At 42.8% G+C, this 144,179-nt stretch overlaps 3 protein-coding genes and 1 non-coding gene across 8 annotated transcripts in view; all 4 read left to right on the forward strand.

The window, feature by feature from the left end:
• Window positions 1-7,479: 7,479 nt before the first annotated feature.
• On the forward strand, window positions 7,480-33,655 carry LOC124038334 (28S ribosomal protein S5, mitochondrial-like). Its single transcript, XM_046354091.1, has 11 exons — window positions 7,480-7,588; window positions 11,914-12,051; window positions 14,796-14,921; window positions 15,643-15,876; window positions 22,247-22,281; window positions 29,260-29,350; window positions 29,730-29,776; window positions 30,739-30,796; window positions 32,105-32,167; window positions 32,766-32,902; window positions 33,045-33,655. The coding sequence occupies exons 1-11, from the start codon at window positions 7,510-7,512 to the stop codon at window positions 33,267-33,269; spliced, it is 1,233 nt and encodes a 410-aa protein (XP_046210047.1). The 5' UTR covers window positions 7,480-7,509; the 3' UTR covers window positions 33,270-33,655.
• A 10,662-nt stretch (window positions 33,656-44,317) lies between these two features.
• On the forward strand, window positions 44,318-86,743 carry LOC124038335 (tau-tubulin kinase 1-like). 4 transcript variants are annotated; one of them, XM_046354092.1, is made up of 15 exons: window positions 44,318-44,474; window positions 47,270-47,428; window positions 47,787-47,934; window positions 48,666-48,739; window positions 48,992-49,135; window positions 49,756-49,860; window positions 51,662-51,727; window positions 51,902-51,994; window positions 52,310-52,435; window positions 52,957-53,114; window positions 58,735-58,939; window positions 59,333-59,514; window positions 68,546-69,095; window positions 80,857-82,865; window positions 83,102-86,743. In XM_046354092.1, the coding sequence occupies exons 2-15, from the start codon at window positions 47,321-47,323 to the stop codon at window positions 83,553-83,555; spliced, it is 4,422 nt and encodes a 1,473-aa protein (XP_046210048.1). In that variant the 5' UTR covers window positions 44,318-44,474; window positions 47,270-47,320; the 3' UTR covers window positions 83,556-86,743. The 4 variants fall into 4 exon arrangements, with proteins under 4 accessions (XP_046210048.1, XP_046210050.1, XP_046210049.1 ...); XM_046354094.1 differs by having other exon boundaries at window positions 48,995-49,135; XM_046354093.1 differs by lacking the exon at window positions 44,318-44,474 and adding an exon at window positions 45,101-45,325.
• A 50,421-nt stretch (window positions 86,744-137,164) lies between these two features.
• LOC124038336 (zinc finger CCHC domain-containing protein 24-like) overlaps window positions 137,165-144,179 on the forward strand; it is a 62,184-nt gene continuing 55,169 nt past the window's right edge. For both annotated transcript variants that reach the window (XM_046354097.1, XM_046354098.1), the window contains exon 1: window positions 137,165-137,686. In XM_046354097.1, coding sequence (XP_046210053.1) covers window positions 137,450-137,686 — 237 coding nt within the window. In that variant the 5' untranslated portion in view covers window positions 137,165-137,449. The remainder of the gene's footprint in view (window positions 137,687-144,179) is intronic.
• On the forward strand, window positions 139,179-139,231 carry LOC124038814. The gene has a single exon (XR_006839416.1). It is a non-coding gene; the product is annotated as a U7 small nuclear RNA (small nuclear RNA).

Below are 144,179 nucleotides of genomic sequence, written 5' to 3' on the forward strand. Positions count from 1 at the left end.
TGTCTTCACTATTATTCTACAATGTAGAAAATAGTCAAAATAAAGAAAGACCCTGGAATGAGTAGGTATGTCCAAACCTTTGACTGGTACTGTACATAAATTCCCATTTCCATTCCATGTAATAAGAGAGACAAGAGCTATAACAGGATATTCTGACTAAGAAGACGTTTTTATTTTCACATTTCACTTCTTGCCTACTGCAGGTGTTAGAAGTCTCATTAAATGCTGAAACTGTTTGTAATTAGAACACACAGTGGCAATAAGCATAGCAGGAGCCATGCTCTTTGAGTTGAACCTGTGAACAAGGGCATATAAGCCAGGGGGGACCGGGAGGACATGTCCCCCTACCCCAATGTTAGAAGCAGGTAAAATGGTCACCCCCCCCTCCCACACACACACACACACAATAAATAAATAAATAAATAAAAACGACTTTTAGATATTAAGTGAGGAATATTTTTATGGAGGTAAATGAGAACGTCGAATTTGGTCAACAAAAAATGTTATTGCTCATTTGCTACGTGAGGCTTATATAATTTAATAGAAGTTTCATAATGGTTAGATTGTTACAAATGCACTGATATAAGTGGACAAACTTGGCATTTGATAAAATTACTTCACATCGGAATTTGCCTGTTGCCATAGAGATACAGTAGATGGAGGACTCATCATGGATATAACCTGTATTAGCATGGAGATTGCCACTGAGGGCTTCCACCATTTGAAAGTGGTCAACTGTGTGGTGACTCCTAACAGTTGGGAACAATCAGCCAATGAAGAAGAATAACATTTACTACATTAAATGGAGATAGCCTCAATAGTGCTGCCCATACGGTCACAGAAGCAATAATGGGAGAAAAAGCACTATGCACATCCACCATCATTACTCACCGCACCAGGTAAAGTAATTGATGGCAACAACAAAGTAAGTTTAAGTAAAAAGTGTATGAATGTAAATAACCTTTTATATGTTAGTACGAAAGTCAGCAACCATTAGCTTTCTCCTGGCTATGAGCTAGTTTGTCAGGGATTCCCCTGGTACTGCTGCTCATTCCGTGCACCAGGGGGTCTAAGTCACAGGCCTCTAGGCTTCACTGAACTGTTTCATTACACACACCTGGTTCCCATTTCCCCTGATTAGTAATTGTATATATGTGCCCTCTGTTCACCATTGTCTTGTGGGTTACTGTTCCCATGTTCGTCGGTCTTGTGTGTACCTGTGCTTTGTGGTTTCTGCTTTCGTGTCATTGTGTACTCGTTATTACGAGTCTCATCACGTGTATTTATTAGAGGTTTAACCTCGACCTTTGTTTGGGTTACTTCCCTGTGTTTTTGTATACATGTTTGTTTTGGGATTTGTCCCTGTGTCTTTCTTGGCATGTTGTATTTTTGGGTGGAGTATTAAAAAACCCTATTACGTATTCCTGTGCCTGTCTCCTATCATTTATACAACGTGACATAGCTTTACATTTACATTTGAGTCATTTTTAGCTGTGTCAGGTTTAATCTAACTAGCTAGCGCTGGGTAGTTCTGGCTGTGTGAAAAACTGATGGTGAATGTTATGAAGCCAAGAACTTGCTAGCAACAGAATGACTTGCATAATCACTGTCTCAGTCTTCATTATAGGGTCAGCAAGTTAGCAATGGATGTGCTACCAGACAAGAAGAGAAAAGACAGATGACAAGAGTTTTTTTTCAAAGGAGAGCAAAGGACTGTCAGTAAGGTTCTTGACAGCTGGCAAATTTGAGTACTTTCAGCTTACAGTGTCTTCGGAAAGTATTCAGACCCCTTTAGTTTTTCCACATTTTGTTACAGCCTTATTCTAAAATGGATTAAATAAATAAAAATACTCAACAATCTACACACAATACCCAATAATGACAAAGTGAAAACGGTTTTGCAAATGTATGTCAGGATTTGGCCAGGGTTGTTCCGGTTTTTGGTCACTAGATGCCCCCATTGTGCCTTTTGACCTGTTGTTTTCCCTTGATCCCCATTATTATTTGCACCTGTGCCTCGTTTCCCCTGATTGTATTTAAACCCTTTGTTTTCCTCAGTTCTTTGCTCTGTGTTTGTATGTTAGCACCCAGCCCTAGTACTCTGTGAACTCTTGTTGATCCCGGTGGACTCTCTTGTGGAATTCTGTTTTTTGTTCTTGTTTGTTTTTGAGTATCTTTTGAGGCTTTTTGTGCTATACCTTCCACCTTGTGGATTTACCTTTTTTGTCTTGGAGGATTACCTTTGTTCTTGTGGAATTCCTTTTGAGGTTGTGGAGTTACATGTTTTCCTGAAGAACTTCACTTTTTACTTCATTAAATACACCGTCTCAAGTACTGCTGTGTCTGTCTCATCTTCTGGGTTCTGCCGACTATTCGTGGCTCAGTTGGTTAAGTGACTGTTTCTCACTCCGGAGACCCGGGTTCGTAACCGGGTCCTGACAATGTATTAAAAGTATTCAGACCCTTTGCTAGGAAACTCGAAATTTACATTTACATTTAAGTCATTTAGCAGACGCTCTTATCCAGAGCGACTTACAAATTGGTGCATTCACGAAATTGAACTCATGTGCATCCTGTATCCACTGTTTATCCTTGAGATGTTTCTACAAATTGATTGGAGTCCACCTGTGGTAAATGCAATTGATTGGACATGATTTGGAAAGGCACACACCTGTCTATATAAGGTCCATGAGGTCGAAGGAATTGTCCATAGAGCTCCGAGACAGGATTGTGTCAAGGCACAAATCTGGGGAAGGGTACCAAAACATTTCTGCATCATTGAATATCCCAGAGAACAGAGCCTCCATCATTCTTATATGGAAGAAGTTAGGAACAACCAATAATCTTCCTAGAACTGACCGCCCAAGCCAAACTGAGATATCGGGGGCGAAGGGCCTTGGTCCAGGAGGTGGCTAAGAACACAATGGTCACTCTGACAGAGCTCTAGAGTTCCTCTGTGGATATGGGATAACCTTCCAGAAGGACAACCATCTCTGCCGCACTATACCAATCAGGCCTTTATGGTAGTAGAGCCAGACGGAAGCCACTCCTCAATAAAATGCACTTGGAGTTTGCCAAAAGGTACTTAAAGACTCTCAGACGATGAGAAACAAGATCCTCTGGTCTGATGAAACCAAGATTGAACTCTTTAGCCTGAATGCCAAGCATCACGTCTGGAGGTCTGCACCATTCCTACGTTGAAGCATGGTGGTGGCAGCATCATGCTGTGGGGACGTTTTTCAGCTGCAGGGACTGGGAGACTAGTCAGGATCGAGGCAAAGATGAATGGAGCAAAGTACAGACAGATCCTTGATGAAAACCTGCTATGTAGCACTCAGGACCTCAAACTGGGGTGAAGGTTCACCTTTCAACAGGACAACGACCCTAAGCACACAGCCAAGACAACGCAGGAGTGGCTTCGGGACAAGTCTCTGAATGTCCTTGAATGGCCCAGCCAGAGCTGGACTTGAAACTGATCAAACATCTCTGGAGAGGCCTGAAAATCGCTGGGCAGCGATGCTCCCCATCCAACCTGACCGAGCTTGAGAGGATCTGCAGAGAAGAATGGGAGAAACTCCACAAATACAGGTGTGCCAAGCTTGTATCCTCATACCCAAGCTGTAATCACTGCCAAACGTGCTTCAACAAAGTACTGAGTAAAGGGTCTGAATAGTTATGTAAATATGCTATAGCAGGTTTTTTTATATATATAAATTCGCAGCTATTTCATCAATTTTAGAATAAGGCTGTAACGTAACAAAATGTTGAAAAAGTCAATGGTTCTTAATACTTTCCGAAGGCACTGGAGATGTCTTTAACTTCATCAGAGTGATTATGGGTCATGAAGGCGTGTTCCATGTGTTAAGACTTTGTTTGGTGCTATCATGATCATGGCAGGAACAGAGACTAGGGTTTAATGGCGAGAACCAGGTCACAGAGACTTCGCGCCCAAACTCACTCCCGTTTCCCAGGATAAATAACTGTGAGAAAGTGGTAAATTATGATACATTATTTATATGTATAGCGTGACATGAAATGAAACTGTTAAATTATATGCAAGGTCTAAATCTGGCTTCTCTATGGCCTTTTCTGCTCTGCTATATACATCAACACTCAGTGTGTGTCTATGGGTGCGTACTCTGTTGTAATAACATATCTTATTTATCTTATCTTATATCTTGTTGTTTATGCATATGGTTTCTGCTGAAACTGTACACACTACTTTGAAATGCAGTTAATAGGCCTAAAACTGTCTCCCCATTTTTACTTACTGGCAGGGGCGGTTCTAGGAATATTCTGATGGGGTGCCAATGGGGGACCAAAAACCGGTCATGGGTGGCCATGGGAAATCAGCAAATAGTATCACAAATACCATTGAAAATTGGATTAAACTACAATCAACTGTTAATTTGTATGTGCCCTAATTGATTAAAATAAATACATTTGATCCATGTTAAAGTTAGATACATGTTGAGTGTTGTCTCCCCCTCCAAATGTAATAGATGGAGCTATACATCTATACAATAGATGGAGCTATACATATAATCGTTACTGTGCTTCAGATATAAAGCTAAAAGTATTAGTACTTCAGTCTCCATTGAAGTAGTGTCATTCATCTCAGTAGATAAGGAACATACATAACATTTTACAACAAATATACAGAAATTAGCTATTAGCTAGCTCAGCACCGTGATTTAAACCTAATTTAGTTTCCTTTCAAGTCAAACAGCAGTTATCTATCCATCTTCTTGTCTGCACTGCTTTCGTAAACTCAAGTGTGAGAGAAGTTGCGCTGTTCGACAACTGCAGCTGTGCACTTCAAAGTCCTAAAGCCAGCCAGCCAGCCAATCAATCTGCCTTCCCACCGGCTCCGAGCCATCCGCACGGTCCTAAAGTCAGCCAAATACTTCAAAACTGCCTTAACAAACGTACCCTTCTAAAACTGCCCCTGGCTACGGGTAGGGTAGGGTTACATACTGTGTAGCAGAGTTTCACTTTATTCTGCAAGTGCCGAATAAAATGTAGCCTATATATTCAACAAGTGGATTAATCCGACATGCAGGCCTACACCACCAAGTGCAGACAGGGCGCTTCAGCTACTGCAGAAAAACATCCTAGAAAGATGCAGTTTTACCTCAATTTGACGGAAGCACTGGATGAAATTGTAGCAGAAATGGCTGTGAGTGATGGGTTCCCCTACCATGCCATTGCAAACAGCATTGTGCTACACACAATATCTACCTTATCTGTCAGACTGTCCACCGTGTGCTGCAGTCCAATTTCATTTTGAGCTCTGCAGTCCAATTTCATTTTGAGCTCTGCAGTCCAATTTCATTTTGAGCTCTTGCAGTCCAATTTCATTTTGAGCTCTGCAGTCCAATTTCATTTTGAGCTCTGCAGTCCAATTTCATCTTGAGCTCATTCCTTAACTCTTCCTTCATATAACCTACCCCTGTAGCTTGTCATCACTGACCCCACTGACTTGTGAAAGTGACACACAATCTTCCTTACTTTCTTCACTGTGCTGTGCAGATCTCCTCTTAGCTTAGGTGCAGTTTTATTCATGCTCCTCAACTTCTTCAGCATCAGAAGGTTCACATTTATTTTATATTATATTGTGGTTATATTTGGATATGATGTAGGCTAGCCTATGTGTTTTGACGAACATTTGATTTGGTGAAACGCTTGATTTGTATTTCTTTAATTATCATAACATTTCTATGAATAGCCTATGCCCATGTTAACAAAGAACGCCTTGATGTACCCTTAATTTGTTTTATAAAGTGTTCTGTTCATTTGAACCTGTTATTTTTTTGCCTCTGTGATTCAGTCAGTTTAAAATATACATAAATAAAACATTTAAAACAAGATCTTGAGAGATGACCAATAACTTGAATGATAACAAATGCAATAAGAAAATGTTTATTCTCGGGATGGACCATTGGTAAAATAACAGGAAAATATGAAATCCTGACAGAGACGGGCAGAGAGGGGAGAGAAAAAATTAAAATTGTTTTTGACTGTGTATGTTGCTGGTTATTATTAAAGTATAATAACTAGATTTTAAGTTGAAAATATGATGCTAAATTTGAAACCATACAGTATGTAGAGCAGCAGTTTTAACAACCTGACAAGGGAAGTGAGAAAAATACTAGGACATGAATCAGTAGCAGGGAAAGAGTACAAAATTGTTGTTTAATTTAATATATCAACATAAACATTCACACTGGTATTGTGGGATTCTGTGTTTTACATTATAGCCATTACCATATATATGATTAAATATTATCTGATGTTGGCTGTGTGAAGTATCTGCATTTGTGCACTTGAGCATCATCATGAGATTAAACAACTGCTTGCTACTTGCCTGTTTGTGTGTGTGACAAGAACAGAGTAACATGGTGTGACCTGCATGTTGAAAAACTGTAGATAACAGCCCAGCAGATGCTTTGTCCATGTGTTTGTATGTGACAATATTGAGCACATGGTGTGACTTGCTGTATTTTACAAAGTTGTGGTTAATCAGGTATGGGGAGGGGTGGTCATCACGAGGTTTAAGTGAGATGGAAAAATACTGAACAACACAATAGCAGGAACTGAGCAACTGTTATAACTAGGGAGTGATACCAGAACAGTGAGAATCTATACATCGACAGAGGGTGGACTCCAAGAAGTGCCAAGAGGAGGGAACCAGCCTGAGCGCCTGCAATAGGCTGAGCAAGTCTAAACCACGCTCAGCCTCTACTGTGATAGGCCAACAGACAAGTTGGAACAATGTCTATCACAGTATAAGAACAGCTGTTTACATACATCCTGTCAGTTCCCTGTTCTGCCCTGCATGGTATTACATTGAGCCAGTATATACGAAAATTGCATTTGCCATTTATTGCTTTGCTAATAAAAGTACATAGAGTACAATCAGTGACTCAGTGTTATAACTTGTTCTGATACCAGATTTGAATTGACGCAACCCTAACAGTATTCAGTACAGTATTTCATGGCCATGGTACTAAGACTGATTAGACTGTACCAGATTTTAAGTTCCCCTCTGCAAGGCCCCCCTTAGCCTTGTAAATTTTCCCAATTGTAAATTAAGATTTGTCTGTATTCTTTCCCTTTAAAGAATAAAAATCTATAGAAATTAGCATTTAAAACCTGATAAAAATGTGCAAATGTGTCACAAATAGCCAGAAGAAATCGAGCTCATTTATTTGTACAGCTATTTCACACTGAATAATAGGGTTAGAGTATATGCCATCCCACCCAATAATTATTAACCAGTCAGCCCTATACCAATATCAGATGTTGGACAGATGTAGCCTATGCCGTAAAATCAAAACACTGTACTTCATTAGCTATAACTTTCATTACATTTCATATTAGCTTTCATCTAAATGCATTTTAAACATATTTCCCTGTAGTTTATCAATAATGTAACGTTATCTCGTTTCCCAATTAAACAAACTCAATCATATTCATTCTATACAGGCACATCTCAGCCTGCCTGTTATGCTATTCAGGACCTTTCTCAACATCAAGATGGCGGCGTCCATACGGGTGTGTTGTGCCCTCCGAATTACGCTGGGAGGTGAATATATTTCCTAAATTACACATTTCTGTCACACAGATGTTTTACACAAAATCGGCCCTAGAATATGTAATCGGATTTTATACTGAACTGTGCAGTCTATTGGAATAATGTATATTTTCATGGACAAATTCTGCACACTATGCTATGGCTAATACTAGCTAGCTATAGCTTGTCATCCTCGGCTTGTCATTTAGCCAGACAGCCAGCTAGCTATGTAAACTAACCATTCCATCACAATGGGATTCTTATCCGTATTTCCTTTGGATCGCTTTCTGATGAATGCCTGGTCCATCGCGTGACGACAATGACTAGTTGCCTAGGCCTCTGGATAAGAGCGTCTGCTAAATGACTTAAATGTAAATGTAAATGGGCCAGGGGTATTCAACCGGGGGTCGACGAAGGTACTGCACGGAGTCCGCAAAAATGTGAATAAATAAAAAAGTGGTGAAAGGTTCAATGTTTTTATGAATATTGCTAGAAACAACATAATAAACGAATTTTGAATTACATACCTATACTAGAAAAAACAGTATCTTCTAATCACCTTTTATTTCTCAAATAATTTTTTTGCAAATTAGAGTTGCTACTGTCTTTGGTATTACACTGGAGTGTCTGACATAGGCTTTGAAAAAGCACCCGCGAATTGGCTACCAGTGTGGCAAGTCCGGCTGGCTACCAGTAAGCTTTCTTGACTTGGACATAAATGTTTGCCTACACATGGCTAACATTTGTTTAACCCGCTAAACAGCTGCTGTTGGCGAAAATGTGTTTTGAGTTACCTTTCTAGCTACTAGGTTATGTAAGAGTTTACAGTTCTTCTAATTTATAATGTGGGGAGGTCAAAATAATGAGAAACTTTTTACAAAATGAATTTTAAAATGTTGGTTGCTTCTCCTTGCTGTTATCATTCCACTGATGAGAAGACAAGACTTTAATAGTTTTTTTGCTAATGTATTATGGGGGTTGACGGTTTGCCTGGGAGGGGGTGCTGAGGAATATTTCTGTCTGTAATAAAGTACTTTAGTAGGGAAAACTCATTTGGATTGGCTGATGGTTGGGCCTATGCCCACCCATTGTCATGAAATTCATAGGATAGTGGCAAATTAATTGATTTGAATTAACTGATTTCCTTCTATGAACTGTAACTCAGTAAAATCTTTGAAATTGTTGCATATTGTGTGTTGTATTTTTGTTCAGTATATATTCACGTCTATTTGTCCTAATCTTTAGCCTCATCTGGGATATACTCACCGGACAGTTTATTAGGTACACCCATCTATTACTACGTCGTACCTCGCGTTGTCTCCAGAAAAGCATGAATTCTTCGGCGTATTCTACAATATGTCGGAAACATTCCACAGTGATATTGGTCCATGCTGACGTGAACAGCCTGTTCCGTCTCATCCCAAAGATGCTGTATTGCTTGAGGTCTGAGGACTGTGCAGGCCACTCAAGTAAACTGAGCTCGCTTATCATGTTCCAGGCAATGTTTTTCCGCTCCTCAATTGTCCAGTGTTGGATATCGCGTATCCACTGAAGCCGCTTCTTCTTGTTTTTAGCTGATAGTAGTGGAACCCGGTCTGGTTATCTGCTGCAATAGCAGCAGGGTCGATGAGTTGTGCGTTCTGAGATGTCGTTCTGCACACCACTGGTGTACTGTGCCATTATGTCTGTTTGTGGCCTGCCTGTTAGCTTGCACGATATTTCCCATTCTCTTTTTTTGTGTGTATTTTGCATCATTCTCGGTAAACCCTACACAAGCCCAGGGAGGCGGATGTTTCTGAGACACTCGAACCTGGCACCGACGTTCATACCATGCTCAAAGTCACTTAAGTCCCATGTTTTGCCTATTCTAACGTTAAATTGAACAGTAACTGAATGCCTGTATGCCTGCTTTATATAGTAAGCCATGGCCACATGACTAATAAACTGTCTGGTGAGTGTATTTCATCACACAGACAAACAGCCATAGTGAAGGAAGTTTACATAGTGCATAAAACATTGCCACCAGAGGAGCTTATTTCTCTGCTCCGGAGAGATCGCAGGTAGTTGTTCAGAAGGCTCTGGAGGTCCATGGAATATTCTCTCTGTAGCAAATGTAGCAAGATGGATAGAGATACTGAATACACTGGAACGAGAGCGAGCTATAAGGGTGCCTTACAATCACACAAATGAATGTCAGTGTTTCCCTTATATGCACTTAGCAGCGGCGTACCGCCATTGGAGGGAGGAATCATTTTCAGGATGCTAAAAGTTTTCAGTGTATACTTACAGTTAGCAAGACATTTGTGGAGTGGTTGAAAAACAAGTTTTAATGACTCCAACCAAAGTCTATATAAACTTCTGACTTCAACTCTAAATGGCTAAAACCAGATAAATTGTCATAAATATAATGTATAAATATTTTTTTAAACAAGATCATCTTTGAGAACTATCACCAAAATAAGAAAAAATAGACAGGGAGAATAAAACATTCCAGAAATATCATGACATCGATGCGGTAAAGAGTTCAATAGAATGCAGACCGTGGGGATGGAAGAAGGATACCGGATCGGTGCAAATTCAACAAATCTAACAAATTGGATATTCGTCAAACCCATCATGAATTGTATTTGATTTGATTCATGTATTGTAACAGGTCCACAATGTGGATAATGAAGTTGGATTTTGATATGTTTTTTTTTGCTGCATAACATCATCATCACCAATCAACTGCATTACAGTAAAACGACTTTGGCTACCAACACCGATTTCTGTATTTTTGCTAGGGACTTCTAAATGTTATTAGAAGCCCCTTTTCAGCTTTAGAAGAAGTGACTGCTAAATTCTAACTCCTGTTCCTATAAGCTGGTAGCATAGCAAAAATACAGAAATCGCTGTTGGTTGCCAAAGTCGTTTTACTGTAATGCAGTTGATTGGTGATGATGGCGTGAATATATATTGGGGTTGACATCCATAGAAGCATTATATTCAGATTTGTGTGAAATACACATACAATGCATTCGGAAACTATTCAGACCCCTTCACTTTTTCCACATTTTGTTATGTAAATAACTAAAAAAATAAATAACTGAAATACCATATTTACATAATTATTCAGACCCTTTGCTATTGAGCTCAGGTGCATCCTGTTTCCATTGATCATCCTTGAGATGTTTTTATAACTTGATTGGAGTCCACCTGTGGTAAATTCAATTGATTGGACATGATTTGGAAAGGCGTACACTTGTCTATATAAGGTCCCACAGTTGACAGTGCATTTCAGAGCAAAAACCAAGCCATGAGGTTGAAGGAATTGCCCATAGAGCTCTAAGACAGGATTGCTGTTGAGGCACAGATCTGGGAAAGAGTACCAAAAAATGTCTGCAGCATTGAAGCTCCCTAAGAACACAGTGGCCTCCATCATTCTTAAATGGAAGCAGTTTGGAACCACCACGACTCTTCCTAGAGCAGGACGCACAGCCAAACTGAACAATCAGGGGAGAAGGGCCTTGGTCAGGGAGGTGACCAGGAATCCGATGGTCACACATCCTGTGGGGATGTTTTTCAGCAGCAGGGACAGGGACACTAGTCGGAATGGAGGTAAAGATGAACAGAGCAAAGTACAGAGTGATCCTTGATGAAAACCTGCTCCAGAGCGCTCAGGACCTCAGACAGGGCAAAGCATCTTCTAACAGGACAACGACTCTAAGCACACAGCCAAGACAATGCAGGAGTGGCATCGGAACAAGTCTGAATGTCCTTGAGTGGCCCAGCCAGAGCCCGGACTTGATCCTGAGAGAACATCTCTGGCGAGAACTGAAAATAGCTGTGCAGTGACACTCCACATCCAGCCTGACAGAGCTTGAGAGGATCTGCAGAGAAGAATGGGAGAAACTCCCCAAATACAGTGTAGCGATATACCCAAGAAGACTCGAGGCTGTAATCACTGCCAATAAAAAAAACTGTTTTTACTTTGTCATTATGGGGTATTGTGTGTAGATTGATGAGGGGGGAAACAATTTAATCCATTCTAGAATAATGTAACAAAATGTGGAAAAAGTAAAGAGTTCTGAATACTTTCCAGAGGGACTGTACATGTGATTCTGGATGACAACATAAAGATGTTTGTTTTCAACATTAGGGATATTTTCCTAAACAAGTTAAATCCGCTTCGTGTTTTGTTTCCCACGATACTAACGAGTATCGCGATACTGATATCGTCCCGGACCTGTCATTAACACCCAGAATAAACAAGACAGGATCATTTGCATTAGCTGATTTATAACTGTTCTAGGTAATTTTACACTAGTAAATGGCATTACCTCTATGCTGTGTTTCAGGGGTAGCACCACTTCGGACAGCAGGGGGCGCCCTGCCTCTCTCTTACCTAGCCAGACCCACTGCCTCTCTATATACTGCTACTCCACCAGCCCCTGCTACCTGGATACAGACCAGACATAGCAGTTTCTTCAACAAACGTAAGTGCTGATGTTCCCTAACACTCAAGAGTCGATAGAGCACCTATATTGAAGCTTTCCAATCAATAAAATCATTGTCATTATCAGCTAAGCTCTTCAAGTGAACAAATCAAGTCATTATTTGCTGTCATCAGCTCTGACGTGGTCAACCCTCGCAAAAATGTTGCTGATATTCACAATGCTAATCATCTCTGACTCGGATCTGGTCTACGAATGTAATATCTTGATACTACCCCAGTATTACCACAGGCAGCACTATAATATAGGCTTAACTACTTGAGCGTTTTAATAGGACTCACATAAAATGGCCTGAGCTCACTAAGTGATACCTATCCACAGTGGTTGAACCTGTCAAATGCAGAGCTTCCACAGGAAGGTGTGTGTCTATCAGCGCAACACAGCAGTGGCAGGCAGCCACGCTATTTCCTGCAGCGTCTCACTGAGATAATTACTCATGCTGCATCTGTCACCACCAGCTCCATCTCAGCCAATGCGTGGAAACCCCAAAACACCCACCATTCCTCCCACTTTATTAACCTGCCACCTTCAGTTGACACTCTCAGCACATATTTCTATTTGCCGTGTACATACTCAAGATAAATTGTTACTTTGATTGCTTTGTATCATCATACTTTGCTTTGGTGTATAATGATGTTTCGGAACACTTTTTTTAAAGATTTAGTTGACAAATGATTTTTTAGCAATGGGTTTTCACAATTGACTGACATCCATTTGAACTGCTTTGGTTCTTTTTTTGATAGGAAAAGGTCCACTTTTCCACAAGATGTGGAATTGCAGAATTATCACTAGATTCTATGTTACCTTTAGTTAGTTACCTTTATCACATAAGTTGAGCTAAAAACCTAGGCTGATGTGATGCTGGGTTTACTAATGTAAAAGATGAGGGAAATGAATTGTCCCAGTGGGACTCAAATGATTGTTTCTCTGCCTGACGCCAGGCGCTCTAATAGCTGGTCGTGGCAGCCTAACACAGGATCATTACTACTGCGAAGGAAAGATGCTGACTGACTGGCTGGTGGCAGAGCAGATGCTGCTGATGCATATATATATATATTTTTTTTAAATTGTAGAATCACATAATGGTGTCAGACATCTTGAGTGGCCAGCTTTACTGACTGGCCACAGAGAAGGAATCAAGGGAGAAGGGAAAACAGGGTCCCTCTGCTTGTACATGGTGTCAATGTAAGAACTGTTGTGAAAAGGTATCACTGAGTGATGAACTTTTCAACAGACCTCTGCTGGAGGTGCTCGGTGCTTTGAAGGTAATATTTTCACAAGTTCATGACATTGTTGGAGATGAGCTGGAATCGTTTTGTTGAATACTCAGAACTCTGTTCAGAACTGTTCAGAGTTCATGTTTGATTATACTTAGTCTCTGAACAAACGTTACTGGATTAGAAATGCAGAATGCCTGTTAGCTGCTTTAGTTTGCGTCCTATTTTAAGTCTTGTAGCAAATAAGTCTCCTTGCCATGGGCAAAGTGAGGGAAAACAAACTTGCATGCTGAGAGGGAAGCCTGGCCTGTTCTTCTGCCTTTCAACTTGTTTGTATACCTCATCCCTGTAGTGGCATGACTGGCATCTGTTGTAGCATGGTTGTGCCATCCAAAAGGAGAGATGGAGGAAAATCATCAAAGTTGGTGTGCATTGGCACCCCAGGAGTGAGACTATTGAAGCGCTCCAAGCTGCCAGCATAGGTTAGTTTTTTTTTGATTGACTGGTAGTATTGTTAAGTGCATTGATCTAGAATGGATTCATTTCCATACTATCTATCTAGGTCTAGGACTCCCTTTTCAGACTTTCCTCACAGCGAGGACATGAGATTTAGCCTCAAGCAAGGTTTGGCTCTTTGACAATCATAGCTTTTATTGGCCTAGTGCCTTGTTGCTTTGCTGTAGTAGAAAGCTCCATTAAATTCTCAAACACACTAGTTACATCTCCCTTCACATGCTTTAATTAACTCCTAATCGATTCTCTGTGCGGCACCGAGCATCTCCTTGTAAATCCTTGAGAAGCGAGCAGCCCGGCTGAAAATAGATTTTATTTGGGAAAAACAAACTAGCATTCTCGCTCTCTGAGTAATAGCAGGTGTTTGTTTGCTGGAATGCATAGTGCGCTCTAGCAGGTTTGATTAGTGTATGACTGTAGATGCAGATTGGAATTTCTGGGCTCTTTTGTTGGTAGTCGATCCCAGTCTTGTTGCAGAGAGATTGTGCTGCTTCTGTAAACTAAAGTCGAAAAAAATTTTGTACTTGCAAATAGTAATATTATGCCGACTGTGTTTAGACACTCAGGACCGTGAGGACAAGGGCGGCCTGTAGCAACGTTAAAACTAGTTTCCTTGTTTACTTTCTCGGTCTGGACAAGTAAAGCTACATCAAAGAGAAGGTTCAATATATTTCAAACTCTTTTTAGCGTTCTAATTTTCTATTCCTAGAGTTTTGTAGGTAGGTAAAATATATATATATATATATATATATATATATATATATATATATATATAGGCTAAGATGATCCCTGGTCGTGACCCCACTCTCTGAGTGTCTCATGGGGAGTGAGATATGCAAAAAACACATTTCCATTTCACACCACACACACGTGTACAGGTGTGTGAAACAGGACAAATATAAGCACCCCCTTTTTAAATATCTTTTTTTTTAAATGCTGCATTGAGGTTGTCAGATTTGGCAATTAAATTCCCCTTTCTGTGTGTTATCATTGCAGTGACAGCAGAGGAGCTTTGGAGGGGAGTTCTGGCAGAGACTGGTGCCGGTGCTCGAAAGGGCCGAGGGAAGAGGACCAAGAGGAAGATGAAGAAGGATCTGAACCGAGGCCAGAATATCGGAGAGGGTATGATGGATATATTGTTTTAGATCTATTTCATTCATAGTTATTTATATATCCCTGTAACCCAAACATTTGACTTTGTTGGGGAAAGAGTAAACCCACTACGATTGGTTGGTATCATGTATCTATTTTTGTCTTTAAGGCCAAACCTGAATTCGAGTTTGAATATTGGTGGCTAAAGTTTGATCTGAATTTCCTTATGCTAATGGGCAGTAGACTATTCATCTGTTACCAGTAGTATTTGAATGAATTACATTAATTTACAATTAACAGATTAGTCCTCTTTCTCTTTTCATCTATCTCAGTGCCGTTTAAAAAGTGGAAATTCATTGAGTGTTTTATTGCTGAGCTGTCTGCGGTCCAGTCAGTCTCCCTCTTTCTTTTCTGGCCCTGTTCAAATCCATCAAACCCTACAGATGTGACAAGATTGTGTAATCAGTACCGCATTGGAAGAGAATAGGCATGACTTCTCTTCCAATGTTCTTGTGTTTTTTGTCTGCACCTCGTCACACTGGTTGAAGTGCTGTCTACTCCCTGTAATCATTGCCCCATTTCTCCCGCCTGTGTGTGTGTCTCTGAAGACTATTCTTTATACAGTCTGTAACGTATAATAAAGTTGAAGTTAGTGCTCCGTTCGAGTTGAGTTAGTGCAGTGGAGCGTTTAGGACAAATGAATGCTCCTTCCCATAACAAACCCCCTACCCTCTCTCTGTCTCTCTCTCAGGACGCGGGGGGTTCCTGTGGCCGGGGTTGAACTCTCCCATCCTGAAGAGCGGGACCATACAGATCATGTCTCGCCGCGGGGAGTCAGAGCAACAGGAACTGCAGGCAGAGCTTCTGCGACAGCGCGACGAATGGGATCGCAGGAGGAAGATGAGGGTGAAGAGGGAGCGAGGGTGGACTGGCAACTCCTGGGGCGGCATCAGTCTGGGGCCCCCTGACCCTGGACCCAACGGAGGTACTGCGCGTGTAAAGCATGCACATTAGGGATGTAACGATTTCCCCAATACACATTGGTCCCCGGTTCAAATGTTTAAAATATGAGCGATCCAAATGTAGCATGCATCGTTAAGAAAATAGATTAAATGTTATGAATTGGTTGTTTTTTGCTCGAAATTACTTTTTTTCTTCCTTCCGAAAATACCTAATCTTCTGTGACGACTGCGTCCCCTCCTTCAGTGTCAAACTAAGCATGTCATTATGTTGACAGTTATTGATTTAGAAGTCATTATGCATGCTGAACAACCCCAGGCAATACCAATAGCCTAGTCAAACTGCACACTGAGCAACGAGAGGTAGGCCTATTCCTGATTTGGCACATACAGTGCCTTTGGAAAGTATTCAGACCCTTTGACTTTTACCACATTTTGTTACGGTACAGCCTTATTCTAAAATGGATTAAATACCAAAAAAATCATACGCAATCTACACACAATACCCAATAATGACAAAGCGAAAACAGGTTTTTTGAATTTTTTGTAAATGTATTAAATACTGAAATTAAATACTGAAATACTTTTATATAACATTTCAGACACTTTTATTATGAGACTCAATTTCGACATTGAGCTCATCTGCATCCTGTTTCCATTGGTCATCCTTGAGATGTTTCCATGACTTGATTGGAGTCCACCTGAGGTAAATTCAATTGATTGGACATGATTTGGAAAGGCACACACCTGTCTATATAATGTCCCACAGTCGATAGTTCATGTCAGATCAAAAATCAAGCCATGAGGTTGAAGGAATTGTCCGTAGAGCTCCGAGACAGGTTTGTGTTGAGGCAAAGATCTTTGGAAGGGTACCAAAAAATGTCTGCGCCATCGAAGGTCCCAGAGAACACAGTGGCCCCCATCATTCTTAAATGGAAGCTGTTTGGAACCACCAAGACTTTTCTTAGAGCTGGCTGCCTGCCCAAACTGTGCAATCGGGGGAGAAGGGCTTTGGTCCAGGAGGTGAACCTTTCAGAAGGACAACCATCTCTGCAGCACTCCACCAATCAGGCCTTTATGGTAGAGTGGCCAGACGAACGCCACTCCGTAAAAGCACATGACAGCCCGCTTGGAGTTTGCCAAAAGCCACCTAAAGATTTCGACCATGAGAAACAAGATTCTCTGGTCTGATGAAACCAAGATTGAACTCTTTGGCCTGAATGCCAAGCGTCACATCTGGAGAAAACCTGGCACCATCCCTACGGTGAAGCGTGGTGGGAGCATCATGCTGTGGGGATGTCTTTTCTGTTTCGGGGACTGGGAGACTAGTCAGGATCGAGGCAAAGATGAACGGAGCACAGAGAGATCCTTGATGAAAACCTGCTCCAGAGAGCTCAGGACTGTTCACCTTCCAACATGACAATGACCGTAAGCACACGGCCAAAACAATGCATGAGTGGCTTTGGGACAAGTCTCTGAATGTCCTTGAGTGGCACCACCAGGCAAAGGGTGGCTACTCTGAAGAATCTCAAATATAAAATATATTTAAATTTGTTTAACCCTTTTTTTTGTTACTACATCATTCCATATGTGCTATTTCATGGTTTTGATATCTTCACAATTATTCTACAATGTAGAAAATAGTCAAAATAAAGAATAACCCTGGAATGAGTAGGTGTCCAAACGTTGACTGGTACTGTATAAGAAAGTGATGTCTGGATTTTACATTTTTTATAAATTTGCAATAAAATATTTTTAAAAATAAACTAGTTTTGCTTTGTCATTGTGGGGTATTGTGTAACGAAAACGATTGAATCAATTTTAGAACAAGGCTGTAACATAAATTGTGTAAAAAGTCAAGGGGTGAGGCCTCTCCCGGGTGTCGCAGTGGTCTAAGGCACTGCATTGCAGTGCTAGCTGTGGCACCAGAGACTCTGGGTTCGAGCCCAGGCTCTATCGCAGCCGGCCGCGACCGGGAGGTCCATGGGGCGTCGCACAATTGGCCTAGCGTCGTCCGGGTTAGGGAGGGTTTGGCCGGTAGGGATGTCCTTGTCTCATCGCGCACTAGCGAATCCTGTGGCGGGCAGGGCGCAGTGCACACTAACCAGGTCGCCAGCTTCCGGGTTGGATGTGCGCTGTGTTAAGAAGCAGTGCGGCTTGGTTGGGTTGTGTATCGGAGGGCGCATGGCTTTCGACCTTCGTCTCTCCCGAGCCCGTACGGGAGTTGTAGCGATGAGACAAGATAGTAGCTACTAACAATTGGATACCACGAAAAGGGGATAAAATTCAACAACAACAAAATAGTCAAGGGGTCTGAATACTTTCTGAAGGCACGTTCAGCATTCAAATCTTTGTAAAATGGCTCACGCAATATTAAGCTCTGGAGCAGGTTTTCATCAAGGATCTCTCCGTCCATCTTTGCCTCGATCCTGACTAGTCTACCAGTCCCTGCCACTGAAAAGACACCCCCACAGTTGAGTGACAACCATGTATTATTATTATTTTTTTGCTGGAGACACAACTCTCATCTGGCTATAGGTAGACTACATGCTGATCGGGCCTTACATTAGATTTTATTTAGATTGTTCAGGTTCACCATTGTTTCAAGCAACACTACCCAAACTGTCAGTGTGTATATATGGTCATTTTTATATATATAAAGGGTAAAGTTGATAATTTCGTAGCGAGGTCCGCGATCACTTTTGTTACCCGCACTGCATGGTCAAAGTGGAAGAAGAGACTCACTCCGAGCCTGTCAACTTCCAAACGGTCTTAACCATTCGATTATGAGACGGGGGGTGAAATCCAAAGTTGTGCTCTGTATAATGGGTGATGGTGATTTCAGATCAAAAGTGTATGTGCGGGGGGGGGGGGGTAAAAGGCAAACATTGCCCCCTAACTGACAGTGGGGTGGTAGATGCTCAGTGCCACGCCCCCCCCCCCCACACACACACACACGTCAGCTCAGAAAGATCCAGCACAAAGGCCCAGCTCATGAGCTCCATCAACAGCAGATTTACATTTCGAATGGAGAATGAATGCGTTTATGCAACAAATGTTGACTCGTTTCCCTAATCAGATCAACTTACACCAAATCGTTTCAAACCAAAACATATCGTTCCTGTATTGTATGGAAGCCCATGTTTCTAGATACGTATCGAATCGTTTTAAAAGGGAAAGATGCACATTCCTAGTGCACATACTTTGAAGGCCTGTTTTTCCATCAAACATCAATCACTATTCTTGTGTAGTAGCATTGCTTTGGATCAGATTGAATATTGTTGCTACGTTATTGAAGCAAAGAGCTCTGTATTCATCATACACACTCTGACTTGCTTCCATATGTCACCTCTGGCCTAGCTGTACTATAGTAATGACCGAGCGTATTCCTCCAGCCACACACATTCACAACACTGGGCCATTTCTCCCAGCATTCTATCGGCTCTGGTAATCAATACCCCTGGTGGTAGTGAAATGGCAGGTTGGGTCACTCTTTTCCTTCTGAAAGCTCCAAATGCCAACAGCCTCCACAACTCGGCGCCTTTCAAACGCTGCACCACACGGTAAAGGCTCAATCCACTGGGGAGAGCACAGCCCGTACCTCTGTCTGGAAAGGGCAAATGTCACCTGGAGCTAGCAGTTTCCTGCTTGACGTCCTGAGAGCCAACCGAGCCTAGCGAAACACAATGAAAGGCCAGACAGACTGACAGGTCTCTTTCCCACTAGAGACCCTTCCCCTCCCACCAACCCTCTCCAACACTAAGGCTAACCAAAACGTGATGATTTAAATTCATTATATATAAACAATATTTCTATGAAATTATCAACAAAAAACTTTGAGATTATTTTGATCAAGTCTTTGTTGTTTAAAATGATGTTTGAGATCAAGGCCTGTTGATAGATTCTAGAGCAAGTGTAAAAGTCATTTTAAAGGAGGAAGGATGAGCGGGGCCGTCTGTAGGTCTGAGGGATAGTCCTGCATGCAGGCCCATTAGCACCTCATGACTGATGGAGAGCAAGATTTAACAGGAGGGACAGTGCGGCTTTGTCCACATTTAGAAAGTAATCCCTCTACCACCCACTCACCCTCTCTCGTTTCTCAGCTCTGTCCATCTGGCTCTTCACCCCTCCGAGGGACATCTTATTTAGGGCTTGGAATACTAAAGTAGTCAATAAGCTTAAACATTCAGAACTGCAGAACTTGAGAATATAAGTAAGTTGCCTGAGTAACATATTGATGGTGTTCCTCTGTCATAGAGTTCTCTTTCAGTTGTGTCTTCACACTGTCTCTGCATCCCCTCAGCTCCCTGTGAGAGAAACACTGGTATCAAATGGGTATTGTTCACCTGCCTCTCCAACCTTTCCTCATCCCCCCCTCCTCCCCCACCCCTACCACTGTTACTACGGTAACACACCACAGACAGAACCATTTCTGTTGAATTGTCGTCCTCACACCGCACGGCCAGGATTTATTTGTTACATACACTACCGTTCAAAATGTTGGGGTCACTTAGAAATGTCCTTGTTTAAAAAAAAAAAAAAAAAACTTTTTTTGTCCATTAAAATAACATTAAATTGATCAGAAATACAGTGTAGACATTGATAATGTAAATTACTATTGTATCTGGAAACGGCTTATTTTTAATGGAATATCTACATAGGCGTACAGAGGCCCATTGTTCCAATGGCACGTTGTGTTAGCTAATCCAAGTTTTTCATTTTAAAATGCTAAATGATCATTTAGAAAACCCTTTTACAATTATGTTAGCACAGCTGAAAACTGTTGTCCTGATTAAAGAAGCAATAAAACTGGCCTTTAGAGTAGTTGAGTATCTGGAGCATGCGCTCTTCTTTGTAGGGAGTAGTACACAGCGTTGTATAAGATCTTCAGTTTCTTGGCTATTTCTCGCATGGAATAGCCATCATTTCTCAGAAGGAGAAAAGACTGACAAGTTTCAGAAGAAAGTTATTTGTTTCTGGCCATTTTGAGCCTGTAATCAAACCCACACATGCTGATGCTCTAGATACTCAACTACTCTAAAGAAGGCCAGTGTTATTGCTTCTTTAATCAGGACAACATTTTTCAGCTGTGCTAACATAATTGTAAAAGGGTTTTCTAATGATCAATTAGCATTTTAAAACGATAAACTTGGATTAGCTAACACAACGTGCCATTGGAACACAGGAGTGATGGTTGCTGATAATGGGCCTCTGTACGCCTATGTAGATACTGCCATTTCCAGCAACAGTAGTCAAATACATGTATTTCTGATAAATTTGATATTTTAATGGACAAAAAATGTGCTTTTCTTTCAAATCAAGGACATTTCTAAGTGATCCCAAACTTTTAACGGGTAGTGTATATTTATTTCCTCCACTCTTCTGGGCTGGGTTGGTTATTACATTTCCTGCCTTCCGATTGCGCTCTCTCTGTCTGCTAGTCACCACAGTGATGGATTACCATGCGATGGCGTGGACGGGTACCTAAATCACAGCTCTGGATAGGAGCTGGGAACGCTTTACCTTCGACCTTCATCCTCCTCTTTCTCATGCTAGGGTTACCCCACCTCCTCACAGATCCCTTCACCAAGCCCCGCTCTTAAATCCAGGAAATGTCCTGTCGCCGCCTGTCTCTGTTAGAATCCCTTGTTAGAGTATTGAGGGAATGACTGACACGTTGCTGTTGGCAAACCTGAGCTAAATCACTGACAGATTTACCTTACTGGATTTATTTACCTCTCATCAAAAGTGGAAAAATGAATCCTCTTATGGTGACCTACTGTAAAACCTTCCATTTAAACTAGTCCCATGTAGTGAACGTCATGTGTTTGTTAACAATTTGTTTTGGATTTCTATGGGTTTACCACAGACATTCTCTACTGTTTCAGCGATGGAGTACACTAATAAGCAAGTCTGATTTACCCATGCCATCAAATAAGTCAATAAACCCTTTCCCCTCTCCCTCTGAGAAGTCTGCCTCATCACCCCTTTATTTGTTTCACTAAAAGCAGACTGCTAATTTGCTTGGATCAGCTCTGAGAGTTGCTTCTCTGGCTCCTATTACACATGTAATCTAAGGCTAATTTGTTTGGATTGAATTTGCCTCATAAACCCAATCAGCACAGGTGAACCTTGTCATGTTTAGTGTCTGATAGAAGGTGATGTTGCAGATTAACAGTATACAATCAGAGGTATTCACATTGGGGAAACAGGGACTTTATCAGTCCAAATAGTTATTCTCATAAAGGTCATATAAAATGTATATTTAAAAAAAGTTACATATATTGTTTATTGGAAACTGTAACCTGAGTTAACATGTCATGCCTCTGGAAGTCACCTTTTACCTCCATGTTACTCTGTTTTTTTACTAACTTATTTTCCCTTCTTTTCTTTTAGAGACTTACGATGACTTTGACTCCCGAGTGATCGAGGTGAGTGCTCTTCAAATACTAACCCAAAATGTTGGAATCGGTTACCATGGTATTAACCCAGCCCAAAAGGGTATGTCGGCGCATCTAGCAAAGTCTGTAGTTTTGAAAAAGCAGGGCAGACACAATGCAGTAGCGTAGTGCTATTTGGTGGCTTTGAAGAAAAGTGGATGGGATCCCTTTGATGGTTGATGTTCCCGGGACTTGGGAGAGCTGGGTTTGATCCGTGGAGGCTGGCTTGGAGTCTGTCTTGAGTGTCCTCTGCTGCTTGCCGTACCTCCTTGCTCGGTGAGGAACAGCACCCAGTTGAGGAGCTGGGTGCCGACGGGCCTCTGAACCTCCCTGATCGAAGAACATGACCCACGGCTGAACTCACCGGGCTAAGACGCAGAGATGAACAGGAGAGGATATGACCATGGAGCGCACGCACACAAACCACAGTCATGCTATAGTCAGTGTATTAGACACGGTGTGGAAAAATGAATCGTATGTTTACACTCACCGATACGTCTCACCTCGACATGCATCACTCCTACTAGGGCACAAACTGAAGGTTGGTTGGGGGGGGCTATATGAAATGTCAACCCACCTTCCACCCTCCAAACATAGAGCATAACATGATTCCACTTGCATGCTCTCTGTCTCCCAAAGGACTGTTCTATGCCATGGTTGCATGAGAGAGACATAGGCATAGCCATGTTGTCAACACAGAGGTCTCACTGCAACTCAACCCACCTAACTGAGGAAATGATGTCATTTTCTATTTTGGTAAATGGAGGAAAGTAGGGTGATATGAATATGGTGGCGATATGGATATTACTAACACGTTATCAGGGGCACCCCTCTGAGAGGATATTGGAATATAGACGTAGTCGATTACAAAACACTTTGATAAACAGATTAACAAGCCAACCGTCACCCAAAACAAACTCCTCGCCATCATCATCAATCCTCATTATGTGGCAGAGAGAGAGAAGAGGGGCTACAGCGATTCAAGGGTTACGTTTAGCTTTCCCATCCAGTCGGAAGAGATCTCATGGTAATGATGGTCTTTCCATTTAGGCTAATTTAATAAAAATTGATGTTGTGGAGGGCCCAAACAAACAGGGACCATCCATAGAGTTTTTCAAAAGAGCTGAAGAATGGGATTTGGTATAAAGGTTCATTAAGTAAAATTGACGGCAGTATGGGTATAAGGTCAGTTGTTATAATGAGGAGTGTCATGTGTATTTATAAGGGATGTATGCAGGCTCTATTTTTAATCTAGCTACCTTTATGTGGTTTACTCATCGCTGTTTCCCAGTGACAGTGTAGAAGTAGTACCATAAACTGTCCAGTCGATGGCAAGGTGTTCAAAGCACTGAAAATACGCATTCTGTGAGCATAATTACTTTGTATGGATCAGAATCATCTTATCTGAATATTTTCTGAAAAAACGGCTCAAAAACAGCCAGATTGATCTGATCCTGAATTGCAAAAAAAGAGGATTCATTTTGAAAACCTGGGCCTAGTGATGTGATACACAGAGCTACTGAAGTCCATCCCAAGGCATTAAGCCGTTGTAATAAAGTCCATTTACACCTGCCGCAATGGACCTGCACCGCATTTCCTTTTTACTATGTAATTCCACAGTGATTCTTAAGGGGTAGGCGAATTGGTTGCCATTTGAATTTTTCATCCCCGAGTTAAGGTGCATAATGCATTTTGGATTGTTTTTGAGGGTCAAGTTGCCGTTTGAAATGTCTGCGGGTATCAGGTTTAAGATGGATAACATGGGTCTGAGAATGCTGCAGTCCTCTCCATTTCAGTCCTCTCCATTTCAGTCCTCTCCATTGTACTCCCTCTCCTTCTCTTTTTCCCAAAGTGAGTGCTAGACCCCCCTACTCTCAGCATGATGCTACAGTCCACATTAGATCATCTCCGTGACCCTTGAGCCACTAATAGATGCGGTAAAAGGGTCAATTGAACTCGACCAAAACAATGGAATTTGCCATGGAAACGCTGGAGGTAAAGAGACGTGGGGCAAAGATAGTCTCCTCATTGCCCCCCAGAAAAAAAATCTATATTTTAGGCTATTGTTTATATGTGTATTTTTCACTATGTTGAGGTAAAAAAATCTGAGTATTATTCTTGTATGGATGTCAACCCCAACACATGTTCATGTCATTGTTGCCAATTAACTGCATTACAGTTGAAAACAACTTTGACTACCATCAATGATTTCTTTATGCTAGCTATGCTACCATCTTATACGAACGGGAGTTAGCATTACCAGTCACTTCTTCTAAACCTGAAAAGTGTTATGTTAAGTAGCAAAACCGAAGCACATTGTGGGCTTGTTATAATAGAGAAATCAATACGGATTTGATGAATATCCACTTTGTTAGATCAGGTTTGTTGAATGTGAGCCAATCTGGTCAACCTCTGCGTTCCATTGTCTCCCTTACCACATCTGTGTTTGTTCTGTTCTAAAGACACTACTGCCTGACCAGGTTTTACACACCTCCCTTTTCCAATCTGTCAATCATGTCCCTGAGCTGTGATTGACCAGTAAGCGGCTGAATGGTGTAGCAAGCCACCTGGCAGATGTTTAGTTGGCTGATGAGGCATTTGGATGAAGTCCAGAGCAGCGATGTCCCTATATCTCTGTTTCTCCGAGATAGAGCAATGCTGTGATTTGTTTTCTTAACATGGTGGTGATATTTATTTTGAATCTGAACATTAGGCTGAGTACTTGACATTCCCTTCAAAGCCTGGCAGGCTGATTAAAGCATTCATTCCTTAACATGTGAGCTGTGGTTGCCTGTACAGTATTTACCATCTTCTTCAACATAAAGGTACCGCTACAGATTTCTCTTGACTTGGAGACAGAGAGGGAAAAGTGTTGGGAAAATAGAGAGTTAAGATGAAAGGAGCGAAATGAGGGGATGTGAAGGAACGCGATGGATGTTTCTCTTGCGTAAGAGATTTTGCTCGAATGGCCTTAGAGGTCCATGTCGGCCTACTGTTCTGTGTTGTTGCTGTATGTCCTGCGTTCATTCTGTTTAGACAGCATTATGACAGCTGTATTCAGAGGTTGGGCATGTGTTGGGCCCAGTGCCCAGCTGTCATATATCATAATGCGGTCAGCATTGACCCAGGCCTGCAGCAATCAACTAATTAAATATGTCCTGCATTCATTGCACTGATAATCCTCCCCAGCCTCTGCATGTGCTCCTCTTTACATAAATAATACAGAGCCACAGACACTCGTGTCCCCCGGAAACTGATGGATCAGTTTATGAGTTCCATCTCCCTATAAATATACATGAATTATATGAAATGCTTCCTGGAAAAGGGGAGGATTTCTTCCCAAGGACAATAGCACCATGTCATTAGTTAGTCAGTGGGTTGGGACAGGAGAGTGCACTTCCATAGGAGATGGCCTGGCTCCAATGGCACGGAGACTCAGGCCTCTCACAAATCATTTCATTAAAAGGGGATGAATACCATTACGGATGTATTGTATAACTACTAGCTACACAACCTTCAAAGTATCCCCAAAAGTCAAAGATTTGTTTTAAAAGATGCACCACTCTTGCAGTAGAATGGAATGTGTGCTTTGTGTTAATCCATTCCATACAGTAGCTCAGTGATTCTCCAGTATGCACATAGTGAAGTGGTGTACTGTGTGTGGTCCATTAGTCCTGTGTAGCCAACATGGCTCACTGTTTATAGTACTACATTGTTAATTATAAACTGGGCGATTCTAGCCCTGAATGCTGATTGGCTGAAAGCTGTGGTATATCAGACTGTATAACACAGGTATGACAAAATGTATTTTTACTGCTCTTATTACATTGGTAACCAGTTTATAATAGCAATAAGGCACCTCGGGTTTGTGATATATGGCCAATATACCACGGCTAAGGGCTTTATCCAGGAACTCTGCATTGCGTCGTACGTAAGAACAGCCCTTAGCCGTGGTATAATGGCCATATACCACACCTCCTCAGGCTTAATCAACAAATAGCAGCAGGGTTGAGTTAAATCTTCCTCCACAGTCCAGGGATGTATTCAATCCACCGATTCTTTTGCAAAATGTTTTTTAAATGGAAGCAAACGAAACGGGTAGGACCTACCTGAATTTGTCCAACAGAAACTCTCCAATAGTTTGCTTCCATTTTGGTTCTTAAACAGTAAACAGTTTCCCTAAAACACCACTGATGAGTCCCGCCATGACACTCAGCACCAGCTCCTCTAAGATATCACTTCCCATCTCTGCCTCGCATTGCACTGGGAAACTTTCATTTTATGACTTCATGCATGTTTAACTATTGCAATTATGTTTTCTGCGATGCAATTTGCCAGGGCACCCGCTAACTCGAGTTAAATAAGTATGAGGGTTCTAGAGACAATGTTGGTTCCTAATTGTATCCGGGTGAATAGAAAACAGTTCTCTGCGACTTCGTAATAAGCAGCAAATGGCAACAAGAATATAATGGCAAAGTGGCTTAACGACACTGCCAATACATTAGCTTGCAACTGGAGCTCTCGTTGTCTGACTCTCTCTCTTGCTATTCCCCCCCCTCTCTCTCTCTTTCTCTCTCCCTCCCTCTCTGTGGGTCTAAACACATTCACATTGGGAGTCATGTTTTTATAGTGGGATACCCAGCTGTTATGGTTTCCTCCTTTTTGTTGGGTTTTTAGCAGGCTTTTAATGCTTTTAATGTATTGCTGTAATGAGAGCTCTTTCTTTCCCATGTGCGCACACATACACGCCTACCTACCTACCTACCTACCTACCTACCTACCTACCTACCTACCTACCTACCTACCTACCTACCTACCTACCTACCTACCTTCAAACAGACAGGATCTGCAGTGGGGTTATGTCTCTCTGGCTGGCCACTCGCAGTTCCCTGTCACATAGGGAACAGCTGGCCCGCAAAGGCTCATAACCCACCTAGACAGGGGGGCACAAAGGGGAACTTCTGAAGTCGGTGTTGTTGAGTTATGAGCAGAGTTCTGTTGGACCGGTACCAGCTCTACATCTGTTCTGTCCTAGTTCTGTCTGTGACTGCTGTGAGCCCTGGGAGGATCTCTTACTATCCAGCTGTACCAGCTCCCATGGGGGGAGGGAAAGAGTGGAGAGATTGAATTGGATGAGGGTACTAGTAGGATGGGTTAGGGTGTGATGGGGTTAGTAACCTAGTAGTAGTGGACGGGGTAGGCTAGGACTGGGTGAATAAGCTGTGTGTATGCAGATAAACGTTTCACGGTTAGTCTACGCCTGTTTTACGATGCACATTCTTTTAACCTTTTTATTTAACTAGGCAAAATGGTTAAGAACATTCTTATTTACAATAACGGACAATCCCGGGTGACGCTGGGCCAATTCTGCGCCGCCCTATGGGACTCCCAATCACGACCCCATGTGATACAGCCTGGATACAATGTGATTTGGTGTGTGTGTGTTGGGGGAGGGGAGTTGGTGCATGATAATTATTCTATACCTCCCTCTCGTTTTCCCTCTCTAGCTTATGTATCTGCCTCTCAATCTCATCTCTCACTGGTCTCTCTTTAATCCTGTCTATTTAACCTCTAAAGAGTCTCTTACCCATCTTGCCACTCATTTTTCCCTCTTCTGGGTTTGACCGGAAAAGGGGGAAAGCTGTCATGGTTTCTTCCATGTCTTATCAAACATCTCCACATCACACTGAAGAGCATTGACACTTATTGTACACACTAAAACTTTCTGGATGTACTGTAGGTAGCCCAGGAGTACACTAGTATCACATCCAGTCTACCACATGGAGGGGCCAGGAGTTTTTCTCCAGGGAAACAAACTCCGGAAAAAAATCCCCTCCGTGTAACCTCACACTCACATGCACACACACATAATCAAACATGTTTATTCTTGTTTACTGCTTATATTATGTACAATTATAATTCATTTGCTTTGTTTTAACTGCTCGAACACACTCTTTTATTTGTTTTACTTGCATCTGTGGTGTGGTTTTCCTATAAACCCTTTTGGGCTTCTCACCTGTGCACCGTCTTTACCGGTTTCATTTTTTGGTCTGTACAGTTTTGTCTCACTTAATTTCTTTGGTGCGAATAAATAAAACCGAAAATGGTGGCAGTGATGGTCTATATCAGAGGATATTGTCTCAGTATGTTTGCCGTGTGTGTTCTTGTGCGTCTGTGTGTGTGTTAAATGTATGTTCTATGTCAATGTGTTTGTGTGTTACTGGTGTGAATGTGTGTAGAGCAGCCGTTGTCTCTCCTCCAGTGCTGTATGTATGGCTAACCCTTAGCTCTGAAATATGCTCCCACTGCCCCCTGCTGCCTCCAATGTCACACTGCAGCTCGTAAATCTGTCCGGAAGGAGGGGAACAGAGTGAAAGGACAGGGAAGGCAGCACTCGTCTGTCTATACCGATCGATGGGAGGCAATTAAATCTTGAGAGGGTGTCTAGGAGGGATGAGATGGGCTGTTTCCCTTAGGAGCAAACCCACAGACCATCTCCAGACACCGGCAGGAACTTTACTCAGTCAAAACATCGGACACAAAGTGGACACTGGCGACTGGGGCCTTGAAGGAAAGGTCAATCCCTCTTAAAAAGCCAAAGGTTTAATAAGGTGCTACCTGCATTATTTTTGATAGCAATTAATCATTTGTTCGTTTGACTATACTCTGGTCTGTTTTTTCCATAGGACTTTTAGGAGGAAAGCAATTACAAAGAGAGGGAATACGTTTATCACCAAATCTAATGAACCTGGGGCCTGCCTCCCTTTAGTTCTGCCCCAGGGCCCATCCTCTGTTTTATAATAGCATGTATATGGAATTCACTGACATTCTGTCTCCCATAAATACATGTTTCACATTGTTCTGGTCTGCAGTAATGGGTGTTTTTTGTTCAGACTGTCCTGTAGGTGTCAGTCTAAGCTATTTTAACCTGGTGGTGGTTGTTTGAGTTTCAAGTTTTATTATTGACAGGTGAAGAGCGTGTTCAACATGACAGCCAAAGAGGGCCGGAAGAGGTCCATCAGCTGCCTGGTAGCTGTTGGCAATGGGAACGGGGCAGCAGGTGAGTCCAAAGCCCTGCTGAAGAGTAGCTCCAGGGAGAAGTGGTGGCTACTCCTGAGCTAGCTACACTCAGGTTGCAAAGCCTCTCTACTTTTTCCTCCGTGTGGCATTCGAAAGCTTTCAGTTCACTGAGACAGATGAGCGAGCCAGAAGTGTCTTTCATGGATTGGAAAGGGACTGGTTTATCTGTAGAAGCTGTCAGCTTAATGAATTATTAAAAATGTAAAAAAGATCAAGTGACAGCAGCATGAAAAGATGAACCATAAAGCAATTAGATATGGATACTATGACAGGCAGTGATGCTGATGTGGATGAAACCAAAAACATAATTCTTAAGATTATATATTTTTGTATACTTATTTCCATCTTTTCTCCTGCAGGTTTTGCCTTGGGTAAGGCGGCAGACCGTCAAACTGCACTGAGAAAGGTAAAATGTTTCCCTGTTACCTGGAAAATACCCATACTGGCACTCTACAGCAGGGCTGCCCAACCCTCTTCTTGGAGATCTACTGTCCTGTAGGTTTTCAGTCCAACCCTCTTCCTGGAGATCTACTGTCCTGTAGGTTTTCAGTCCAACCCTCTTCCTGGAGATCTACTGTCCTGTAGGTTTTCAGTCCAACCCTCTTCCTGGAGATCTACTGTCCTGTAGGTTTTCAGTCCAACCCTCTTCCTGGAGATTTACTGTCCTGTTGGCTTTCAGTCCAACCCTCTTCCTGGAGATCTACTGTCCTGTAGGTTTTCAGTCCAACCCTCTTCCTGGAGATTTACTGTCCTGTAGGTTTTCAGTACAACCCTCTTCCTGGAGATCTACTGTCCTGTAGATTTTCAGTCCAACCCTAATTTAGCATATCTGATTCAGCTAGTTAAGGTCTTGTTGAGCAGCTAATTAGTAGAATCAGGTGTGTTAGATTCAGATTGGACTGAAACCCACAGGATGGTAGATCTCCAGGAAGAGGGTTGGACTGAAAACCCACAGGATGGTAGATCTCCAGGAAGAGGGTTGGACTGAAACCCACATGATTGTAGATCTCCAGGAAGAGGGTTGGACTGAAACCCACAGGATGGTAGATCTCCAGGAAAAGGGTTGGACTGAAAACCCACAGGATGGTAGATCTCCAGGAAGAGGGTAGGACTGAAAACCCACAGGATGGTAGATCTCCAGGAAGAGGGTTGGACTGAAAACCCACAGGATGGTAGATCTCCAGGAAGAGGGTAGGACTGAAACCCACAGGATGGTAGATCTCCAGGAAGAGGGTAGGACTGAAACCCACAGGATGGTAGATCTCCAGGAAGAGGGTTGGGCAGCCCTGTTATACAGTACGTGTTCATTAATGGAAGTGGTTGTGTTGAAATGTGGATACACTGACAATGGTCTTCTTACCATAACAGGCAAAGAACCGAGCAGTGCACTATTTGTACTACATTGAGAGATACAACGACCACACTAGTAAGTCACTATTTTTGTGGGAGGGTCTCTGCGTGCATTGAGTTTGAGGGTGAGATCAGAATGTTTGAGGCTTCCTCTCTCATCCTTCTTACTCCTCAATCTCCTCTTGGCCCATTCAGACACAGGGCTGTTGAATAGGGATCTGTTCTGGCTAACATGGTTTTTTTGCTTACTGTCTGAACAGCGAACCAGGCTTGTTCTATGCAAACACTTGTACTGCAAGTGAGCGAGCTGAAATGATATCTTTGCTATTCCGTCAGCATAGACTAATCAAACTATGTCAACGGTAGTCATGTTGCTAAAGGCTTTCTGCAGAGGAGCTGTTGCTACAAATCGGTAGATCAAAGAGAAGTGTTTTCACTCTAGGGGTTTGGGCATATTTCTCTTGTTGTAAGTTTGTGTCTGTGAGTGACACACACACACACACACACACACACACACACACACACACACACACACACACACACACACACACACACACACACACACACACACACACTGAAAGAGGCTGTTCCTAACAGGCCCAGACCTACTGCAGCAGCTACTGTAAATGTTCTGTTCTGTGGGTGATGGGTTCGTGACCCAGTCTAACACAGGCTGGCTCTTTGACTGCCATCACTAACCCACACAGTTACATTTGCTCAAGGCTCTGACTCACCATCCAAGGTTCATCAGGAGTAGGGTTGCAAATAAAGGGTATATTACTGGTAACTTTGAAAGTTTATCGGTAATCTTCAAGTTTTTTTTATTGTATTTTTGGGGTACTTCAGATTGTCACAGGTGTCTAATTATCTCTGGCCCGCTCTCTGACATTATCACATCAAATGAAATGTATCAAATAATCAAATAAGATGATTGTAAAAAAAAAAGCTGTAAAACATTATCTTAAATATAAACCATCAACTTAGAGGGTTTCAGCATGAAATATCCTTTATTTGTTTTTACAAACTTTTATAATCTATACTATGTTAATATGTATTTGTTGTCAATGTTTTAACATAAAAACAGTCAATATTTGGAAGAGTTGCAGAGTTAATTTAAAAAAAAAAAATTGTTGATTAGATGCTTTTTTTCATTAATTAGGCAGTTATTCAAGTATAATTTACCAATGTTACCATAGATTACTTGTTAATTACCAAATTAGCGATAGTCACTGGTAGTTTTACAACCCTAATCAGGAGAAATCAGAAAATGCCCCCTATTCACTACTTAGTGCACTTTTTTTGGCAAGAGGTAAAGTGCAGGACAGGCTGGGATGAACTGACAGCTGGGTTGACTTTGATGGTTTGTTTCTTCTGTTTTTAACAGTTTACCATGATATCAATTCCACTTTCAAGAGGACTACCCTACTCATGAAGAAACAGCATAAAGGTATAGTAGAGAGGGGGGTGTTCAGGGCTGCCCCTAACAGAATGTGTTCCACCTAAAAGAGCAACAAGTTGATCAGAGTTGAACTGAGTGCACTGAGAAATGATACCATGACAATGCTGCTCTCATACCCTATACACAAACACACACAGTCTCTCTGATACTGTTCACATAGACACAGTCACAAATCTATTCACTCACACAAAGGAACCCACACATCTCTCTCTCATTTACGCCCTGTCATGTAAACCGCCTAAGAGGCAGTTGGGGTCTTGTGTAAAGGATTATGAAACTCCAGTGTAGTTGTGACACTGGCTTTTGGAGTAGTATCCAGTCAGACCTTTGTCCTCACTCACAACACTAGTGTTAGTGTCTGTTCCCCAGTCTTAGACTCAAGCGATGTAGGCACAACCTCTCCTAAATATATCACTTATCAGAGATTAGTTTGGTGTCAGTTAATACTCTTAACCGTGCATGTTTTTCATGTCTATGAGTATATGTGCTTCTGTGAATGTCATTTGTTTGCAATGGAAGAGTCATTGACAACACCGTGATAGGCATGGAGGTTGGCTACTAGTCTGACTAGTCTGTCTCTCTCTAGGTTACGGACTACACTGTCACCGTGCGGTCATCACCATCGGTAAACTGATTGGTATAGAGGACATGTACGCCAAGGTAGAGGGCTCCGTCAACCTGCTTAACATCACCAGGGCTCTGTTCACCGGACTGGCTAATCAGGTGAGCCGTTGTCAACATCGTCAGGGAGACCTGCTGGCTCTGGTCAATCGCAGGAAATCTTCCTGCAAAAACATAGACGAGCTCTAAACACACGCACACAGACACTGCTTTAGACTAACCCTCTCCCCTTCTCTCTGTGTAGGAGACCCACCAGTCCCTGGCTGAAAAGAAGCAGCTCCACGTGGTCGAGTTTCAGCCGGAGCGCGGGCCCCTGCCCCTCATCGTGGCCACCCCTAAGAAGGGTGTGCGACCCGACCCTGAACCTGAGGAGGAGATCCCCAACACGCGGCTCAACTGGGACGACGTCCGTGCCTCTCAGGGCATGAAACGCTCTGTCTGGGCCGGGCTCAAGAGGACCATCTGGTGACCACAACACAACCATAACAGTAGACCCGCCCTATGGACCAGTTGAGATAGGTTGGGGTGATGTTTGGTTGGGTTCAGGTTGTTGGGTTGAGAGTGTTACTAGAAAGGAAGCCTGTCTCTCAGGCATCATACGACTCGTAAGATTGGACCCCAGTGGAAATAACATCATCAAACCGAGACATTTACTGAATGCATATGTATAGCATCATGACTTAGTATTTCACCAAAGGTTGTGAAATACTCCCAAAAGAGTTTCACATCTAAACAGTTTAATTCAACCAGTGGATATTTTAGGCTCTGTAAGTATAGTGCTGTTTCAAAATCACTTGTTCATGTGACATTGCTGAAAATCTGAGCTGTCTAATTAAACATTGAAACTCTCCAAAATGGTTTGTGTTGTGAAGTATTGCTTTTGAAAGAGCTGTCGGGACATTTTATGCTAAGATCACAGTTGTGATTGTTTGTGTATACCATTTCTCCTCAGCGTCTTGTCTGTCGCTCGCTCCGGAGGCTCTTGATGTTTTAGCTTTTCAGGGATTTCGGCCTACACTTCCAGCATGCCACTTCTAACATATTCGCCACATTTTACAAACATGAAAACGAAACTCAGTGGTAACAATGCACCAAGAAAATGGCTTCAAAGAACTAGTGCTTTTAACAGTGAATGACTTGGTAAACACAAAGTATTAAGTTCTGCCATACTTTACCGTACTCTGGCTTTCCATGTTATCTCTCCTTGACTATAATCTGACTCTGTTAATGGCCCCTGTAGTCAATTTACAAATTATAAATAATTCTGTGTGTGTGTGGCAGGGAGTCTCTCTTTGTTTGAAGTATGAAGAAGCATTAATTCACACAAAGTTCTCCAAAGAAGAGATCCTACCAATAGTGCCATCTGTCTAAAGCCGGACAGGCATTTCAATAATGTTCTATTCATGTGATTTTGAATTTGCCTTGAACTTGGTGGTGGATTTTATGGTAGGATTCAAACATAGTAGTAAACTCTTTCAGCTGAACGTGTAGGGTAGCACAGGACTAGGGTTGCAAAGCTACCAGTCATTTACAGAAAAATCTATGGTGACTTTGGTAATTGTTTGGGACTTTACATCTTCGTCATACTTTTTATTCTTCTGCACACTACTCTTTTACACGTTTAATCTCTACGGGATTGGTGGCCTATTTTTGGACTATTAGGCCTAGTCCAGTAAATCTTGCATGCGGACTAGCCTATAGCCTATGTTCTATTCAGTTTGAGAAGGAGAGTGTGAAGATGAGGACCGGAGGTCAACTTTGATAGCTTTAAAAACATGTTTATTGTCCATGATGTATTTATCAGAGTTATTGACCTCACAAAAAGCCAGATTTGAGTCATTTACATTGTGGTCCTGAAACTTGAAGCAGCAGCCTTGGCACAAATAAATTGGAAAAGGGCCGCTCATGGTGCTGAAAGTAGACACATTTGAGTAGGCATAATTCAATTCAAACATCAAATCCGAGACACCCCAATCAGTATATGTTATAGGTTTCGTATGGTATGTATAAATTTTTGGGTGTCCATCACCAATTTCGTATGATATGTTACTAATTAGAATTCATATTGTATGTTACCAATTTGAAAAGCGTACAATATGTTATGAATTTGCAGAAGGTATGATAGTTTACTAATTTGCCAAACGTATTGATATGTTACGAATTTAGCTAACTCACTAACGCTCACCCATCCACCCCGACCAACCATCCTACAAACGTAACATATGGGGTGTTTCAGATTTACGTACAGAATAATATGAAATGCTCTTAGACCAGGTTGCAACAGGATATCAACGTTTCATTTCTTTGACATTCAGAGGCTGAACTACAACCTATAGCCAAGGGGAAGTAACCTAACCTAACCTAGCTATTCACTTTTCCATATGGTTCAATATCATTTCTTATTTTACCTTTATTTAACTAGGCAAGTCGGTTAAGAACAAATTCTTATTTACAATGACGACATACCCCGGCCTAACCCGGACAACGCTGGGCCACTTGTGTGCCGCCATATGGGACTCCCAATCACGGCCGTTGTGATACAGCCTGGAATCAAACCAGGGTCTGTAGTGACGCCTCTAGCACTGAGTTGCAGTGCCTTAGACCGCTGTGCCACTCGGGAGTCCTAAACCCAATACAAAAGACCCATGGGTAGAGTAGACATACCGGCACTGCTAAAACCATGTCATGTTTTACAGCTTTGTCATTCTATATATCATTTTAAATCATCTTATTTAATTATTTCATATTTTAAATGTGATAAGGCCACAGAGGACCAGATATGATTACAGACACCTGTGATAATCTGAAGTACCCAAAAAAGGCCAGTAGATGTCACCTTATAAATTCCTAATAAACTGTGAACGTTACCACAATTCTGGTAGTTTACTGGTAATATACCTTCCATTTGCAACCCTACACATGACAGGTGCATTGTGTCATGTGACCTCTCCACCACCTGGGGGTGTTACTACTATATCTGATATTAAGGCTTCTCATTATTGTTTGTCTTTATTTGTAGATACAGATAGGATTATTTTTTTGGTCATGAGTGATATGTAAAAAAAAAACAACGTAAAAGTCTATTGAATTATCTTATAGCTCAAGTTCCTTGGATTTCATGGAAAATCTGTAGATGTATTGTAAAGAATTATAATAGCTGTGTCATCAGCGGGATTAGGTTGCTTTCTGTAGGTAGTACATGTGACTAAAAGCAGATATGTCACACTTATTGTTAACAGTGGGAACTATATCCATTCTCTGATTGAGTTGCTGTAGTGCTAGCTGAGCAGATACCACAGACTGTGTAAAGGTTCACTAGCAGTGCCGGCAGGTTTACTCGACCCCTGGGTCTTTTGTGTTGGGTGAGGCCCTACAGAGGCCTACTTATACCATTTAAATATTTACATACACCTTTACATGGCCCTGGGACCCCACATACAGTCCAGCATGCCCGCTCTCTCATGGAAATGGCTGGAGTTAGGGTTAACTTTGGGGTTGGATGCAACCATTTTTATATCATTATCAAAAATCATTTCTGGCTAACAATGACCGCTGCCACCCATCCGCCCTTGTTTTTGTGTCCTCTGGCGGCGAAGATGACGAGCCAGAGGAAGGTCATAATGAAGCAGAACACAGACACAAACAGCCCTGTGGGTTCCCTGGCTTTACATGGGTGGATACCACCAGGATCCACACCAGACCCCCGGATATCTGTACACTCACACACACAAACACTCACACAACCACAACAGCCTAAAAAACGAATCAAAACAATCCAGTCCATACATACTACTCATCTGTACTCTCTACAAAGGTCTCCTGAAGCCTTCATTGACTTGGAATGACATCAAGTGCAAGGCTGTGTCCCAATAGTCTTCAGCGTAGCCTAGTGGTTAGAGTGTTGGACTAGTAATCAAAAGGTTGCAAGTTCAAATCCCCGAGCTGACAAGGTACAAATCTGTTGTTCTGCCCCTGAACAGGCAGTTAACCCACTGTTCCTAGGCCGTCATTGAAAATACAAATTTGTTCTTAACTGACTTACCTAGTTAGATAAAGGTAAAATAAAAAATTACTCTTGTCGGGGATCACTGATTTGTTATGGCTGGAGAGGTAAAAGTAATATGGTGTGAATTCAACTCTTTCCCCCTTCAGTCAGTCTTCTTAGTTCCAACTGAAAAACCAGGTAGTAATAATAATAACTGATTGGATGTACAGTCTATATAAACTCTGCTGTACTCATTTCAAAGAAGTGGGAACTTATCTAAAGCAACTTCCACTGCAGAGCATATGCATTTGAACCATTTTGTGATAACAAGAGACTGACAAATGTCTGTAAAGTACAGAAAAGAGACAGCCGTTGTCTTTCATTATCACCAATCTTCAGATAAAATGATGATCTTTCTGTGATGTAGCACGTAGATAAGTGGCATCTACATATTATGCAATGATGAGGCTATCATCTGGCACTAAAATGACCATACATTACATATGTAAAATGAACTGATGACCAAGTTAAAGCTGCAATCCTTAATTGAAACAATAACAAAGTGGCCACCCTGCCTGTGTTTTGGTAAAAAAGCTGAAGGATGGGCTTGGAGAAATGTAACCTCTCTCAAATTCAAAGAGAGAGCTATGTATGCAATGACTGACCATCCATAATATGAAAATTCCAGTGTTAACCCTGTTTTGAGGCTATACAGTGTTTGTTTATAATTACTTTGTTTACAAACAGAGAAATAAGCTCATTAGGCATTTATCATTTATGTTGTTGAAGAATCAATGCCGTTTATTCAATTTGTAGGTTATATCATTAAGTTATATGTCCAAAAATTGATGTAGCAACTAAAGATTGTAGCTTTAACTTTTTCAACAATTGACAGGGAAAATGCGAAAAAGATCATGCCCATTTGAGTGGAATAAAGTTGTATTGTGAAATTAGGGATGGCGAACTGTTTGAGAGACTTTTTAAACTCTCCAAATGGTTAAATGAGTAATAAATAGATGTAATTGTTGCAGTAGTTTGTGAGTGGGCAGTACATAGATACAGTATACAGTGCATCGGGAAAGTATTGAGACCCCTTGCCTTTTTCCGCATTTTGTTACGTTACAGCCTTATTCTAAAATTGATTAAATCATTTTTTTCCCCTCACCAATCTACACAGAATACCCCATAAAACAGCCACATTTAATAAGTGTTCTGCTCTCAGCTGTGACTGGACCACTGGCATTGCTCTTTACTCTAGAAATATTGGAACGAATTCCCTTTACATTAACAGAGGGAGATAAAGTCATTTGATTGTTTCATGCAATATTTGGGTATGCATGCATGATGTAATTCAGAGTGTACTGTGAGAAAGGAGTTTTACTTTAGAATGGCAAAAACTTTGCATAGACTCATACCAAGCACTTAAAGGCAAACGTGTGGATGAACCCTTGCCCAAGAACCCTTGCCCTGTGCCCAAGAACGCCAACGTAACCTGTATAATTCACTATTGCCCCATAGCACTCACATCTGTAGCCATGAAATGCTTTGAAAGTCTGGTCATGGCTCACATCAACACCATCATCCCAGGGTAGCACTCACATCTGTAGCCAAGAAATGCTTTGAAAGGTTGGTCATAGCTCACATCAACACCTTCATCCCAGGGTAGCACTCACATCTGTAGCCAAGAAATGCTTTGAAAGGCTGGTCATCATCCAAACACCATCATCCAAACACACTAAGACAGTTGTGAAGAGGGCACGACAAAGCCTATTACCCCTCAGGAAATTGAAAAGATTTAGCATGGGTCCTCAGATCCTCAAAAGGTTCTACAGCTGCACCATTGAGTGGTTGCATCACTGCTTGGTATGGCAACTGCTTGGCCTCTGACTGCAAGGCTCTACAGAGGGTAGTGCACAAGGCCCAGTACATCACTGAGGCCTAGTTTCCTGCCATCCAGGACCTCTATACCTGGCTGTGTCAGAGGAAGGCCCTAAAAAATGTCAAAGACTCCAGCCACCCTGGTCATAGACTGTTCTCTCTGCTACCACACAGCAAGCGGTACCGGAGCACCAAGTCTAGGTCCAAAAGGCTTCTTAACAGCTTAACAGCTTAACAGCCAGCCATAAGACTCCTGAACATCAAAGGGCTACCTATACCTCTCTTTTACAGTGCTGCTACTCTCTGTTTATAATCTATGTATAGTCACTTTAACTCTACCTACATGTACATATTATCTCAATTACCTCGACTAACCGGTGCCCCCGCACATTGACTTTGTACCGGTACCCCCTGTATATAGCCTCACTATTGTTATTTTACTGCTGCTGTTTAATTAAAATCAAATCAAATGTATTTATATAGCCCTTCGTACATCAGCTGCTATCTCAAAGTGCTGTACAGAAACCCAGCCTAAAACCCCAAACAGCAAGCAATGCAGGTGTAGAAGCACGGTGGCTAGGAAAAAACTCCCTAGAAAGGTCAAAACCTAGGAAGAAACCTAGAGAGGAACCAGGCTATGAGGGGTGGCCAGTCCTCTTCTGGCTGTGCCAGTTGGAGATTATAACAGAACATGGCCAAGATGTTCAAATGTTCATAAATGACCAGCATGGTCAAATAATAATAATCACAGTAGGTGCAGCAAGTCAGCACCTCAGGAGTAAATGTCAGTTGGCTTTTCATAGCCGATCATTAAGAGTATCTCTACCGCTCGTGCTGTCTCTAGAGAGTTGAAAACAGCAGGTCTGGGACAGGTAGCACGTCCGGTGAACAGGTCAGGATTCCATAGCCGCAGGCAGAACAGTTGAAACTGGAGCAGCAGCACGGCCAGGTGGAATGGGGACAGCAAGGAGTCATCATGCCAGGTAGTCCTGAGGTAGTCCTCCAATGACGATCCAAGGGCCGGAGCCTCCAGTGATCATCCATGGCCCAGAGCCTCCAGTGATGATCCATGGTCCGGAGCCTCCAGTGAGGGTTCCCAGTCCAGAGCCTCCTGCGAGGGTTCCCAGTCCAGAGCCTTCAACGAGGGTTCCCAGTCCGGTTCCACCGGCGACGATCCGCGGTCCTGTTCCTCCGGCGACGATCCACGTTCCGGTTCCTCCGGCGACGATCCACGGTCCGGTTCCTCCGGCGACGATCTACGGGCCGGAGCTTCCAGCGATGACCCACGATGATCCCAATCAGAGGCAGCTGTCTATCATTGTCTCTGATTGGGGATCATATTTAGGCAGCCTTTTCCCACCTGTTTGTTGTGGGATCTTGTTTTGTGTATAGTTGCTGTTGAGCACTGCATTTACTTCACGCTTCGTTTGTTCTGTATTGTTTTGGTGAATTTAATTAATTAAACTTGTGGAACTCTATGCACGCTGCGCCTTGGTCCATTTATTCCAACGATCGTGACAGAAGATCCCACCACCCCAGGACCAAGCAGCGTGCCCAGGAGGAGCAGACATGCTGGACGTGGGAGGATATATTGGACAGGAAGGGATCCTGGACGTGGGAGGAAATCCTGGCCGGAAAGGATCGCCTTCCATTGAAGCAGGGGGAAGCAGCGAAGGAGAGACAGCGACGACACCGGAGTTCGCAGCCACGACGTAGGCCCAGTCTGGAGCCTCCAGTGACGGTTCCCTGTCCGGAGCCTCCAGTGATGATCCATGGCCCAGAGCCTCCAGTGATGATCCATGGTCCGGAGCCTCCAGCGAGGGTTCCTAGTCCAGAGCCTCCTGTGAGGGTTCCCAGTCCAGAGCCTCCTGCGAGTGTTCCCAGTCCAGAGCCTTCAACGAGGGTTCCCAGTCCGGAACTTCCGGCGACGATCCGCTGTCCGGTTCCTCCGGCGACGATCCACGTTCCGGTTCCTCCGGCGACGATCCACGATGATCCCAATCAGAGGCAGCTGTCTATCATTGTCTCTGATTGGGGATCATATTTAGGCAGCCTTTTCCCACCTGTTTGTTGTGGGATCTTGTTTTGTGTATAGTTGCTGTTGAGCACTGCATTTACTTCACGCTTCGTTTGTTCTGTATTGTTTTGGTGAGTTTAATTTATTAAACATGTGGAACTCTATGCACGCCTTAGTCCATTTATTCCAACGATCGTGACAATATGTGAGACAAAATGTGATTTTTTTGTGTCAGGAAAATTAATGATGTGAGAAATGGAGATGGAAACTATTGACATAATATTAACATAATATCCATCATATCAAAGTAAACTTGGAGTCACTTGATGATATGTTGTGTGGTTTTCCCACTATGACTTGGGGAAAGCATACTGTTTATTAGGATACAGATTAAATAAGTTATGATGAACTTCATAGGATGGTGAAAGTGAATGGTGATGAGCTTGATGCTCCATTTAAATATCAAGGATCTTATTCTGGGGACATGATGATCGATGCTTGGCTGCTGTTTGACAAATAAAAATAACCTCATACTTTTATCCATAATAATATCATCATATCGGCAGTGGTGGAAAAAGTATGCAATTGTCATACTTGAGTAAAAGTAAAGATGCCTTAACGGAAAATGACTCAAGTAAAAGTGAAAGTTACCCAGTAAAATACTACTTGAGTAAAAGTCTAAAAGTATCTAGTTTTAAATGTACTTAAGTACAGTGGTAGAAAAAAGTACTAAATTGTCATACTTAAGTAAAAGTAAATGATATAGATCAAATTCCTTATATTAAGCAATCCTGACGGCACTATTTTCGTATTATTTTTCATTACGGACAGAAAGGGGCACACTCCAACACTCAGACATAATTTACAAACACAGTAGTTGTGTTTTGTGAGTCCGCCAGATCAGAGGCAGTAGGGATGACAAAGCATTATATTGATAGGTGCCATAATTCTGTCCTGCTTTAGCATTTTAAATGTAATGAGTACTTTGTGTGTCAGGGAAAATGTAAGGAATAAAATGTACATTATTTTCTTTAGGAATGTAGTGGACTAAAAGTAAAGGTTGTCAAAAATATAAATAGTAAAGTAAAGTACAGATACCCCAAAAAACAACTTAAGTAGTACTTAAAAGTATTTTTTACTTAAGTACACCACTGCATATCGGCTATACCAGCACTGTATCTGCAAGCTGTTGGCTAGAGCACACATGCCAATACCAGAGTGGATCCATTCGCTATACCCACCCAACATTTTTAGTGGCTGTAACCCATCAAATCAAATCAAATCAAATGTATTTATATAGCCCTTCGTACATCAACTGATATCTCAAAGTGCTGTACAGAAACCCAGCCTAAAACCCCAAACAGCAAGCAATGCAGGTGTAGAAGCACGGTGGCTAGGAAAAACTCCCTAGAAAGGCCAAAACCTAGGAAGAAACCTAGAGAGAGACCAGGCTATGAGGGGTGGCCAGTCCTCTTCTGGCTGTGCCGGGTGGAGATTATAACAGAACATGGCCAAGATGTTCAAATGTTCATAAATGACCAGCATGGTCGAATAATAATAAGGCAGAACAGTTGAAACTGGAGTAGCAGCACGGCCAGGTGGACTGGGGACAGCAAGGAGTCATCATGTCAGGTAGTCCTGGGGCATGGACCTAGGGCTCAGGTCCTCCGAGAGAGAGAAAGAAAGAGAGGAGAGAATTAGAGAACGCACACTTATATTCACACAGGACACCGAATAGGACAGGAGAAGTACTCCAGATATAACAAACTGACCCTAGCCCCCGGACACATAAACTACTGCAGCATAAATACTGGAGGCTAAGACAGGAGGGGTCAGGAGACACTGTGGCCCCATCCGAGGACACCCCCGGACAGGGCCAAACAGGAAGGATATAACCCCACCCACTTTGCCAAAGCACAGCCCCCACACCACTAGAGGGATATCTTCAACCACCAACTTACCATCCTGAGACAAGGCTGAGTATAGACCACAAAGATCTCCACCATGGCACAACCCAAGGGGGGCGCCAACCCAGACAAGATGACCACATCAGTGAATCAACCCACTCAGGTGACGCACCCCTTCCAGGGACGGCATGAGAGAGCCCCAGTAAGTAAGCCAGTGACTCAGCCCTTGTAATAGGGTTAGAGGCAGAGAATCCCAGTGGTAAGAGGGGAACCGGCCAGGCAGAGACAGCAAGGGCGGTTCGTTGCTCCAGGGCCTTTCTGTTCACCTTCCCACTACTGGGCCAGACTACACTCAATCATATGAACCACTGAAGAGATGAGTCTTCAGTGAAGACTTAAAGGTTGAGACAGAGTTTGCGTCTCTGACATGGGTAGGCAGACCATTCCATAAAAATGGAGCTCTATAGGAGAAAGCCCTGCCTCCAGCTGTTTGCTTAGAAATTCTAGGGACAATTAGGAGGCCTGCGTCTTGTGACCGTAGCGTACGTGTAGGTAAGTACGGCAGGACCAAATCAGAGAGATAGGTAGGAGCAAGCCCATGTAATGCTTTGTAGGTTAGCAGTAAAACCTTGAAATCAGCCCTGGCTTTGACAGGAAGCCAGTGTAGGGATCAATATGGTTACAGATGAAAATATGATGGAAACCCATTTCATTTGTATTTTTTATCTGGTACATGGAAATGTAATCACAAAGAGTATTTTTATGTGCACTACGTCATCACAGCTTTTTATCTGCAACAAGTCCATCTCTGGTGGGAAAATGTGCATATTGTTTTTATGCAGAGTTTTGAATATTCACATGAAAATATGTTGCCAATTGGATGGAAACCTAACTAGTGCTAAAGTAAATTGGTTGCATTTCAAACCCATTCTGCCATGGGGCTGAGCAAAAATGTAAAATGTTGCAGTTTCAAAGGTAATATCTGCCAATTCTACATATTTTTCCCATCTGGCGGTAAGACACTTTGGCAGTTGTAAAGCTAATTTCCTGCAATTCTACACATTTTGCCATGACTTATGCCAGGTTCATGTTTTCTGAATGAGTGTGACTAACAAAATCAATGACTGCCCCGCTGGAGGTCAAGGACCCTGGGCACATGCCCTACTGTATGTGTCTGGTTGTTGATGATTGGGCTACACGGTTTAGATCTGAGTGACTATCAGACTGACATAACAAGTGGAAAACTGCTGATGCACTACCAAATGTCGAAATTGCACCTTGTTTATTCTACCTTTCTGACACTCAACAGTAAATTGAGTACCCCCTCCAAAAGCAGAGGCGCTTCGGTCATGAGGGCCAAACGTCAAGGTTAAATGCACGAATGAGAACTGGAATTTATCTGTGGAGAAACAGTGCCCTCTTGCGTTTAAAATGAATCTACACAAAGGAGGAGGTCATGGTTAGTGACTCAGTGAAACCATTGTGCATTGTGCACTTGTGAATTGTGCACTTGTGCATTGTGCACTAGTGCATTTTGCATTTGCCTAAGATCCTACAGACACACTGTTAGTTTGGTGCTGCTACTGAATCTGCTATTTCTGGCACATTTCACACAATACATAATTTCTCAACAGGCGCTTATTGAGCGCTGTGCGCTCCTCACGTTACCACGCAACAACCATCCATGGTCATGCAAGACTGCGCGCGTTGCGTAATGGGAGAATCTCGGTGATGCTGATTCAGAGGAGTAGAGGCGTATAACGGGGAGGATGGAGAATGGTGCAACGATAACCGACACATATGTCATTAACACGACCTCGCACAAGGACTGATGCACCTCTCAAATGCCTCGCGAACCGAGACCCTACAACGATGTCAGAAAATCAGGTCTGGATACAATGTTTTGCTCTTTGTTGAATTGATGTAGATGATCTTGCGGACATAAATAACATCCAAGGCATTGGCACTTTGTCAATAATGATGCTGAATACAAGGTCGCTCGCTTTGGTATGATAACTTGGGAGAGCAACGCCACTTCGATGCGCTGTTTCTAGAGAATAAAGCAATCTGGAATAGATCACGGTGTCACTCCACAACACAGTTATTGGCAATGATGCCAGATGACGTAAGGAGCTTGAACATAACAATTAGTCTTTTTTACATCTATATAACAAGAATCATGAATAATTTAGAAAGAACCATCATAATGCAGACTTACGTCAGTGATTTGAGTCACTCACACAGGAGGTGTAGTCTTTTACAAGCATCTAGTCGGGTCTTTTTGCATCGGCTTTCCCGACTATAAACGACATTTCCCAAAGTGCAACTCGCGGCTTACCGTGCAGTGGAACGTTCCATGGTGGCTGATTGACTGATATTGATCCAATGGGTGATTCCTGAAATATGTTTTAGGGCGGAGTAAAGGTACACAACCTGTCCATTGGGCCAGGGGCGCAGGGCGATGGTGAATGTTGATACTAAGAAAACGTCAATCCTAGAATTAGAACTCTGTATGGGTTGTGCCTGCCGCTTGGATGGTAACCCTCCCTACCCATTGAGAGAGCGCCGGAACTGCAGTGCGGAGAAAATGTAACAGTAGGAGGAGAATGATAGTAGAGCTTATGGGCCTGGGGACTTCTGTTAGTTGCGATGGAGGAGAGGTTGTGTCTTATGGAATGATATCTAAGGAAAGCCTATTGGAAACAGAACGTTTCCCACCCTGTGATTGTAGCAGTAAGGTGAGAGCGCAAATTACAAGTAATTCATAGGCCCAACATTAGACAGTGCAGTGGCCTACTAAAATGTTACACCCTTTTCCTAATTCCAAATATAAATGTATCTGTAAAATGTAGCCTAGTTACATACTTGAAAATGATCACATGGTTTTCTTAGTAGCCTACTATGATAATGGATTTTGGGTGTTGCAATTGACCAGTCTATTTTTTTGTGATGGGGTTCGTTATAGATTTGGAAGAATATAAAGACATGATTTAAATATTGGCCTACTAAAAGTGTTTTGCCAACACTGGGTGTGTGGTATTGGAGTTGTTCAATCCAAAGTCCCCAATGCAGGTTTAAATAACTTTAATCACCCAACTGTAAATTGACATTATTGAACCTCGAGGTAATTGCATGACAGAGTTAATGAACTTGAACATGGCTTTATTACTTTGCATTGTTGCATTGAGTGTACCTTCAGCACATGAACTGTCTAGGGCAGTGGGAAGCTTCCACACTAGTGTAAGTCCTCAGGATGTTCTCTCCTGCTTCTGCATTTGATTTGGGAATGCTTTTAGCCCAGCCGTTCTAATACAAAAATAAAGGAAACTTCATAACTATAAACTAACTGCCAAAATAAAGGAAACTTCATAACTATAAACTAACTGCCAAAATAAAGGAAACTTGCGTAAATGAGGGATATAAGTTATATTGAAATCAGGTGCTTCGACACAGGTGTGGTTACTGAGTTATTTAAGCAATTAACATTCTATCATGCTGAGGGTCATGTATAAAAATGCCCAGTTGTCCATTATTTTGGCTACCATGGCTAGAAGAGATCTCAGTGACTTTGACAGAGGGGACTCAAAGGAGCATAAGGGGTTTAAAGGGTGTGTGTGTGTGTGTGTTTTTATCTCACCAGATCTCAACCCAATTGAACACTTGTGGGAGATTCTGGAGCAGTGCCTGCTATAGCACTGTCCACCACCATCAACAAAACAATCAATTATGTCATTTCTTGTGGAAAAAGTGTTGCATCTCTCCAATAGAGTTTCAGACACTTGTAGAATCTATGCCAAGGTGCATTGAAGCTGTTCTGGCTCGTGGTGGCCCAACACCCTATTAAGACACTTTATGTTGGTGTTTCCTTGATTTTAGTAGTTACCTGTAGGTATGCTGTCTGGCAGGCAGCGCAAGCCTAAAGCAGTGTTTCCCAACTACAGTCCTCTAGTACCCCAAACAGCACACATTTCTATAGTTGCCCTGGACAAACCCACTTAATTCAACTCATTGAGTGCTTGATGATTATTTGAATCAGGTGTGCCTGTCTGGGGCTACAACAAAAAAGTGTATTTGAGGAGTGGGGAAACACTGGCCTAGAGAATGCCAGCAAGTGTGTTAAATGAGGGGTGCTGCGGCGCTGTCCTTGGCCAGCACGTTGCTGTAATGAGTGGTGCTGTCCAATGTGCTGAAAAGACAGCTTCAGTCACACCTATGCCTATAGATTCCATTTGTAGCAAAATTGCATGCAATCTTTCTACTATTTTAGCGCTAACTGTTATTGTCCCTAGTGCTGAATCTGTGACCAACACATTTGTTTTAAACGCGGGTCGCAGTGCTTTCCGTGGTGCTGAGGATAGTGGTGCTGTCTGTGGTGCTGAATTTTTGTTAAGCACGGAGAGCGGTGCTGTCCATTGGGCCAAATTGTTTACTTATGACCACATAGACATATTTGGGGTTCAGAGACGTTAGTGACATGTCGACAGTTTACCAGGAGACCGAGGCTAAATTTGCTGCTCTTCCTGACATATTGGTTTTGTGGCCTCATTGTATTGTCAAGCTTGTACCTTGTTGTTTTAAAATGAGTTAGTCAGTTTAGAGAATACTTTTTGTATTCATAATGTATGTGTTGTATACTCTATTTGTGTATGTTGTAGCTTACATTACTGTGTTCTTCTTCACAGGTAAATGGCTGAATCAAGTTGGGAGCTGCTGTGTCTCTGTCTGGCCGGCCAATGCAGTGCGTAGGGACGGCCGCCCAGCCCGACGAAAACATGAACGGAGCGGGGGAGCAGGTGGACATCCTGCCCCCAAACTGCTTGGTAAAGGACCGATGGAAAGTGGTGAGTTTGGTTTTATCTTCAGAGACATTTTGCCCATGTAATTGACTAGCTGAGTGACTGGTGGAATAATTAAGCAATTGATTCAAATGAAACACATAATGCAAGAGTTGAGAGTCCCTGATTTAGAATGTTCCTTCACCTGATGAGAACTAGCCTGGTCACAGATCTGTTGGTGCTGTCTTGCTAAATGATATGGTCATTGTTAGGTGTGACAATGACCATAAGAATTGGCAAGACAACACCAACCGATCTGGGACCAGGTTAGTGGATAACTAGCATTTTCTAAATGTTCACTTCAAAGAACAGGCAGCAAACTGTGTTTATTCCACCCTTGTCTCTCCTCTGCCATCATTCCCAGCTGAAGAAAATTGGCGGGGGAGGTTTCGGGGAGATCTACGAGGCGTTGGACCTGCTGACCAGGGAGAATGTGGCTCTCAAGGTAGAGTCAGCCCAGCAGCCTAAACAGGTCCTCAAGATGGAGGTGGCTGTCCTCAAAAAACTGCAAGGTAAGGGCCTATGTGTTTAAGCAGTAACACACAATCACACGTACAGCTGTGTGTTTGTGTGGTTAACTGGTAACGCCACTAATACAATAATGTATTAGAAACTCAAAGGTTGTGGGTTCAATCCCTGTGACCTTTGCCACTTTCTCTTCTCCTGCACTATATATCACCCTTTGTGATGAAATTCCACTTTACTGTTATGAAAAAGAAACTGCAAGGTAAGGGCAGGGCAGGCAGATACCGGGGACAGATTGGGTTCACTAAGCACATGATCAATCAATGACAACATCACCTTGTACATGAATAAGCATGGCAAGGTTAATTAAGTTGTCTGGCTATGGTCTGATGTGACATCTGTCTGTCTAGCCATTTGATTAGTGTGATAGGCAAGGTTGTAGGTGTGGTGACTGTTTGTTCTGTTCTGAGGTTTGATGAGTTAGGTAGTCAATCAGTTGACATGCCTGGGGTTTATACTGCTTTGTGCAAAATTTATAGTGAGTGTTTCACATCGTCGATCTCTTAGGCAGTATTTATTTTGGGGTATTTCTGTGTCTGTCAGCGTTGCTTGTTCTGGTCTGTTGTCCCAAAAACAGATGCAAAAAGAAAGTCATCTTAATCTTAAACATCCAACTGAATCAGTTGTTTAACTGTGATGGTACAAGTAGATTCGTAGATAGCTCATTTTATAATGACTGTATAATCACATTTACACTAACCTCTCCCTTCTGTCACAGGAAAAAATCATGTCTGTAAATTCATTGGATGTGGAAGGAACGAGAAGTTTAACTATGTGGTCATGCAACTTCAGGTAACCATTTATCAGAACAGTCTGATACGATTGCTTTAGGTAGAGAGAATCGTAGCCAAGGCTACAACTAAGTAGAAAAAAATGAATGAAAAATATTTCTCTCCCTCTATCTCCCCGCTCTCCCTCTCTCCGTCCCCCCTCTCCCTCCCCCTGTTTTCTCTCATCTCTCTCTACCCACCCTCCCTCTGACCCCTCCATCTCACTCTCCCCCCCACCTTCCCCCTCTTTCCCTCCCCCTTCTCTCCACCCCAGCAGGGGAGAAACCTAGCGGACCTGAGGAGGAGTCAACCCCGCGGCACTTTCACCATGAGCACCACGCTACGCCTGGGCAAACAGATCCTGGAGTCCATAGAGGCAATCCACTCTGTGGGCTTCCTGCACAGAGACATCAAGCCTGTAGGTGGCCCTCTCTGTAGCACTTTACCTAAAGCTTGCAGGTATAAGGCATTGTGATGTGTGGTTATAATGGATTGTAAGACTATTTAATCTATTCTAGAGTTCATAGAGGTCATTGACTCTGGGGGATTCCTGCACTAAGACATCAAGCCTGTAGGGGGCACTTTACATGTCAGAGATAGAGAGGGTGGGTGAGAGAAAGAGCAAAGATGTGAGATAGAGAGAAATGGGGGTGAGATAGAGAGAGTGGGTGTGAGATAGAGAGAGAAGTGTGTGTGTGTGTGTGTGTGTGTGTGTGTGTGTGTGTGTGTGTGTGTGTGTGTGTGTGTGTGTGTGTGTGTGTGTGTGTGTGTGTGTGTGTGTGTGTGTGTGTGTGTGTGTGTGTGTGTGTGTGTGTGTGTGTGTGTGTGTGTGTGTGTGTGTGTGTGTGTGTGTGTGTGTGTGTGTGTCTGTATGTCTGTGTGTGTGAGAGAGATTGTGAGAGAGATTGTGTGAGAGAGAGGGTGTGAGCTAGGTCATGTCTATACAATGACAGAGAGAAACACTGCTTTGGGCTTCACTTGTTGATATGCCTGTGATGTCCTCGACTCAACTCTGTTTTTCTGTTGTTTTTTCCCCAGTCAAACTTTGCCATGGGTCGACTCCCCTCCACCTATAGAAAGTGCTTTATGTTAGACTTTGGCCTGGCTCGCCAGTACACCAACACTACTGGAGAGGTCCGACCGGTAAGTAGCCGTGGAAGGATTTTCTTCATTTAATTTATTATGTTATGAACATAGCAAGAATATAGGACATGGGGTATAAGGTCTGCTGTTTTGGTGTTGAGTTAGGAGGGGTAGTGGCAATGTTTTTTTTGCACAGGAAATGCTTGGTCCTCAGGGCACAGTGGGTAGGAGAATAGGAAAGCACAGGGCATGTGCCTTTTTGTGATGTGATTAATAGTTGGCCTGATACAGACGGATCTAGAGTTGGCTAGCCTGATACAGACGGATCTAGAGTTGGCTAGCCTGATACAGGCTGATGGAGAGTTGGCTAGCCTGATACAGGCTGATGGAGAGTTGGCTAGCCTGATACAGGCTGATGGAGAGTTGGCTAGGCTGATACAGGCTGATGGAGAGTTGGCTAGGATGATATAAGTTGATGTAAAGTTGTGCTGATATAGTTTGATGGAGTTGGCTAGCCTGATATAGGCTGATGTAGATTTGGCTAGCCTGATATAGGCTGATGTAGAGTTGGCTAGGCTGATATAGGCTGATAGAGAGTTAGCTAGCCTGATATAGGTTGATGTAGTTGGCTAGGCTGATATAGGCTGATATAGGTTGATGTAGTTGGCTTGGCTGATATAGGCTGATGGAAAGTTGGCTAGCCTGATATAGGTTGATGTAGTTGGCTAGGCTGATATATGCTGATGGAGAGTTGGCTAGCCTGATATAGGTTGATGTAGTTGGCTAGCCTGATATAGGCTGATGGAGAGCCTGATAGCCTGATATAGGTTGATGTAGTTGGCTAGGCTGATATAGGTTGATGAAGTTTGAGCTAGGCTGATATAGGCTGATGGACCACAGTGGAGATTCTTTCTGCTTTTCTTTTTGCTGACTCAGCCTCCACTCATCGATTAGAAGGGCGGGTCTTTGTACTGCAGATTTAGAACAGCAACTAGACCACACACACACACACACACACACACACACACACACACACACACACACACACACACACACACACACACACACACACACACACACACACACACACACACACACACACACACACACACACACACACACACACACACACACACACACACACACACACACACACACACACACACACACACACACACACACACACACACACACACTGTTGTAAATTCTAACATGCAGTTTCGAAGGTAATATTCATAGGACTACCTGCCGATTGGAATGGGTGTTATTATCAAGGTCAAACCTGTCATCCTCCACTCTTGAGCCAAAATGGTGATGCAGATTCCAGTTATTATATCACAGATTCCAATGACTATAAGAAAATATAAATATTAGGAAGATATCACAGGAAAATGATACATTTAAATGATGCCTTATGCTTTGTAAATGCATTAGTTCAAGTGCCAGTTTGAAGGACCACGTTATGCCTTATGCTTTGTAAATGCATTAGTTCATAGTTTGTTACTGTAAATTACTGCAGCATTGTTTCATATATTATGTTCACAAAGTGTTGATGTTAATAAAGCGTTTACAGTTGTTTTGCTGCAATGTGATTCTGTCCTTTTTTCACCTGTGTGATTTTATGTTTTGCAGTTTTGCTGTTCCTTTTTGGCCTTTTCTGTTCGAAGCGCATGCTTGTGATCCGTCTCATCAGTAAGGTGCTTGATCCCATTTCAGTTTTTATTATCTCTCCCTGCCTGAGATATTTTCCATATCCTTCCTTGTCTCTTTTGAGTTTTTAATTTAAATACTTTATTTTTCTTTCTAGTTGTCAGTGTGAAATTCTGCTGAAAAGAGAATTGACCTAATTCTATTTTTCCAGCCCAGAACTGTAGCGGGATTTCGGGGCACTGTTCGTTATGCTTCAGTAAATGCTCATAAAAACAAAGTAAGTGTCTTTTTTGGTTCGAAAAATGCAATGCACTATAAATTAATTTAGACCTGAGGGTTTTGTGTATCATCAGTTTGTCGGAAAATCCAAAATAACTGTTGCAGGTTCAGATTCAATTTCTAATAAGTCATAAAAATAATTAATTGATTAATTCATTCTTTAACTTCTCAGGAAATGGGTCGCCATGACGATCTATGGTCGCTATTTTACATGTTGGTAGAATTTGCAGTCGGTCAGCTACCATGGCGAAAAATAAAAGATAAGGTGAGCTACTGTCTACTGCAGTTTCAGTTATTTCCAATATTTCTGTGTCCTGGTGCAGTGGGCCCAAAGGGGTGTACATTGTTATGTTTGGCCGAGCACTACACACCTGGTTAGACTCAACTATTCATCATCAAACCTTTGATTAGTGGAATCATGTGTGTAGTGTTAGGGCAAAAACAAAAAATCCCTTCTTTGGGTCCCCAGGAACAGGATTAAGAAACCCTGCAGTAGAGAATGGTTACTGGTGTCTACTGGTGTCTTGCTGGGTTCAACTGATTTCTAATAGTTTCTACTGTATCTCTTGTGTGCCACCAGGAGCAAGTGGGTCAGATTAAGGAGCGCTACGACCACAGAATGCTGCTCAAACACATGCCTTCTGAGTTCCATGTGTTCCTGGATCATGTTTTAGGCCTTGACTACTTTACCAAACCAGATTACCAGGTACGTACTGTTCACTTGAAAAAGAAAAGGAGAGCCACACACTCTAGGAGCTCAGATGCAATAATTGAATAACCTAATATCCAACTTTTCGACAGACAAGCTGTCTTCATCAGAGTATAATGACAAACACTGCAGATCACTAGTTTATATAGTGTCAAAGGACACACACAGCTGTCTGTAATCATGGCCTGGTGTGGCCTGATATCATTGGTTAATTTTTAGACATGAATAGGTACTGTTCACTCCCTGCACATGGATTCACCTTGTTAATCCCCACTGAACCTTGTTTTCCTTGCGTTCACTTCAATAGCAGAGTGAACAAGACCTGGAAGTGTGGCAATGTGAGACTAACTCCCATACCATACCCGCTCTCTTAAGTGTCAGTAATAAAACTACAGTATGTCGAAACTAAACAAAAGTAAATAACTTTTAGTACTTAAAGTAAAGCCTATTATTTTATAGCATTGTAGGTTCCACTTTTATACCTTACTTTTTACATTTCTCTGTGATCCTCTTTGCAGTTGCTGATGTCTGTCTTTGAGAACAGTATGAAGGAACGCATCATCACAGAGAACGAGTCTTTTGATTGGGAAAAGGGAGGGACGGATGGAGTGCCTCTGTCCACCTGCACGTCAACGCCCCCTCAACAGAACACACGACAGACCCCCGCTGTGGTCGGGTAAGGAAATCAAAATGAGCTATTTAGGTTTATTACAAACGCATCTGTCACGCCCTGACCTTAGAGAGACGTTTTATTTCTCTGTTTGGTTAGGTCAGGGTGTGATGTGGGGTGGGCATTCTATGTTTTCTTTTCTATGTTTCTTTATTTCTATGTTTTGGCCGGATATGGTTCTCAATCAATGACAGCTGTCTATCGTTGTCTCTGATTGAGAATCATACTTAGGTAGCCCTTTTTCCCTCCTTTCAGTGTGGGTAGTTATCTTTGTTAGTGGCACTTAACCCTGTAAGCTTCAAGGTTGTTTTTCGTTTGTTGGCGACATTTACTAAAATAAAAGGAAAATGTATGCCCACCACGCTGCACTTTGGTCCAATTCTTATGACGGCCATGACAGTATCAAAATAAAGATGAAGAAGGCTGACATTTTACGTGTCTCTAACTGATTGTGTATTTTTTGTTAGTTTCTTTGCGTTGTTTGTAACTTATTTCTTTACTTATTTTTTACATAATGTTGCTACTACCGTCTCTTATGACCAAAAATATATTCTGGACATCAGAACTGCGATTACTCACCACGAACTGGTAGAATCTTTTTTTTCCTTTAACGAGCCCGATGAGCCCGACGTGAACAACATACTGCTTTCCCAGGAACAGGCCCAGATGCACATAATTTGCGTAGAGAAGGCAGAGAAAAAGGGTCCGGAGGGCGGGCTGCCTTTCGAGAATTTGTAGGCGATAGAATAAACCCCCACTGCCTTCCATTCTGCTAGCAAACGTGCAGTCTTTGGAAAATAAAATCGATGACCTACGCGGAAGATTAAACTACCAATGGGACATTCAAAACTGTAAAATCTTATGCTTCCCAGAGTCGTGAGTGAACGACGACATTATCAACATACAGCTGGCTGGTTATTCGCTGTATCAGCAGGAGAGAACAGTGGGATCTGGTAAGACAAGGGGCGATGGACTATGTATTTTTGTAAATAACAGCTGGTGCACGATATCTAACAAAGTCTCGAGGCTTTGCTTGTCTGTGGTAGAGTATCTCATGATAAGCTGTAGACCACACTATCTACCTAGAGAGTTTTCATCTGTATTTTTCTTAGCTGTCTACATACCACCACAGACTGAAGCTGGAACTAAGACCACACTCAATGAGCTGTATTCCGCCATAAGCAAACAGGAAAACATTCACCCAGAGGCGACACTCCTAGTGGCCGCGGACTTTAATGCAGGGAAACTTAAATCTGTCTTACCAAATTTCTATCAGCATGTTAAATGTACAACCAGAGGGAAAAAAACTCTAGGCCACCTTTACTCCACACACAGAGACGCATACAAAGCTCTCCCTCGCCCTCCATTTGGCAAATCTGACCATAATTCTATCCTCCTGGTTCCTGAATAGTGGTCAGATGAAGCAGATGCTAAGCTACAGGACTGTTTTGCTAGCACAGACTGGAATAAGTTCTGTGATTCCTCCGATGGCATTGAGGAAACTACTGATATGCTCGCTTCGAGGCAAATAACACTGAAACATGCTTGAGAGCACCAGCTGTTTAGCAAGTCTGTGTGATCATGCACTTCACAGCCGATATGAGTAAGACCTTTAAACAGGTCAACATTCACAAAGCCGCAAGGCCAGATAGATTACCAGGATGTGTACTGCGAGCATGTGCTGACCAACTGGCCAGTGTCTTCACTAACATTTTCAACCTCTCCCTGTCCGAGTCTGTAATACCAACAGGTTTTAAGCAGCTCACCATAGTCCCTGTGCCCAAGAACACTAAGGCAACCTGCCTAAATGACTACCGACCCGTAGCACTCACGTCTGTAACTATGAAGTGCTTTGAAAGGTTGGTCATTGCTCACATCAACACCATTATCCCAGAAACCCTAGACCCACTCCAATTTGCATACCGCCCAAACAGATCCACAGATGATGCAATCTCTATTGCACTCCACACTGCCCTTTCCCACCTGGACAAAAGCAACACCTTTGTGAGAATGCTATTCATTGACTACAGCTCAGCGTTCAACACCATAGTACCCTCAAAGCTCATCACTAAGCTAAGGACCCTGGGACTAAACACCTCCCTCTGCAACTGGATCCTGGACTTCCTGACGGGCCGCCTCCAGGTAGTAAGAGTAGGCAACAATACATCCGTCACACTGATCCTCAACACAGCGGCCACTCAGGGGTGTGTGCTCAGTCCCCTCCTGTACTCCCTGTTCACTCATGACTGCACGGCCAGGCACGATTCCAACACCATCATTAAGTTTGCAGATGACACAACAGTGTTAGGCCTGATCACCGACAACGATGAGACAGCCAATAGGAAGGAGGTCAGAGACCTGGCCGTGTGGTGCCAGGACAACAACCTCTCCCTCAACGTCATCAAGACAAAGAGATGATTGTGGACTACAGGAATAAGAGGACCGAGTGGAGCAGGTTGAGATCTTCCAATTCCTTGTTGTTCACATCACCAACAAACTAACATGGTCCAAGCACACCAAGACAGTCATGAAGAGGGCACAACTAAACCTATTCCCCCTCAGGAAATTAAAAATATTTGGCATGTGTCCTCAGATCCTCAAAAGGTTCTACAGCTGCACCATCGAGAGCATCCTAACAGGTTGCATCACTGCCTAGAATGGCAACTACTCAGCCTCCGACCGCAAGGCACTACAGAGGATAGTGCATACGGACCAGTACATCACTGGGGCAAAGCTGCCTGCCATCCAAGACCTCAATACCAGGTGGTGTCAGAGGAAGGCCTTAAAAATTGTCAAAGACTCCAGCCACCCAAGTCATAGACTGTTCTCTCTGCTACCACATGTCAAGCAGTACCAGAGTCCAGAGTACCAGAGTCCAAGAGGCTTTTAAACAGCTTCTACTCCCCAAGCCATAAGACTCCTGGACATCTAATCAAATGGCTACCCAGACTATTGCATTGCCCCCCCCCCCTCCCTTTTTGCACCGCTGATACTCTCTGTTGTTATCATTTATGCATAGTCACTTTAATAACTCTACGTACATGTACATATTACCTCAATTACCTCAACTAACCTGTGCCCCCGCACATTGACTCTGTACCGGTACCCCCCCTGTATATAGTCTCACTATTGTTATTTTACTGCGGTTCTTTAGTTACTAGTTACTTTTTATTTCTTCTTCTTATTTGTATTTTACATTCTTTATAACTGTATTGTTGTTTGGGGCATTTCACTGGAAGGTTCACTGTTGTATTCGGCACATGTGACTAATAAAATTGGATTTGATTTGAACAGTGTATCCACTACTTATCAACCAGATTAAACAGCAGAAAGGAATTCAAATGGGATCACACTTAAGAACATTTTGGACACATTAACATGAAATATTAAAACATCCAGCTAGCCAAGAGATTGTACAATTCCCATTACCTGTAGCCTAATTTACATTAAAACATCAGGAACAGATAGTCCAATGCCTTGTTGCGATAATTCATTCAGGATTAGAATGCAACTATGAGAATTTGTAACACACTGTTTGCATTTTAATTTTTTTTTGTACAGGATATTTTCGACAACACAAATCTATTTATTTATTTATTTTTATTTCACCTTTATTTAACCAGGTAGGCTAGTTGAGAACAAGTTCTCATTTGCAACTGCGACCTGGCCAAAATAAAGCATAGCAGTGTGAACAGACAACACAGAGTTACACATGGAGTAAACAATTAACAAGTCAATAACACAGTAGGAAAAAAAATGGGCAGTCTATATACAATGTGTGCAAAAGGCATGAGGAGGTAGGCGAATAATACAATTTTGCAGATTAACACTGGAGTGATAAATGATCAGATGGTCATGTACAGGTAGAGATATTGGTGTGCAAAAGAGCAGAAAAGTAAATAAATAAAAAACAGTATAAAAACAGTATGGGGATGAGGTAGGTGAAAATGGGTGGGCTATTTACCAATAGACTATGTACAGCTGCAGCGATCGGTTAGCTGCTCGGATAGCTGATGTTTGAAGTTGGTGAGGGAGATAAAAGTCTCCAACTTCAGCGATTTTTGCAGTTCGTTCCAGTCACAGGCAGCAGAGTACTGGAACGAAAGGCGGCCAAATGAGGTGTTGGCTTTAGGGATGATCAGTGAGATACACCTGCTGGAGCGCGTGCTACGGATGGGTGTTGCCATCGTGACCAGTGAACTGAGATAAGGCGGAGCTTTACCTAGCATGGACTTGTAGATGACCTGGAGCCAGTGGGTCTGGCGACGAATATGTAGTGAGGGCCAGCCGACTAGAGCATACAAGTCGCAGTGGTGGGTGGTATAAGGTGCTTTAGTGACAAAACGGATGGCACTGTGATAGACTGCATCCAGTTTGCTGAGTAGAGTGTTGGAAGCCATTTTGTAGATGACATCGCCGAAGTCGAGGATCGGTAGGATAGTCAGTTTTACTAGGGTAAGCTTGGCGGCATGAGTGAAGGAGGCTTTGTTGCGGAATAGAAAGCCGGCTCTTGATTTGATTTTCGATTGGAGATGTTTGATATGAGTCTGGAAGGAGAGTTTGCAGTCTAGCCAGACACCTAGGTACTTATAGGTGTCCACATATTCAAGGTCGGAACCATCCAGGGTGGTGATGCTAGTCGGGCATGCGGGTGCAGGCAGCGATCGGTTGAAAAGCATGCATTTGGTTTTACTCACGTTTAAGAGCAGTTGGAGGCCACGGAAGGAGTGCTATATGGCATTGAAGCTCGTTTGGAGGTTAGATAGCACAGTGTCCAATGACGGGCCAAAAGTATATAGAATGGTGTCGTCTGCGTAGAGGTGGATCAGGGAATCGCCCGCAGCAAGAGCAACATCATTGATATATACAGAGAAAAGAGTCGGCCCGAGAATTGAACCCTGTGGCACCCCCACAGAGACTGCCAGAGGACTGGACAGCATGCCCTCCGATTTGACACACTGAACTCTGTCTGCAAAGTAATTGGTGAACCAGGCAAGGCAGTCATCCGAAAAACCGAGGCTATTGAGTCTGCCGATAAGAATATGGTGATTGACAGAGTCGAAAGCCTTGGCGAGGTCGATGAAGACGGTTGCACAGTACTGTCTTTTATCGATGGCGGTTATGATATCGTTTAGTACCTTGAGTGTAGCTGAGGTGCACCCATGACCGGCTCGGAAACCAGATTGCACAGCGGAGAAGGTACGGTGGGATTCGAGATGGTCAGTGACCTGTTTGTTGACTTGGCTTTCGAAGACCTTAGATAGACAGGGCAGGATGGATATAGGTCTATAACAGTTTGGGTCCAGGGTGTCTCCCCCTTTGAAGAGGGGGATGACTGCGGCAGCTTTCCAATCCTTGGGGATCTCAGACGATATGAAAGAGAGGTTGAACAGGCTGGTAATAGGGGTTGCGACAATGGCGGCAGATAGTTTCAGAAATAGAGGGTCCAGATTGTCAAGCCCAGCTGATTTGTACGGGTCCAGGTTTTGCAGCTCTTTCAGAACATCTGCTATCTGGATTGGTTGTTTTGTAAAAGATCATGTGTTCTCAATAACTTACCTGGTTAAATAAAGGCAATCAATAAACAAAGAGTAAAAATGTCAGTGTATGTTCTGTGCTTTCCCAGGGTGGTGAACGTGACTCTGATTCCTGGGGAGCTGCCGAGGGAGAACACAGATGACGTTCTACAAGATGAGCACCTGAGTGACCAGGAGAATGCTCCACCTGCAGTACCTAGCAGGCCTTGCGAGGGGACACGACCCCAGGCGGAAGGCGAGGCATGGAACGACACCGACTTCAACCGCAACCAACTCAGGATCAGCATCAGCAAGGTACAGGAGCGACCATCTAATACATCCTCTGTGTGTCTCACTTTGGTGATGGCAGCACTGTAAAACATGGCCTTACATTCTTTAAATATACTCAAAGTTAGAAATAAATTAAAAGAGCTAGTTTACTTTCTTGTTGGTTTTCAATTACCATCTATTACATTCAGAGGATATAGACATACCTGGTTGTAGATAGAGCAAGAGATATATTTCAGGTGCTGTGTTTACCATGAATTTACAGTGCTCAAACATGGTAAAGCAAATAGTAACGCATTTACAGTACAATTCAAGCTGCTATATACCTAGAATTCTTATTTGAAATGAGTCAACAGAATAGGTCTAACTCTTGACAGTGCTTTCTAACAGTGGTAACCCTAGAAACCCTCATTCCCCCAGGGACAGTTGGCTGCGGAGGAGGAGCCTGCTAGAGGGGTGTGTCCTGAGGCCACTGTGGGTGGAGCTCCCCCAGAAATGACTGGTGCTCAGGTCTGCGCTCTGCGGTACCGGAGGATCAACAGCCCAGAGTCAGACCGTCTGTCCGGCGCAGATGGGAGACCAGATGTCTACGATAAACGAGGGTGAGGGCTCTATAGAGTGCAGACAAGTTATAATACACTTTTGTGCAGATGTATACTTTCTGTACACCATACATGCATGAAATTGATTTTATAAAGACCTTTTTGCATCAGCACCAGCCTCAAAATCAAATCTCATTTGTCACACGCGCCGAATATAACAGGTAGACCTTACATTGAAATGCTTACTTACCAACAATGCAATTTTAAGATTATTTTTATTTTTAAAGTGAGTGATAAAAGTAACAAATAATTAAAGAGCAAACAGTAAATAACAATAGCGGAGCTATATGTAGGGCGTACCGGTATTGAGGTAATATGTACATGTAGGTATACTTATTAAAGTGACTATGCATATATAATAACAGAGAGTAGCAGCGGTGTAGAAGAGGGGGGTGGGGCAATGCAAATCGTCTGGGTAGCCATTTGATTAGCTGTTCAGGAGTTTTATGGCTTGGGGGTAGAAGTTGTTTAGAAGCCTCTTGGACCTAGACTTGGCACTCCAGTACCGCTTGCCGTGCGGAAGCAGAGAGAAGAGTCTATGACTAGGGTGGCTGGAGTCTTTGACAATTTTTAGGTCCTTCCTTTGACACCGCCTGGTATAGAGGTCCTGGGTTGCAATAATCTTGGCCCCGGTGATGTACTGGGCCGTACGCACTATCCCAAGTAGTGCCTTGCGGCCGGAGGCCGAACAGTTGCCATACCAGGCAGGGATGCTCTCGATGGTACAGCTGTTAAACCTTTTGAGGATCCATGCCAAATCTTTTCAGTCTCCTGAGGTGGAATAGGTTTTGTCGTGCCCTCTTCATGACTGTCTTGATGTGCTTGGACCATGTTAGTTTGTTGGTAATGTGGACACCAAGGAACTTGAAGCTCTCAACCTGCTCCACTACAGCCCTGTCCATGAGAATGGAGGCGTGCTCAGTCCTCCTTTTCCTGTAGTCCACAATCATCTCCTTATTGTCTTGATCATGTTGATTGAGAGGTTGTTGTCCTGGCACCACACGGTCCTCCCTATTTTTTTAAATGGTATTTTACCTTTATTTAACTAGGCAAGTCAGTTAAGAATAAATTCTTATTTTCAATGACAGCCTAGGAACAATTGGTTATCTGCCTTGTTCAGGGGGCAGAATGACAGATTTTTACCTTGTCTGCTCGGAGATTCGATCTTCCAACCTTTCGGTTACTAGTCCAACGCTCTAACGACTAGGCTACCTGCCGCCCATGTGTCGGTGATCAGGCCTACCCCTTTTGTGTAATCAGCCATCTTAATGATGGTGATGGAGTCATGCCTGGCCATGCAGTCATGAGTCAATCAATCCATGTGTTTTTAAAGCCCTTTTTACATCAGCCGATGTCACAAAGTGCTATATAGAAACTCAGCCTAAAACCTTAAACAGCAAGCAATGCAGATGTAGAAGCACGGTGGTTAAAAAAAACTCCCTAGAAAGGCAGGAACCTAGAAATAAACCTAGAGAGGAACCAGGCTCTGAGGGGTGGCCAGTCCTCTTTTGGCTGTGCCGGGTGGAGATTATAACAGTACATGGTCAAGATGTTCAAATGTTCATAGATGATCAGCAAGGTCAAATAATAATAATCACAGTGGTTGTAGAGGGTGCAACAGGTCAGCACCTCAGGAGTAAATATCAGTTGGCTTTTCATAGCCGATCATTCAGAGTTAGAGACAGCAGGTGCAGTAGAGAGAGTTGAAAACATCAGGTCCGGAACAAGGTAGCACGTCTTGGGAATAGGTCAGGGTTCCATAGCCGCAGGCAGAACAGTTGAAACTGGAGCAGCAGCACGACCAGGTGGACTGGGGACAGCAAGGAGTCATCAGGCCAGGTAGTCCTGAGGCATGGTCCTAGGGCTCAGGTCCTCCGAGAGAAGAGAAAGAGAGAAAGCGAGAGAGAGAATCAGAGGGACCATACTTAAATTCACACAGGATACCGGATAAGACAGGAGAAATACTCCAGATATAACAGACTGACACTAGCCCCCGGACCCATAATTTCTGGAGGCTGAGACAGGAGGGGTCTGGAGACACTGTGGCCCCGTCCTACTATACCCCCCGGACAGGGCCAAAGCATAGCACCCACACCACTACAGGGATCTTCAACCACCAATTTACTACCCCGAGACAAGGCCGAGTAGCTCACGAAGATCTCCGCCACGGCACGAACCCGAATGGCGCCAACCCAGACAGGAAGATCACGTCAGAGATCAGCCCCCATAATAGGGTAAGAGGCAGAGAATCCCAGTGAAGAGAGAGGAACTAGCCAGGCAGAGACAGCAAAGGTGGTTCGTCGCTCCAGTGCCTTTCCGTTCACCTTCACACCCCTGGGCCAGACTACACTCAGTCATAGGACCTACTGAAGAAATTAGTCTTCAATAAAGACTTAAAGGTCGAGACCGAGTCTTCGTCTCTCTCATGGATAGGCAGACCATTACATAAAAACTTAGCTCTATAGGAGAAAGCCCTGCCTCCAGAAATTCTAGGGACAATAAGGAGGCCTGCGTCTTGTGACCGTAGCGTACGTGTAGGTATGTACAGCAGGACCAAATAGGAAAGATAGATAGGAGCAAGCCCATGTAATGCTTTGTAGGTTAGCAGTAAAACCCTAATATGATCACATTTTTGCCTCTAGTCAAGATTTTAGCAGCCGTGTTTAGCACAAACTGAAGTTTATTTAGTGCTTTATCCGGGTAGCCGGAGAGCAGAGCATTGCTGTAGTCTAATCTAGAAGTGACAAAAGCATAGATTCATTTTTCTGCATCATTTTTGGGCAGAAGGTTTCTGATTTTTGCAATGTTACGTCGATGGAAAAAAGCTGTCCTTGAAACAATTTTGATATGTTCGTCAAAAGAGAGATCAGGGTTCAGAGAAACGCCAAGGTCCTTTACAGTTGTATTTGTGATGACTGTACAACCATCAAGATTAATTGTCAGATTCAACAGAAGATCTCTTTGTTTCTTGGGACCAAGAACTAGCATCTCTGTTTGTCCGAGTTTAAAAGTAAAACATTTGCCGCCATCCACTTCCTTATGTCTGAAACACAGGCTTCCAGGGAGGGCAATTTTGGGTCTTCACCATGTTTCATTGAAATATACAGCTGTGTATCGTACAGGGAGTACAGGATCGGACTGAGCACGCACCCCTGAGGGCCCCCGTGTTGAGGATCAGTGTGGTGGATGTGTTGTTACCTACTCTTACCACCTGGGGTCGGCCCATCAGGAAGTCCAGGATCCAGTTGCAGAGGGAGGTGTTTAGTCCCTGGGTCCTTAGCTTAGTGATGAGCTTTGAGGGCATTATGGTGTTGAACGCTGAGCTGTAGTCAATGAATAGCATTCTCACATAGGTCTTGCTTTTGTCCAGGTGGGAAAGGGCAGTGTGGAGTGCAATAGAGATTGCATCATCTGTGGATATGTTGGTGTGGTATGCAAATTGAAGTGGGTCTAGGGTTTCTGGGATAATGGTGTTGATGTGAGTCATGACCAGCCTTTCAAAGCATTTCATTGCTACAGACGTGAGTGCTACAGGTCGGTAGTCATTTAGGCACGTTGCCTTAGTGTTCTTGGGCATAGGGACTATGGTGGTCTGCTTGAAACATGTTGGTATTACAGACTCGGACAGGGAGAGGTTGAAAATGTCAGTGACACTTGCCAGTTGGTCAGCGCATGCTCGGAGTACACGTCCTGGTAATCCGTCTGGCCCTGCGGCCTTGTGACTGTTGCCCTGTTTAAAGGTCTTACTCACATCGACTGCAGAGAGCGTGTTCACACAGTCGTCTGGAACAGCTGATGCTGTCATGCATGTTTCAGTGTTACTTAACTCAAGGCGAGCATAGAAGTTATTTAGCTCGTCTGGTAGGCTCATGTCACTGTGCAGCTCTCGGCTGTGCCTCCCTTTGTAGTCTGTAATAGTTTGCATGCCCTCCCACATCCGACGAGCGTTGGAGCCGGTGTAGTACAATTCGATCTTAATCCTGTATTAATGCTTGGCCTGTTTGATGGTTCGTCGGAGAGAATAGCGGGGTTTCTTATAAGCTTCCAGGTTAGAGTCCCACTCCTTGAACACAGCAGCTCCTTGAAAGTGGCAGCTTAAACCCCAAAGAGCAAACAATGCAGAGGCAGAAACACAGTGGCTAAGACACAACCCCTGAAACGCAGGAACCTAGAAAGAAAGATAGAGAGGAACCAGGCACAGAAGGGTGGCCTGTCCTCTTCTGGCTGTACAGGTGGAGATTTAAGAGTACATGTGACCATTAAGGCCAGATCGATTTTTCAAAATGTTAAAATGTTCATTGATGACCAGCATGGTCAGATTAGTAACCATGATGGCTATAGAGCAGCCATGCTCAACAGGCGGTGCGGATCCGGACCCGGAATGGGGTCAATACGGACCGCAGGTCCCGACACAGAAAGATTAGAAGAGAGATGTAGTGGGAGAATGCATTAGATAACAGTACACCAGATAAGACAAGCTGACCCTAGCCTCCTGGCACATACAAGCTATTGCAGCATAACTACTGGGGACTGAGACATGGGTCAGGAGACACTGTGGCCCCGTACAACATCACCCCTGGACGGGGCCAACCAGGAAGGAGTTAACCCCAACCACTCTTCCAAAGCTCAGCCCCCACACCACTTAAACATAGAACCCCCTGACCTTTCAGCCTATAAGTACCCACTAGAGAACGTTGCCGGTCTTCCTCTTTAGCATATGCATCAAATGCATATAAATCTGCAAGATGCAGCAAACCTTATATTTGTGTAAATATAGTGCATTTGGAAAGTATTTAGACCCCTTGACTTTTTCCACATTTTGTTCCCCCAAATCAATCTACACACAATACCCCATAATGACAAAGCAAAAGCAGGTCTTTAGATTTTTTTGCAAATGTATAAAAAATAAAAAGCTGAAATATCACATTTACATAAGTATACAGATCCTTTACTCAATACTTTGTTGAAGCAACTTTGGTAGCGATTACAGCCTCGAGTCTTCATGGGAATGACGCTACAAGCTTGGCACATTTGTATTTGGGGAGTTTCTCCCATTCTTCTCTGCAGATCCTCTCAAACTCAGGTTGGATGGGGAGCGTCACTGCACAGCTATTTTCAGGTCTCTCCAGAGATGTTCGATCGGGTTCAAGTCCGGGCTCTGGCTGGGCTACTCAAGGACATTCAGACACTTGTCCTGATGCCACTCCTGCATTGTCTTGGCTGTGTGCTTAGGGGCGTTGTCCTGTTGGGAGGTGAACCTTCACCCCAGTCTGAGGTCCTCAGTGCTCTGGATCAGGTTTTCTTCAGGGATCTCTCTGTACTTTGCTCCATTCATCTTTCCCTCGATCCTAACTAGATTCCCAGTCCCTGCTGCTGTAAAACATCCCCACAGCATGATGCTGCCACCACCATGCTTCACCATAGGGATGGTGTCAGGTTTCCTCCAGAAGTGACACATGAAATTCAGGCCAAAGAGTTCAATCTTGGTTTCATCAGACCAGATATATTTTTTCTCATAGTCTGAAAGTCTGTAGGTGCCTTTTGGCAAACTCCAAGCAGGCTGTCATGTGCCTTTTACTGAGGAGTGGCTTCCTTCTGGCCACTCTACCATAAAGGCCTGATTGGTGGAGTGCTGCAGAGATGGTTGTCCTTCTGGAATGTTCTCCCATCTCCACAGAGGAACTCTGGAGCTTTGTCAGAGTGACCATCGGGTTCTTGGTTTGTTCAGTTTGACCAGGCGGCCAGCTCAAGGAAGAGTCTTGGTGGTTCCAAACTTCTTCCATTGAAGAATGATGGAGGCTACTGTGTTCTTGCGGACCTTGATAAAAGCGTCTGCTAAATGGCATATATTATATTATTATTACCTTCAATGCTGCAAAAATATTTTGGTATCCTTCCCCAGATCTGTGCCTCGACACAATCCTGTCTCGGAGCTGTACGGACAATTCCTTCAACCTCATGGGTTGGTTTTTGCTCTTACATGCACTGTCAATTGTGGGACCTTATATACACAGGTGTGTGCCTTTCCAAATCATGTCCAATCAATTTAATTTATCGCAGTTGGACTCCAATCAAGTTATAGAAACATCTCAAGGATGATCAATGGAAACAGGATGAATCGGAGCTTCATTTCGATTCTCTTAGCAAAGGGTCTGAATACATATTTAAATAAGGTATTTCTGTTTAGGTTTTTAATACATTTGCCCCCAAAAATGAAAAACCTGTTTTCGCTTTGTGATTATGGGGTATTGTGTGTAGATTGAAGATTATATTTTTTTTTAAGTCAAGGGGTCTGAATACTTTTCAAATGCACTATTTATAATATATATATATATATATATATATATATAAATAACAATAGTTATTTGTTTAGATAGAGTCATGGATATGTTTTGTGTAAGTCTACAAAGTCCTAGAAAAAACGTAGGCCTATAGCCTATTTTAGTTTAGATAGAATCAAAACATATGTTTTGTGTAAGTCTACAAAGTCCTTAGAAAAATAGTAATAGGTTATAGCCTATTTTAGTTTAGTAAAATAAAATAGATTACAGTGTAATCAATTTGATCAGCTTTATTTGCAGATTCGATTAGTAATAGAGTTATAGTAATAGAGTTATAGTAATAGAGTTATAGTAATAGAGTTATAGTAATAGAGTTATAGAAATAGAGTTATAGTAATAGAGTTATAGTAATAGAGTTATAGTAATAGAGTTATAGTAATAGAGTTATAGTAATAGAGTTATAGTAATTCAATAAAGTCCAGTTACAGCTGGACTTTAATAAAAATACAACCAGCCAGGTGCACAGGTGAAATGATTAACTGTATTCCTGAACAAAAGCACCAGTGCATAAACAACTAAAATATGAATTGCATAAATTAATAGCATATTTTAAGTTTATTATGTTACTAGTTTTTGCTTAGAAGCCAGATCAATGCTTCCGTGCGAACGCATGGACAGCATGGATATTCTTGGAAAAAGTGAAATTTGGAAATAGAGCTGGAACTCTTGAATTATGAGTTATTTGACAAAGGTATGTGTAATAGAAACTGCAGAATATTCCATTTCTAACATGCTGACCACACTGCTTGCTCACGTAGCGTGCGTGAGCATGGCAAAATAAAATGTACACATATATGTTATTCAATCTTTGCACTCACACTGCTCGCGTGCGTCAATGAGCATCTGCGTAGCCAGGCGCTAAAATAGAACTTGGTTTTATTTGTGACGCTTGACGCGCTGAAAGTCCCGGCTCTCCCATCTCCTCCTTGGTTTTTAGAAGCATATAGCCACATGGGTGATTGAAAGATAACTGAGGTCCACACTCCAGTCCAGAGATGGTAGTACAGTTGTAATCCACCTTAAAGTTGGTTGCCAAATGCAATATAAAGACCAAAGAAGAAGAAGCCTGAAGGAGGATAGATTACTAGAATCAAACTTCCCCTTTATTCTGTGGATTAATTGTTGGAGAAGAGGACCTTGTGCATTTCAGGTAAAATAACAACCCAATGTTTATATCCCAAAATAAATTACCTAGCAACAGCAAGCTAGCCAGCTAAATTGCCATAAATGTTTAATGCTTTTCGACTTCTCCCCAAATGAATATAGTTGGTTGAATTCATTTTTTATATTTCAACCTGTGTGTCCTGATCGCGTCTGGTGTGGGTGAACAAAATCAATATGCACGCGATGTCCGTGGGCGGTCTGATCAGCATGTAATACTAAATAGAAATCACAATGTTTTACCTGCATGTGACTCTGAAGGAGGATTTGATTAAGTGATGCTCCTTTACATGCATCTATTAATTACAAGATGTGCCCATCTCTTAATGTACAATTTAACAACTGATAGGCCTAATATTGTCACTCATTACATTATTGTCAATATAATCTTGTCTATAGGTTAAGTCTTATTATGTGTGAAATGAGCTTCGGCATAGTTGTGGTATAGTTTAGGTGTAGTGTTGATGTGCAGGCTGACTGGCATCGTTTGTTTCCCACTCATCAAGGATATGTTTTTCATTATTCTAAAGTCCCAAAGCAGCACACAGCATGTTTTCGTTTCCCTTACAATGCATTTGATTAGTAATAGAGGATGCCAAATGTAAAAGAGAATGGTATCAACCCGCAAGGCGTGCGGTCAAATTATTAACATGAGCGCCAACATAGATAAATAAGCATAACACAAACTCATCGTTACACTATTGTTGTTTTAAATTAAAACGCCCTCTTCACCCTCCTTATCATTCAGTTAGGCCTAATTCAGATTCAGTTGTGAAGTAAGGTGCACAATTAAATCGCCCATTCATCAGTTTGGTCATTCATACAGTGAGGAAAGAGAAGCATTAGCATCTGGCTGGGTACCAGCGTCTTACAGCACATGGTCTTGGCGGATTGAGTTAGAAATAGGTGTGGTCAGCATGTTAGGAATAGGTGTGGTCAGCATGTTAGGAATAGGTGTGGTCAGCATGTTAGGAATAGGTGTGGTCAGCATGTTAGGAATAGGTGTGGTCAGCATGTTAGGAATAGGTGTGGTCAGCATGTTAGGAATAGGTGTGGTCAGCATGTTAGGAATAGGTGTGGTAAAACAGGTAAAAAGGCTCCAAATACATTTCTGTTTGTGATTTTAAAAGTCTGACAAATTAGCAGTGGAAGATACAAACATTTAGGAAAAGTCAGGGAAGGAGCAGGACATAGTTTTTTGGGGGGTGATTATTTTGTTCATTTACAAAATTAAAAGGCGGTTCTAGTGTTAAGGGATGTGAACAGACCACTAACTTACTACCCTGAGACAATGTTGGTTATCACCCAGGAAGATCTTCCCCACCTACTCACACACACACACACACACACACACACACACACACACACACACACACACACACACACACACACACACACACACACACACACACACACACACACACACACACACACACACACACACACACACACACACACACACACTGAAAACGCAACACACAGTCAAGTTACCAAGATTTTGGACAGTGATTTTTTTGTCTCCCCACCAGGTCTCGTATGGACATCCTGGGATCCCCGTCCCGCTACGTGCACTCCTCCCAGCCGGCCCAGATGCACTCCCTGGAGGGAGGAGGTGGGGACCGGCAGGGTGGCGGTGGGAGACCAGGCCAGGAGGTCTCCGTTGCCTCCGCAGCTGACCCCGAGGCCCACAGTAACGCCTTCATCCGGTCTGTACCACTCGCCGAGGAGGAAGACTTTGACAGCAAGGAGTGGGTGATCATTGACAAGGAGACTGAGCTCCAGGACTTCCTGGGTCTCCTGGGCCCGGGTGCCGAACCCACCACCTCGGGGCCCACCACCGATGAGGAGCCCGAGGAGCTGAAGCCCCTGGATGAACTGGAAGAACGGAGGAGGTTACGGGGAGCTGTAGGTGGAGAGGTGGTGGTGAGGCCTAAGATGCGAGCAGGAGGCATAGTGGCACTTCCAGAAGGGGAGGGGTCTAATGGGGCTAGTCCTGGACACTCGGGTTATCACACTCTGCCTCATAGCCGTGGACAAAGACCACGGCCACAGTCGGAGCACTTTGGAGCTCAAGGACAGGTAAGATCAAGGGACTGCGGGGTGGAGAATTGGTGTGTGTCTTGGTGTGTGAGTGTGTTTGTATGGGTTGGGGTCCATTTGAACTGAATTGAAATTCTAATTAAATCGAAATGTACTTGGCCACCTGTCTGTCTTCGTCTGCATCTGTGTTTGTCTTTCTGCGGGTATATGTCTATGTTATCTTGGGCCGTGGGCCATTTCCTGTTATTTCCTGTGTCAACAATGTAACTGGACACAATTTGAATGAATGGTATACTTATTCTTCATCTTCTCAGCCATTGGTAATTACTTTTTGAAGGTCAATGTATGTATACCCAGTGTTAATTTGACCAATAACAGTGCATTACATAGCTTATTGCATTTTTGCTTCATCTATCCACTGACTAAAGCCTATAATTACCAAGCTGTCATAAAGTCAATGGATAATGTTTTATTTATACCGGTAGTATTGTATTTAATAAGTCATCCAGTGTGTGCAAGAGGACTGCAGATTCCTATCTCCTATGAAGAATGAATTCCCTCCATCCGGGATACACAGCTGTGCAAGTGAAATACACTTCATGAAGCACAGCAGTGTGGAGGAACAGTTATCTGCAATGGTTCAATTCTGGCCATAGTTTTAAAAACATTAATTTTGGCAGCTACTGAAATGGGTGGAGCGAACGTTCCTTTGTAGTTGGCTTTTTTTATTGATTTATCCACGATTGTCTCATTGATACAAAGAGTTATTTTGCAAGAGAGACCTGTTCAAGATAGCAACCATTGCAACCATTTTGTGCTGATGATGCAGGATAATGCTGTTGTGTGAATACATGTTCTGATAGAAGATATGTTATGGGTTCAGACGGTAAACTGCTCCAGACAGTTACACAAAAACTGTTTCACAAAACAAGTAGGGATATGTTTCTCCTCTCTCTCCTCTCTCTCAGCGCCAAGTCAATCTCAGCCCCTCGGAAACCCCATTCAATATCTTGCCAGAACAACTTTGGCCCTGTGCCTGCATATCCATATCCAGTGACAGTCGGCAAACGCTGAAATGCTCGAACATCTGTTTTTATCCATTCAAAATAAAACCCAACCCAAACCATTGCGCTTCGGTCTCGTTTATCCCTCCCTAAAAAAAGAGATTGAAAAAAGAGATCCCTCCCCTTATATTTCTGCTGTATGTGCGTGTGTGTGTGGTGTGCTCACTACATCATGCACACAGACACACAGAGACCCAGACATTCCCCTGCCAGCAGAGATAGAGAAGAGACGGAGTCTTCTTGGCCACACCCACGCCTGATGCCTTTCTCCTCCACTCTTATTGGTCTTTTTCAGTTGGAGGAGGACAGGCCCCACCCCCACCACTCTTTCCCGAGGCCCAACCAATTGAGGAGATTGGCGTCGTACGTGTTCTCGTCCTCTACCCTGGAGACGGAGCAGTATCCCCATGGTAATTCGGAAGCTGGGGCGTTGATCCAGAGAAGCCGCTCTGCCGAGAGCAGCCCCGCCCGTCTCCCCTCGCGGCGCCACATACCCCTGGTACCCGGCAGCCCCGGGGGGTCGCGACCCAGACACTCTGTCCTCAACCTGTCCCGACTCCAGATACAACAGATGCTGGCCAAACTAATGAATAAGACGTGATCGGAAAAAAAAAACAGTAAGGGTTGTAGCTAGCGTTTTGTGTAATCACATACAGCGCTTTTCCCCAAACCACAACAACAATACATTCTGCTCCCTCCTCCACCTCGTCACAGAAATAAACACAATCCTGGCTATATCTAAGTGGACTGGAGGGTTTAACAAAAGGGAATATTACAACAAATATAACTTTTTTATTTATTGTGCAATAAACTGGGGCCGGCCTGTACCCTGTGCTCCAGATAAGCCTGTGGGCCTGTAGACCAGAAGTAATATGGTCGAGTTTCGTCCTTCTGGAGGAAATGCAGGCAAGGTCACTGGATACGAACCCCAGGCTCCTAAAATGGCCACTCCACGAGGCATACAGCTCAGTGGATATTGTGGATGTGGAGGGAGAGAATAGAGCTGGGAAGATAAACCGAAGATTATCAACACCGACCATAACGATCAGTAATCGCAGGCATTTTGCTGATATTGTTCATTACGATAATAGCCTATACTAGAGAAATGTGAAGTTTGAAATGAAATATGTTTGCTAATATGGGTGATTGTATGGAGCGATTTTAGTGCCAACAGAGCCAAATTCATAGTTAGAAAATGCATGTAACATGCAACATTGGCTTCAGAAACCGCCAGAAGTTTCTAACACAGAGAGAGTTTGATTCTGTCTGTTCTCCTCTACCTGTCCTGACTGGCAAAGTACCAGGATGTTGTCTATGGTTTTGAATCTGAATTTAGAGAACTGAATTTGAAAACTGAATCTGAATTTAGAGAACTGAATTTGAAAACTGAATCTGAATTTAGAGAACTGAATTTGAAAACTGAATCTGAGCGCATCTGAGAAGTTGAATATATGAAACTTTGATCAACTTTAAATAATAGTTTGTAAACTTCATACACAGACAATGAATGCAATATCGGAATATCTAAATATTGAATTTGAATATTCAATTAAATTGAAAATTCATTTGTAATGATCTTCGTCTGTTGTTTATAGAAAGTCAGACCGAAATGCAGCGTGTAGGTTACTCATGACTTTTAATAAAGCTAATACGGTACATGAAATAACGAAGAAGAAAACAACAAACGAATGAAACTAATACAGCCTATCTGGTGACTAACACTAAGACAGGTACAATCACCCACGAAATCAACGCGCACTCAGGCTGCCTAAATACGGTTCCCAATCCGAGACAACGAGAATCAGCTGACTCCAATTAGGAATCGCCTCAGGCAGCCAAGCCTAACTAGACACACCCCTACTAATACACACTCCTAATTAATACAAACCCCAATACGAAATACAACATAAACCCATGTCACACCCTGGCCTACCCAAACATAAAACAAAAACACAAGATACAATGACCAAGGCGTGACAGAACCCCCCCCCCCCCCTAAGGTGCGGACTCCGGGACGCACCTCAAGAGCATAGGGAGGGTCCGGGTGGGCGTCTGTCCATGGTGGCGGTTCTGGCTCGGGACGTGGACCCCACTCCATAAATGTCCTAGTTCCTCCCCTTTGCGTCCTAGGATAATCCACCTTCTCCGCCGACCATGGCCTAATAGTCCTCACCCTGATCCCCACATAACTGAGGGGCAGCTCGGGACCGAGGGGCAGCTCGGGACCGAGGGGCAGCTCGGGACAGAGGGGCAGCTCGGGACAGAGGGGCAGCTCGGGACAGAGGGGCAGCTCGGGACAGAGGGGCAGTTCGGGACAGAGGGGCAACTCAGGATAGAGGGGCAACTCAGGATAGACGGGCAACTCAGGATAGAGGGGCAACTCAGGACAGAGGGGCAACTCAGGACAGAGGGGCAACTCAGGACAGAGGGGCAGCCCAGGACCGAAGCAGCCCGGTACTGAGGGGAAGCCCGGTACTGAGGGGAAGCCCGGTACTGAGGGGAAGCCCGGTACTGAGGGGAAGCCCGGTACTGAGGGGAAGCCCGGTACTGAGAGGGAGCTCGGTACTGAGAGGGAGCTCAGTACAGAGAGGGAGCCTAGTACTGAGAAGAAGCTCAGTACTGAGAGGAAGCTCAGGCAGGTAGTAGGCTCCGGTAAATCCTGGCTGGCTGGTGGACCTGGATGATTAAGGTTGTCTGGCCGATCTAGAAGATCTTGGCAGACTGGCACTTCTGGCGGATCCTGGCAGACTGGCACTTCTGGTGGATCCTGGCAGACTGGCACTTCTGGTGGATCCTGGCAGACTGGTGACGCTGGGCCGACAGGAGACTCCGGCAGCACAGGAGAGGAGAAAGGCTCTGGCTGAGCTGAACAGGCTGGAGACTCCGATAGCACAGGAGGGGAGAAAAGCACTGGCTGTGCTGAACAGGCGATGCGCACTGGACGCGCTGGGCCGACTGGTAGCACTGGTGGCGTTGGACAGACAGGAGACTCCGGCAGCGCCGGAGAGGAGAACAGCTCTGGTTGCGCTAAACAAGCGGGAGACTCCGATAGCGCAGGAGAAGAGAACAGCTCTGGCTGCGCTAAACAAGCGGGAGACTCCGGCAGCGCAGGAGGGGAGAAAAGCACTGGCTGTGCTGAACAGGCGATGCGCACTGGACGCGCTGGGCCGACTGGGAGCACTGGTGGCGCTGGACAGACAGGAGACTCCGGCAGCGCAGGAGAAGAGAAAAACTCTGGCTGCGCTAAACAGGCGAGGCGCACTGGAGGCCTGGTGCGTGGTGCTGGAACTGGTGGTACTGGCGCGAGGACACGCACAGGAAGCCTGGTGCGGGGAGCTGCTACCGGAGGACTGGTGTGTAGAGGTGGCTCTGGATAGACCGGACCGTGCAAGCGCACTGGAGCTCTAGAGCACTGAGCCTGCCCAAGCTTCCCTGGCTCGATGCCCACTCTAGCCCGGCCAATAGGAAGAGCTGGTATATGCCTCACCGGGCTATGCTCCCGCACTGAAAACACCATGCGCTCCATCAACACGGTGCCTGCCCGGTCTCTCTAGCCCAACGGTGAGCACAGGGAGTATGCGCAGGTCTCCTGCCTGGCATAACTATTCTCCCTTCTAGCCCCCCCCCAATAATTTTTTTGGGCTGTTTTTCCGGTTTCCTTGCCAACCGTGTTCCCTCGTATCGTCGGCTCCTATCTCCCGCTGCCTCTGCTCTCCTTAGTGACGCCACCTGTTCCCATGGGAGGCGATCTCTTCCGGCCAATATCTCCTCCCAAGTGTAACAACCTTTACCATCCAATACGTCTTCCCATGTCCATTCTCCAAATAATTCATCCACCCTTTGCTGCTCCAGCTGTCGCTGCCTGTTTAAACCAGCGCCTCTCCGTTTTTACCGGCGTGTCTTTTTCGTTAATTCGATTCGCCTGTAGCCCTCTTCGCATTGCTGTAGGGAATCCCAGGCGGGCTCCTGCACACGCACTGGGTCGGCTGCCCACCTGTCGATTTCTTCCCACGTCGTATAATCCATATCGTCCTCCTTCAACTCCTGCCAGTTCACACGCTGCTCGGTCTGTGAATCGTGTTGGGTGATTCTGTAATGATCTTCGTTTGTTGTTTTCTTCTTCCGTTATTTCATGTACCGTATTAGCTTCATTAAAAGTCATGAGTAACCTACACGCTGCATTTCGGTCTGACTTTCTACAAACAACAGACGAAGATCATTACATCATTTTAAATATTCATTCAATTCAGTTTAAAATAATGAAATACAAGTTTGATTTATGAATTAAATTATTACATTTGTGCATTACAAATTAAAATATATTCAGTTCAAATGCAATATCCTAATACAAATAAAAAATTATGGAATTCAAATACAATTTCTGTTGGCACTGAAATCACTCCATGTGATTGTTAATGGCACAATTGATGGCTACAACCAAGTTAGTAGTAGTAGTCGTTTAAAGAAGAATAAAACAGCTGTGGTGCAATTTTATGTTATTAACTTTTTATCGTTTTTGCATCAATTTAGGCAATTTATCGCAATATGGATTTTTGTCTATATCACCCAGCTTTAAAAGAGAGACAGAGGGAGAGATATGTATTGTGAGAAAAGAGAGAGGAGAGAGAGAACGATCCACATGTTTCAAAAACTTGTACACCACAGACACTGTACACTCCACTTTACAGTACACTCCACTTTACTGTACACTACACTTCACAGTACACTCCACTTTACTGTACACTCCACTTTACTGTACACTCCACTTTACTGTACATTCCACTTTACAGTACACTCCACTTTACAGTACACTCCACTTTACTGTACACTCCACTTTACAGTACACTCCACTTTACTGTACACTCCACTTTGCAGTACACTCCACTTTACAGTACATTCCACTTTACTGTACATTCCACTTTACTGTACACTCCACTTTACAGTACATTCCACTTTACTGTACACTCCACTTTACAGTACACTCCACTATACTGTACACTCCACTTTACAGTACACGCCACTTTACTGTACACTCCACTTTACAGTACACTCCACTTTACTGTACACTCCACTTTACAGTACACGCCACTTTACTGTACACTCCACTTTACAGTACACACCACTTTATAGTACACTCCACTTTACAGTACACTCCACTTTACTGTACACTCCACTTTATAGTACACTCCACTTTACTGTACACCCCACTTTACTGTACACCCCACTTTACTGTACACTCCACTTTACAGTACACTCCACTTTACAGTACACTCCACTTTACTGTACACTCCACTTTACTGTACACTCCACTTTATAGTACACTCCACTTTACTGTACACCCCACTTTACTGTACACTCCACTTTACTGTACACTCCACTTTACAGTACACTCCACTTTACTGTACACTCCACTTTACAGTACACTCCACTTTACTGTACACTCCACTTTATAGTACACTCCACTTTACTGTACACCCCACTTTACTGTACACCCCACTTTACTGTACACTCCACTTTACTGTACACTCCACTTTACAGTACACTCCACTTTACTGTACACTCCACTTTACTGTACACTCCACTTTATAGTACACTCCACTTTACTGTACACCCCACTTTACTGTACACTCCACTTTACTGTACACTCCACTTTACAGTACACTCCACTTTACTGTACACTCCACTTTACAGTACACGCCACTTTACTGTACACTCCACTTTACAGTACACGCCACTTTATAGTACACTCCACTTTACTGTACACTCCACTTTACTGTACACTCCACTTTACTGTACACTCCACTTTACTGTACACTCCACTTTACTGTACACTGATATTTGTTTTTTCAAAGATGCTGTTTTTATTCAAGCGCTGAGTACTGTAGCTTTGTTAGAGGTAGACTTTTAGGCAAAGAGTTTTCTGCTCATTTCTGCTCTGCCCAGGCTTTCATCTGCACATGCTTAAAGTGCTTTAGGACCGGCTTGTGTGTGTGTGAGTGTGTATAGGGGGGATAAGTATTATTCCCCTTCTACTCATTATTGTCATCATCACCACAAACACTATTACCCTCTTCATCACCATGTATTGTTCTTGTTTGATCAAGTTTAAGGTTTTGTTATTTAAAATAACGAAGCATAGCAAAATGTTGAATGGCTATTCCGGATGCTGCTTTATCATAATCAATGTGCCAGGATGTTGAGATGAACAGAGATAGATTCTATATGGTTGTTTACTGTCTGAGGGTCAATTATGGGTCATTATAGGCAATAGATTCATAGGCAATAGATTGATAAGCAATAGATTGATAGGTAATAGATTCCATCATTTTAGTGGAATGCTGCTTTGTCTTACCACATATAAATGTTTATAACATGTATGTAGAATGCCTATAACATGTCTATAATATTGTATTATTCATATGCACACAAACAATTGCATCTGGTTTTTTCCATGTCAGTTTTGACAGTTTTACCAGTGTTACCAGCAATAATTATTCATTTTTCATAATTTTATAGTTTATAATGTTTATTGTTGTCAATCGTTTCATTTCTCTTGCCTTTTGATACTGCTGTTTGGACTCTGGATAGAAGACACAGATCTTGTTGCTTCAAGAACATGCCTTCATTTTGCTGCACCAGTCACAACTATAGATTGTGTGAAATGTCCATATTGTCAATATTTGTTGCTCACTTATGTAATTGTTTAAAAGGAGGGAATTAATGACGAAATTCAATTGAACCTGTCCTAGCAATGTTTATGCAATGTTTGTTTACAAACATATCTATTTGTGAGAGGAGTCTACCTGGTAATAGTAGTAGATTTGACTTTTTTACAAAGTAGAACGGAATTTCCGAACTCCTTTAGTAATAATTGTTTCATGACAGGATAGGAGCAGAAGAAGGGAGACAGAGTAGAGGGAGCAGACATAGCTCATGCGAGGATCAAACTGGGATCCATTCTGCAGGGGGATGAAGGCCTTCAGTGCATTCGGAAAGTATTCAACCCCCTAGACGTTTTCCACATTCTGTGACATTACAGCCTTATTCTAAAATGTATAAAATAGTTTTCCCCCTCATTAGTTGACACACAATACCCCATAATGACAAAGCAAAAATTGTTTTTAGAATTTTTTGCAAAACGGAGAATATCACATAAGTATTACATAAGTATTCAGACCCTTTACACGGTACTTTGTTGAAACACCTTTGGCAGCAATTACAGCTTTTTAGGTATGATGCTACAAGCTTGGCACAACTATATTGGAGAAGTTTCTCCCATTCATCTCTGCAGATCCTCTCAAGCTCTGTCAGGTTAGATGGAGAGCGTTGCGGCTCAGCTATTTTCAGGTCTCTCCAGAGATGTTTGATCGGGTTCAAGTCCGGGCTCTGGTTGGGCCACTCAAGGACATTCAGAGACTTGTTCCGAAGCCACTCCTGCATTGTCTTGGCTGTGTGATTAGGGTCATTGTCCTGTTGGAAGGTGAACCTTTGCCCCAGTTTGAGGTCCTGAGCGCTCTGGAGCAGGTTTTCATCAAGGTTCTCTCTTTAGTTTGCTCTGTTCATCTTTCCCTCGATCCTGACTAGTCTCCCAGTCCCGGCCGCTGAAAAATATGTCCACAGTATGATGCTGTCACCATCATGCTTCACCGTAGCGATGGTGCCAGGTTTCCTTCAGAAGTGACACATGGAATTCAGGTCAAAGAGTTCAATCTTGGTTTCATCAGACCAGAGAATCTTGTTTCTCATGGTCTGAGAGTCCTTTAGGAGCCTTTTGGCAAACTCCAAGCGGGATGTTATGTGCCTTTTACTGAGGAGTGGCTTCTGTCTGGCCACTCTAGAAATAAAGTCCTTGTTGGTGAAGTGCTGCAGAGATGGTTGTCCTTCTGGAAGGTTATTCCATCTACACAAAAACTCTGGAGCTCTGTCAGAGTGACCATTGGGTTCTTGGTCACCTCCCTGACCAAGGCCCTTCTCCCCTGATTTCTCAGTTTGGCCGGGCGGCCAGCTCTAGGAAGAGTCTCTTGGTGGTTCCAAACTTCTTTCATTTAAGAATGATGGAGGTCACTGTGTTTTTGCGGACCTTCAATGCTGCAGACATTTTTTTGGTACCCTTCCAAAGATCTGTGCCTCGACACAATCCTGTCTCGGATCTCTATGGACAATTCCTCGAACCTCATGGCTTGGTTTTTGCTTTGACATGCAGTGTCAACTGTGGGACCTTGTATAGATAGGTGTGCCTTTCCAAATCATGTCCAATCAATTGGATTTACCACAGGTGGACTCCAATCAAGTTGTAGAAACATCTCAAGGATTATCAATGGAAACAGGATGCACCTGAGCTGAATTTCGAGTCTCATAGCAAAGGGTCTAAATACTTATGTAAATAACGTTTTTTTAATATAATTTTTTTACATTTGCAAACAAATCTCAAAACCTGTTTTTGCTTTGTTATTATGGGGTTATTGTGTGTAGATTGATGAGGGTTTTTATTTATTTAATCAATTTTAGAACAAGGCTGTAACGTAACAAAGTATGGAAAAAGTGAAGGGGTCTGAATATTTCCTCGAATGTTTCCTCGAATGCACGGTATATGGTTCCAGAGCAGAGAGTCTCATCTGCTTGCTTTAGGCCAGTAGTAGTAGGATTTAACCATAGAGATCCAATAAACATTGATTGATGCTCAATGTTAAATTCAAGTCTTCCTTCCATCAAATCTAAGCCGATGTGACGATGAAACGTTGCAAGTAAACTTGGTTGGAGGTACAAAACATATTCCCTCCCTCTCAGCATGATTCATTTGTATTCTCATTCCTAATTCTATGGATTTAACAGTACCCAACACCGCTCTGTCATTTCATTTGACCGTGGGAAAGGAAGAGCTATGCTACGTAAACAAGACAATGCAGGTTTAATTGAATTGAGTCCATGTAAAGATTGTTATAATGAGCAAAACATATCTTATAATACACTTGCCTTTTTGGTCTTCCATCAATTTCACTTTTTCAGAGATCTAATAATGAAACTCACTGAATGTATTTCTCAATCTCTGGTTAAACTCAGTTCTGAGGCTGTATGTATCCAGCATCTCAGAATACAAGTGCTGATCTAAGGTCAGGTACCCCCGTCCATGTAATCTTATTAGTTAGGATTTAAAATGAAAAATATATCCTAGATCAGCACTCCTTATCTGAGACGCTTTGTGAATAGGGGCCATGATCTCAGCTCAGTTCTCACAATAAACAATAATGGTTGCCACTTTTCTTGAACTATATTTGGTCAAGTCTGATTTGTATGTGATATGTCCTTGTGTACGTTGGTCTAGAGTGTATCTTCTGCACTTTGGTTTATTTCCAAACCAAATAAGGATACTCCCGGATCAGGGATGACCTTAGTAGGCTTGGTAACCATGTGTTAAAAACATGTCAAACATTTTGTTTGGCTGGTAACGTTGAAATGCGTTTTGGGAGTTTTCCTGATGAAGCATTTTCATGTCAAATTACATGCAATCATATACTGTAATGATGTTGCCTGTATTCTGTTGCCCCGGTCTTGTGTGTAGGTCAGAGGAGGCTGGTGGGAGGAGCTACAGGAGGACGGGCTCATTGTAATGACTGGAATTGAGTCAATAGAATGGTACCAAATATCAAACACTTGGAGACAATATTTTTGACTCCGTTTCATTGGGGCTTCTTCTATGAAAGTCCTTTCTGACCAAATTCTTCCTAGGATGTATAATGATTTGCAGTACTTGCATACCTGTGCTTGTGATCTCCTCCAGTTCATTGCAGATAATGTATGTGTGCGGTGGGGTGGGTTGGCATGGGAATGTGTAAGATAATACAGTACCAATCATTATTTTCTAACACTTTGGAGTGAATGTAAAAGATGTCAACCATTATTTGAACAACATCGTGATCTGTGAGTGTCTTTCTCAGTAAAGGAGGACGGGACAGTCCCTATCGCCTTTTGTGAATATATTATAAGCATTTGTTTTTGTATCGCAATAACCCTGTAGAGTCATGTATTACATAATGTATTTAAAAGCATGTATATCAAGCAATTTTTTCAATAAATGTTTAAAAACATGTATATTAGTACATTGCTGGATCAACAACATTGCAACACTTTAATGTCAGCATGTCATGTGATCTTGTATATCTGCTTCACACCTGTACATGCATTTGGCAACACACTGTTTTTAATCGTGGCTACACCTTGGCCACACTTGAAATCAAACCTGGTTTGAGCATTTTAAAAGAAAACAGAGAACATAACATGTACATACAGACATTATGGACATTCCGTGCCTTTTCTATCCATGGATGTAAACTATACTAGACAATCCTCAGACGCTTGTATACAACCAAAATATGATTAAAGGTTTTGGGGAAGTACTTTGTGGAAATGTTGTCTTGCGTGAGCTGTTTTGATGCTAGGATAGTAATTTTAAACGTATCTGAATTTTTCTAATAGATTCATATTTTTAAGGTCATACACTGGTTCTGCTCTGCAACTGTTTACAGGTGTCTGCGTTCATATGTGTACTAAAGTCTTTGTGACGGTGTTCTTCAAATATGTTTGTTCTGTTTCATTTCAGTAACACATTGTTAGAAAATACATCTGATATTTCATTATTATATACTGTATGTATTATGTCCTAGGCTTCAGGGAAAGTGTTTCCTTTCCTTTGATACTCATGTACTACAGCCAGCCTCTCTCTTTGTCATATGTTATAGGCCCAGGAGCAGATCAACACATACCAGGGTGGCAGTGTGGAGGACCAGAGAGAGAGACCTGACCTTACCATGCTGGCCCAGCATCGCATACATCGGGTGGACTTCCTCTCTGCCATGCTCACCGCCACCCTTCCACCTCTCCAAACCTCTTTTGAGGTTGGTTCCGGAAACCTTGTTGAGCAGGATCGTGATGGGGATATGAATGGGGCCGGGGTTGGGTCCAACGGTGTCGGGAGCCCCAAAAGTAGCGAGCACAGCCAGGAGGGTGATGATGGAGCGCCCTCTACTCTCCTTGCAGACGAGCCTCCTCTGGACTACCCTCACCTGGTCTCTGCGGGAGTGGGGTTGGGGGGTGATCCGGACCTGGAGCTGGAGGAAGGCTCCAAGACCCTGGTGCTCTTCTCCCCTGGAGACATGAGGAAGTCCCTTGCCGTGGTGGGCGATCTGCCCCCTGACGATACTGCGAGCCACCAGGGGACCCTGGCAGCCGTCACACCCCAGTGCGAGCGAGCCCTGGGAGCTCTGGGAAGCCTGCTGGACATATCTGAGCCAGGTACTCTGTCCTCCCAGCTGAAGTCCGAGCCCAAATTGTCTTTGACAGCCGTCACTGCCATCCTGGTCAATATGGCATCCAATGTGGTTGCTCCCACTAGCACCTCCCCTCCTTTCACCAAAGTGGAGCGTACATTTCTCCACATTGCCGAGACCACCCACCATAATGTGATGAGCTCCTCGGGGACCCTGCAACCCAGGCTGCTGCTCCCTGGGCTGGTTGAGGAGCCCACAGCTGAACAGGAGGACTGCTTGGAGGGAGAGAAAGAGGAGGATGTCTCCGATGGAGAGAAAGAGAAAGGTAGAGAGAGCAGATCCAATGGGGACCTTTCAGAAAACGACGCTGAGAAGGGGACGGAGAGGGAGTCTGAAGGTGAGGTCCCAAAGACATACAACGTACACAGGAGGGAGAGTGGATCAGAAGGCGATGTCTATGAGAAAGTCGAGGAAGGGGACAAAGAGAACAGGTTTGAGGAGAACATTCCAGAGAGCGACAAGGAGGATGAGAAAGATCCGGATGAGGAGAAGAGAGATGGTAGGTCCAAGGAGGAAGTTCCAGAGATAGAAACCCCAGGTTCCCCAGATGGAGACATGGCTAAGGAGGAGGAAGAAGAGGATGTTGCAAAGAAAGAGGTTGAGGAGTTAATCTCTCCAGAAAAAGAGAAGGAAGAAGAGACGGAACTTGGGGCGGAGGCTCCGCCAGAGATACAGTCAAACCTCTCCTCTCCCATTCTCTGTCCCTCCGAAGAACCTGAAGCACAGGATGTCCTGGTCGTTTCCACAGAAACCAAGTTATACTCTGAACAAGAGGATACCCCTATTGCCGTTTCCCCTGAGAAGGTGCCTGCCCAAGACATGACAATGGCAGAGATGGAGAACCAGGTCCAGCTCAAACGAAACATTGAGGCTTCTCCACAAGAAGAACCTAAGGACTCTGGTGATCCAGAAACATTGGCAGTGCACCAGGTAGAGAGCAAAGACGTGGCAGAGACTAGCAAACAAACCAGGCCTCGTAAACTGAGCCGAATCCCGGTTCTCTCCCGGTCTGAGGAGGACACTGGCTCGGACCAGGACCAGTCGGCGGCGTCCCAGTCACTCAAGTCTCGTCAGAAGGCCAAGCGACCTCACCTAGCCCGGCTGGTCATGGAAAGGACACAAGGTCGTATGCTAAGACTGGCTTCTGTTTCCTCAGCTTCGTCTGTTGATGATGGCTGTAAAGCAGCAGCAGAGACTCAGTCGGAGGAAGACACCCATGATGAGGACGACTCTCTGCCCAGGAAGGAGAGGGGTGTTGGCTGGGAAAGGGAGAGGCGTGGCGGGCGTCAAAGAAGCAGGATACCCCGTCCCGTCACGCCTGTTAAGCTGCAGGGTCCCTCTGTTACAGCATCGGATGCCATCTCCCAAGCTGGCACCAATGCTAGTGTCCAAAAGCCACAACTTTCAACTGTATATACTAGGTGGGTTCAGTTATAACATATCTGACAGGAAACACATGCTCTTATCAATCTCTTGCCTTCTGTCGACTGTGTTGTTCACCCTGTCCTTTGAATAATATTCTGCATGGATAATAATATTTATGTTATTTGAAAGACTCCATATTATAAACTCAAAGCATCCTTATAGAACATAATTGAGGATTCAAAGCATCATTCTAGATCTCTGACTATTTCTGTGTTGTGTTTCTGTCTTTCAGGCATCAATCTCACAAACCCAGGACCCCAAGCATGAATGTTCCACTGCACCAGAGGTCCCAGACTCTGCAATCCCGACCTGGACCCGGGGCCGACTCCACCCTATTCTCCACCTCCCGAACCCCCCTGCGTGGGGTCATCTTCCGAGCCCCTCACTCTGCATTCCCCTCCCCCCGTAGCCTCAGCACCTCCCCCCGCAGCTACTCCACCTCCCGGACCGACAGCCCCTCCCCTCAGCGCCCACGACGGGGGGCTGCAGTCACAGAGGTCCGTAGGCAGCTCATATCTGTGCGGGCGCAGACTGCACTTCCGCTAAAACCCAGACCGCCTCAGACCGAGGACTCCTCCGCCACTGGGATGCCCAGAAGGCGAGGCAAATTTTACCCATCGTCATCTACATCCACACCCACTAAGGGGAAGTCAGATGCTTCTGAGAGCAAGACAGCCACCAGATAATATAGGCTAGCCCAGGGCAATCTATATATCAGTCTATCCAAACCTCACTTCACACACCCCTTTATCTACTGTATGTCAGAGTAACTCCACAACCACAAATGTGTTTGTCGCAAATTGTGCAAAAACGCTTTGTTTTAACTCTCAGCTTAAGAATACAAAGAGAGGTCTGCTTCAAATTACAATTAAGCCCAAGAACAAAACAAGTAATAGGGAGCACCAGGCAGCGGTGTGACCCCCAAAGCAGCACAGACTAGGGAAGTGGGTGTTACTAGCCTCTTTCTGCAGCTAAGGCCTCCCTGCTCCAGTCTAGGAACATGTTCTTTAGCAGGGTTCAAATTACACATTGACTCTTGATGGCTCTGCATGACAATGGTGCCCAACGTCCATGTTGTTGATAAATGTGGGGTCCCCCTTTTGTTATGGGGGGGGGGGTCCCCTAGCCCCTCTGTAATTAAATCCTGATCCTGGAGGAATCTAATGGAGTCTGACTCAGTACAACAGCCCTCAAAAGCCTTAATAAGACCTGTTCTAAGACCTGTTCTTATCTGCTCCTCCCATCACAAACGCTTCCAGGGACAAAACAAGAACTGTAACAGGAGAGCAGCAGCCTCATCTGATCTTATTGACTAGTTTGCGTAAAGAAGTGCTTTAAATTAGAATGATCATGTGTGATATGAACATAATACATAGCTAAATTATAGGATTCACTTTATATAGGTCAGACCTCAGAAGTAATTTAGGTAACACTTTATTTGACACTCCTTCTTATGAAGGGTTATCGACTGTTGTATTGCTTCACAAGCATTCACATCACCTTAAAGATTAAGTCAAACAAACTGTACAATAAAGCAATAAGGTGCCAGAGACTGTTATATATCATTAATGTCTCTCTCATGCCTTATTTACCTCTATTGTAAAGTTTCACAATGCTCAATGACTGTATCTATGAGCTGCATTCATGTTGTAAAGCGTTATAACACATAAGGGGGATCAAGTAAAGTTTTACCTTCATGTACATAAGAATCCGATCTGAAATGGTGTTTGATTATAAAAAGGCAATGTGCAGTTTACACTTGGCGTTATTATTTATCTCTCACACCCAATCAGGGACTATCGCAGCTGGTAAGTCTGCATTTGGAGTGAAAAAGTGTGCCGTATCATTGATAACCATTATAGAGTATTTATTATACAGTCTTATTAAGCCCTACGAATGCATCTATAAAGTGCTATGAATGTGCTTATTAGACAATATAACACTTCACGGGGAACTGCTTCAAGTGTTACTAAATGTTACCTACAGTAGGCCTATATCGCCATTTGAAATAGCGGTAATACTACATTAAGTAAAGTATTACAGAAATAAGTGTCATTATTACTCTTTCTTTGTTCATTGAGATAGAACAGGATTTTTGGGGGAATCGAAATGAATGCGTTTTGCAAGATAAAGTCGATGTATCTACTTGTGGCTTTGTAATGGTCCGCATGTGTTCTTGTCTACCTCGGGAGATGGTTTCACCCAGATATGATCACAAGTGGCTTTTCTTTAGGGGAATTCACTGGATGTACCCAGAGATGAACATTACGTCCCAAATGGCACCTTATTCCCTATATAGTGCACTACTTTTGACCAGGGCTCATAGGGGTCTGTTTAAAAGTACTGCACTAAATAGGGAGTTGAGTGCCATTTGGGGCGCATTTTAAATCAGAAACAAATTTGAAGATAGATACTGTGGAATGTGTCCAAATGAACATGATTTCTGTTATTTTTGTATTACAGCTAATACGCATGGATAGGGGGTGCTAGCTATACAGTTTCACGGAATCTTTACTTCAGGTGTAAAATCATCAGTCAATCATTCACATTTCAGAGATTTAGCTAATTCCTTGTTTTTTTTTCAGTTACAAAGAACTATTATTCTGAACATATATGTCCCCTTACTACATGCTGCATATTAAAAACGTCACTGTAGAATATGATTTATTTTGCACTTTAAATGTCACTGTTTATTTGTCTTCTCTTACTGTTAGTCTGCACTTCACATAAAACGTGTTACCATTTAACTTACGGAAATCATAATTTCTCTCAACAAATTACAAGGATAATGCAACTTACAATATAGCGATACATCTACAATAGTACAATGCAACGTTTTAAAATTAATTTATTTTGCTTCGTACAATATCCCAACAACAATACCACAACAAAATGTATTGAGCAATTTAGTAGGACATGCAATCAGGTAGAGCTGCTATGTGATGTGTCAATCATTCACAGTTTAATAAGAAGCCATTTCATTGGCTCACACCAATAAAAGTTTGCTTTTAATTGGTCCATCTATAGTGTGCACCAATTAGCACTTCGAAGAAATGTGCCATGCCTTGCCATTGAAATATACTGGTGTTCCATAATAATTTACCCATAGTGTATTGTACATAATATAGTTACTTCTAGAGACCAGAAGTTATCTTTATTTTTATTTGATAAATCAAGTATTTAGAAAAAAAATGTGTAATTGCATTTGTTTCACTTACTTTCATTTTCAGAAGTGTCAAATTGTTGAACGAGACCTCAAGCTTTAACAATACTGCTTCATTCAAACTAACAAGTCAAAATGTGTTTAACATTTCTGTGGTGTTAAATATACAGCATTTGTTTAGTTTGAAATTATTCTTAATAATGTTTGGTGAGAAAGAGAACTTATGGAAAGTTATCAGAACAAATACTTGCAGCAATGACAAACTACAACATTCATAATTAAATATGGTATTTTAAATTGAAGTGCAACGAAATGCTAACCAATCAAGGGTATTACGGACTACATGTACCTACTTTTTAAAGAACACCAAGATAAAGTATCCAATGTAAACAGGGAACTATTGTACATGTACTTAATCTTTAACTTTGATTAAAGATCTATCTACAAACAAGAGTAATGAATCGATGAATACATAAAATGATGGTAGGAAGAGGGAGAAATGATATTATTCTGTTATGGGTACATTCAAGACGTTTTCTGTCCTCCATCCACGTTTACTTATCTGGACTATTGATCTTCCCAATCTAGGACAGACTTTGCATGAATGTGTTTCATTAATTAAATCATTATCAAATAAACTGCTTATTATATGAACTAGCTTGCTGACAAGTTATCTATTTCATCAATGATGACTGACAATAAAGACCTGCTTCGTTCATGTTGGTATTGACCATTGTCTTGGTTTGAATCGATTGCCTTGTTTAGCTCACCAACATGGATACCCTACATGTAGATTCTTTGCATTATGGTGGCATATACATTTCATATTGGTTTTCCAAACTGGTATTACACCTTTTATATATGTAACATGCACAACATTCTAACAATCGTTGCAGTGAAATTATGCACTGAAATGTGTCTAATGTATGCTATGGTTTAAAAGAACTCAAACAAATGGCGAATATTCTGTGGTCAGATGTTCTAAGATTTTCTTAACATGTAAAGGAAAGAGTGCCACCTAGTGAAAATTATGCACTTTTGCTTTTGTTCTGTTCACGTCATAGTCAAGTACAGTCACGTCTAATATTATTGGCACCCTTGATAAAAATGAGCTAAAAATAAATATTTCAAATACTGAGCTATATTGTAAGCTCAAAGAAATTAAGAAATTATCTTATTTTATACTAACACAGTTGCTCAGAGACATACATTTTCTTTAACAAGTAATTTAAATTAAAGGATGTAAAAAGATATGTCAAAAAATGATTGGCACCCCTGTTTTCAATACTCTGCACCCTCCCTTTGCGAGGATAACGGCACTGAGCCTTTTTCAAAAATATTTTATGAAATTAGATAACACATTGGGAGGGATCTTAGACCATTCCTCCACACAGAATCTTTCCAGATCCTTGATATCCTTCATCTGCGCTTAATTAAGTTCATGATTCCGTTGCCCTTTAAACCTGTTAAACTCTGAGTGGTTGTTTTGGACCAGTGCGTTTGGGGGATATATCATTTGAAAGCTACAGTCCTTGTCTTTTTGAAAATTGAACCCAGGTCTTACTGCTGGCAATGTCATAAGAAACTTCCCCCACCACCCCTCTCCTCATGAAGGCCTTAAATCATGGACCAGTGCGTTTGGGGGATATATCATTTGATATATGAAATGTAGGTCAAGTCACCAAAAGTGGCAACATTTAGTATGCATGGAAAGGGTACACCTTGATGGTCATTGTAAAGCGAGGCATTTCCTTCTCCATCCACATTACTTTGTGTGCATCTTCCACATGCGCCGTTGTTCTAGCTCATTGTTTACAATAGGAAAAGTAAATAGGAAAATAAGTTTGATGTTTCCTCACCTGTCTGTGTCTACTTTTTTTCAACAAACTCCAAAAAATGAAAAGCCCTGATGACTAAGGTCATTGTAAGATGTCAGGCTTGAAAATCCATTAGGCCATTTTGGCACAGTCACTCAAATCAAATCAATGTTATTGGTCACATACACATAGATAGCAGATGTTAATGCGAGCGTAGCGAAATGCTAGTGCTTCTAGTTTTGACCGTGCAGTAATATCTAACAAGTAATCTAACAATTTCACAACAACTACCTTATACACACAAGTGTAAAGGAATTAATAAGAATATATACATATAAATATATGGATGAGCAATGGCCGTGTGGCATTGGCAAGATGCAGTAGATGGTATAGAGTACAGTATATACAGTTGAAGTCAGAAGTTTACATACACTTAGGTTGGCGTCATTAAAACTCGTTTTTCAACCACTCCACAAATTTCTTGTTAACAAACTATAGTTTTGGGAAGTCGGTTAGTACTACTTTGTGCATGACACAAGTAATTTTTCCAACAATTGTTTACACACAGATTATTTCACATATAATTCACTGTATCACAATTCCAGTGGGTCAGAAGTTTACATACACTAAGTTGACTGTGCCTTTAAACAGCTTGGACAATTCCAGAAAATGATATCATGGCTTTAGAAGCTTCTGATAGGCTAATTGACATCATTTGAGTCAATTGGAGGTGTACCTATGGATGTATTTCAAGGCCTACCTTCAAAATCAGTACCTCTTTGCTTTTAACATTTACATTTAAGTCATTTAGCAGACGCTCTTATCCAGAGCGACTTACAAATTGGTGCATTCACCTTATGACATCCAGTGGAACAGCCACTTTACAATAGTGCATCTAAATATTTTAAGGGGGGTGAGAAGGATTGCTTTATCCTATCCTAAGTATTCCTTAAAGAGATGGGGTTTCAGGTGTCTCCGGAAGGTGGTGATTGACTCCGCTGTCCTGGCGTCGTGAGGGAGTTTGTTCCACCATTGGGGAGCCAGAGCAGCGAACAGTTTTAACTGGGCTGAGCGGGAACTGTACTTCCTCAGTGGTAGGGAGGCGAGCAGGCCAGAGGTGGATGAACGCAGTGCCCTTATTTGGGTGTAGGGCCTGATCAGAGCCTGGAGGTACTGAGGTGCCGTTCCCCTCACAGCTCCGTAGGCAAGCACCATGGTCTTGTAGCGGATGCGAGCTTCAACTGGAAGCCAGTGGAGAGAGCGGAGGAGTGGGGTGACGTGAGAGAACTTGGGAAGGTTGAACACTAGACGGGCTGCGGCGTTCTGGATGAGTTGTAGGGGTTTAATGGCACAGGCAGGGAGCCCAGCCAACAGCGAGTTGCAGTAATCCAGACGGGAGATGACAAGTGCCTGGATTAGGACCTGCGCCGCTTCCTGTGTGAGGCAGGGTCGTACTCTGCGGATGTTGTAGAGCATGAACCTACAGGAACGGGCCACCGCCTTGATGTTAGTTGAGAACGACAGGGTGTTGTCCAGGATCACACCAAGGTTCTTAGCGCTCTGGGAGGAGGACACAATGGAATTGTCAACCGTGATGGCGAGATCATGGAACGGGCAGTCCTTCCCCGGGAGGAAGAGCAGCTCCGTCTTGCCGAAGTTCAGCTTGAGGTGGTGATCCGTCATCCACACTGATATGTCTGCCAGACATGCAGAGATGCGATTCGCCACCTGGTCATCAGAAGGGGGAAAGGAGAAGATTAATTGTGTGTCGTCTGCATAGCAATGATAGGAGAGACCATGTGAGGTTATGACAGAGCCAAGTGACTTGGTGTATAGCGAGAATAGGAGAGGGCCTAGAACAGAGCCCTGGGGGACACCAGTGGTGAGAGCGCGTGGTGAGGAGACAGATTCTCGCCACGCCACCTGGTAGGAGCGACCTGTCAGGTAGGACGCAATCCAAGCGTGGGCCGCGCCGGAGATGCCCAACTCGGAGAGGGTGGAGAGGAGGATCTGATGGTTCACAGTATCGAAGGCAGCCGATAGGTCTAGAAGGATGAGAGCAGAGGACATCATGCTTGACATCATGGGAAATCAAAAGAAATCGGCCAAGACCTCAGAAAAAAATTGGAGACCTCCACAAGTCTGGTTCATCCTTGGGAGCAATTTCCAAATGCCTGAAGGTACCACGTTCATCTGTAAAAACAATAGTATGCAAGTATAAACACCATGGGACCACGCAGCCGTCTTACCGCTCAAGAAGGAGACACGTTCTGTCTCCTAGAGATGAATGTACTTTGGTGCGAAAAGTGCAAATCAATCCCAGAACCACAGCAAAGGACCTTGTGAAGATGCTGGAGGAAACAGGTACGAAGGTATCAATATCCACAGTAAAACGAGTCCTATATCGTCATAACCTGAAAAGCCACTCAACAAGGAAGAAGCCACTGCTCCAAAACCGCCATAAAAGAGCCAGACTACTGTTTGCAACTGCACATGAGGACAAAGATCGTACTTTTTGGAGAAAGGTCCTCTGGTTTGATGAAACAAAAATAGAACTGTTTGGCCATAATGACCATAGTTATGTTTGGAGGAAAAAGGGGGAGGCTTGCAAGCTGAAGAACACCATCCCAACCGTTTTTGCACAGAGGTGGCAGCATTATGTTGTGGGGGTACTTTGCTGCAGGAGGGACTGGTGCACTTCACAAAATAGATGGCATCATGAGGGAGGGAAATTATGTGGATATATTGAAGCAACATCTCAAGACATCAGCCAGGAAGTTTAGCTTGGTCGCAAATGGGTCTTCCAAATGGACAATGACGCCAAGCATACTTCCAAAGTTGTGGCAAAATGGCTTAAGGACAACAAAGTCAAGGAATTGGAGTGGCAATCACAAAGCCCTGACCTCAATCCTATAGACAATTTGTGGGCAGAACTGAAAAAGTGTGTGTGAGCAAGGAGATCTACAAACCTGACTCAGTTACACCAGCTCTGTCAGGAGGAATGGGCCAAAATTCCCCCAACTTATTGTGGGGAGCTTGTGGAAGGCTACCCGAAACATTTGACCCAAGTTAAACAATTCAATGGCAATGCTACCAAATACTAATTGAGTGTATGTAAACTTCTGACCCACTAGGAATGTGATGAAAGAAATAAAAGCTGAAATAAATAATTCTCTCTACTATTATTCTGACATTTCACATTCGTAAAATGAAGTGGTGATCCTAACTGACCTAAAACACGAAATTTTTACTAGGATTAAATGTCAGCTATTGTGAAAAACCGAATTTAAATGTATTGGCTAAGGTCTATGTAAACTTCTGACTTCAACTGTACATATGAGATGAGTAATTTAGGGTATGTAAACATTATATAAAGTGGCATTGTTTAAAGTTACTAGTGATACATTTATTTAATCCAATTTTTGTATTATTCAAGTGGCTAGAGTCAGTATGTTGGCAGCATGTTGTCAGTATGTTGGCAGCAGCCACTCAATATTAGTGATGGCTATTTAACAGTCTAATGGCCTTGATTTGTTCTGACCTCGCCTTCTGGATGATAGCGGGGTGAACAGGCAGTGGCTCGTGTGGTTGTTGTCCTTGATGATCTTTTTGGCCTTCCTGTGACATTGGGTGGTGTAGATGTCTTGGAGGGCAGGTAGTTTGCCCCCGGTGATGCGTTGTGCAGACCTCACTACCCTCTGGAGAACCTTACGGTTGTGGGTGGAGCAGTTGCCGTACCAGGCGGTGATACAGCCCGACAGGATGCTCTCGATTGTGCATCTGTAAAAGTTTGAGTGAGTGTGAGTGTTTTCGGTGACAAGCCAAATTTCTTCAGCCTCCTGAGGTTGAAGAGGCACTGTTGCACCTTCTCCACCATGCTGTCTCTGTGGTTGGACCATTTCAGTATGTCCGTGGTGTGTAAGCCGAGGAACTTAAAACTTTCTACCTTCTCCACTACTGTCCCGTCAATGTGGATATGGGGGTGCTTCCTCTGCTGTTTCCTGAAGTCCAGGATCATCTCTATTTTGTTGACGTTGAGTGTGAGGTTCTTTTCCTGACACCACACTCCCAGGGCCCTCACCTCCTCGCTGTAGGCCGTCTCGTTGTTGTTGGTAATCAAGCCTACCACTGTAGTGTCGTCTGCAAACTTGATTATGGAGTTGGAGGCGTGCATGGCCACGCAGTCATTGGTGAACATGGAGTACAGGAGAGGGCTGATAATGCACCCTTGTGGGGCCCCGGTGTTGGGGATCAGCAGGGTGGAGATGTTGTTTCCTACCCTCACCACCTGCGGGCGGCCCGTCAGAAAGTACAGGAACCCAGTTACACAGGGCGGGGTCGAGACCCAGGATCTCAAGCTTAATGACGAGTTAAGGGTACTATGGTTTTAAATGCTGAGATTTAATCGATAAACAGCATTCTTACATAGGTATTGTTCAGATGGGTTAGGGCAGTGTGATTGCGATTGCGTCGTTTGTGGACCTATTGGGGTGGTAAATTAATTGGAGTGGGTCTAGGGTGTCAGGTAGGGCGGAGGTGATATGATCCTTAACTAGTCTCTCAAAGCACTTCATGAGTGAGTGCTATGGGGGCGATAGTCGTTTAGCTCAGTTACCTTAGCTTTCTTGGGAACAGGAACAATGGTGGCCTTCTTGAAGCATGTGGGGACAGAAGACTGGGATAGGGATTGATTGAATATGTCCATAAACACACCAGCCAGCTGGTCTGCGCATGCTCTGAGGACGCGGCTAGGGATGCCGTCTGGGCCGGCAGCCTTGTGAGGGTTAACACGTTTAAATGTTTTACTCACGTCGGCTGTGGTGGAGAGCCCGCAGGCCAAACCTTCATACCATAAACGCTAACCGGTACACACAGCCTACATCGTTGTCACCATATTTGCTAACGTCATAATCAACATAGCTAGCTAGTAGAACTAGAGTGTTAGTAAACCCCCTACAATCATGTAGTACAGTGTACAGCAAGCAGTTTCGCAGTTACAATTGCGGACTCCGGTGGCAGGAAATTAATAAAACCAAAAGCTTACCTTGACTTGGAAGAGTCAAGAAGGAAATGGCAGAGCAATTTCCACATAGTGCATCTTCAAGTGAAAGTTTTTTTTAAATACAACAAAATATAGCTAGCTCTCTCTCTCCAAAACTTTTCAACTACTGTCTTTCTCTCTCTGAGTCAACTACTCACCACATTTTATGCACTGCAGTGCAAGCTAGCTGTACCTTGTTTTAATTGTATTTATTTGTATTTAACGTTTATTTAACTAGGCAAGTCAGTTAAAACTTCTTCGGGATCGGTGTCCCGTCCACGGGATGCTTGAGATTAACGTAGGCTAATGCAATTAGCATGAGGTTGTAAGTAAAAAGAACAAGTCCCAGCACATAGACATATAGACATAACATAACGTTGCACATACACTGCTGCCATCTCGTGGTAAAAATTTTAATTGCACTTGGGCTGGCCTTTCTCTTGCATTTTAAAGATGATGGTACAAAAAAAATACATAAGAACTGTTGGTTTTTTCTTTGTATTATCTTTTACCAGATCGATTGTGTTATATTCTCCTACATTCCTTTAACATTTCCACAAACTTCAAAGAGCCCTTGCTTCAAGGCCTGAGCTACATGCAGTTAGACAGGTATGTCATTTTAGGCAAAAAAAAAAAAAAAAAGGGAGGAACCTTTTAAGAACAAATTCAAATATTTTACAATGACGGCCAACCCCGGCCAAACCCTCCCCTAACCTGGATGATGCTGGGCCAATTGTGCGTCGCCCTATGGGACTCCCAACCACAGCCGGTTGGGATACAGCCGGAATATGCTTTCAGTATTAGATTCATTCTCTGATCCTTTGATTGGGTGGACAACATGTCAGTTCATGCGGCAAGAGCTCTGACAGGTTGGAGGACTGAAGTTGTCATAATTACTGTGTAAGTCTATGGAAGGGAGTGAGTACCATAATCCTCCTAGGTTTTGGATTGAAGTCAACGTACCCAGAGGAGGACTGAAACTAGCTGTCCTCCGGCTAGAACATAGTGCTACTCCAGAGAGTACTGTTGAGGCTATTGTAGACCTTCATTGCAAAACAGTGTGTTTTAATCAATTATTTGGTGATGCAAATTTACAATGAACAAAAATATAAAGGCAACATGTAAAGTGTTGGTCCCATTTTTCATGAGCTGAAATAAAATATCCCATAAATGTTTCATACACACAAAAAACATATTTATCTAAAGATTTTGTGCACAAATTTGTTCACATCCTATGTCTGTGCATATGAATAGGATAGGGAAGGAAGATGAATATGAATATGTGGAGGAGGGTGGGTGGGCGGGCGGGCGGGAGAGAATGGGTGTATGAGGGTGGGAGAAAATGGGTGTATGGAGGCATAGGGTGTCTTATTTTTTGTTTTGCCCACTTTATACAAAATAATAAAATGCAGTACTACAGGATATTTCTTAATTAATGTAGCTATTTATTAGCTAGCTACAACTGGCATGTTCTCGTATCTCCAACCATGCTCAACCGACCATGTCCTAACCATCTGGGTGGTCTTAACCAATCATAGCACAGTATGGTACGGCGGTAAAATGCATCCAATTACAATTCAGTATGTTTACACATATGACTATTACAACCCCCCTTCTTTTAAATCAAAAGAAAAATATTTACATATTCCAAGGGTTTCTTTTGAATACATGCTCTGTAGTTTGAACTCAAGGTAAGTAACCATTTATATTGCTTACTACACCAACTGAATCAACATAGACTCTGAAACAATGATCCAACATACTGTTACTTTTCAAACAAGGGATTCTCAGCAACTCAGCCTTCACTGTAGAAATGACATCTTAACATTTCAAAACAATACCAAAGGATTTCAAGTGAACTATAAATAACCAGTTTACAGTCTGGAACTCTTCTAGGGCAGCGATCCGCTTACACCCTTTGACATTTCACAGGTTTAGGACAGCTCTAGGCTTGACCTCTCTTCCTGACCTTGTGCGATATGATGCTGAGCATTCTTCTGTGTCAGTCAACAGTACTTGTGGTGTTGTACATTTACATTTACATTTAAGTCATTTAGCAGACGCTCTTATCCAGAGCGACTTACAAATTGGTGCATTCACCTTATGACATCCAGTGGAACAGCCACTTTACAATAGTGCATCTAAATCTTTTAAGGGGGGTGAGAAGGATTACTTTATCCTATCCTAGGTATTCCTTAAAGAGGTGGGGTTTCAGGTGTCTCCGGAAGGTGGTGATTGACTCCGCTGTCCTGGCGTCGTGAGGGAGTTTGTTCCACCATTGGGGAGGCAGAGCAGCAAACAGTTTTGACTGGGCTGAGCGGGAACTGTACTTCCTCAGTGGTAGGGAGGCGAGCAGGCCAGAGGTTGATGAACGCAGTGCCCTTATTTGGGTGTAGGGCCTGATCAGAGCCTGGAGGTACTGAGGTGCCGTTCCCCTCACAGCTCCGTAGGCAAGCACCATGGTCTTGTAGCGGATGCGAGCTTCAACTGGAAGCCAGTGGAGAGAGCGGAGGAGCGGGGTGACGTGAGAGAACTTGGGAAGGTTGAACACTAGACGGGCTGCGGCATTCTGGATGAGTTGTAGGGGTTTAATGGCACAGGCAGGGAGCCCAGCCAACAGCGAGTTGCAGTAATCCAGACGGGAGATGACAAGTGCCTGGATTAGGACCTGCGCCGCTTCCTGTGTGAGGCAGGGTCGTACTCTGCGGATGTTGTAGAGCATGAACCTACAGGAACGGGCCACCGCCTTGATGTTAGTTGAGAACGACAGGGTGTTGTCCAGGATCACGCTAAGGTTCTTAGCGCTCTGGGAGGAGGACACAATGGAATTGTCAACCGTGATGTCGAGATCATGGAACGGGCAGTCCTTCCCCGGGAGGAAGAGCAGCTCCGTCTTGCCGAAGTTCAGCTTGAGGTGGTGATCCGTCATCCACACTGATATGTCTGCCAGACATGCAGAGATGCGATTCGCCACCTGGTCATCAGAAGGGGGAAAGGAGAAGATTAATTGTGTGTCGTCTGCATAGCAATGATAGGAGAGACCATGTGAGGTTATGACAGAGCCAATAGACTTGGTGTATACTTGTTGTAGGTAAGTATGGTGTATGTTGTGCTGTGTGTGTGTGTTTAGTCCATCATGTTCTCCTTCAGGGGATCAGTTAATCTCATCAGTGTGTTGTTCTTTTGTGTTCAGTAGGTGACGACAATTGCGGCGGTACACCACTCCTTCTGCGGTGCAAACGTGATATGTAACGTTCAGTGTCAGCTGGCTGGATGACGACTGCTGGCTTCCAGAGGCCATGCTCCTGGATTCTAACTGACTCTCCGTCGATCAGTTGTGGCAGTGGACTAGCTGACCTGTCGTAGTATTGCTTTTGTTGTTGTCTCTGTGCACGTTTTTCATGCATTTCCTTGTAGCTGACGACCTCAGGTTGCTGGTTGGTGCTGGGAAGGTTTGAGCGAAGTCGTCGGCTCATCAACAGCTGGGCTGGTGATTTGAAGTTGTCAACTGGAGTGTTGCGGTATTCAAGGAGACTGAGGTAGGGGTCTCTCGTCTGCTTTTTCTTTGTCCATGAGTGATTTAGCAATCTGCACAGATTTTTCAGCAAGGCACTTACTTTGAGGGTAATGTGTGCTTGTGGTGACATGTGTGAACTCTGTCATATATACATATATTCACACACATAGCTCATATCTCAAGCACATATATTTAGGTGGTTTTAGTGCCCTCAGGCTGCTTTAAGAGCCTGTTTGTGACCATAGGATTAAAGCTTGCACAACACACCCCATGAGCGCCAAACTAATCCGCCTGACTCAAGTCATTGCACGTACCCCTGCCAAAACAGGAACCAACACACACACCCAGCCATAAACTGCCCCTCTCAGTTCCCCTTATCTCACGACTCCTGGACACACAGACATTCCTTCGCACGAACACACACACCTCACTCCCCTCGCTACTGGTCAGGTGCCCAGAGCAGAGAACTCTGCTGTGCAACAATGGGGCTCCTGCTCTGGCTAGAGCAGGTCCGCCTCCAACTCTTCAGGACCAGTCAGAAGACCAACACGACAAGACTCTACCACCATTATTCCATGTATAAAATCTACTGTAACCTCTGTTCAGGTCCCTTTTCAGCTGACTCCTTACTGAGCCATATGACTAGGTCCGTGCACGCTAAAACTGCAGGACAAGATATCTTTTGACTAAATAAACTGCCTTTTGTTACAACTGAAATCCACTCTGTCCAGCGTCCGTGATTTGGTCTCACTCTCCAGTATTTGAACACCAACAAAACTTGGTAGCAGAGGATGGTTGTCTTCCTGAATTAGATCCACGATAGGTCGGTGTGAGAGGACGAGACAAATCATCCGGTTCGAATCAAACGGAAGAGTGACCTGTAGTACAGGAGACCTCCAACCATTCGACTTGCCTCAGGAAACTGATCAGAGAGCTCACCCAAAAGTTAAGCAGAGCCTGTTAAATCAAAATCTGCATATTGTATCTGTTACGGATACAGTTATCCTGTGTGTGTGTATCCTGTGTGTGTTTCTTTTCTCTCCTTCTCCCCTCACAGGTGAAAATCATCACTCCCCAATCAGTCAACAATCAATCATCAATCAGAAGACACACCTCCTCCTATTTCCTGACCTATCACAGTTCCTTCCCCATGGTTTAAAAACCCCATCATTTGTTTGTTCTAGAGCTCAGCTCAGCTCAATCTCTAGCTCAATCTCTCGCTCAATCTCTCTGTAAATGCCATGTCTGTAGGTCTCTGTGTTTCACTCTCGCTTTGTGTCTTAACCTCTCTTTTGTTTAAAGCACCTCCATAGCACTTTGTCATCACCTGTGAGTATTGTTTTTGGTTATGGTGTTTGTTTGTTGCTGGTGGGAAAAGGGGGAAACCAAGACAAGTCGCCCATGGGCATACACTACCCGTAGGTGAACTTTGTTAAATACACTAGTTAGAACTGGGCGGACCACCCACTGTATTTTTGGTTAGTTAGTTAGCTGTTAAAGTAGGCTAGTCTAGCTTAGGGGTGTGTTTTTGTATATTTATTGTTTCTTTCCTTGGGTCCAGCTCAGCCCCTTTTCCTGCTCCCCCCATTACCGTGTGTTTATAAATAAACCTAGAGTTTGACGGTAGATTTCTGTTGTCGTGGTTATTTCGTGCACACTTTTACTTTGTCACAATAATAATTTGCATGAGTTATGTTACGGATCTCATTACCATCCCCCCTAGACTGTCGGGCCAAAAGGGATTCGTAACATAAGTGGGGGCTCGTCCGGGATCTATCATAACTGACACCCATGCCGCTCATGTAGATTGTTGAAGTGGTATAGTTCAGTGTTGAGCGTCATAGCTGAAGTAGCATTAGTGTTTGCTATTTTTTTTGGCACTTGTGAAGTAGTGTAAAATGACTACTTTTGATTTGAGATCCTTTTTGGATAACCCTTCGTGGGAGGTTTTTGACAAATGTCGTAGAGTTGATTTAATGACCTTGGCTGACCATTATTCAGTATGTATCGATTCCGCAGAGTTTAGTTAAGGCGGAGGTTAAACGGCTAGTATTAAATGTATTGTTGGAAGAGCAGGTGCTTGTGTTACCGCTGCCTGAGTCTACTACCCCTGTAGGGGATGTTGCTGCTCCTGTAAGCCCATTGGTGTCTGATAATGAGGGCGAGGCTAAAACACCAGCCACATTGTCCCGTTTTGATTCACTCTCCCCACTGTCAAATGGTGATGCCAGGAGGGATGTCCGTTTAGCACAGTTCCAACTCGAGGTGGAAGAGAGAGCCCAAATTAGGCAAGAGACTCTCCAGTTGGAGATGTGTAAAATAGAGGCAGAAAAAGAACGAGAACAACGGCATTTGGAGATGTGTAAAATTGAGGCAGACAGAGAACAAAGGCAGTTGGAGTTCAAAATGCGCCAGATGGAACTGGAGGCAGAGACAGCGAGGCTAGCCTCCGGTCCTACTGTGCCTGCTTGTGAGCCGTCCTCACCTGCTGGGTCCTCAAACACGTTTGACATTAGTAGGCAGATTGCCTTAGTACCTTTGTTCAGAGAGTCAGAGGTTGACTCCTATTTTTGTGTATTTGAGCGTATAGCCGTAGCATTGAAATGGCCTGAAGAGGTATGGTGCCTATTACTTCAGTGTAAATTAACTGGTAAAGCCCAAACGGTTTTGTCAGCGCTACCTCTGGAGGACAGTTTGAATTATGAAGTGGTCAAAGCTACTGTTCTTCGTGCCTATGAGCTTGTGCCTGAGGCATACCGACAGAGATTTAGGTCTCATCGAAAGTCTTCTAGTAAGACTTATGTGGAATTTGCTAGAGACAAGGGAAATCTGTTTGATAAATGGCATGCTGCTAGTAAGGTAACTGATTTCAACTCTCTCCGGGAGTTAATCTTGTTGGAAGAGTTTAAAAATTGCTTACCCGAACGCATTGTAGTTTACCTAAACGAACAGAAAGTATCCTGTCTGGCAGAAGCGTCTGTGTTGGCAGACGAGTTTGTGTTGACGCACAAGAGTGTGTTTTCGGCTCAAACCGAGAGTAGAGCCACTGAGTTTCCTACCTTTAGCCCTAGTCGGCCAGCAGTAGTATGTCAAGCACGCCAGAAGAATGAGCGTCCATGTTTCTATTATCATAAAGTAGGACATATGATTAATGATTGCTTCCTGCTTAAACGCAAACAAGGGATGCCTCTTCGTGCGAAGCCACCAACAGGTGTTGCTCTAATTCGTACGGTTAAGAGGTCGGCAACAAAACAGGTGCCTCAGGGTAACTGTAGTTTGAAAGTCCCAGTCCCCGACCGCCATTATGAACCATTCATTTTCGAGGGGTTTGTGTCCCTAACGAATGACGAAGCGTCTCAACGACCGGTTAAAATCCTTAGAGATACTGGTGCGGCGCAGTCGTTTATATTGTCTGGTGTGTTGCCCTTATCTGACGATACATACTGTGGTTCCAGTGTGTTAGTGCAGGGTATTGAAATGGGTTTTGTCCCAGTACCATTGCACTTTGTAAATGTACACTCTGAGTTAATCAGTGGAATATTCAGAGTGGGGGTACGTCCTATGTTGCCAGTGAAAGGTGTGACCTTTATAATGGGTAACGATATTGCCTGAGGAAAGGTAGTACCCGTATTGGAAGTATTGGATAAAAGTGACCACTCTCTCTCTAATGAGCTGGCACAGAGTTATCCACATGTGTTCCCCGCTTGTGCTGTCACTCGTGCTCAGGCACGACAAGAGGGTGACGAGATAGATTTGTCGAACACTGTTCTGTTCAAAGAGGTTGATCAAGAGGATGGATTGTGTGATACCTCTGAGAAGCTGATCACCTCTGACAAACAGCCCAGGAAAGAATCAAAGAACGTTGAACTTATTGCTGATGCAATACAGTTACCAGTCACTCGTGAGCAGCTGATTGCTAACCAAAAGGTTGACAACAAGCTTGCTAAATGTTTTTCTAGTGTTGTCTCATTGGAAGATGTGAAGAAGAAGAACGTGGCTTACTTCATTGATGGTAATCTCCTCATGCGTAAATGGAAATCCCATGTTGACGCGGATGGAGATTGGAATGCTGTTTACCAAATAGTGATTCCTACAGCCTTTCGACAAAATGTGTTATCCCTTGCTCATGATCACCAGTGGTCTGGTCATTTAGGAATCACAAAAACTTATGATCGGATCCTTCGACATTTCTTTTGGCCGGGTTTAAAACAAGATGTGGCTCAGTTCTGTCGGACATGCCACACATGTCAGATAACAGGAAAACCAAATCAGGTTATTCCTCCCGCTCCTCTTTGTCCCATACCTGTCATAGGTGAACCATTCGAGCATGTGGTGGTTGATTGTGTCTGACCGTTACCGAAGACAAAATCGGGTAACCAGTTTTTGTTGAGATAATGTGTTGGCAGATGCTTTGTCTCGTGTGTGAAAATGATTTCTGTATGTTTTGCAAGGTTGTTGCTTTGTTGTGAGTATTCATTGAAATACTGTAGTCGCAACCCCTAGGGTTGCTCTTTTAAGGGTGGGAGTGTTACGGATACAGTTATCCTGGGTGTGTGTATCCTGTGTGTGTTTCTTTTCTCTCCTTCTCCCCTCACAGGTGAAAATCATCACTCCCCAATCAGTCAACAATCAATCATCAATCAGAAGACACACCTCCTCCTATTTCCTGACCTATCACAGTTCCTTCCCCATGGTTTAAAAACCCCATCATTTGTTTGTTCTAGAGCTCAGCTCAGCTCAATCTCTAGCTCAATCTCTCGCTCAATCTCTCTGTAAATGCAATGTCTGTAGGTCTCTGTGTTTCACTCTCGCTTTGTGTCTTAACCTCTCTTTTGTTTAAAGCACCTCCATAGCACTTTGTCATCACCTGTGAGTATTGTTTTTGGTTATGGTGTTTGTTTGTTGCTGGTGGGAAAAGGGGGAAACCAAGACAAGTCGCCCATGGGCATACACTACCCGTAGGTGAACTTTGTTAAATACACTAGTTAGAACTGGGTGGACCACCCACTGTATTTTTGGTTAGTTAGTTAGCTGTTAAAGTAGGCTAGTCTAGCTTAGGGGTGTGTTTTTGTATATTTATTGTTTCTTTCCTTGGGTCCAGCTCAGCCCCTTTTCCTGCTCCCCCCATTACCGTGTGTTTATAAATAAACCTAGAGTTTGACGGTAGATTTCTGTTGTCGTGGTTATTTCGTGCACACTTTTACTTTGTCACAATAATAATTTGCATGAGTTATGTTACGGGTCTCATTACCATCCCCCCTAGACTGTCGGGCCAAAAGGGATTCGTAACAGTATCTTAGCCTACAACCAAATTTTGATCAGTAGTACTAAGTGTGAGTATGAATCGTTGCTAAATTGCTACTAAACTGTTGAAGGCATAGTTCAAAAGATATCTTGTGCATAATATAACCTTTTATGATTTGTTAATGTGTTGACTGAATGAATTAATGAACTGAAATCTGCATAGAAAACCGTCCTATTTTGAATAGGTTGTGTACGAAGTGAAGTTGAATGAATTTGTAATGCTCCGGGTGTCGTGGGTGTGGAGTCAAATGCAGGAGACAAGAGTTCAATGCTGTGCGTCTTTACTAGCACCAACGCACCACAGGGTGCTCACAAAAGTAACGTTCCCAAACACAGGGGAAAAAGTACAATAGAAAAAAATCACGACTAGGCACTAAGCACGTACCTCTACAACAGAGCCGAAGGTTTACAATGAAATAATCCCGCACAACAACCAGGCGGGCCGGCTGTCTAATAAAGAAAAACTAATTAAACATGAACAGGTGCTACCACTAAACATACAAGGAGGGGGAGGAAAAACAATCAGTGGCAGCTAATAGGCCGGTGATGACGACCGCCGAGCGCCACCCGCCCGGGAAGGGGAAACACCCTTGGTCGGACTCGTGACAGAATTAATGAACTGAAATCTGCATAGAAAACCGTCCTACTGGGTAGGTTGTGTACGAAGTGAAGTTGAATGAATAGATGAACTGAAATCTGCATAGAAAACTGTCCTACTGGGTAGGTTGTGTATGAAGTGAAGTTGAATGAATAGATGAACTGAAATCTGCATAGAAAACCGTCCTACTGGGTAGGTTGTGTATGAAGTGAAGTTGAATGAATAGATGAACTGAAATCTGCATAGAAAACTGTCCTACTGGGTAGGTTGTGTATGAAGTGAAGTTGAATGAATAGATGAACTGAAATCTGCATAGAAAACTGTCCTACTGGGTAGGTTGTGTATGAAGTGAAGTTGAATGAATAGATGAACTGAAATCTGCATAGAAAACCGTCCTACTGGGTAGGTTGTGTACGAAGTGAAGTTGAATGAATAGATGAACTGAAATCTGCATAGAAAACCGTCCTACTGGGTAGGTTGTGTACGAAGTGAAGTTGAATGAATAGATGAACTGAAATCTGCATAGAAAACCGTCCTACTGGGTAGGTTGTGTACGAAGTGAAGTTGAATGAATAGATGAACTGAAATCTGCATAGAAAACTGTCCTACTGGGTAGGTTGTGTACGAAGTGAAGTTGAATGAATAGATGGACTGAAATCTGCATAGAAAACCGTCCTACTGGGTAGGTTGTGTAAGAAGTGACGTCAGGTAGAATTAATATAACCAGATTTGACGTTCCGCGATTTTGTGACTGGGGATGCGGTTGTGCCCAATTCAGAGAAAACATTTGTTGGGGAATAATTGCCATACTATGAATACATAAACGGAGTAATATTGATGGCCGCTGAGCCAAATACTGTTCTTACCAGTCGCTGAGCTGTGAATTAACCCAGCCGCCGTGCTAAAATACTGACTGTTTCCTTTTTCCCTCTTTCTGCTGTTGGTATTCCCTGGGAGATAGAATTATTCTGATAATTGTTTTAGAACCGCTTGAATTTGCTAATATATTGTTCCAAAAGGTGATTGCTGAATTATTTTTAGAAAGTATTTAAATAATTCGCTGAACAACTTTTGGTTTTCCAAATTCTATCGGTATTTCCTAAAGAGATAGAATTACTCTGACAATTGTTATAGAACCGCCTAAATTCACTAATATATTGTTCCAAAAGGAAATCGCCGAATCATTTCTAGAACATACCTAAATAAATCACTGAACAAATTCAAATAAAATACCGGAGAAACACACACGTAACTGCCACCACATTACTGATAAAATCTTACCCTACTGAAAGGAATCACGCCACCCTGTCCTCTTTAAGAATTATGATGATGCCACTCCTGCCGACGCCCACACTGTCCGAAACCCAAGAAGTGTACTGGCTAAAATGCCTACCCACAGGGCCTGCCACCCCTCACATCCAGTTTAAGTTCAACTAACTGAAAGCTCAAATCTACACTCTGCACCCATATAAGACTCCCCAAGCCGAGACACCGATGACTGCCCCTACACTGAAGACTGGGACGAAAACATGATGCACCTGACCCCACCTATCAGGTGTTGTACCATTGTGTGTGGCCCAGAGGGGGTGGCAGCACCGGTCATCGTACGACCAAGGAACCTCCATGCACCCCTGGCCTGGACGGCTGAAGCATCAACAGCTTTTGCAATCCTGAAAACAGATTTATCAGCGGCAGCAGCGCTGATTGCACCTGACTACAACAACAAGTTCCATTTGGATGTTTCTGAAAATGAAGGATTCACCTCATCCGTTCTTTTCCAGAAACAAGAGGGGGAGAGAAAGGTATTGATGGAGGTAGGACAGACAACATATTCCAGATACGTTGCTGCAGTAGCAAAAGCTATTGAAAAAAACAGCTCACCTCGTGATGTGTCATCCATTGGAGATCCACACCCATCATGGCGTTGTTGCGTATCTGATGAGTAAAGAATTCACGTTCAGTGCTGAAAGAAAAACCAAGATCCAGAACAAATGCACTCAGTCACATATCACGTTTGTTAACACCGACAAAAATATGGCAGATGCACTCAACGCAGAAGAAGGACTGCCCCACTCTTGAGCTGAAAGAGCGGCACAAGAACTAAAACTGAGACCAGACCTGAAGAATGAACCACTGACTAATCCCGACCACTGGTTGTACACTGATGGCTGCTGCTACAAAGGAGAAGAAGGAAACATAGCAGCCTATGCGGTGGTGCAGCAACTCCCAGTCGGCTCACACGTCACCCTTGAATCAGCCATCATTCAACCAGCATCGGCCCAATCAGCTGAAATCATAGGATTGACGCAGGCCCTCATCAGAGGAAAAGGAAAGACTGTGAATATCTATACAGACTCAGCCTATGCCCATGGAGCAGTCCACACTGATGGACCCAGAACTTTTACGAGAAGCACATGACCCCACACATGAAGGCAAATTGAGGACCGTTCAAAAGGTCTTGCACATCTGGTGGCACCCTCACATGAAAGAAATGACTAACTTATTTTGTGACGAATGCAACATATGTGGCAGCCACAACCCAAAGAAGCCATATCAAACACCAATGGGCTCATACCCAGTACCTAATGCATGTTTTCAGGACATCAGCATAGATTACACCGATATGGGCGCCGATAATGTAACCAAAGGGAAACGCTATCTCTTAGTCATGGTAGATAGGTTCTCCAAATGGGTAGGGGCAAAGGGGGATGCTAGGTCAGTCGTTAAGTGGCTACAAACCAAACTAATACCCAGGTATGGCATCTAAAGACAAATCAGATCTGAAAATGGCTCACATTTCAGTAACAAACACCTGAGACAGGTGGAAGAAAGATTTGGCATAACACACAGATTCGGTTCTGTGTACCACCCCCCGGTCCCAAGGTCTGGTGGAACGCCAAACCAAACGCTGAAAGCTAAGATAGCTAAAGCATGTGCAGGTTCGAAGTTGACATGGGTTGAAGCCCTGCCCCTGGCGTTGATGACCATGAGAGCCTCAGAAGGAGCAGGCACCCATCTCTCTCCTCATGAGATAATGACTGGAAGAGTCATGCCTGGTCCACCAAGGGAGGGAGGTCATATGCCCGCTCTTGATGTACAACAAATTGTAATGTCTGATTATGTGAAAAAAACTGACGGTTCTCTCTGTAGCACTCTCTACCCAGGTTCGCAAGGTCCAGGAGGGGGAGCTGCCGGGAGACACGCCACCACTGAAGGTAAAAGTTGGTGACTGGGTGAGGGTTAAAGTCCACAAGAGAAAGTGGCTGGAACCCAGGTGAACTGGACCGTACGAAGTGAAGGAGGTTACTTCACACTCAGTCCAGGTCAAAGTTAAATCAGGCACACCTTGGCACCACCTCACACATTGCACTCCAGCCCCAATTCCTTCCAGAACACTGACAGAAGTCAGAGCTGATTTGAGCGGCCTAAATTCGATTCCAAATAAAGACACTCCTGACTCAGGTGATGCGGCATCAAACTCTGCCTCCCCTGAAAAAGGAACCTCGCCCAGTTAGAGGGACATTTCTCCCTCCCTGGGTAAGGCTAGGGATATCTGGCCCCTTATTTGTGATATTCCTACTGATATTTGGAGTAACCCTAGGCACTCTCACATGGTTAATAGAACAACAAACACATACTAAAGCATCAACCCCTCTCACCCCAACCCCTATCCCTGATACCATTCCTAGCACCACTCCCTTCAATCTCACACGCACCAAACGTAGCACTACACCTACAGACCCACCATGCACACCAGACAAGGTTAGAAGCACCACCTTATGTATACCCACGAATGCAACCACCACCATTGCACTACCTTGGGGGACATGGGGAGACAAGAGGAATGGGAGGGGACTGATGGCTCTTTCATACACCAGGTATGACTGGAACATGGATGACCCTGATGAGGCGTTTCTTGTTTTCGTTATATCCTCCTTCTCCTTTCTGCTATAGTTTTCACGTCTTAAAAGATGTGAAGAGGGGGACTAAAAAATTTGGTTCCTACCAAATTGTTTGGTTGCTTCATATTTTAGTTCTATTGTTCACGTCTAATAGATGTGAAGAGGGGGATTTGTCATATATACATATATTCATACACATAGCTCATATATCAAGCACATATATTTAGGTGGTTTTAGTGCCCTCAGGCTGCTTTAAGAGCCTGTTTGTGACCATAGGATTAAAGCTTGCACGTACCCCTGCCAAAACAGGAACCAACATAAACTGCCCCTCTCAGTTCCCCTTATCTCACGACTCCTGGACACACAGACATTCCATCTCACGAACACACACACCTCACTCCCCTCGCTACTAGTCGAGTGCCCAGAGCAGAGGACTCTGCTGTGCACCAATGGGGCTCCTGCTCTGGCTAGAGCAGGTCCGCCTCCAACTCTTCAGGACCAGTCAGAAGACCAACACGACAAGACTCTACCTACATTATTCCATGTATAAAATCTACTGTAACCTCTGTTTAGGTCCCTTTTCAGCTGACTCCTTACTGAGCCATATGACTAGGTCCGTGCACGATAAAACTGCAGGACAAGATATCTTTTGACTAAATAAACTGCCTTTTGTTACAACTGAAATCCACTCTGTCCAGCGTCCGTGATTTGGTCTCACTCTCCAGTATTTGAACACCAACAACTCCCATGCTTTTGTGAAGGATTCAAACTCATTTGATTTGTAACAGGGGCCATTGTCAGATATTAAAGTCTCTACAATGACATGCCTGGCAAAGGCTGCTTTTAGCTTGTGTATCACAGCTGCAGCTGTGATGCTGTGAAACTTGTCGAGTTCAAAGTATCTGCTGTAGTAGTCCACTGGAGTTATGTCTCTCTCCGTTCTAAAACGCGCTCTCTGTGCACCGGAGGTGTGCTTTGATGTCTGCCTGACTGCGTGTACTGCCTGTTCACGTGATGCGTTCGTGCTACTGCGCGAAATAGTTTTAATTTGAGCCTGTGCTAGCTCTTGAGATCTGGCTATGTCGATAGCTGTGTCCAGCGTTAGCTCAGACCCAACATTTGTTAGAGTTGCGTAAATTCTATTCTGGTATCAGGATAAATATAACAATTAGTCACCGATTGTATACTATGTATTTTTTATTAGCTAAGTAATAAATGGCAAATGCAACTTTCGTATATACGGGCTCACTGTAATACCACGCAGGGCAGAACAGAGAACTGACAAGATGTATGTAAACAGTGTTCTTAAACTGTGATAGACATTGTTCCAACCCATCTGTTGGTCTATCACAGTAGAGGCTTGGCGTGGTTTAAACTTGCTCAGCCTATCGCAGGCGCTCCGGCGGGTCCCCACCTCTTGGCGCTTCTTGGAGTCCTCCCTCCGTCGATGTATAGATTCTTACTGTTCTGGTATCACAGCCTAGTTATAACAGTTGCTCAGTTCCTGCTATTGTGTTGTTCAGTATTTTTCCATCTCAGTTAAAACCTCGTGATGACCACCCCTCCCAATCACAACTTTGTAAGATACAGCAAGTCACACCATGTGCTCAATATTGTTACATACAAACACAAGGACAAAGCATCTACTGGGGCTGTTATCTACAGTTTTACAACATGCAGGTCACACCATGTTACTCAGTTCTTGTCACACACACAAACAGGTGTAGATGTAGCAAGCAGTTGTTTACTCATGATTATGCTCAAGTGCACAAATGCAGATACTTCACACAGCCAACATCAGATAATATTTAATCATATATATATGGTAATGGCTATAATGTAAAATACAGAATCCCACACATTCAAAAGTTTCTCTCTCACTCGCGGTGAGTGTATTCCAAATACAATACGGTCCCTGACCATCTCATCCTTGTTTGCATAATCACAGTCTTTCACAAGCAGACACAGCTCTGTCACAAACTATTCAAAAGACTCGCTAGCTCCCTGTACTTTCTCATGAAATTTGTACCTAGCGAAAATCGTATTGGTCTTCGGCACAACATATGCTTCAAAACAATCGTAGTATGTTTTCAGTACATTTGATTCAGCCTCGGTAAGTGTCCATGTGTTGTAATGTCTCTCCCTTTTTCACCGATCCACAGGAGCAGGTAGCTGCACTTTTCCTCTTCTCTTTCCTTCAGAGGAGCCATGAACATTAGCTAGTACTTATGCCATGCATCGGGTAAGTTTGTAGACTCCCAGTCCATTGGAGGTGAAGGAACTCCAGCGAAATCCATCTTTTAAGACCTTTTACTCTGACACCATGTCTTGTTTTGTACACGTTGTACAAAAGAATAAAATGCAGTACTACAGGATATGTCTTAACGTAGCTACAACTGGCATGTTTACGTATCTCCAACCATGATCAACCGACCATGACCTAACCATCTGGGTGGTCTTATCCAACAGATACGGTGGTAAAATACTTATTCCATTTCAGTCTCTCGGAGGATCCACTCAGTCCAAGTAGACCCCCACCAGCCAAAATACTTTAATTTAATTCATAAGCTAATATTCATATTAAACATCTCCAATCCAAAATTAAATCTAGAATCGGCTTCTTATTTCGCAACAAAGCCTGCTTCACTCAAGTCGCCAAACATACCCTCGTAAAACTGACTATCCTACCGATCCTTGACATCGGTTATGTATTTACAAAATAGCTTCCAATACTCTACTCAGCAAACTGGATGCAGTCTATCACAGTGCCATCCATTCTGTCACCAAAGCCCCTTATACCACCCAACACTGCGACCTGTATGCTCTAGTCGGCTGGCCCTCGCTACAGAAGCTTGTTTCTCATGGTCTGAGAGTCTGTAGGTGCCTTTTGGCAAACGCCAAGTGGGCTGTCAAGTGCCTTTACTGCGGACTGGCATCCGTCTGGTCACTCTACCATAAAGGCCTGATTGGTGGAGTGATGCGGAGATGGTTGTCCTTCTGGAAGGTTCTCCCATCTCCACAGAGGAACCCTAGTGCTCTGTCAGAGTGACCATCGGGTTCTTGTTCACCTCCCTGACAAAGAACCTTCTCCTCCAGTTTGAGTCTTGGTGGTTCCAAACTTCTTTCATTGAAGAATGATGGAGGCCACTGTGTTCTTGGGGACCTTCAATGCTACAAATATGTTTTGGTATCCTTCCCCAGATCTGTGCCTCGACACAATCCTGTCTCGGAGCTCTACGGGCAAATCCATCGACCTCATGGCTTGGTTTTTGTTCTGACATGCACTGTCAATTGTGGGACCTTATATAGACAGGTGTGTGCCTTTCAAAATCATGTCCAATCAATTGAATTTACCACAGGTGGACTCCAATCAAGTTGTAGAAACATCTCAAGGATGATCAATGGAAACAGGATGCACCTGAGCTCAATTTCGAGTCTCATAGTAAAGGGTCTGAATTCTTATGTACATAAGGTATTTCTGTTTAGTTTTTTATAATTTTGCAAAAAAAAAAAAAACTGTTTTCACTTTGTCATTATGGGGTATTGTGTGTAGATGAGGATTTTTACTTATTTAATCAATTTTAGAATAAGGCTGTAACGTAACAAAATGTGGAAAAAGTCAAGGGTTCTGAATATTTTCCAAAGGCACTGTAAATCAGAATTAAACAGCAGTTGGATGGATCCTATAGTAGCCATGTTTTCTAAAATATTTTAAAAGGCTTTACTGATCACATGACCAATATCTGCGCTGAGATCGGAGGATTTAAAAAATTGCCCACTAGGTGGCGATGCCGAACTAAATTATGCAGATAATAAAAAGTTGCAAAATAAATTTCTAAGGAAAAATGTTGCAGCAATCATTGCTGGCGACATTGCTCATCAATATTGCCACAGATAGAACAATGAGACAGATATATCACCGGATGTATAAAAGTGAAGCATGTGGTTGGCATTCCACTCAGTACCAAATATGGTTGTGAGAGGAAGCCCAGTGGCCGTCACTGGGGGAATATGGAAGAAGATGGATTTTGGCCAACAATCTGCTAATTTACTCATCAATGAAACATTTGATTGCAATACAGTTTACTGTTGCCAAAACTACAATATTTTACTAACAGAGTGGACTAAGTTTTGTTGACTACCTTTGCCAAAGTGTTAAGAAATTGCGTTGTTTAGAAGGAGTGCAACTGTGAATTTAGTTGTTGCATATGTGCACTTCACAGAATAGGCATATGAGTGCTAGAACACGCAAATATGATCTTGCTAACTCGCTAACTCATGCTTGGCTCTGCCCACCTCCTTGCAAGGAAATCAGTCAATTAAAATACATTCATTAGGTCCTAGTCGATGAATTCCACATGACTGGGCAGGGGCGCAGCCATGGGTGGGCCTGGCTCCCAAGTGGGTGGATCTATGCCCTGCCAAGCCCACCCATTGGGGAGCCAGGCCCAGCCAATCAGAATTAGATTTTCACTACAAAAGGGTTTTTTCCCCAGAAAACTGCTCATCCACACGACACTATACATGTGGTCTGCAGTTGTGAGGCCAGTTGGATGTAATGCCAAATTCTCTAAAACAACGTTGGATGCGGCTTATGGTAGAGAAAAGAACATTACATTCTCTGGCAACAGCTCTGGTGGACATTCCTGCAGTCAGCATGCCACTTGCATAACCCCCCAGACAACTTGAGACATGTTGTGTGACAAAACTGCACATTTTAGAATGGCCTTTTATTGTCCTGATAGTGGAATTTCTAAATTCCCGTATGTTTTGTAGCCAAAACCAGATTCTCACTCATTCTAATTAATTAATGAGTTGTAAGTTCATTAATTATGCATGAAGTAGATTGAGACCAGTCTTAAAAGCCAAAGGTAACAGTGTTTATTTCAAGAGAGTACTCCCCACATACACATATTTCCACAGGTTATAAACTGAAAATGACGTCAGCGTTTTATAAACGTTCTATCTATTTCACAAGTAGAGGGGCCCTCTAGCTCTCGAGCCTTCGCGTTATCAGCATGAAGTCAAGGCCAGTCAGTATAAATCAACATTCTAGACAATCTGGAGATGGGCCGTTTCCGCCACCTGGAGATTGTACAACTGAATGAACTAAGAAACAGACCTTTATTGTTACTAAACTCCTGACTACATTATATACAATTGGGAATGGGAGCAAGAGAGAAGATTCACATGTACAGTACATTATAGCATTTTGACTAGTCAGTTCTGATTGGAATGTATACATAATTAGTCATTTCAACCATAATTTCCTCTATCATGTCCTCAGCACAATATGCACATGTGTAGTGATCATGCTGTTTAATCAGATTCTTGATATGCCAAACCTGTCAGGTGGATGGATTATTTTGAAAATGGATAAAATGCTCACTAACATGAATGTAAATGAATTTGTGCACCAACTTTGAGAGAAATCAGCTATTTGTGCGTATAGAACATTTCTGGGATCTTTTATTTCAGCTCATGTAAACATAGGACCAGCACTTTACATCAATGGAGAATGCTGAGGGGAGGACGATTCATAACAAATAAAATAAAATGTATTTATATAGCCCTTCGTACATCAGCTGATATCTCAAAGTGCTGTACAGAAACCCAGCCTAAAACCTCAAACAGCAAGCAATGCAGTTGTAGAAGCACGGTGGCTAGGAAAAACTCTCTAGAAAGGCCAAAACCTAGGAAGAAACCTAGAAAGAGACCAGGCTATGAGGGGTGGCCAGTCCTCTTCTGGCTGTGCCGGATGGAGATTATAACAGAACATGGCCAAGATGTAAACTGTACAGGTAATTTCCGGTCACAACTTGCAGGCTTGTTTTCGAGTTGCTGTGCGTTTTGTTGCCAACCTATTTTGCTACCTGACAACTTTACGGTTTTCACTTTTTAATTACCGTTCATATATTTATTTATTTTTCCCTCAACTTTTTCACTCCGGACGCTTTATCTGGACACGATTCGTCAGGACCTCCAACAGCCGAAGCTAAGTAGTAACATTAACATGATGCCTTCTAATTGCAATCGCTGTACTCGCCTTACGGCGAGGATAGCTGTGCTGCAAGCCCAGCTTCAGACGCAATCGTTAGGCAAGGGTAATTTCAGTATAGGAAAGGATGAAACAGCGTCTGTGCCACCAGTAAGTACAGATAGTTGTAGAAATCCCCTGGCACAGTCCCCGCAGCCGGACAACTTTCTCACGGTTTCTGGAAGGAAATGCTGTAGGAACGCTCAACCGGTGTCGCTCATTCAGCCGATTTTACCCATTAAGCAGCGGGTCGGAGTCAGAGGCCGAGTCTTTGTAATTGTCTCTGGCCCCCTCCCAGTTAGGGGGAGTGATGAGCTCTACAGCAGTCTCACAACTCAATCGCTGGTTGAAAACTGTTTTCTGCCCCTCCCAAAAGATATAATTTTTTTGATAATTGGCTGGGACTCACCCACAAACAGGACCAAGCCTGACCTGCTGAGGAGTGACGGACTCCATCCTAGCTGGAGGGGTGCTCTCATCTTATATACCAACATAGACAGGGCTCTAACTCCTCTAGCTCCACAATGAAATAGGGTGCAGGCCAGGCAGCAGGCTGTTAGCCAGCCTGCCAGCATAGTGGAGTCTGCCACTAGCACAGTCAGTGTAGTCAGCTCAGCTATCACCATTGAGACCGTGTCTGTGCCTCGACCTAGGTTGGGCAAAACTAAACATGGCAGTGTTCGCCTTAGCAATCTCACTAGGATAAAGACCACCTCCATTCCTGTCATTACTGAAAGAGATCATGATACCTCACATCTCAAAATAGGGCTACTTAATGTTAGATCCCTTACTTCAAAGGCAATTATAGTCAATGAACTAATCACTGATCATAATCTTGATGTGATTGGCCTGACTGAAACATGGCTTAAGCCTGATGAATTTACTGTTTTAAATGAGGCCTCACCTCCTGGCTACACTAGTGACCATATCCCCCGTGCATCCCGCAAAGGCGGAGGTGTTGCTAACATTTACGATAGCAAATTTCAATTTACAAAAAAAAAAAATGACATTTTCGTCTTTTGAGCTTCTAGTCATGAAATCGATGCAGCCTACTCAATCACTTTTTATAGCTACTGTTTACAGGCCTCCTGGGCCATATACAGCGTTTCTCACTGAGTTCCCTGAATTCCTACAGGACACCGGATAAGACAGGAGAAGTACTCCAGATATAACAAACTGACCCTAGCCCCCCGACACATAAACTACTGCAGCATAAATACTGTGGCCCCATCCGATGATACCCCCGGACAGGGCCAAAAGGGGTGGATATAACCCTACCCACTTTGCCAAAGCACAGCCCCCACACCACTAGAGGGATATCTTCAACCACCAACCATCCGGAGACAAGGCTGAGTATAGCCCACAAAGATCTCCGCCACGGCACAATCCAATGGGGGGCGCCAACCCAGACAGGAAGATCACATCAGTGACTCAACCCACTCAAGTGACGCAACCCTCCTAGGGACGGCATGAAAGAGCACAAGTAAGCCAGTGACTCAGCCCCTGTAATAGGGTTAGAGGCAGAGAATCACAGTGGAGAGAGGGGAACCGGCCAGGCAGAGACAGCAAGGGCGGTTCGTTGCTCCAGAGCCTTTCCATTCACCTTCACACTCCTGGGCCAGACTACACTCAATCATATGACCCACTGAAGAGATGAGTCTTCAGTAAAGACTTAAAAGGTTGGAATGGAGTCAATGGAATGGTACCAAACACATCAAAGACTTGGTTTCCATGTGGTGGATACCACTCCATTGACTCCCTTCCAGATATTATTATGAGCCGTCCTCCCGTCAGCAGCCTCCTCTGCTTTATATGTTGCGTTTATATTTTTGTTCAGTGTATATTCAAGCTGGAGAAGGTAAAAACAGAATGTTGTGATTCAACAACTACAGAAATTGTAACAGTAAACGAGAAGCTCAAATATGAACTATGATAAAACACAAGAAGTCAACAAATAGGCAACAACACGGTGGACATCATGAGTTCCTAGTTCATCGTGTTTTAAAATCGCTTTGGTGCAATTTCACAAGTATGTGGTACATTTTTACTACTGCAGTACAAAACACAAAACAGATCATCAAGAAGGTAGTTGTTTCAAAACTCTAAGCATATTTATAATTGATTAAGTACAACACACAAAATCATATAGTCACTTTTCACCAAACGTAATCAGTGTTTCATCTAGAAAGATATATTTCACATTGCAATATATGTTCATATAAAGTAATTGCCTTTCACAATGGGAATCAAACCAGCAGTACCCAGTGGGACCTCAATGGGAATCAAACCAGCAGTACCCAGTGGGACCTCAATGGGAATCAAACCAGCAGTACCCAGTGGGACCTCAATGGGAATCGAACCCACAACTCTGGTGCTGCTAGTGTGAACCCACTGGGAATCGAACCCACAACTCTAGTGTTGCTAGTGCCATACTCTTATGAGCTGAGCAACGTACAGGACCACTACAATACATAAGTACAATACAATACTGTAACATGCAATACACAATTACAATACAGGTGGAAGATGTATAATTACCTCCTTCAGGCCATGGATGAGGCATGAAATGACATAATCTTTATGTCAGGCTTGGATTCGCCATACTAAAGGGTTTTTCCCCAGGTGCCATAACAATGAGGAAATTTACTGCCATTTCGATGAGAATCTATGGCCAACTGCTCAAGCCAGGCTTGATGCAAACTAGTGCCTGCTAAACATAATGTTTCTTTCATTTGATTACATTGTGAAACATGACTTCAATGATCACACATTTGATCACACATGTAATAGAAATGATGGAAATTTGATGTTCAGTCAATTTAAATGGTTAGTGCAAATATATTGCCTAATGGGAAAACAGTGTAATGTACTGTAATTTGCAGTACTGAGGCATACTAAACTCAGCAAAAAAAGAAACGTCCCTTTTTCAGGACCCTGTCTTTCAAAGATAATTCGTAAAAATACAGATCTTCATTGTAAAGGGTTTAAACACTGTTTCCCATGCTTGTTCAATGAACCATAAACATAAACAATGAATGAAAATGCACCTGTGGAATGGTCGTTAAGACACTAACAGCTTACAGATGGTATGCAATTATGGTCACAGTTATGAAAAGTTAGGACACTAAAGAGGCCTTTCTACTGACTCTGAAAAACACCAAGAAAAGATGCCCAGGGTCCCTGCTCATCTGCGTGAACGTGGCTTAGGCATGCTGCAAGGACGCATGAGGACCGCGGATGTTGCCAGGGCAATAAATTGCCATGTTCGTAAATTGCCATGTGAGACGCCTAAGACAGGGAGACAGGACGGACAACTGATTGTCCTCGCAGTGGCATACCACATGTAACAACACCTGCACAGGATCGGTACATCCGAACATCACACCTGCGGGACAGATACAGGATGGCAACAACAACTGCCCGAGTTATACCAGGAATGCACAATCCCTCCATCAGTGCTCAGACTGTCCGCAATACGCTGAGAGAGGCTGGACTTGGGGCTTGTAGGCCTGTTGTAAGGCAGGTCCTCACCAGACATCACCGGCAACAAAGTGGCCTATGGGCACAAACCCACCGTTGCTGGACCAGACAGGACTGGCAAAAAGTGCTCTTTTCTGACGAGCCGCAGTTTTGTCTGTGGTGATGGTCGGATTTGAGTTTATCGTCGAAGGAATGGGTGTTACACCGAGGCCTGTACTCGATTTGGAGGTGGAGGATCCGTCATGGTCTGGGGCGGTGTGTCACAGCAACATCGGACTGAGCTTGTTGTCATTGCAGGCAATCTCAACACTGTGCATTACAGGGAAGACATCCTCCTCCCTCATGTGGTACCCTTCCTGCAGGCTCATCCTGACATGACCCTCCAGCATGACAATGCCACCGGCCATACTGCTCGTTCTGTGCGTGATTTCCTGCAAGAAAGACAGGAATGTCAGTGTTCTGCCATGGCCAGCAAAGAGCCCGGATCTCAATCCAATTGAGCATGTCTGGGACTTGTTTGATCGGAGGGTGAGGGCTAGAACCATTCCCTCCAGAAATGTCCGGGAACTTGCAGGTGCCTTGGTGGAAGAGTGGGCTAATATCTCACAGCAAGAACTGGCAAATCTGGTGCAGTATATGAGGAGGAGAGTCACTGCAGTACTTAATGCAGCTGGTGACCACACCAGATACTGACAGTTACTATTTTGAACCCCCTTTGTTCAGGTACACATTATTCAATTTTTGTAAGTCACATGTCTGTGGAACTTGTTCAGTTTATGTCTCAGTTGTTGAATCTTGTTATGTTCATACAAACATTTTCACATGTTAAGGTTGCTGAAAATAAACGCAGTTGACAATGAGATGACGTTTCTTTTTACATTCATAGAGCAATTTTCAAACATGTATCTTAAATGTGTTGCTATTGGGTTAACTGGTTGTTAAAATAACCTAATTGAGAATATATCATTATGTTGTGTTTGGTGATTAAACCAATATGTTGGATAATTGGTTATGTGGTGAAAGATGTCTACAAACAAAATGAAAGGTTTTGAATGTAATACTGGCTTCGTTACCAGTGTTACCAGTTTGCAGTTTTGTACTAAGAGTTTTGAAAATGTACCACTTACTTGTGAAAATAGTACCAAAGCTATTGAACAAAAAAACGGTATGAGGAAAATCATTACAATCAAACCAGTATTGGATGAAGCTAGAAAGTCAAATATGTGTGTGTGTGTGTGTGTGTGTGTGTGTGTGTGTGTGTGTGTGTGTGTGTGTGTGTGTGTGTGTGTGTGTGTGTGTGTGTGTGTGTGTGTGTGTGTGTGTGTGTGTGTGTGTGTGTGTGTGTGTGTGTGTGTGTGTGTGTGTGTGTGTGTGTGTGTGATCACATACTGCAAAAACAGCTGGGGGAAAGTACATCTAACCCTTGATGGCACCAGAGAGACCTGTCTGGTTTCTAGCCTCTATTTCACCTCATAGTTGGTTTGCCCTGAACTTCAACCCAGCAATGATGGTGTAAAGGAGGAAGAGCACTGCATTAACAGTTTTGGGCAAGTAGAAGAGTGGCCATAGAAGAATACCATTGGTTTTGAAGACATGTCAGCAAACAGAAATTCAACAAAAAATGTAAAGGGCAACAAATGTAAAGGCAACAACAACATACAACGAGATTCAGGGAAACATACTGGATATTTAATCATTAATATGCTTAGTAATATTATATCAGTATCCTTGATCAAAATATTTGTCTACTGTCAATCATTGGAATTAAAAATAAATTGAGTGTCACACCCTGATCTGTTTCACCTGTCTTTGTGCTTGTCTCCACCCCCTCCAGGTGTCTCCCATCTCCCCTCATTATCCCCTGTGCATTTATGCCCTGTGTTTTCTGTTTGTCTGTTGCCAGTTTGTCTTGTCTTGTCAAGCCTACCAGCTTGTTTTTCTGTACTCTTGCTTGCTTTAATCCCTGTTTTATAGTTCTTCCGGTTTTGACCATTCTGCCTACCTGCCATTCTGTACCTTTTGACACTGTCCTGGATTACTGACCTCTGCCTGCCCTGACCCGAAGCCTGCCTGCCGTCCTGTACCTTATGGACTCTGCCCTAGATTACCAACCTCTGCCTACCCTTGACCTGTCGTTTGCCTGCCCCCTGTTTTGTAAATAAACTTCTGTAACTCGAACTGTCTGCATCTGGGTCTTATCCTGAATTCTGATATTGAGTGCTGATCATTGTAGTTAATACTTACCCCTGGACTCCACGGTGTGTGTTGTTACCCCTGGACTCCATGGTGTGTGTTGTTACCTCTGGACTCCATGGTGTGTGTTGTTACCTCTGGACTCCAGGGTGTGTGTTGTTACCCCTGGACTCCACGGTGTGTGTTGTTACCTCTGGACTCCATGGTGTGTGTTGTTACCTCTGGACTCCATGGTGTGTGTTGTTACCTCTGGACTCCATGGTGTGTGTTGTTACCCCTGGACTCCAAGGTGTGTGTTGTTACCCCTGGACTCCATGGTGTGTGTTGTTACCCCTGGACTCCATGGTGTGTGTTGTTACCCCTGGATTCCATGGTGTGTGTTGTTACCCCTGGACTCCATGGTGTGTGTTGTTACCTCTGGACTCCATGGTGTGTGTTGTTACCCCTGGACTCCATGGTGTTTGTTGTTACCTCTGTACTCCATGGTGTGTGTTGTTACCCCTGGACTCCAAGGTGTGTGTTGTTACCCCTGGACTCCATGGTGTGTGTTGTTACCTCTGGACTCCATGGTGTGTGTTGTTACCTCTGGACTCCATGGTGTGTGTTGTTACCTCTGGACTCCATGGTGTGTGTTGTTACCTCTGGACTCCATGGTGTGTGTTGTTACCCCTGGACTCCATGGTGTGTGTTGTTACCTCTGGACTCCATGGTGTGTGTTGTTACCCCTGGACTCCATGGTGTGTGTTGTTACCCCTGGACTCCATGGTGTGTGTTGTTACCTCTGGACTCCATGGTGTGTGTTGTTACCTCTGGACTCCATGGTGTGTGTTGTTACCCCTGGACTCCATGGTGTGTGTTGTTACCCCTGGACTCCATGGTGTGTGTTGTTACCCCTGGACTCCATGGTGTGTGTTGTTACCCCTGGACTCCATGGTGTGTGTTGTTACCCCTGGATTCCATGGTGTGTGTTGTTACCCCTGGACTCCATGGTGTGTGTTGTTACCTCTGGACTCCATGGTGTGTGTTGTTACCTCTGGACTCCATGGTGTGTGTTGTTACTCCTGGACTCCAAGGTGTGTGTTGTTACCCCTGGACTCCATGGTGTGTGTTGTTACCCCTGGACTCCATGGTGTGTGTTGTTACCCCTGGACTCCATGGTGTGTGTTGTTACCTCTGTACTCCATGGTGTGTGTAGGCTTTTATACAATTTTGAAAACATTACAATACATTCACAACAGAATATCTACAACACATAATCCATGTGTATGTGTGTGCAGAGTGTGTATGTTATCGTGTGTGTGTGTGTGTGTGTGTGTGTGCAGAGTGTGTATGTTATCATGTGTGTGTATGCATGTGTCTGTGCCTATGTTTGTGTTGCTTCACCCCGCTGTTCCATAAGGTGTATTTTTATCTGTTTATTGAATTTTACTGCTTGCATGAGGTACTTGATGTGAAATAGAGTTCCATGTGGTCATGGCTCTATGTAGTATTGTGCACCTCCCATAGTCTGTTCTGGACTTGTGGACTATGAAGAGAACTCTGGTGTTATGGTATGCATGGGTGTCTGGGCTGTGTGCCAGTAGTTCAAACAGACACCTTGGTGCATAGTAACAATGGACAGTGATTCTCCCTTCCTCTACTCTGGTCACCTCATTTTGGTCCACATGGGGTTTTGGAGTACCTGAACACAGAGGTTTAGACAAAAAGGAGATCCGGAGCAGGCCTCTATTAGTTCTGAGTGATCAAGTGTGTTTTTGTTAACAACCGACCACTTCCAAAATGGATAGAGAACAGAAAGTACAGTATACCAACATTCCTCAGGTCAACGACATGAACAGTAGTGGTGATACCATTACCAGGAAATGTAATTTGTGAAAACAGGCTATTGCTGATTGTGTCATCATTACTGCGAACTACCTATTCTGCTTTACTGAGTTGTAAGGAATCTTACCTGGAGTGACAGACAGGTCGAACCATCCTGTCCAGACATCCGATCATAACGATATGAGATGATGGTGGACCACCCTGTCTTCACATACACAGACTCAGCACCTGAAGATAAACCAGCAGAAAAACACATTAAGATGGGATTCAAGCCCATCCGCACACAGCAGAAAAATCCCATGACATCTGCACCATAGGAAACATTGCTAATAGAGGTATTATTATTGATAAGACCATGTTTGCTAGTCCATCTGATGCTCCTGTCTTCAGCGTTTCAGCATGTACCCCGACCCTGACGTCACAGAGGAGTGCACTGAACCATAAGTCTTCATAGGAACATATCACCCTTTTGAGGAGGTAGAGGGAGAGAGAGAGGAACAGGAAGAGTTGGGAATCCATGTGTGGGTATGATTGTAAATATGTCAAGGACCAAGACACCAAAGATAATGACTGTCCTTCGCATTGCTGTCTGCCTACTATCTAGTTAGACATCACTGTTTCTATCTCTCTTACTGCTGCTGTTGGTGTACACATGCCTCCTTCAGTGGTAGACAGGGACTATTTACATATATGGACTTGTTTAATCCAAGGCTCCCAGTCACTGATGTGCTTCTCCCCTCTGCTGGATCATAGTAAGCATTACACAAAGATAAATGGCTGCAGAGGTGCCAAATGTGGAGGCACAAAAGCCCATGCAGACACAACAGCAAAACACAGTAAGGCTAAGAATCTAAATATGGCCACCACAGAAAAGTCACCATGAAAAAAAAATGATATCTAAACTTTATTCAAAAAGACATTGTTCACTTTGAGAGATGAAACTGTATTTTTATGTTATCTCTCTCAGAACTGAAACATTTTCTTCTACAGTGACCTTTGAACCCTTCAACTGAACCATATATGGCTTTTTTATTTTCAGGTGTCTATTGATTTTGTATATTATTATAAGTTTACTGTAATGTCCAGAGTTCTCAACTAACATGTGAATGTAATGTTCATGTTATCCATTTATAGTCTACATGTAATATCAGGACTGAGTGTTCATATCAGCTATGAACCCATGAACATAATCAACTGAGCATGTTTCAAACTATCATTCTACAACAAAGAGCTGCTAAAGCCCTATGAAAATCCTTATTCAGATGAAAGGTGCTTCGTAAAGAACAGGTGTAGGCTAACAGTGAAATGCTTACTTACTTCCCAACAATGCAGAGAGAAAGACAATAGAGAAATAATATACACAGAATAATAAATACACATTGAGTAACAATAGCTTGTATATACATAGAGTACCAGTACCAAGTCACTGTGCAGGGGTACAAGGTAATTGAGTGACAGATAGTAAACAGTAGCAGCAGCGTATGTGCTGAGACAAAAAAGTGAATGCAAAAAGGGTCAATGCAGATTGTTAAATAGTTCACCAAATAGCTCCTCGAACAAACTATTTAGCAGGCTTGGGGGTAGAAGCTGTTCAGGGTCCTGTTGGTTCCAGACTTGGTGCATTGATACCTCTAGCCTTGCGGTAGCAGCGAGGACTGTCTATAACTTGGGTGACTGGAGACTTCAACCATTTTTAGGGCCTTCCTCTGACACCGCCTGGTATAGAGGTCCTGGATGGCAGGGAGCCCATCCCCAGTGATGTACTGGGCTGTACGCACTACCCTCTGTAGGTCCATGCGGTCTGATGCCAAGTAGTTGCCATACCAATCAGAGAGGCAGCCAGTCAAGATGCTCTCAATGGTGCAGCTGTAGAACCTTTTGAGGATCTGGGGCCCATGCCAAATCTTTTCAGCTTCACGAGGGGAAGAGGCATGGTCGTGTCCTCTTAACCACTGTGTTGGTGTGTTTAGACCATGATAGATCCATTGTGATGGGGACACCCGCTCCACTACAGCCCCATCGATGTGAATGGAGCCGTGCTCAGCTCTCTGTTTCCTGTAATCCACGATCAGCACATTTGTCTTGCTGACGCTGAGGGAGAGGTTGTTGTTCTGGCAGGTCTCTGACCTCCTCCCTATAGGCTGTCTCATTGTTGTCGGTCATCAGGCCTACAGTACCACGAAAGTGTCGTCGGTAATGTTAATGATGGTGTTGGAGTCGTGCGCGGCCACGCAGTCGTGGAAAAACAGGGAGTACGAGAGGGGGCTAAGCACGCACCCCTGAGGGGTCCCGTGTTGAGGGTAAGCGTGGCTAATGTGTTGTCACCTACCCTCACCACAGAGGGTGGCCCTTCAGGAAGTCAAAGATCCAGTTGCAGAAGATGGTTTTCAGTCCCAGGGTCCTTAACTTTGTGATGAGCTTGGAGGGCATTATTGTGTTGAATGCTGAGCTGTAGTCAATGAACAGCATTCTCACATATAGTGATTTCCGGCAGTATTCATTACATTTTTTTTTAAAAGTATTATTACATTTTGACATTATGGGTTATTGTGTGACAGAAAAATCCAAATTTAATCCCTTTTAAATTCAGGCTGTAACACAACAAAATGTGGAAAAAGTAAAGGGGTGTGAATTTCTATTTATTTATTTTTTATTTGAAAAGTGAATAGTTTCTGAAGGTCCTGAATCGTTCTTCTTTTCCAAGTGGGAACAGTCAGTGTGGGAGTGCAATAGAGATTGCGTTATCTGTGTTGTTGGGGCGGTATGGGAATTGGAGTGGGTCCAGGGTGTCTGGGATGATGGCGTGAGCCGTGACCAGCCTTTCAAAGCATTTTATGACTACAGATGTGAATACATTTAGACACGTTGCCTTGGTGTTCTTGGGCACAGGGACTATGGTGGTCTGCTTGAAACATGTAGGTATTACAGACTGGGTCAGGAAGAGGTTGAAAATGTCGGTGAAGACACTTGCCAGGTGGTCAGCGCATGCTCTGAGTACACATCCTGATAATCAGTCTGGCCCTGCAGCCTTGTGAATGTTGACCTGTTTAAAGGTCTTACTCACATCGGCTACGTACAGAGTGTTCACACATTCCTCTGAAGCAAACTTCGAAGGCATTTAGTTCGTCTGGTAGGCTCGCGCCAGCTCATGGCTGGTTTTTCATTTGCGTGCCATGATCATTTGCAAGCCCTGCCAGAACCAACGAGTGTCAGAGTCCATGTATTAGGATTTGATCTTAGTCTGGTATTTTATTAATGTTTTAATGTATTTCATTTGTATTTCATTTTAAAACATGCAATCCCACCTGTAGTGAAGCTGCTCAACATTTACATGACATTTTAGTCATTTAGCAGGCACTCCCATTCAGAGCGACCCACATGAGCTTTCAGGGTCAAGTGCCCCACTCAAGGGCGCATCGACAGATCCTTCCCCCAGTCGACACAGGGACCCAAACCAGCAACCTCTCGGCCACTGGCCCAATGCTACTAACTGCCAAGAACCCCCCACAGTATGTTTCTCCATGCGTTATATTGTATGTACTGTATGCACAGTGTGTGTGTCAAGGACCAAGGCACCCCAAAAAAACGACTGCACTTCCTATTATATACTCAGACATACCTGTCTATAACTCATCCTGCTTCTGTTTGAGTGTAAATGCCCCACTCAGTGGCAAAAGCAGCTATTACATTCTATGGACTGGTTGTATCACAAGGTTCAAAGGTGCTACAATTGATTGATTATTTTTGTATTAGGCAATTTTTCTAAGTTATGTGAAATAAAACCAAATATAGTGTTACTATAGAGCCGGAAGCCTATTTAGTTTTTTATGGATTAGCAAAAGTTGAGATGAGTCAGAGGTTCAGGTACAAAGATATACAGATGACCACAATTATGAAAGATATTTGACAAAATAATAAACTGACTTGAGGACTAATGCAAAATGCTTCAAACGCATGGCAAAATCCACGAACTCACACATTTGAGTATGCCTATGGCAGAGCTAAAGTTACAGGATGTTACCTAGACAAGCAGTTGTCCTTGAGTGAAGGGGTCAATGTAAGCTTATTATACTCTAATGTTTGTAAACAAAGTAAATGTAAGCAAACACTGTATAGCCTCAAAACATTGTTAAAACTATGAATTTGAGAGTGGTAACATTTCTCCAGCCCCATTCCTTAGCTTTCCAAAGAAACAGTGGCGTGGAAAACACTTTGTTTCAACTGCGGATTGCCCATTTATTGGCAATACTATTGCACAATCAAAGTGCAATGGCCAAATACTTAACTCGTTAATGAAAACAAAGTTATCATTTGCATTGACATTAGTGTTTCTGATAATCAACACCTCTTTAACGAGAGAAACCAAATAATGAGAGGCTAGCAACCTATGGTTATTGAAGCTGTGAACATGACAGGTGCCCGCTATTCTAGGACGCCAGTTCAACAGCATTAGGCCTAGAGGCAGGTGTTTGTGTTCAATCAAAACAATACAAGGCAAAGCCTACCCACAACCAGTACAAACTGGTTGAATCAACATTGTTTCACCCTCATTTTGTCAATGTATTGTGACATGGAATCTACAGTATGTGGAAAATACATTGAAACTGTTGTTTTGAGGGTCAAATATCAACCATGGGATTATGTGATCAAAGTAACCAAATTTCAACATAGACAAAAATGAATTTGTTACATTTAAAGGGGAACTGCACCTGCTGATTTGGCCTCATTTTTTGGCTTGCTGATCAAGAAATGTTGGCGGCCATGACAGAAGCCAAACGTCAGTTGGTTAGAGGGTGTGGTTTGATGTGGGTGTGTCCTTGCCACCACCAGACACACCCATCTGTCAGAACCTTGCCTGCCACTGTCTCCCCCCACTCAATTTCCGGGAGCCAGGGTTGTCTGGACCAACAACAAGACCCTCCTGATGGACCTTCTCCACGGTGGCTGATGAGGACGGTGACGAGGGGGGCTACAGGCGCTATTGTGCAAGAAATGCAGTCTATAATCTAGATCAGTAGCGTAAACAAAACAAAAAAGTTACCCAATAAAATACTATTTAAGTTCAAGTCTACAAGTATTTGGTTATAAATATATGTAAAAAATCAAATAAATAAAAACGTTTGTGTTTAGTGAGTCCACCAGATCAGAGGCAGTAGGGATGACCAAGGATGTTCTCTTGATAAGTGTGTGAATTGGACCATTTTCCTGTCAAAATGTAACAGTTACTTTTGGGTGTCAAGGAAGATGTATGGAGTTAAAAGTACATTATTTGTTTTAGGAATGCAGTAAATGTCATGTTTTGTCTTATATTGTCTTGTCATTATGCTTTCCCTTCTGTTTGTTTCCCCCTGCTGGTCTTATTAGGTTCGTTCCCTTTTTCTATCCCTCTCTCTCTCCCTCCCTCTCTCTCCTCTCTCTATCGTTCCGTTCCTGCTCCCAGCTGTTCCTCATTCTCCTACTCACTCATTTAGTCTTTCCACACCTGTTCCCTATCTTGTCCTCTGATTAGAGTCCCTATTTCTCCCCTTGTTTTCCGTTTCTGTCCTGTCGGATCCTTGTATATTGTTCGCCGTGCTGTGTCTTTGTCTCGCCCTGTCGTGTCTTGTTTCCCTCAGATGCTGCGTGTGAGCAGGTGTCTGAGTCTGCTACGGTCGGTGCCTTCCCGAGGCAACCTACAGTTTATGGTCGAATCTCCAGTCTGTCCTCGTCACTACGAGTGGAATTAGTTTTTTATGTTTTGTTTTCTGCTCCGATTTGTCTAGGAGTATTGCCTATTTCCTTTACTGGAATAAAGACTCTGTTTTCGCCAAGTCGCTTTTGGGTCCTCATTCACCTGCATAACAGTAAAAGTCAAATTTGGCAAAAATATAAATAGTAAAGTACAAATACCCCAAAAAACGACTTAAGTAGTACTTTACTTAAGTACTTTGCACCACTGAAAGGGATGCAACGTACTGTATCCCCACGAGGAAGCAGACCCAGTCTGTATGACACTTTAATATATTGTCCATTGTTCATTCATTGGCGTGGTGTCATCATTGTCAAAATGTCCTGGACCATAGGCAACATAATAATAATGAAGTACAATGCTGTGTTCCTTTTACTCAATTGAGGCTGCATGATTGTGCATGGATAGGATATCTCAATATTGAGCCAGTCAAATTGGGGTTAGCCTAGATCTCTCAGCTTGTTCCCTTGTGTGTGGTGCCTGATGTGTTTCTCCTTGGCAGTGGGAAATGTGTGTCTTGTGTTCTGGAAGGGCCAGATGTAGGTTGACCTCTGTTTCAGCAGCTCAGCACTCAGATCTGGGTAGATGCTGATCCTCTTTCCAGCATAGGTCAGAGCCTCTGATTCGTCCAGACTACACTAGGTTCTTCAAAGAAGAGAGCTAGATTGGATGGAGATATTTGGACTGTTGTGTGGACGAAGAGAAACTGGGCAACTACTGTATCCAAGAAGGGATGATGTGAGTCACATGACTACAGGGAGGAAACAAACTGTCACACGAAACAAACGGGAGATGCAAAAAAGGTTGCTGACAAACAATGGAGAATCTACACAGGAAGTTTGTCTCAGAATGTCAAGACTCTATCTCCTACTACTCTGCACCTATAGGCCATTTTGGGTTGTGGCACCAATGGAAGCTGATCGTGAGACGTGCCAATGTAAAACCCATGAGAATCTCAAATTCAAGGCTGACAGCCTTTATTGCCGTGGGCTTTTATCATCCAAAAACTCCAGTGAAAGGCACAATGAAGATGCATCAGGTGATAAGTGTGTTGCCAGGTCACATCAAGTAGAGACATAACCTGTCTCTGCCAAAGATGATGGCGTCATGGCCTGTCCCTGCTTTGAGTTAAAAGAATAAACTCTAGAAGCTGCTGAGGCTTCAAAATCAACTCTAGCAGCTGCTGAGGCTCCAAAATCTGTGTGCACCATTGAAACCCCGTGGCGACCAGAGTCCATTCACTCTGAACATATTGCTCAGTGGTGTGTGGTGTCCTACGACAATGAGCCATACCCAGGAATCATAACAGATGTGGAGGAGGATAACTTCCAGGTCAAGTAAATGCACCGTAATGGAATAAACAAATTATTCTGGCCAAGCCCACGTGACATGGTACCTGCTGACCACCAGGTAGTATGGCTGATCCCAGAGCATGGAGGTACATAAAAGGTACATAAAAGACCCCTTTGGAAACCATTGAACTACAACTGGAGCAAAGGGACTTGCAGTATGAGGAGGGGGGATGGAGTGGAGTGGAGAAAAGGCGAGAGAGGAGTTGAGGGGGAAGGGTTTTGGAAGGGAGTGAAGTGGAGGAGAGGTGAGGAGGTGAGAGGGAAGAAAGGGATGAGGGGACTTTGGGAGGGGGGGACTTTTTAAAGGTTTATGTATGCGTATATATGTATGACATATTTTATAAATGTTGTTAAAACCTTTTTGAATAACCATTTTATTTAGCTTGAACCGTGAGTCCAGAATTGTTAGGAGAAAATGAGTAGGTCTGTTAATCATAAAATTGTCTGTTTGTATCATAAAATGCCTGATTAGTGTTATTAAATGTGAACTAACAGTGATTTTCAAATACAATCCAATTGTTTTACATGTAGTTCTAATGCAATACTTGTGTTTTAATCATCTGTGTTTATGTTGTTTTACAACATAGGTTGGCAATGTTTTTAAAAAGACAAAAAAGAAAATGACCCATAGATGTCTTATGTAATCATATAAAGTGTGCATGTTAAAGAAACTGTAGCATTTAAACTGTAGCATTTAAACTGTAGCATGCATATGTCATTGCAGCATCTCTCAAAAGTCATTGAACACTTGTATCATGTACTTTAATGTAATCTCAACTGCAATCCAGGTAATTTGGTTCTGCTATGAGATGAAGGGCAGTAAACCCATTCATTTAAATAAACAACATATCTGACATTGTATTCCCATTTGAACCTTGCTGTGCTTTTAAATGGTTGAAAGGGAAGAGATGGTCATTGGGTGACAACTAAACCAGAAATCAGACATTGTTTCTTCATTGGAATTTGGTTGTGCTTTTAGATGGTTTAAAGCATAGTGATAACACATTGGTAATTCAACTAACTTTTGTCTATCTTTTTGAGTGAGTGAATATAGGCTGTAAAGTTGAAGGACTCTTGAAAGATTAGTCCAAATGAGGACTAAAAGAGATCCCAATAAAATCAGAATCAAATCTCTTTGATCAACATCTCCACCAAATATGATCCAATTATCCACATTGAACGGATTTGGTGTGCCCAGTGGGTAATGTTTGAGTGATAGCATAGCCACAGTATGCCTAAGGTTTAGCGATAAATCAGTCTGTTTGTGTGGGGAGAAATTGTGGGAGCTCACAGGCGCATCGTCACATAGGCAAAAAAAAAAAGTAAGACATTTATTTAATGGATGAATCAATGTACAGTTTGAGCATGATGATTTGTATGGTGTGATTGCATCTAAACGTGCTCTCTGAATCCTTGGTTCTTTAATCAACATACAGATTAATTAAAGAGGTTCTCCAGTATTTTTGCGTACTTTTTAGCCAGTAGTTCTCAAAGTAGCACTCACGAGCCAAAAGTGGTCCCCAAAATGTGCGCACTACGTTAACTATGTGCACTACGTTACCTATGTGCAGTTATGTGCACCGCATCATTGCTCTCTGTCGCTCGCTCTGCTGTGTGTGCATGGTGTGCGTCTTGCTAGCTGTCACTCAAATGGCGAGGTGCTGAAGATCATTGGTTGAACTCGAATTGCTAGGGGGCTGGCCCACATGGGGGAAAATGTAGTGAAATTGGCGCTGTACAGCCTCCGAAAAAAACAGTCGCTTTCAAACTAGGGATTTCGAGGCTAATTGAGCTAAGACAATAATTCTGCTCATAGAGCTTAGTTCTGGAGAATATCCTTAAGAAAGATTAAGATTATTCCATCCAACTTTAACTTCTAATTATCGATATTATACAATAGAACACTGAAGATATGTGGGATAGACCTATAGACCTATTATTGTCTATACTAAGATCCTCCAGTATTTTCCCTTACAGCTCTTCTGCCCTTCAAGAATAAGGGCAAATAGGGGTTAGACCCACCTGTAGATGGAGTTTATCCCAGTGATGCCACAAGAGGGTGTGAGGATGTGCAGCTGTTGTCAGTGGGGTTGGGGGGGGGGGTACAGGGCATTAACACAAGGTCTTGTCATTAGAGCAGTGTGTATCGATTGGTTTTCCTTGAACTATTTTGGCTATTAATTCATCACAATTGATTTTATCAAATGTGCTCAGGATATATTTTGTTATCACTTATCTTCATCATCATTTCTTATTATACATATAACCTGTAAATGCCACTGTTGTCGCACAGTAGGCTTATCTGTAGGCAGATCATTTCTTAAAATGATACTATATCTTGTATCACAGATATTCCCTCTAGCCTCTTATGCCCTAGATGAACAGTCAACCAGGGTAATTGTCAGCCAGTAGAAAGCATCAACAATCAAGCCACACAAAGCTGTATGCCTACACCCACTGGGCACAGACATCAATTCCACGTTGGTTCAATGTAATTTCATTGAAATTTTGTGGAAACAACACAGATTCAACCAGTATGTGCCCAGTGGGTATGATGTAGAATGCCGGTTCAGAACACTATTATATTTAGAACTGCTTGGGGGGGAACTCTCTAGCTCAGAACACTTGACTGGAGGGCTCTAAGTTTATGGTTCCAAGACAGGAACACAAGCATGGGCTGATAGAGAGAGCAAGTTGTTGTCAGAAGCCTAGGATTCTCACCTCTATCTATTGCTGTATCCACACAACTGTTGGTTTATCCCATTTCCCTACGATTAGACCTAATTGGGTGAGTGTGATTGAAGTGACACAACACCAAGCATCAGCTTTTAATTACAGCCCAATGTTTATCTGTCACAGTTTGGTGCCGGTTTCTAGATAATGTCATTTTATTTTTGACCTCAGTTAATCCAGAAGTGTAAATGGGAGAGGTAATTTACATGGTTGTTGGGGTGAACATTTCCCATATGTAGACCTGTCATTAAATATTTAATTAATTAATAAGTAGGTCTAATCACATTCTATAGGGAACGCGTTCTGAATATTTCACACTGAAATGACTGTTTAGCAACACGTGTTCCACGTCGTAAGGTATGGTATATCAATACACCGTAGACCGTTCTTATTAAAAAGGACTCCCTTACACCACATACTCATTGCACACAATCATACATATTCCAACGCAATAAAAACACAATATTTAAAAGGAATTTAATAAAGGTATCTTACAAAACAAAATCATGAAAACAAACACATTCCTCAGTAAAAAAAATGTAATCAACCAGCGGTCTAACTGCCCTAGCCGCAACAAAACATCCAACTTAAAAGAGTTCTGGAGATCATTTCATAAGTAAGGTTGCAAGAAAACTAAAAGCAGATCTACCTAACTCAGTGGCAAACGAAGGGATCTCCAGAGTTAGCCATCTCTGAGTCAGGGTCTGGTAGCTCGTACCTATGAAGGAAGGTACGGTGGAAATTTGTGCAAGAGGGCTTTAGAAACGAAACAAGTGCAATGCCTTGATCTATGAGACTTCCACAAGAGCCAAACTACTTTCTGATACAGAAAGAAGTCATGTGTACGGAACCTGTCGCCGGTAATAAAGTGCAGTGCGCTATGATAAACTCTGACCTATGGTTTCAATATAGCGGCAGCCGCATCATTCAGATGATATCACCATAATCTATAGCCGGTAATATCATCAAAATGATTTTTTTTCTGCTTTTTAACGAAATGCATGCACTTTTCCTATAAAGGAAGCCAATTTTAATTATTTACTTTTTAACAAACTCATCAATATGCTTTTTGAAATATTAAACTTTTCGTCAATCCAGATACCCAGATACAGTGGGGCAAAAAAGTGTTTAGTCAGCCACCAATTGTGCAAGTTCTCCCACTTAAAAAGATGAGAGAGGCCTGTAATTTTCATCATAGGTACACTTCAACTATGACAGACAAAATGAGAAAAAAATCCAGAACATCACATAGTAGGATTTTTTATGAATTTATTTGCAAATTATGGTGGAAAATAAGTATTTGGTCAATAACAAAAATGTATCTCAATACTTTGTTATATACCCTTTGTTGGTAATGACAGAGGTCAAATGTTTTCTGTAAGTCTTCACAAGGTTTTCACACACTGTTGATGGTATTTTGGCCAATTCCTCCATGCAGATCTCATCTAGAGCAGTGATGTTTTGGGGCTGTTGCTGGGCAACACAGACTTTCAACTCCCTCCAAAGATTTTCTATGGGATCTGGAGACTGGCTAGGCCACTCCAGGACCTTGAAATGCTTCTTACGAAGCCACTTCTTCGTTGCCCGGGCGGTGTGTTTGGGATCATTGTCATGCTGAAAGACCCAGCCACGTTTCATCTTCAATGCCCTTGCTGATGGTAGGCTTTGTTACTTTGGTCCCAGCTCTCTGCAGGTCATTCACTAGGTCACTCCGTGTGGATCTGGGATTTTTGCTCACAGTTCTTGTGATCATTTTGACCCCACGGGGTGAGATCCTGCATGGAACCCCAGATCGAGGGTGATTATCAGTGATCTTGTATGTCTTCCATTTCCTAATAATTTCTCCCACAGTTGATTTCTTCAAACCAAGCTGCTTACCTGTTGCAGATCCAGTCTTCCCAGCCTGGTGCAGGTCTACAATTTTGTTTCCGGTGTCCTTTGACAGCTCTTTGGTCTTGGCCATAGTGGAGTTTGGAGTGTGACTGTTTGAGGTTGTGGACAGGTGTCTTTTATACTGATAACAAGTTTAAACAGATGCCATTAATACAGGTAACGAGTGGAGGACAGACGAGCCTCTTAAAGAAGAAGTTACAGGTCTGTGAGAGCCAGAAATCTTGCTTGTTAGTAGGTGACCAAATACTTATTTTCCACCATAATTTGAAAATAAATTCATTAAAAATCCTACAATGTGATTTTCTGGATTTTTTTTCTCATTTTGTCTGTCATAGTTGAAGTGTACCGATGATGAAAATTACAGGCCTATCTAATCTTTTTAAGTGGGAGAACCTGCACAATTGGTGGCTGACTAAATACTTTTTTGCCCCACTGTATTTATAAACGGGGGCACGATTAATGTGGGCACCGTCCAATCCTACATATGCATAATTCATCAGATACATTTTGAAGCTTTTTGGAAAATAAAATGTAATTAGTTTTACCTGCATTAAGTACCTATTTCAGTTCAACAAAGCAAAAAAGGCAGATTGTAGTTCTGAAAGAGCCCTGTCAACAGAATACACAACAGGAGGGTAGTATTTTCAATTGTTTTATTTAACCGTTATTTAACTAGGCAAGCCAGTTAAGAATAAATTCTTATTTACAATGACGGCATACCAGAAGGCAAAAGGCCTCCTACGGGGACGGGGGCTAGCGACTGGTATGAGCTGCTACAAACACTAAAACTGGACAGTTTTATCTTAGTCTCTTCATTCAAAGACTCAAACATGGACACTCTTACTAACAGTTGTGGCTGCTTTGTGTGATGTATTGTTGTCCCTACCTTATTGCCCTTTGTGCTGTTGTCTGTGCCAACTAATGTTTGTACCATGTTTTGTGCTGCTACCATGTTATGTTGCTACCAGGTTGTTGTCATGTTGTGTTGCTACCATGCTGTGTTTTCATGTGTTGCTGCCTTGCTATGTTGTTGTCTTAGGTCTCTCATTATGTAGTGTTGTCTCTCTTGTCATGCTGTGTGTTTTGTCCTATATTCATATATACACCACCATTCAAACGTTTGGGGCCACTTAGAAATGTCCTGGTTTTTGAAAGAAATTTTAAAAAATGTGTCCATTAAAATAACATCAAATTGATCAGGAATACAGTGTAGACATGTTAATCTTGTAAATTACTATTGTAGCTGGAAACGGCTGATTTTTAATGGAATATCTACATAGGCGTACAGAGGCCCATTATCAGCAACCATCACTCCTCTGTTCCAATTAGAGGTTGACGATTATGATTGTTCAACGCCGATACCGATACCAATTATTGGAGGACAAAAAAAGCCGATACCGATTAATCGGCCGATTTTTAAAATGTATTTGTAGTAATGACAATTAGAACAATACTGAATGAACACTTATTTTAACTTAATATAATACATCAATAAAATCAATTTAGCCTCAAATAAATAATGAAACATGTCAATTTGGTTTAAATAACGCAAAAACAAAGTGTTGGAGAAGAAAGTAAAAGTGCAATATGTGCCATGTAAGAAAGCTAAAGTTTAAGTTCCTTGCTCAGAACATGAGAACATATGAAAGCTGATGGTTCCTTTTAACACGAGTCTTCAATATTCCCAGGGAAGAAGTTTTAGGTTGTAGCTATTATAGGAATTATAGGACTATTTCTCTCTATACCATTTGTATTTCATATACCTGCGTGCAATGAACGCAAGTGACACAATTTCACCTGGTTAATATTGCCTGCTAACCTGGATAACTTTTAGCTAAATATGCAGGTTTAAAACTATATACTTCTGTGTGTTGATTTTAAGAAAGGCATTGGTGTTTATGGTTAGGTACACATTGGAGCAACGACAGTCATTTTTCGCGAATGCGCACTGCATCGATTATATGCAACGCAGGACACGCTAGATAAACTAGTAATATCATCAACCATGTGTAGTTATAACTAGTGATTATGATTGATTAAGTTTAATGCTTGCTAGCAACTTACCTTGGCTTCTTACTGCATTCGCGTAAGGTAGGTGGTTAGAGCATTGGACTAGTTAACCGTAAGGTTGCAAGATTGAATCCCTGAGATGACAAGGTGAAAATCTGTCGTTCTGCCCCTGAACAAGGCAGTTAACCCACCGTTCCTAGGCCGTCATTGAAAATAAGAATGTGTTTGCCTAGTTAAATAAAGATGAAATAAAGGTGTAAAAAAACAGTGAAGAGGCGACTCCGGGATGCTGGTCAACAACATACCATCTCAGCAACACATGAAACACAGCATGGTAGCAACACAACATGACAACAACATGGTAGCAACACAACATGGCAGCAGCACGAAACCTGTTACAAACATTATTGAGCACAGACAACAGCACGAAGGGTTAGAAACGACAATACATGAGTCTTTGAATGAAGAGATGGAGATAAAACGGTCCAGTTTGAGTGTTTTTTTTCAGCTTGTTCCAGTCACTAGCTGCAGCGAACTGAAAAGAGGAGCAACCCAGGGATGTGTGTGCTTTGGAGACCTTTAACAGAATGTGACTGGAGACAACGATGTTGTATGTGGAGGATGAGGGCTGCAGTAGGTATCTAAGATAGTGGGGAGTGAGGCCTAAGAGGGTTTTATATATAAGCATCAACCACTGGGTCTTGCGACGAGTATACAGAGATGACCAGTTTACAGAGGAGTATAGAGTGCAGTGATGTGTCCTAAAGGAGCATTGGTGGCAAATCTAATGGCTGAATGGTAAAGTACATCTACCCACTCGAGAGCACCCTTACCTGCCGATCTATAAATTATGTCTCCGTAATCTAGCATGGGTACGTAATCTAGCATGAGTAGGATGGTCATCTGAATCAGGGTTAGTTTGGCAACTGTGGTGAAAGCAATTTCGATAGAAGAAACCAAGTCTAGATTTAATCTTACCCTGCAACGTTGATATGTGCTGAGAGAAGGACAGTGTGCCGACTAGCCATACTCCCAAGTACTTGTATGAGGTGACTTCCCCCTGTAATTCAGATAAAGACCACAATATGTCTCAATTATTTTCCCAGCACTTTCCTTGACTGTCACTGTTCTTGGTGAACAAAACTTTTCTTCTGTGTCGTCACAACTTTTGGAGATATTTCAACAAAATGATTTTGTGGTAAATTAATCTAATTTATTGAACATTTGAAAAAGTTGTAGATATATTCTACTGAAGTTAGATCTATTATATATATTTTAAATATACCGTAGGAAAGCCTTAAGATAAATTATCAAATTGTTTAGAGAGATTAATGTAGCTACTCTTTTAGTAAAGTAATACTATATGTTGGATGAGTGTGTTGGGGGCTAGTTACCTCTTTATGTTAGACAATGACTCACCCAGTTAGCGCTTGTTTATGCTAACTCGATAGCAAGCAACTTCACTAGCAGTAAATGCTAGCCAGCTAGCTAGTTAGCATGAGAAGCTAGGAGTACTAGCTAGCAACCTTACTACCAGATCGTCTGAGATAAAAAAAAATACATTAAAAAAGAGATCGTAACTTAATTTCAGTTGTAAATGTTTCCACTAGTGACTGATAGCTTTACAGCTAATGCAACTTTATAGCCTTTTAGCTATTTTATACAGCATTTGATGTCTTAAACAGTTCAAGTCAGAAGTTTACATACATCTTGGCCAAATACATTTAAGCAGTTTTTCACAATTCCTGACATTTAATCCGAGTAAAAATGATCTGTCTTAGGTCAGTTAGTATCACCACTTTATTTTAAGAATGTGAAATGTCAGAATAATAGTAGAGAGAATGATTTATTTCAGCTGTTAGTTCTTTCATCACATTCCCAGTGGGTCAGAAGTTTACATACACTCAATTAGTAGTTGGTAGCATTGCCTTTTAAATTGTTTAACTTGGGTCAAACATTTTGGGTAGCCTTCAACAAGCTTCCCACAATAGGTTGGGTGAATTTTGGCCCATTCCGCCTAACAGAGCTGGTGTAACTGAGTCAGGTTTGTAGGCCTCCTTGCTCGCACACACCTTTTCAGTTCTGCCCACAAATTTTCTATAGGATTGAGGTCAGGGCTTTGTGATGGCCACTCCAATACCTTGACTTTGTTGTCCTTAAGCCATTTTGCCACAACTTTGGAAGTATGCTTGGGTCATTGTCCATTTGGAAGACCCATTTGCTACATTTTTAAGAGAGAGCTTTTCAATTGGCATCTCCCCCTGTTTTCAGTCTCAGGTGGGGACTGGATTAGGTGTGAGCAGTGCAGGTGGTGGGCTCATGAGTTGTGCTTCAATTTGACTGGGGATAGCTTTGTTTGTGACCTACAGGTACAAATTAGAATCGTGCAATAGCAGAGCATAAGAGAGTAATTCCATCAATGTTACACTAAGTTAATGAGTTAAGTTTTTGTTATTTAATGTTATATTCCAATGTTATTTTAATGTTATTATTTATATTCCATTCCAATATTATATTCCAAATAATATTTTTTTTAATGAATTAGACACAACTATTGAAAACCTTTTGCTCCTGAATATAATTTTAAAGACTGCTGGGACTTTACATCAAAACTCCTCACAAAGAATTTTGAATAAACTGATTAAATGGATTTGAACACACTTGTGTGTAGCCCTATGCCATAGTTACCCCGGTACTTAAAAAAGATCCCCTTCCAAAAACTAAATTTCATGAAATAACAAAAAGTGTCAACTGTAGCCATTTATTTCCCTTTATAGCTTATTCGCCGAAGTATGACCTTCATCCAGATACAATTTTCTTTGCGTCAGCAATTAGACATTGTTCTTAGGGGGGAGGGGCTAGTTACCCCTTTGTACCCTATCTATGTCTGCAAGTGTAGGTTATAATTTCTTACAGACAAACCCATATTGTTTATATAGATAGTAAAAAGAGCAGAGCCCAAAATCGACCTTTGGGGTGGAGTCCTTTAGACAGTGATATCAAGGAAACCTGACTTAAAACCATAGGAAGAAACACATTGCGTCCAGTATGTCAGTTAGTTTTCAAACCAATTGCAGGCTGCCCGACCCAGGCCAATTTCAGAAAGTCTACAATTAATAATGAATGGTCAACAGAGTGGAAAGCCTTCAACAGGTCTGTGAAAAGGGCAGCACAATGCTGCCTTTGTCCAAACAATTTACAATGCCATTTAACACCAAATAAGCAACAGAAATAGTGCTACAGTATGATCTGGCCTGAAGGCAGACTGATGGACACTTAGACCTTTTGAAGCTAGAAAATATATAAGCTAATAAACCTAGGCTACCTACAAAATCCCAGCAACTGATTTGCATAAATTAATATTAATCATATTAAATCATTCTAAACCAAGGACATTCCTGGTTAAAGATCCAATAATAAACCGGGTAACAAAGCATCTAACGGATAAGTTAAATACGTTTTCACATAAATTAAAACTCTAACTTTTTTTATTTTGATAGAAAATATTTTATTTCACAATATCAAAAGTCAACAGTGAACCCTGCAGAGATTCAAAAGGCATCAAGTAAACAAGGTAGAGAGCGAGAGAAAAAACGGTTTTGTACGTAGTGAATTAAAACCCTAATTTGCTTGCGTGCGTCATGACGCACCCCAAGTGTGCGTTGCATATCCAATGAGACTCCGGGTAGTTGTCCCACTGCAAATAAAGGGAGATAACGGGCTCTTAGTAGCGGCTGAAAACTTTTTATACTGACATGTTAGAGCAATGACTTTTGCGTAACGGTAAAACTGGGACTAGGCTCCCAGCATGCTATAGGGTCCTTACGAGAAGAGGAATAAGGAAAGATTGTCACGGCCTGGTGGGGGTAAAGAAAGCAGTGAATCCGTTGAAGTTCAGAAAGAAAGAGCGAGCAAGATTTCCGAAAGTTGAGAGTAATAGTAACAGAAACACAGCGGCGGTGGAAGAGCTAGTGTACCCATTTGAAAGATGAGCTTGATGTCTGCCATAGACACCAGTGCCTCCGTGTACCAGCCTGCGCAGCTACTGAATTGGGTCTATCTCTCTCTGCAAGACACCCACCAAACTAGCGCTTTTGACGCCTTTAGACCCGAACCCAACTCGTCCCACCCGGAGTTGAACTACTGCAAGGCTCCCGCCGCGGACGTGAGCTCGTCCCTCAACTCCAATTATCTCAACAATTTTTTTCAGCTCCAGCGGAATGAGGTTAGAGACTGTTTGTTAAATGTTTAGTCTATTGCCACGTTAAGTAAATAGTTAATAGCCTACGATCTGTTTTTATTTGCATACATCCCATCGTATGTCGAACTCTGTTTTGCAAAATGTTCGAGAGTTTGCAACATTGACTATTCTGGTAGCCTACACAAAACCGCCATGGATATTACGAATATAGACAGAAATACGTGCTCATCAACTTTTCAGACCTATTACGGCAATATCTGATTCGATCATATTCAAGCAGAAATAACGTTAATATAGTAACAAACCTGAGTGCAACATGGAGAATTCATCATGCACAATTTTAGCAGAACTGGTTTTGTATTGCGCACAATCAATACTAGACTATGGCAACAAAACAAATAAGTCGACTATTTATTAAATTAATGCAATAACCAGGGATGGAATGACAAGAAGCACCGGTTCTAGTTCTTGAAGTGTAAAACACGGACTATAACCGTTTTAAACGCTCCAAAGCAAGCAGAATCACTCCAGCAAAGTTATGTGTACCTTTCAATCGGCTGTTAAGATGTTAACACTTTGAGAGAAGTGTTTGACTCGGTTTAGGTGGTTTTAAAGGCGATTGTTTTGACTCAATGTTCTGTGCAGGCAAGGCCAGACTCGAGCGTGCCACACGTAGGAGCGTGACGCATCTGGGTCTGTGGTCTGCATGCTGATGTGCTCGAGAGAGAGAGAGAGAGAAGAGAGAGAGAGAGAGAGAGAGAGAGAGAGGAGAGAGAGAGAGAGAGAGAGAGAGAGAGAGAGAGAGAGAGAGAGAGAGAGAGAGAGAGAGAGAGAGAGAGAGAGAGAGAGAGAGAGAGAGAGAGAGAGAGAGAGAGAGAGAGCTATGAAAAGTATTATATTGGTAATCATAAAACATGTTTCCACCCAACCAATGTTATGCAAGTAAAGTACCTGTCTGATTTTTAAAAAATCGACAGAACAAAACATGCAGAAGGATGGATAATTGGTTTGTCTGTCAAATAGATCATGCACAATTGGCAGTGGAAACCCTTTTTGGAGCATTTGTTGATAGAATAACCATCATGTACTCTTTGCACTGTATCTGTGCGCTGTTGGCGAGAGACCATCAACGGAGTTAAACATGGGTTGATGGAAACCTAGCTATAGTAAACTGTAGTAAACTGTAGAATACTATAATACACATTGTGGTATCCCTGAATAATGTGTAGTACTTAGATTAGCATTTTGCAGTATACTGTAGAATACTATAATAAATACTATTGTATTATGCACAAAAAAACACTACATTGTTTTAAATATAGTAAATACTACAGCATTTCATTTGCAAATACCCTGCCCATTCCCCTTCCCCATATCCCAATTTGTGCCACCAGTAAGTGAGAAATCGACATGCCAAGTATAGACCATATATTGTGTTCCCTACCGGTTATAGAAAATAGCAGAAGCTCTGAAGTCTCCGTTCAGAACCGAATCCTACCTACCTACAGGTTATGGAAAATGTGCTCTTTTAATATTTCTCCAGTAAGGTTTCTTAAGGAGAAAGCCCCCCACTTCTATTTCAAAGATAATAAATGAAAGCACTTTAGTAAATACTACAGTAATGTCCCCAAAAAGTAAATACTACAGTATACTATAAGTCTGCAAAAACACTACAGTAAATAATACAGTATACCATACTATAGTCTGAAAAAACACGACAGTAAATAATACAGTCTGCAAAAACACTACAGTAAATACTACAGTGCACTACTGTCCTCAAAAACACTACAGTAAATACTACAGTGCACTACTGTCCTCAAAAACACTACAGTAAATATTACAGTGCGCTGTTGTCCTCAATAACACTACAGTAAATATTACACTGCACTACTGTCCTCAAAAACACTACAGTAAATATTACAGTGCACTATTGTCCTCAAAAACACTACAGTAAATATTACAGTGCACTATTGTCCTCAATAACACTACAGTAAATATTACACTGCACTACTGTCCTCAAAAACACTACAGTAAATGCTACAGTATACCATACTACAATCTGAAAAAACACTACAGTAAATACTCCAGGCCGCAAGAATACTACAGTAAATATTACAGTACACAACGGTAACTATTACAGTGCACTACTGTCATCAAAAACACTACAGTAATTGCTACAGTATTTATACTATAGTCAACTGTAAATACTACAGTATACTGCTGTAAATACAACAGTGAATACTACATTAATAATACTATTCCTACCATTGTATACTTTTTATAGAGGCTTTTCAGCCATTTAACATAAACCAGGCCTCTGAGATATGGGTGTAGTTTTCATACATTAAAACCCATTGTGTAGTGTCATACAATCCTACGGTCCCCATTGAGTAATGTCTTGCAAAAACACACACACACACACACACACACACACACACACACACACACACACACACACACACACACACACACACACACACACACACACACACACACACACACACACACACACACACACACACACACACACACACACACACACACACACACACACACACACACACACAACCTTTTTAAAAGTACAGATCAAAAATGTCACGACAGGCCTGATGGAAACAGCAAATGTGTCGGTAAACTTTCCAAATGTCGACAAAACCAAATACACTAGACAATGTCTGTAAAGTGTCTGTAAAATGTAATATGCGAGAAATGTCGGTGGAAACACCTTTATGGACAAATATTGATATAATAACCATCATATTGAAGTAAAATTGAATCACAAGATGATATGGTGTGTGGTCCTCCCACTACGACTCTGGAAAGCACACAGTTCTTTAGGCTACAGATGAAATATGTTATGATGAACTTCACAGGGTGGTGAAAGTGCACAGGGAAATGATGATCAATGTTCTGATCCAGAGCAAATAGGGTAAAACCTTGCTCAAGGCCACATCGGCAGATTTTTTTCACCTAATTCACTCAGGGATTTGAACCAGCAAATTTTCGGTTACTGGCGCAATGCTCTTAACCGCTTGGCTATGTGCCACGCTATAAATCAGAGAGAGACACCTGAGAGACACCTGAAACCCCACCTCTTTAAGGAATACCTAGGATTGGATAAGTATTCCCTCTCACCCCCCCCCCTCTTTAAGATTTAGATGCACTATTGTAAAGTGACTGTTCCACTGGATGTCATAAGGTGAATGCACCAATTTGTAAGTCGCTCTGGATAAGAGCGTCTGCTAAATGACTTAAATGTAAATGTAAATGTTTCTGACAAAACCATCAGTAGATTTGAAAATGCGATGAAAACCAATTTAACTATATTATTAATTTGGTACATGGGAATTTATAGGCAAAAGCTATTTTTATGTGCACTACGTCAGCACGCAAAGCTTTTTTATCAGCAAAATGACAATTTGATGGAAGCATCTCTGGTGGTAAAATGAGCATATTATTTTCATGTATATTTTAGAATATTTGCATGAAAATCTGTCGCAAATTGAGAAACCTAGCTAGTGTCTCATCAAATAAAATAGGTAATAAATGAAAGGCCCAGTGCTGTCAAAATTGTATTTTTTCTGTGATTATATCATATTGTACGACAGCTGATGAAACTAACACTGTAAACATACAGTTGAAGTTGGAAGTTTACATAAACCTTAGACAAATACATTTAAACTAAGTTTTTCACAATTCTTGACATTTAATCCTAGTAAATATTCCCTGTTTTAGGTCAGATAGGATCACCACTTTATTTTAAGAATGTGAAATGTCAGAATAATAGTAGAGAGAATGATTTATTTCAGCTGTTATTTCTTTCATCACATTCCCAGTGGGTCAGAAGTTTACATACACTCAACTAGTATTTGGTAGCATTGCCTTTAAATTGTTTAACTTGGGTCAAACGTTTTGGGCAGCCTTCCACAAGCTTCCCACAATAAGTTGGGTGAATTTTGGCCCATTCCTCCTGACAGAGCTGGTGTAACTGAGTTGGGTTTGTAGGCCTCCTTCCTTTCACACGCTTTTTCAGTTCTGCCCACAAATGTTCTATTGGATTGAGGTCAGGGCTTTGTCATGGCCACTCCAATACATTGACTTTGTTGTCCTTACGTCATTTTGCCACAGGTTTGGAAGTATGCTTGGGGTCATTGTCCATTTGGAAGACCCATTTGTGACCCAGCTTTAAATTCCTAACTGATATCTTGAGATGTTGCTTCAATATATCCACATAATTTTCCTCCCTCATGATGCCATCTATTTTGTGAAGTGCACCAGTCCCTCCCGCAGCAAAGTACCCCACAACATGATGCTGCCACCCTCGTGCGTCATGGTTGGGATGGTGTTCTTCAGCTTTCAAGCCTCCCCCTTTTTCCTCCAAACATAACGATGGTCATTATGGCTAAACAATTCTATTTTTGTTTCATCAGACCAGAGGACATTTCTCCAAAAAGTATGATCTTTGTCCCCATGTGTAGTTGCAAACCGTAGTCTGTTTTTTTAATGGCGGTTTTGGAGCAGTGGCCTCTCCCTTGCTGAGCGGCCTTTCAGGTCATGTCGATGTCGATATAGGACTCATTTTACTGTGGATATAGATACTTTTGTACCTGTTTCCTCCAGCATCTTCACAAGGTCCCTTGCTGTTGTTCTGGGATTGATTTGCACTTTTCGCACCAAAGTACGTTCAAATCTAGGAGACAGAATGCGTCTCCTTCCTGAGTGATATGACTGCTGTGTGGTCCCATGGTGTTTATACTTGCGTACTATTGTTTGTACAGATGAACGTGGTACCTTCAGGCATTTGTAAATTGCTCCCAAGGATGAACCAGACTTGTGGAGGTGTCCAAATTCTGGCTGGTCTTGGCTGATTTCTTTTGATTTTCCCATGATGTTAAGCAAAGAGGCACTGAGTTTGAAGGTAGGCCTTGAAATACATCCACAGGTACACCACCAATTGACTCAAATGATGCCAATTAGCCTATCAGAACCTTCTAAAGCCATGACATCATTCTCTGGAATTTTCCAAGCTGTTTAAAGCCACAGTCAACTTAGTATATGTAAACTTCTGACCCACTGGAATTGTGATACAGTGGATTTTAAGTGCAATAATCTGTCTGTAAATAATTGTTGGAAAAATTATTTGTGTCATGCACAAAGTAGATGTCCTAACCGACTTGGCAAAACTATAGTATGTTGACAAGAAATTTGTGGAGTTGCTGAAAAACGAGTTTTAATGACTCCAACCTAAGTGTATGTAAACTTCTGACTTCAGCTGTATGATTTAAAAAAAAATCTATGTTATTTCCTGAAAGTTTCTGGTTCAAAATACAATCCACACAGGTTCTTCTAATCAGCAGGTTGGCATGGACAGGATTTTCGTCTTTCCATGGTGACATCACCATGCGGTAAATTGGTTAAAAGACCACTCCTAAAGAGTCATTGCTAAATTCTTGCTTGAGAAATAGTATTTTGCTAAAAAGCTACTTTTGCCCATTTTAATGGAAATCTATTAAAGCAAGATACTTAACTGTTACCCAGAAATGATTTGATATTGATATGAAAATGGCTGCATTAGGCCTTTAAGGGGTTATGATGTGAGGACAATGAGTGGTTGTGAACAGAGATGAGCAGTATTTATATTACTTGTATTACACAGAGTAACAAGGAGTTGAGTGTTGGCACAAAACAGGCCTGGATTCCAGGCTGAAGATTATGCTCCATAATGAATATTGCACAAGACACTGGATTACCCCTGATCTCCTTGCTTGCAATCCTGTGGTAGATGCTACTCTGATCACTTACACTATTTGTATTGGAGAAATAGAGTATATCAACAGTTGTGTCCAAAAATCATTCTTGCCTACTATGAGCACTGTTCAAAACTAGTGCACTATATAGGGAATAGGATGCCATTTGGGACGAATCCGAACAGCAGTGTTTCCCTCCTCTGGTGTGTACAGCTCATCCGTGGACCTGTGAAATCAGCCACTTACTCAGATGAGGTGAGGTTTGCATCCCAAATGGCACCCTGTTCCCTTTATAGTGCACTACTTTAGACCAGGGCCCAAAGGGTAGCTCAATCCCCATCAGGTGTCCACAGGGGGACAATTTGGCCACTCGCTGCCTCATAGTATATGAAGCAGGAGAGGGGAAGAGAGAGGCTCTATGGTCACTTTATATAATGGCTAATGTACTGTATGGTTGACCTGCCTTCACTGATTTGATAGTAAGGCATATCAAGGCACAGAAAGCTGTATATACAGTGTACACTATCTATACTATTCTGTCTTTGGGCCAGGAGTTTTTTCCAACCACTTGACCCTTTTTCATGATCGGGTCACGTTGTCAGTAAACACTCCTGGCCCTAGATAATGTGGCATAATATGTTTGTCAGATAGAACTGGCAACTTCCACAAGGAAGAACAATAGCAGAATATCAACAGGCAGTGGATAAAATCAATGGCAGATGGAAAGCCATGGAAAACATAAAGAAAGATAGAAAGCTAATATTTTATTT

The sequence above is a fragment of the Oncorhynchus gorbuscha genome, linkage group LG06 (genome assembly GCF_021184085.1).
Source record: "Oncorhynchus gorbuscha isolate QuinsamMale2020 ecotype Even-year linkage group LG06, OgorEven_v1.0, whole genome shotgun sequence".
Lineage (NCBI taxonomy): Eukaryota > Metazoa > Chordata > Actinopteri > Salmoniformes > Salmonidae > Oncorhynchus > Oncorhynchus gorbuscha.

What these genes read in the sequence shown, in the direction of transcription:
- LOC124038334 (XM_046354091.1), top strand. Translation starts at nt 7,510, where the DNA reads ATGCTATTCAGGACCTTTCTCAACATCAAGATGGCGGCGTCCATACGG. An exon ending in CCTCCGAATTACGCTGGGAG is followed by an intron (nt 7,589 to 11,913) that starts GTGAATATATTT and finishes GCTGTGTTTCAG; the next exon opens with GGGTAGCACCACTTCGGACA. An exon ending in GTCAAACTGCACTGAGAAAG is followed by an intron (nt 29,777 to 30,738) that starts GTAAAATGTTTC and finishes TTACCATAACAG; the next exon opens with GCAAAGAACCGAGCAGTGCA.
- LOC124038335 (XM_046354092.1), top strand. Translation starts at nt 47,321, where the DNA reads ATGCAGTGCGTAGGGACGGCCGCCCAGCCCGACGAAAACATGAACGGA. An exon ending in CTACTGGAGAGGTCCGACCG is followed by an intron (nt 49,861 to 51,661) that starts GTAAGTAGCCGT and finishes CTATTTTTCCAG; the next exon opens with CCCAGAACTGTAGCGGGATT. An exon ending in CTTTCAACTGTATATACTAG is followed by an intron (nt 82,866 to 83,101) that starts GTGGGTTCAGTT and finishes TCTGTCTTTCAG; the next exon opens with GCATCAATCTCACAAACCCA.